The 109,209-nt window shown below is 40.9% G+C and overlaps 6 protein-coding genes and 1 long non-coding RNA gene across 31 annotated transcripts; 6 read left to right on the plus strand and 1 right to left on the minus strand.

Annotated features, from left to right (window-relative positions):
* The first annotated feature begins 1,611 nt into the window (after positions 1–1,611).
* gnrh2 (gonadotropin-releasing hormone 2) lies at positions 1,612–2,721 on the plus strand. Its single transcript, XM_061832300.1, has 4 exons — positions 1,612–1,674; positions 2,162–2,306; positions 2,395–2,478; positions 2,613–2,721. Exons 2-4 carry the CDS (start codon positions 2,172–2,174, stop codon positions 2,649–2,651), a joined length of 258 nt encoding a protein of 85 aa, XP_061688284.1. The 5' UTR covers positions 1,612–1,674; positions 2,162–2,171; the 3' UTR covers positions 2,652–2,721.
* A 7,291-nt stretch (positions 2,722–10,012) lies between these two features.
* Positions 10,013–20,768, plus strand: zmat1 (zinc finger matrin-type 1). 2 transcript variants are annotated; one of them, XM_061833005.1, is made up of 8 exons: positions 10,013–10,158; positions 14,180–14,286; positions 14,369–14,452; positions 17,441–17,576; positions 17,718–17,990; positions 18,143–18,233; positions 19,063–19,231; positions 19,310–20,768. In XM_061833005.1, exons 1-8 carry the CDS (start codon positions 10,020–10,022, stop codon positions 19,985–19,987), a joined length of 1,677 nt encoding a protein of 558 aa, XP_061688989.1. In that variant the 5' UTR covers positions 10,013–10,019; the 3' UTR covers positions 19,988–20,768. The 2 variants fall into 2 exon arrangements, with proteins under 2 accessions (XP_061688989.1, XP_061688988.1); XM_061833004.1 differs by having other exon boundaries at positions 19,063–20,768.
* On the plus strand, positions 20,191–34,065 carry cd8b (cd8 beta). The gene is made up of 7 exons (XM_061833013.1): positions 20,191–20,328; positions 27,921–28,043; positions 28,769–29,113; positions 29,505–29,573; positions 29,714–29,803; positions 29,905–29,938; positions 30,033–34,065. The coding sequence occupies exons 2-7, from the start codon at positions 27,974–27,976 to the stop codon at positions 30,040–30,042; spliced, it is 618 nt and encodes a 205-aa protein (XP_061688997.1). The 5' UTR covers positions 20,191–20,328; positions 27,921–27,973; the 3' UTR covers positions 30,043–34,065.
* Positions 30,061–38,292, plus strand: cd8a (CD8a molecule). 6 transcript variants are annotated; one of them, XM_061833008.1, is made up of 8 exons: positions 30,061–30,077; positions 35,869–35,932; positions 36,104–36,289; positions 36,377–36,700; positions 36,788–36,889; positions 36,996–37,094; positions 37,248–37,287; positions 37,753–38,292. In XM_061833008.1, exons 3-8 carry the CDS (start codon positions 36,229–36,231, stop codon positions 37,817–37,819), a joined length of 693 nt encoding a protein of 230 aa, XP_061688992.1. In that variant the 5' UTR covers positions 30,061–30,077; positions 35,869–35,932; positions 36,104–36,228; the 3' UTR covers positions 37,820–38,292. The 6 variants fall into 6 exon arrangements, with proteins under 6 accessions (XP_061688992.1, XP_061688995.1, XP_061688996.1 ...); XM_061833011.1 differs by lacking the exon at positions 30,061–30,077 and having other exon boundaries at positions 34,186–36,289; positions 36,377–36,539; positions 36,618–36,700; XM_061833012.1 differs by lacking the exon at positions 30,061–30,077 and having other exon boundaries at positions 34,186–36,289; positions 36,377–36,539; positions 36,618–36,700; positions 36,794–36,889.
* Positions 38,293–38,435: 143 nt separating this feature from the next.
* On the minus strand, positions 38,436–86,209 carry cast (calpastatin). 18 transcript variants are annotated; one of them, XM_061832385.1, is made up of 32 exons: positions 86,078–86,209; positions 64,860–64,928; positions 62,566–62,688; positions 61,902–62,021; positions 61,255–61,302; positions 61,073–61,174; positions 60,906–60,986; positions 59,653–59,691; positions 58,726–58,812; positions 55,916–55,963; positions 55,718–55,837; positions 55,056–55,166; positions 51,423–51,524; positions 51,224–51,340; positions 50,961–51,035; positions 50,808–50,873; positions 50,099–50,203; positions 49,900–50,016; positions 48,324–48,398; positions 48,006–48,101; positions 47,679–47,783; positions 47,396–47,512; positions 47,048–47,161; positions 45,771–45,878; positions 45,554–45,661; positions 44,871–44,963; positions 42,181–42,222; positions 42,001–42,081; positions 40,841–40,927; positions 40,605–40,628; positions 40,252–40,365; positions 38,436–39,672 (listed from the first exon to the last, which is right to left on the minus strand). In XM_061832385.1, exons 1-31 carry the CDS (start codon positions 86,132–86,134, stop codon positions 40,267–40,269), a joined length of 2,736 nt encoding a protein of 911 aa, XP_061688369.1. In that variant the 5' UTR covers positions 86,135–86,209; the 3' UTR covers positions 38,436–39,672; positions 40,252–40,266. The 18 variants fall into 18 exon arrangements, with proteins under 18 accessions (XP_061688369.1, XP_061688378.1, XP_061688372.1 ...); XM_061832394.1 differs by lacking the exon at positions 86,078–86,209 and adding an exon at positions 85,490–85,511; XM_061832388.1 differs by lacking the exon at positions 86,078–86,209 and adding an exon at positions 85,370–85,503.
* On the plus strand, positions 76,856–82,950 carry LOC133507415 (uncharacterized). 2 transcript variants are annotated; one of them, XR_009796810.1, is made up of 4 exons: positions 76,856–77,672; positions 80,662–80,851; positions 82,656–82,772; positions 82,842–82,950. It is a non-coding gene; the product is annotated as an uncharacterized LOC133507415 (long non-coding RNA). The 2 variants fall into 2 exon arrangements; XR_009796809.1 differs by having other exon boundaries at positions 82,656–82,943.
* Positions 86,210–93,782: 7,573 nt separating the features above from the next.
* Positions 93,783–106,796, plus strand: pcsk1 (proprotein convertase subtilisin/kexin type 1). Its single transcript, XM_061833646.1, has 14 exons — positions 93,783–94,158; positions 95,193–95,297; positions 95,391–95,513; positions 97,947–98,093; positions 98,883–98,959; positions 99,271–99,359; positions 99,784–99,956; positions 100,248–100,460; positions 100,809–100,909; positions 101,004–101,237; positions 102,976–103,133; positions 103,216–103,349; positions 103,558–103,719; positions 104,397–106,796. The coding sequence occupies exons 1-14, from the start codon at positions 93,967–93,969 to the stop codon at positions 104,796–104,798; spliced, it is 2,310 nt and encodes a 769-aa protein (XP_061689630.1). The 5' UTR covers positions 93,783–93,966; the 3' UTR covers positions 104,799–106,796.
* The last annotated feature ends 2,413 nt before the right edge of the window (positions 106,797–109,209 follow it).

Below are 109,209 nucleotides of genomic sequence, written 5' to 3' on the forward strand. Positions count from 1 at the left end.
TTAAGCCCTTCAAATTCCATTCAAATATTTATACTTTTGCACTACTCAGTTAAACCATTCTTTTTGTTATTGTAATGTGTGTACTCTATTTTTTCTTAATATTGCTAAAAAAAAGTCCATGCCATGATGTATTCTATACTCTTGCAATAGAATGTTTGAAATTAATGCTTAAAAAATTCATTTGGGGACTATTTTTCATTACGGAATTTTTAATATGACGTACTTTTAACTTTACTCTTTTCATTTCCTCCCCCCAAAAAAATCACTGAATACATATTTTACTTATTTAGTTATTCATTCACTCATTCATTAATTTAGCCTGGCATTGTTGCGAGCAAGCAGTTCCTACCCAGTAACATGAACCGGAATGGTTGTCCATCGCTGTATGTGCCACTCGGCTGGGTGGTGACCAGTTCAGGGTCCTGTCTGCCTTTTCCCCGGAGTGACCCTGAATGGGCTCAAGTGCCCCGTGACCCTAAAGATAGGAATAAAAGGTGTAGACTAGAGAACGGATAGATGGGTAATTTTGGGCTGGATTGGTTTGTAGGTTTTACTCAGCATTAAATGTACATCACGAAGAAGGCTCCCACATTCGAGAGCCAGAAACTAATTTCAATGAGGTAAAGTGCATTTGCTCTGACGTATGACACAATATCATCGCTGACCTGTGTGGCCTAATACTATGACACCTGGTACCATCTCCACATCGACAAATTTGTACAGGAAATTTAATCGAAAAGGGAAATTGTCCGAGGCATAGCAAGGAGTCGCCCATGTTTGCCAGTCAGTGTGAATGAGATGAGGTTGGGGAAGTCATTAAAATCAAACCAACTATCCATCCATCCATCCATTGTCAGCTTAGCACACCAGCTCACAAGGGTCACAGGTGTGCTGGAGCCTATACCAGCTATCTTCAGGCAGGAGGCAGGGTAGACCCTGAACTGGTTGCCAGCCAATCGCAGGGCACATGGCAACTGACAACCATTCACACTCATAATCGCACCTATGGACAATTTAGAGTGTCCGGAGAAAACACACACAGGCACAGGGAGAACATGCAAACTCTACACAGGTGGAGCCGGGATTTGAACGCCGGTCCTCAGAACTGGGAGCCGGACACTCTAACCAGTTTTTCAACCGTGCCGCCTCAAACCAACTAGACCCCCCCCCCCAAAAAAAAAAGTGGGATTGATAATGACTAAATATCTTGAAATTATATAGAAACTAGATGCTAACATACTGTTTGGATTACTAGTATTCTAAAACTGCGTTCAAAGTGCTGTTCTACTTGAGATGTGTCCAAAAACACACTGATCATAGTAATTGATCTGTGATTTATTTTTTTATTTTTATTTTTTTTAAAGGAACAAAGGCATCTTGCATGTGTAAATATGCCTGCCCTGTGGGTGACACTGACTGCTGTTTGCAGATGATGATTGGAATAGCCTCACCTTGTTACCCCTAAAACGTTTATTTCTCCACTTGGGAGGGAAGGAGTGACGGGGTCAGATAAGGGTGGGACAAATAGGGAAGCTTGGGGAGGGCTGGATTGGAATACGCGCTACATATATAGCGCTTGAACGGCATCTTTTCAGCAAAGCTGTGAAATTACTGACAGGTAAGGTCTGAAGCTTCTGGTGGCACCTTCAAACAAGTTCAAGAGTTAAGGCTAAGGTAAGGATTATATTTGTACAATATTTTACTCATTTATTTTGAAATGTTAAAGTACTAAGCATAGAGTAAGCAAATCGTTATAGCACAACAGCCATGTTTTTGGAAAACAAGCTAAAATGTCTAATTCAATGCAGTTAAGATGAGTCCCGTTGCCTCGATTCAACCATAGTGGATTACTGCCATGGATGTCTGAGAATCTGCAAAGGCACAAAGAAAACAGTTTTTAGGAAGCACAATGGTGTGTGTTTTTTAAATTGATATTACAACACTACGCCTTTGGCTCTTGTGCCTCATAATGAGGTGTGTGGCATTCAATTAGACTTATATTTAACAGTACCTGGTTCCTACTTTGCATCAAATATAAAATCACAATTGTCAGTTTTAACATTGCCGAACCTCCAATCCCAAACTGTGAATTAGTCCTGTACACATTCATGACTAAATAAAGAGGGTGGCAGACATTCCTCACATCCATCTTTGCTTTTAGGTAAATAAAAATGAGTTTATGTGGGATGGCTTTACTGCTTGGACTGCTTCTATGTATTGAAGCTCCACAGTCCAACGGCCAGCACTGGTCTCACGGTTGGTATCCTGGAGGCAAGCGGGATCTGGACTCTTTTGGCGCATCAGAGGTCAGGCACAGTGCTAGTGTGTCTGACTTGTCTATATTGCATTGATTTTGAATGTAACCTACTGTCACTCCCCTCTACCGTCCCACAGATTTCAGAGGAGATTAAATTATGTGAGGGAGGAGAATGCAGTTATTTGAGACCACAGAGGAGGAGTACACTCAAGGCCATTCTTGTAAGTGGAAAAAGTCAATTTCCTGGATCAAATACAAATCATTTCATTTAGGACATGGAGATATGCATCAGGGCATCAGTGCTTTTCATTATAAATATCATTTGCTGAGATTCACCAAATGTCTTTTTTTGCAGTTGGATATCTTAACCAGAGAGCTCCAGAAGACAAAGTAACAGATTTTCCACGTATAGCAGCCTGATTCTTCTTCTCTTCAGAGTGATTATTTTGTCTTCTTTAGTTGATGCAATGTGGGATGTTCTCTTCATCAGAAAGATTTGTGGTATTCAGTGGTCAGTTAGTATTTGCTCAAAAGATGCCCCGAAATAAAAAGATTTTGATATTATTTTTTTCACTTCATTTTTGTCGACAAAGTTGCTGCCTGACATGGGGTGTGATTTCTTTTTTCTTTTTTTTGTGTAATCTAGCTGTAATGTAATTTTGCGAATGAGAAGAATTTCTGCATTCAGTGGTCATAAAATGTGATCTCTTTTGACTACTTAGACATTCATAGGGTGGCTCTCTAACAATTTCATTTGACAAAATTCCTTGGCTTTGTCATCCAAGTGTCCAGGAAAAGGCCCTTTTGACAGGTACTTCTGTTTGACCCACTTTTGTGTCAGCTTTGTCCATATTTCCTTTCCTCTGATTGGTTGCCTCTGTGTAAAAGACCCACTTGCGAGAGAGAGTATGCATGTTTCTTGTTTTGCCAGCACTGGCTCCCATATGTCCCAATTAATTCAGAGCAATAAACACAGTCTTCTTAAACCAGTTCCATAAAAATATTTTTTCCCCTGATTTTTATTGACCACAACATGAAATTTACACTGTAGGGTGAAAAAAAGTACACCAACCTGTGGATTTAATACCCGCCTTTGGCAGCAACAACCTTAACCTGTCATAGTCTGTGTTTTTTTTTTTTTTTTTTAGTTTAATAACAGTTTTGATCATCTTAGTTTCCCATGTTGTGACTTAAAGCTCAAGTGTCATAAAATTGATGATTTTTGGTATATTATTAATGAAAAACCCACAGCCAATATGGGCCAATGCGTTTTTTCACTTTTGACGTATAAAGCTTTTTGTAACTCCTGCCATGAAAATCCTCTCGAGGGATTTGTTTTCGAGAAGAAGCAGGAAGTGACGTAAAGGACAGCGGTGGCCCCAAATGGACTTGTTTGTTTCCATTAGTTTTACCTCCGGGAAGGTAGCTCGTCGTTTCTTCGTGTTAGCCAAAATGGCGGCTCATTGCATTGCTGGACATTGCTTGAACACTCGGGAGAATGGAATTACCCTTCATAAGTTTGAAAGAGACCCTGTTCATTGTGAAAAATGGATTGCACAAGTGCAGAGGACGAGAGCTTCGTGGGTTCCAAATAACAGGTATGCGTGTATACAGCTACTAAAGAAAAAAATAGTTTGGGGCGGACCATGTAATCGGTCTCTCGCATAACATAGCAAAAGATCCGTGTATGAAATGTGTTGATGTGCGCATACAGCTACTAAAAAATATAATAGTTTGGGGCGGACCATGAATCCGTCTCTCTCATAAAGTAACAAAAGATCCGTGTATGAAATGTGTCGATGTGTGCGTCGCCCAGCCAACAATGTCTCACTCAGCCTGCAACATAGCTCGGCTCCACCCCCTCCTTATATAGCACGGCGGGCCGAAACTCAGCCACACCGGCTGAGGCGCCGCGTTCGGCGGTCACATCTTCCGCGAAGGCTGCGCGTCGGACTTTGCGACGGGGGCGGCTCTGAACAACCCAGCCGAGAATGCGTTACACAGTCGCGTGCGAGCATGAAGCACGCCGGCTCGACTGTGAACACAAAGCGGCACCGCTCGGCTCCGTCATAAATAACACCGGCCGGCTGCGATGAAGCGCGATGGCTCATCTCCGCCGCGGAAGTGGATCGGACGGGATGCGGTTTGGCTGTGACGGCATATCATCTGAATATGGCTCGAAACAATAGTGTAATATTGCCTCGGTAACTTCACTCGGTTGTTTGGTGTTGTCCTTTTCAAAAAGAGCTTCCGTGTCAGAAGGGGCGTTGGAAAAATCTGAATATCTCTGCTGTTCGGCTTCCATAGTAGCAGGCACTGCGCGTTTTTAACGGCCGAAGTGATGATGACGTCAAGGACAGATGACGCGACTAATATCACTCAATTGCGCAACTTTGTGCATGGATGATGCGCACTCCGCTCACTTTTTTTCCGTATTGACATTGAAGTGAATACTGTTATATGTATTTTTCATTACAATATCTATTTTAGAATGTTTATAGGGATGTCACCCCCACTTTAAGCAGTACGGCGGATCAGCTGGTAAAGCTATGGCCTCACAGTTCTGAGCCGCCGTCAATCCCAGCCCCACCTGTGTGGAGTGCATGTTCTCTCCCATGCCTGCATTGATTTTTCTCCGGGCACTCTTGTTTCCTCCCACATCCCCAAAACATGCAATATTGATTGGACACTCTAAAATGTCTGTAGATGTGATTGTAAGTGTTGCTGTTTGTCTCAATGCGCCCTGCGATTGGCTGGTGACCAGTTCAGGGTGTACCCCGCCTCCTCCCCGTTGACAACTGCGATAGGCTCCAGCACTCCCTGCGACCCTCGTGAGGATAAGCGGCTAAGAAAATGGATGTATGTTTGTGACTTACTGTAGTTTTACTTTTTTTCCCCCTCTGTCTCCTGTCTGTCCCTCATTTTGTTCATCTGCTCTGCCCCTCCCCCCTTTGTGGCAATCTATCAGCTCTTTACTTCCGAATTTCTATTGGCTCATTCTCTGTTCATTGTCAAATATCACATACTGTATACTATTGTATGTCATATTTTCTGTTGCCTGTCATCTTTGGTGGTGAGCTCCCCATTTTTCACTATGCTCCAGTCTTTGGGCTGGCAATTTAATACTTATGAACCTGGTATAAAGTCACTCATGGTATAATGGTACATTTGCCTGACTTTGGTTCAGGCAGCGTGGGTCAGTTCCCACTCAGAGATGTTATCTCCATGGGCCCTGAGACTTGCCACTCCAGGGTGTAGTCTACCTTTTGCCCTAAGTCAGCTGGGATAGGCTCCAGTGCCCTGCGACCCTAATTGGAATAAGTGGTCTTGAAAATGGGCTGAAGCTGCTACACCGTGCCTTTGTTTGTAGTAAATACTCTTGAAATTCCCTTGAGCTTCTGCTTTCCATGCTTGTTTATGTGCAGTTGAGGCCACATTTTTCCTGCACGCCACCTTGACAAACAGACCTGCCCAAATGTAAAAGAATGAACCGAGTAAAACTGAGACCCAACCAGATGCGGCATTGGTCTTCACACAATGTGACTGACTCATCTTCACCATCAACCTGCTTCTTTGAGGCATCTATCTATCTATCTATCTATCTATCTATCTATCTATCTATCTATCTATCTATCTATCTATCTATCTATCTATCTATCTATCTATATCTATCTATCTATCTATCTATCTATCTATCTATCTATCTATCTATCTATCTATATCTATCTATCTATCTATCTTCTTAGCTGCTTATCCTCACAAGGGTCACGGGAGTGCTAGAGCCTATCCCAGCTGTCAACAGGCAGGAGGCGGGGTGCACCCTGAACTCATTGCCATCCAATTGCAGGGCGCATAGAGACAAATAGCCGCACTCACAATCACACCCAGGGCCAATTTAGAGTGTCCAATTGATGTTGCATGTTTTTGGGATGTGGGCAGAAATCAGAGTCTTCTTCTTCTTCTTCTTCTTTTCCTTTCGGCTTGTCCCGTTAGGGGTCGCCACAGCGTGTCATCTTTTGCCATCTTAGCCTATCTCCTGCATCTTCCTCTCTAACCCCAACTGCCCTCATGTCTTCCCTCACCACATCCATAAACCTTCTCTTTGGTCTTCCTCTCGCTCTTTTGCCTGGGAGCTCCATCCTCAGCATCCTTCTACCAATATACTCACTCTCTCGCCTCTGAACATGTCCAAACCATCGAAGTCTGCTCTCTCGAATCTTGTCTCCAAAACATCCAACTTTGGCTGACCCTCTAATGAGCTCATTTCTAATCCTATCCAACCTGCTCACTCCGAGGGAGAACCTCAACATCTTCATTTCTGCCACCTCCAGTTCAGCTTCCTGTTGTTTCTTCAGTGCCACCGTCTCTAATCCGTACATCATGGCCAGCCTCACCACTGTTTTGTAAACTTTGCCCTTCATCCTAGCAGACACTCTTCTGTCACATAACACACCAGACACCTTTCGCCAGCTGTTCCAACCTGCTTGGACCCGTTTCTTCACTTCCTGACCACACTCTCCATTGCTCTGTATTGTTGACCCCAAGTATTTGAAGTCGTCCACCCTCGCTATCTCTTCTCCCTGTAGCCTCACTCTTCCCCCTCTACTTTTCTCATTCACCCACATATATTCTGTTTTACTTCGGCTAATCTTCATTCCTCTCCTTTCCAGTGCATGTCTCCATCTTTCCAATTGTTCCTCTGCATGCTCCCTGCTTTCACTGCATATGACAATATCATCTGCGAACATCATGGTCCAAGGGGATTCCAGTCTAACCTCATCTGTCAGCCTATCCATTACCACTGCAAACAGGAAGGGGCTCAGAGCTGATCCCTGATGCAGTCCCACCTCCACCTTAAATTCCTCTGTCACACCTAAGGCACATCTCACCATTGTTCTGCTGCCATCATACATGTCCTGTACTGTTTTAACATACTTCTCTGCCACACCAGACTTACGCATGCAGTACCACAGTTCCTCTCTTGGTACTCTGTCATAGGCTTTCTCTAGATCCACAAAGACACAATGTAGCTCCTTCTGACCTTCTCTGTACTTTTCCACGAGCATCCTCAAGGCAAATAATGCATCTGAGGTACTCTTTCTAGGCATGAAACCATACTGTTGCTCGCAGATACTTACTTCTGTCCTGAGTCTAGCCTCCACTACTCTTTCCCATAACTTCATTGTGTGGCTCATCAACTTTATTCCTCTATAGTTCCCCCAGCTCTGAACATCCCCTTTGTTCTTAAAAATGGGAACTAGAACACTTTTCCTCCATTCTTCAGGCATCTTTTCGCCCACTAGTATTCTGTTGAATAAGTTGGTCAAAAACTCCACAGCCATCTCTCCAAATTGCTTCCATACCTCTACCAGTATGTCATCAGGACCAACTGCCTTCCCATTTTTCATCCTTTGTAGTGCCTTTCTGACTTCCCCCTTAGTAATCATTTCCACTTCCTGGTCCTTCACTCTTGCCTCTTCAACTCTTCCTTCTCTCTCATTTTCTTCATTCATCAACTTCTCAAAGTATTCTTTCCATCTATTTAGCACATTACCGGCACCAGTCAACACATTTCCATCTCTATCCTTAATCACCCTAACCTTCTGCACATCCTTCCCATCTCTATCCCTCTGTCTGGCCAACCTGTAGGGATCCTTTTCTCCTTCTTTCGTGTCCAACCTGGTGTACATGTCTTCATATGCCTCTTGTTTAGCCTTTGCCACCTCTACCTTTGCCCTACGTCGCATCTCGATGTACTCCTTTCGCCTCTCCTCAGTCCTCTCAGTATCCCACTTCTTCTTCGCTAATCTCTTTCCTTGTATGACTCCCTGTATTTTGGGGTTCTACCACCAAGTCTCCTTCTCCCCTTTCCTACCAGATGACACACCAAGTACTCTCCTGCCTGTCTCTCTGATCACCTTGGCTGTCATCGTCCAGTCTTCCGGGAGCTTCGGTTGTCCATCGAGAGCCTGTCTCACCTCTTTCCGGAAGGCCGCACAATATTATTCCTTTCTCAGCTTCCACCACATGGTTCTCTGCTCTACCTTTGTCTTCTTAATCTTCCTACCCACCACCAGAATCATCCTACATACTACCATCCTATGCTGTCGAGCTACACTCTCCCCTACCACTACTTTACAGTCAGTAACCTCCTTCAGATTACATCGTCTGCACAAAATATAATCTACCTGCGTGGTTCTACCGCCGCTCTTGTAGGTCACTATATGTTCCTCCCTCTTTTGGAAATAAGTGTTCACTACAGCCATCTCCATCCTTTTTGCAAAGTCTACCACCATCTGCCCTTCAAAGTTCCTTTCCTGGATGCCGTACTTACCCATCACTTCTTCATCGCCCCTGTTTCCTTTACCAATATGTCCATTACAATCTGCACCAATCACAACTCTCTCCCTGTCTGGGATGCTCAGAACTACTTCATCTAGTTCCTTCCAGAATTTCTCTTTCAACTCTAGGTCACATCCTACCTGTGGTGCATAGCCGCTAACCACATTATACATAACACCCTCAATTTCAAATTTTAGTCTCATCACTCGATCTGATACTCTTTTCACCTCCAAGACATTTTTAGCCAGCTCTTCCTTTAAAATAACCCCTACTCCATTTCTCTTCCCATCTACTCCGTGGTAGAATAATTTAAACCCTGCTCCCAAACTTCTAGCCTGACTACCTTTCCACCTGCTCTCTTGGATGCACAGAATATCAACCTTTCTCCTAATCATCATGTCAACCAACTCCTGAGCTTTTCCTGTCATAGTCCCAACATTCAAAGTCCCTACACTCAGTTGTAGGCTCTGTGCATTCCTCTTTTTCTTCTGACGCTGGATCCGGTTTCCTCCTCTTCTTTGTCTTCGACCCACAGTAGCTGAATTTCCACCGACGCCCTGCAGGTTAGCAGTGCCGGGGGCGGGCGTTGTTAACCCGGGCCACGACCGATCCGGTATGGGATTCTTTAGATGAACGCTCATATTTATTTGGCACAGTTTTTACGCCGGATGCCCTTCCTGACGCAACCCTCTGCATTTATCCGGGCTTGGGACTGGCCTACAGATTGCACTGGTTTGTGCCCCCATAGGGCTGCATTGTGGGCAGAAATCAGAGTACCCGGAGAAAACCCGCATGTGCGGAGTTATCATGTTCTCCCCGTGCCTGCGTGGGTTTTCTCTTGGGACTTCGGTTTCCTCCCACACACCCCCCCCTCCAAAAAAAAAAAAAACATGCGTTAATTGGAGTTTCTAAATTGCCCCGAGGTGTGATTGTGAGTGTGCCTGTCTGTCTCCATGTGCCCTGGGATTGGCTGGCAACCAGTTTAGGGTGGACCTTGCCTCTTGCCCGATGACAATTGGGATAGGCTCCAGCACTCCCGTGACCCTAGTGAGGATAAGTAGCAAAGAAAATCGTTGCATGGATGGATGGATGGACATTGATACAAACTGCTTATCTTTTGTGTAAACATTTTGTGAAAATTACAATGTAAATATTTTCTTTTCAGGAAAGTGCAAAATCAATCATTTGTGTTCATTTTAGGAATTGAAGGCTACCAATAGTGATAGTTGGACCAGTGTCACTGTTTCTGGTATAAAAACACAGCCTGGGAAAGCCTGTTTAAATGTCGCTGGAGAAATACATATCTGTCCGGTAGGGGACGGTAATGCACCTGAAAGCTGGTTTGTCAACAGTTTAAAAAAAAAAAAAAAAAAAAAAAAAAACCTTCACACGAAGGAGAAGAAGTCAGTTGGGGCTAAAAATGGACCTGCTGAACGTCAGTACTCCGCAGTTTGTGGAGTCTGGCGCTCAAAACAACATTGGTAGTGCCCCTTTAGCGACTTTTGCTACGGACCCAGATAAAGTAATAAACATTAAAACTGATAGTACCCAGGTTGGAGGTGAGTCTTGCCTAAAACGGGGCAATTCAGTCGTTTGTCATCGACTTGACGACCGACGTTGGCTTTCATGCTAACTGGCAGGCTAGCCTCGTTGCATTCAGTATCATTAGCTAGACGTGCTATGGTCACAATTTTAACCATGTCGAAGCAATGTCGATGATAGCGTGAATTAAAAAAAGAAGGTTCATGTTCACCGATGGGTTGCGGTGTCTAAAGACCTGCTGGTCCTCCCCCTCCCCCTAATCCAACAAAACTGTTAACAGACAGCAGACCCATTGGGCTGTTGGAGCAGTTACGAGCAATATCACAGGCCAGCGGCACCAAATACTTCAACTTTGTGGGTGGCAGTATTAAAATGTCTAGCTGCCTAGCTGTGGTATTATTCAGTCAAAATCCACTAATGGGGCTAAGACCTTCTAATACATTTTTCAGTGTGCCAATAAAATCAGAAAAATATAATTGCAGGTTAGTTTGTGAGGGTTTTTTTTTTCTTTCTCTTAGAATACTTTTATACTGTGAGAGTTTGAGGTAAGTACTGTATCAGGCATGTCTGCAAATATCTAAAAGTATAATTTAATACACACATTTTACTTGGCACTTTTAAATGATCCTGATGCTGTTTGAATTTTACAAACATATATTCCAACATAATCATGTGCCAAAATATCCATCAATCCAGAAATTTATTTTATTTGGCACTTTTGAATGATCCTGATATTTTAATTTTATGAACATAGTTTCCAATACAAACAAATATTAAAATAGCTGTCAATAGCTGGTTCTTATTTACAACACCAAGCTAATCTTCAGCGAAAGCATGTTTTCTTATGTAAACAGCATTTTCACTGCTAATTAAGAGATTAATAGTATTCATAATGATGGTATGTCTTACATATCATGTCTTATGTTGTATATATTATATCCCAAACATGGTTTCAAATTTTATGTAATGCAAAGAACAATGTAAAAGGTCAATTTTGAATCAAAAGGCCCTTTTTAAAAATATATATTTTAAGTTTAGATATTGAAATGGGCGGCACGGTAGATCAGCTGGTAAAGCGTTGGCCTCACAGTTCTGAGAACCCGGACCCGCCTTTGTGGAGTTTGCATTTTCTCCCCGTGCTTGTGTGGGTTTTCTCCGGGCACTCCGGTTTCCTCCCAAGCAGCAAAGAAAATGGATGGATGGATATTGAAATTCTGGAAAAAGGACCATAAGCTTTTATAAAATTGAATGAATTCCCTGACAATTAAGCCTGACAGTATTTCTGAACATCTGGGTTGCAAGACTTTGGACTTTAAGAAAATCTTTAAATCAATACTCAACTGATACATTTTCAAAAATCCCCTATAATTTCCAAAACAGAAAATCTGTACGAAACCTTGAAATTACTTCAAAAGAAAAGTTGCTTTTTTTTTTTTTTGTCAGGAAGAAAGTTTTGCCCCGTTTTCATGTATTTTGGAGTAAAAGACATGGACAAAATTGAAAAACTGGTCACTGAAATAACTATCAATCTGACAAAAGTAATCAACCAATACCAAAATTTTATCAAAATCAGACTTTACTTTTGAATTGGGGTTCATCAGAATAAAAAAACACCCAAGCATAAAAATACTTAATACTTGTTTCACAAATATTCGGTTACACAACCTTTTGAGGCGATTGTTGCAGTCAATTGATTTATGTAACTTTTCAACTACATGACTACACCACCTCTAAATGTGTTGTAGTACTTGTTTATTCATGAGCAAACTGTCCCAGTTGTCTCAGGTTTGAACGGTGCTTTCTTGAGATGACGTTTCCCCTCCTTTCACAAACGTTAAATCAGATTAATTTTAGTTGATACCTTGATATTCATGAGGTTTTACCTTGCATCGATTCAGCAAAACAGCCCTACAACATAACAGCCTCCTCCCTGTTTCACATGAGTAATGGTGTACGCATATTTTTTGGTATGCTTCATTTTCACATCTGTGATGTAGCTGATGTGGCTTGCCATATAGTTCCGGTTTTGTCTCATCTGTCCAAAGGACATTCTCCCAGAAGTTTTCTTTCTTTCTGTTTGGTAAATTTCAGGCTCGCTTTTTTTTTATGTTTGGGGGCTCCTTGTTCATCCCCCATCAAGTCCACTTTGGCTCAAACAATGAGGGATGGTGTGATCTGAAGTTGATCTACCTTGACCTTGGAGTTTACCTTTAATTTTTGGGTGGTTGTTCTGGGCTCTTATCTGTATAATATATGCAACTATAGAAACAGGAACATACAGCTGATTGCAGATTGTCTTGTTGACTTTTAATGTGCTTCTCTATAATTTTCTTTTTAACTTTCTAATCTCCTGAGACAACTCTCCTTCACTTTCTCTGGTCCATAATTAGTTGTTTACACACCCTATAAACTCACAAAACAGCACACTGCATGCTAACTGATTCCAAATTTAAAGACCCCCCCCCCCCTCTGAGAGGACACCTTTTTTGAACAGAGTCAAAGTATTTTTGTCCTTTATAGGGTTATCATCATTTTGGTTCAGGTATTTCATGTATTTTTTTTAAATTCTCTTCACCACGATCAAAAATCAGACTTTCATTGGTTAATTTTACATTCAATTTTTATTCAATATTACTTTTGTCAGATTCAAGTTATTTCTGCGGCCCATGTGGTTTTCCTTTCATTAGCAGGGGTAGCAACATTTTGCTCGCATCTGTTGTTTTACTCCGATTAAGTTACATTTACAGTCATAGTTAATCTTCACGTTTATTTTCACACTATGTAGCTGATATAAATCTGACATACTATACTGTTTTTCCTGTACTGTTGCAAGGTAATTATTAGCAGGAGGCTGTTGTAGGTATGTGATGGTGTTTAAAAGTTCCCTTTTTGAAAATCATACGTTTCATTGACGTGATGGCAGATCATTCGTTATAATTCTGTGGAACCTCCAAGGTGAACGCCTCAAACATTGTACTAGCCACCTATAATAGACTGCTGTATTGCTCCGAAAATACCTTGTTGTTTTCTCTCTTATTATGTGTCAGCCAGGCATCTATAAAGCGAATGTAGTTTTACTTTGTTTTATTCTGCGGTTAACCTCTTTGTATGACGGTTAGGACTTGTAAAATGTTGAATACACTAATCAAAAGTCTCAACAACTTTAAACATTACCTGCAATGAGACTTTAATTAATGCACAGTATTTCCTAACACAGTGTTACTTTTAAATTACAACTTTATCATGAACCCCCTTGAGACTTGTGATAAAGGACTATGCGAATAAACCTGGCATGCTTTTGAGTAGGAATATCAGTGTTAAAGTCTCGCTGTGTCCCCTCCAAAAATACAAGACTTCTGGTCTCTAGACTTCGATAGGTGTAATGGACTGCAGTAGTGGTTCTCAGACTTTTTACATGAAGTAAAAAAAAAAAAATACTAATCCTACTAAACCTCTCAAAGTACCACAATCCTGACCAACACAGAAATACATTAGCTTAATAAATATTTATAAAAAACGAGAGAGGTTTTATTCCTAAAAAGTACATTTTGTATTGCGAGTCACAAAGATTATGAACCATTTTCACAATGGAGTTAATTATGCAATAAAATGTTGGTTGGTTGATAGTTGGTTGACTTCTGGTGGAGAGAGTACTTGATCAGATGTGCAGCCTAGCCTGCATTTTTAAAATAAATATCACCGACAATCATGGTAATTTAACTGTGGCAGCCCAAATCGTGATCACAAAATTTCAATTGTGCAGCCCTACTACTTGGGAATTGATTCTTTCACATAGCATTAGAGGGAGCTAATCTACCACTAGTGATATTAGTACCACATTGAGAGTCACTCGACTAAGAGGATCCACTATTGTTTGCAGTTCAAGTTTTAATTTTGGAATCAAATGGAACTCTACAGTGTGTGATATTTCATTAGTTTGGTGATGAATCCAGTGGAATGAAATCACTTCCTCTTGTTATGCATAAATTTGATCACATCGCAATATCCCCTCTTAAAGCAATATCTTTTGCCCTTCAGGAAGTGTGAATGATGAGGAACTCTTGAAAGGCCTCCTTACTGACCAACACTGCCATGTGTGTGAAGCTGTGCTGCTGTTTGAGTCTCACCGGCTGTCACATTATCAGGTTTGGGGCTCTTATCCAAGACACATTGAATTGCTGCCTCTTGATACTTCATGACACCATCTTGGTTACCTGTCAATTGCAGGGGAAAAAACATGCCCAAAAGTTGAAGCTGTACTTGCATAACAAGAGAGATGAAATGAGGTGTACAGATTCGGCTGGACTACTGGTGAGCATTTTACAGCCAGGAAATGTCTTTTTGGAGAACAGCTTTTACTTTATTACCCATATAATTTTCTCTGCTAACTATATCAGGACACCAAGGTCATATATATATTGTACTTGTAACTATTGTATAGATCAAGGGTGCGCAAACCTTTTGGCACAGGGGCCAAATCGACTTTTGAAATGTTATTCTTATGCCACCTTTGATTATGTTTTGAGAACTGAAGCCGTGACACATTGTGGGTGGTGCGCCAAAACGCCACGGGGCCCTGCGGCCACCTCCGGTACTTAGGGTGGGAGAGCGACAATAAGTAGATCAAAGCAAACTGTTTTAATTCAAGATTTGTACTACTATTCAAAAGTCTTCAGCCCTTGTCAACATGTTCAACGGCTACATCACTTACAATAGTAAGTAACGCTATACTTCATGTAATGTGAGCACACCTGTACAATATACTGGACGCTATCACATTTGTATTTGCATTTTTGGGCAAATCGTGCACTGAAAGCAGGGAACAGGCGGCGGAACAATTGACCCCTCCGTACAGGGCACTTAACCACGCCTCCTGAAGTTACGTCACCCCACGTGTGGTAACCTCAGACAAACAGTTATCAAAAATGGCGGCGCAGGAAGAAAAGACGAGAGCGAAATTGTCCAGCTAATTTCTCACTCGCATTCCTAGCGAATAGTGAAATATCGTTGAAAAGCAGACAGCAGGGCTTCAAGTATTTCTGCGAGGGGGATTTCAATGGTATTTACATGCGTATCGATGGAGAAACCATTGATATTAGCGCGAGATCTTTCCGGTGTCAGAGGAAGACCGAGAAGCCACATAATATGATATATTATAACCCAAAGACGAATTCGTCATTGACAGTTTCCTATTTTCGCATTACATATCACCCTTGTGTGCAGAATCTGGATGTGTATCTGTATAGCAGTTTGTGAACTGCCGTATGAAGAAAAAAAAGGCGAGGCTTGATTTACAAGTAGTTTCTCTCGTTTTCTTTGTGTAACGTCACGCGCTCCCCTCAATAATTATTCTTGAATTAGTGCCGAACCAACGTAAGTCCCGACCGAGTACGACAATCACTACTTTATAGTGTCCTCAAACATCCTTCCTTCAGTCTTCGTGTCTCGGTGCACGTTGAAGGCTTTTAGGACTCAGTATTCCGGTTTAGCTTAGCTTGGTAGCCGCCGAACAGAGACAGGTTTGTGCAGTCAGATCATCGCAAAATATCGCTCAACACAGATCAAGTGTGTCAATCATTCACACGTAGCTATGTTATGCAAGCGAAGAACTGCTAATTCATTTATATGAGACATGTATTGAAAATCAAATATAGGGCTTACCTTCGTGCAAACATATCTGTTCCGGTTGATTTTAGATGGATTCAGTTGATCATGCCGTCTTCCACAAAGTTTGATCCATCGAAGACATTTTTCGTACTTGGTCTCGGTTTTGGAAAGGGTACGAATTGAACTCCACCAACTAGCCTTTCAGGATACCTGTCGTCACTATTACAAAGTCCGTGACTACACCTCTTAACCATATCTATTGTTAAAGAACCCAAATACCCGATAAAACGCTAACAAAAGCTGTACTGGACCATGCAACGTTGTCTGAGGTAATGGCGGACGCCAACATTTATGCAGATCTCTGGCCTCTGATTGGTCAGCGATGCAGATGACGCAATTTCTACGGAGGGGTCAATTAGAAAGATGGAGGCACGCACTGGAAAGGAGAGGAATGGAGATTAACTGAAGTAAAACAGAATATATGTGCATGAGTGTGAGGGGTGGAGGAGGAGGAGTGAAGGTCCAGGGAGGAGAGATAGCGAGGGTGGATAACTTCAAATTCTTGGGGTCAACAATGCAGAGCATTGGAGAGTGTGGTAAGGAAGTGAAGAAACGGGTCCAAGCAGGGTGGAACAGTTGGCGGAAGGTGTCTGGTGTTCTATGCGACAGAAGAGTATCCACCAGGATGAAGGGCAAAATTTATAAACCAGTGGTGAGTTTGGCCATAATGTACGGAATAGACACGGTGGCCCTGAAGAAACAACAGGAAGCAGAACTGGAGGTGGCAGAAATAAAGATGTTGAGGTTCTCTCTAGGAGTGAACAGGTTTGATAGGATTAGAAATGAGCTCACTAGAGGGACAGTCAAAGTTGGATGTTTTGGAGACAAGGTTAGAGAGACCAGACTTCGATGGTTTGAGTATATTGGTAGAAGGGTACTGATGATGGAGCTGCCAGGCAAAAGAGCGAGAGAAAGACCAAAGAAAAGGTTCATGGATGTTGTGAGGGACCACATGAGGGCAGTTGGGGTCAGAGAGGAAGATGCAGGAGATAGGCTTAGATGGAAAAATATGACATGCTGTGGCGACCCCTATCGGGACAAGCCGAAAGGAAAAGAAGAATCATTGCAAGCTGATGGGAAATGGGCAATGTCCATTGGTGTTTTTTCTTCCCAAGTGAAGACGTTGGGTGGGATGATTGTTTTTAAAATGGTTTTTGTCATCTTGAGTTTTAAGTTGTGTTGTCTTTGTTGCAACTTTATACAAATTTGACTTATCAGCTAATTAGTGTGAGCACGATGACTGCATTATTCAGGCTTCAATCCAAAATGCTCCTCCGTCATCGTGGTGGCATTAGACTTTGGAACTAATTCCATTAATGCCACTCAACTATCGGTGACTATGCAGCTACCGGCTCACTGTTAAAAAACCTCCATTCCAAAACTGCACATACTCATGTGCACATACGCAAATAGACAACCAAACAAAGGGTCCCTGGCCTTCATTATCTCTGCTTGGCTTAGAGACCATGATGGGTTTGTGTGATTTTAATGTGTGCCATAGTTTCCCACCACTAGTACAGATGTAGAAGTAAAGAAAGACATGTATGTAGTGTGGTAATTGATTGATAGAAGCCGATGTTCCCTCTTCTAATCTTGCACAAAAAAAGGAAAAATGGTCATTTTATTTTGCAGCACTGCATGCCGACCGATAAAGATCGTTTTTGTGAGCTGTGTAGCATGGTGTTTACGTCTCCTGTGGTAGCAAAATCTCATTATGAAGGCAAAGTCCACGCCAAAAATCTCAGAAAACAAAGCCTTCAGAAGCCAGGTAAGTGTACGTCTGCAAAAGCATTATTGATGTCAATTTTAGTACAGGTATTTAGAAAAAATACATTAGCTATGATGAACTGCTATATTTGAGAAAGTCAAATGTCACTTAAATTGAATTGATTTCTCTTGGTCTTCACAGAGCAAAACACAGAGGTCAGTATTTTACCAAGTTCTTTGGTGGACCGTCCTAATGAAGACCACATCTCAGGATCAGTGAACAATACAGAACTGGCAACTAATTCAAATGTAGCCAGTTCAGATCCAAACAAGTACTGTGTTTTGTGTGAAGCCTCCTTCAATAATCCCCAAATGGCGCTGCAACACTACAATGGCCGCAAGCACCAAAGGAAGAAGGCCAGACAGGAGATGTTCAAAGAGCTTGAACATGTTCATGAAGGCAACACGGATTCCGGTATGCACCAAAGCAAGAAGAACACACATACTACAGGAATATTTTTGAAATGGTACCAGAATTAACCAGATGGTTGCAAGCAGTGCATCTCAAGTTTTCGTTCTTGTCTTCCAACCTCTTCCTTCATTCCTACCCAATTTTTTTTACTGCAGAAAACCCTCTGTCATGCGCTATATGTAATTTGCAATTCAACTCTGTGGAGATGTACCAAGCCCATATGCAGGGGAACAAGCACCATAAAAGGTACATTTGCTGCTGCCTGTATTTTTAGTTATGCACTCAGACCTTCGTACAATTAACAAAAAGAAAGAAAGATTTAGCTTTTCTGTGATTTATTAAACTGATATTATGTATAGTCACAACTCTGGAGTCGACCACCTGACGCTGAATTGTTGCATACCAGTGAAAGGCGATGTTGTCTAATGCTGAAAGGAAAATTCCCCGGAAGTTACGTTTTCATCAATGACCCCAAACACACAGGATTTTGAGCCTAATGAACACTGTCTCTGCTCCAGACCAACAAGGTTAACCTTAATCCAAAAGAGAACAGAATGCTGTACCCGAGGTCTTAGGAGTTGTGAGAGTATGCATTATTTCAATCATCCTGAGTTGGAATCCCTGTTCACAGAAGTTGGTTGACTCCATGTAACACAATACACACACACACACACACACACACACACACACATATATATATATTGCCTATAATTCCTTCACATTCCTCTTCCGTGTTTTCATTTTGAATAAATTATTCTAATGCACTTCTGTAGAAAGATTTTACCCTTGACCTTTTTAAAAATCTTCTGAAGACAACTACATCTACATTAGGTAACTAAAATGGGTTAGGGTTAACCGTAAACAAAAATTGTGTATGAGCTACACTAATCAGTATAAAACTCTTTAATTAATATTCATTCAATCATTCAAAACAGTAATACTGTATTCTTAATATTCTATTTAGATTTCAATATGTTAAAGGTACAAATGTCATGTCAATTGAGTGCATAACAATTATCATTTAAGTGTCGGCATTCATTACCTAATATAATTATAGTTTTTGATTGTTTTCCAGGAAAAAAAAGGTCTTCAAAGTGTGCAAATCCCGAGAGAAATCCTACAGCACATTTACCGATGAACTTGCACATTACATCGAAGTACAGAAAGCCCGTGGACTCTCACCCAAGATTGGCCAGACTCTGTCTAAGACTGAACCGCAGAAAGGAGGTGGTCAAGTAGAAACGGTAGCAGATTTCGGAAAGGGGCATATGACACAACAAGGCCATACCATGGCTAACTATTTTCCCATGTATTACCCTCAGCCACCCAGTTGTGCCCCTCACTTCACTGTAGAAGGTTTCCAACCTCAGTATATGGGCCCTCCCTGGCCGTCCAGTGGTTGGGACTCCTATCGTCCTCAATCTTTCGCAGACCTAGAGCCTTTGCCGGAATCTGGTGCTCGACCTCTGAAAAGAGACAGAAAGTACTCAAGCTCCTCTTCGTATTCTTCCGCATCATCTTCCTCTATCTCATATTCTTCCTTCACGAGCAGTGGAGCAAGTGACGGTAAGGAGGGTGAACGAAGACAAAGACAGAGGCGGACGACCAAAGGCTCAAGAAGGGAAAGAGGGAGTCGGTCAAAAGCTGCAAGCTCAGATAAGGCAAGACGCAGGCAACAAAAGAGACCAAGAAATGATCACTCGGAGGAGAGGAGAGATGATAACAGGGAACCAGGGAAAGAAGAGAGGAGAAAGAAATGCAAATACCACAGCAAGGAGAAATGGCAAGGAAGGAAACTTGTAGAGGAAAAAGTCAAGGACAGCGTAGCGCCACCTGACATGATGCAAACTAGACATCAGACAGAAGGGCATGTGCAGCCAAATAACAAACAGGAACAACACACAAATGTTACATTTAAAAGAGACAAGAAGAAAACAAAAATGATAGACAATAGGACAGAGGAGGAGAGGTTGTGGGATGATTCCATTCTAGGCTGTTAAACCCAGGAAGGGCATCTTAATATGGCCATCTTTCCATTTTCTGTACCGCTTATCCTCACTTAGCATCGGCCGTGCTGGTGCTTATCTCAGCGGACTACTGCCGAGAGGTGGTTGATCTAGTCATGAGTCAATCGCAGGGCACACATAGACAAAACAACCATTCACATGCGCATGGGTAATTTAGAGACTTCAGTCAACCTACCACGCATGGTTTTGGAATTTTGGGAGAAAACCCACACAAGCACGGTGAGAGCATGCAAACTTCATACAGGTGAGGCTGAATTAGAGACTGGATCCTCAGAACTCTCAGGCAGATTTGCTAACCAGCAGCATCTGAATATGTGAGCATAACATTTTAACATATTTTAAGGGCAAAACCACTCATCTGTAAAAATCAAATTGGGAAAATGATTGAGTTCATTTTTTTTTGTTCGTACTAGCTGGCTAGTCATTCTTGGGCGGCAATTAACTTATTCACATATGACGGTAACTCTCATATCCACATATTTTTAAACTACATTTTTTTCCACACATAATTTACACTTTCAATTGTCAATCGCACAAATGTCCCTTTTCATTTTCAGCACAATTGAAAAGATTATGAAGAAGCCAAATTTTGGATTGGGGTTTGTAATTTCTTTAGCAGCCTGTCGTGGGCGCTTTTGCGTTAGTGAATTCTCTCTACTCGCCAACCTTTCTGAACCCGAACGCTGAACTGATTAATGCGAAAGGCTACCACTTTTCTACAAAGTAATGACGTAATACATTTGCTCAAATTATTTGGGGGGAAATCATCTCAGTCATTGCACCTGCTCGTTTCATTATGATTTGGTCATGTGCTACAATACTGACATGTAACCTATATATATATATATATATATATATATATATATATATATATATATATATATATATAGACACAGTGCCCTCCATAATTATTGGCACCCCCAGTTAAGATGTATTAAAAGCCTTAAAATAAATTCAATGTTTATTGGAGAAGAATACTGTCACACTGAAAATTTTAGGAATAGGAAAACGTAACCTTCAACTCAAATGAATTGTCAGAAAATAAAAAAATCCCTCACTAAAAAAATAATTTTTCATTAAATCACCTGTTCCACAATTATTGGCACCCTTAACAATCCCCAGGAAATAAATATAATTGAAGCATTTCTGTCATTTCTACAGTAGTTAACAACGTTTACCAGATTATGTAGGAACATTTAATTAGTAATTCATCACTTCCTGTTTCCCTGTCGTATAAATATGACATGACACAGAGGCCATTTCTCTTATCCACTCTTAAACATGGGAAAGACAAAGGAACACAGCATACAAGTGAGATAGATGTGCGTCGACCTTCACAGGTCAGGCAGAGGCTACAAGAAGATTGCCACTCAACTGCAGCTGCCCATATCCACTGTGAGAGGAATAATTAAGAAGTTCAAAACAACTGGAACAGTGGTAAACAACCCTGGACGAGGACCCAAGTTTATTTTGCCACCACGCACAGTGAGGAGGATGGTAAGAGAAATCAAAAGATCTCCAAAGCTCACTGTTACAGAATTACAACAAATGGTAGCATCCTGGGGTCACAAAGTCTCCAAATCAACCATCAGGCGCTGTCTACACACAAACAAGCTGTTTGGGAGGCATGCACGGAGAAAACCTTTCGTCACTTACAATCATAAACGTAAACATCTTGAGTTCGCCAGGTGGTATTGGGGCTTCAACTGGGACCATGTGCTTTGGTCAGATGAGACCAAGATTGAGCTTTTTGGCAATAAACACTCTTAAGTGGGTCTGGCGTGCCATGAAAGATGCGCATCCAGAATAGCACCTCATACCCACATATGGGGGTGGGTACTGTGGGGCTGTTTCGCTTCCAAAGGCCCTGGGAACCTTGTTAAGGTGCATGGCATCATGAATGCTTTGAAATACCAGGACATTTTAAATCAAAATCTGTTGCTCTCTGCCCAAAAGCTGAAGATGGGTCGTCACTGGGTCTTTCATCAAGACAATGACCCTAAACATATGGTCAAATCTACATAGAAATGCTTCACCAGACACAAAATCAAACTCCTCCCATGACGATCTCAGTCCCCAGACCTCAACCCCATTGAAAACCTGTGGGGGTGAGCTGAAGAGGAGAGTACAGAGCAGAGGACCCAGGTCTGGATGATTTAGAGATTCTGCAAAGGGGAATGGCTGAAGATCCCTCTTTCTGTCTTTTCCTATCTCGTGAAACATTATAGGAGACGATTAAGTGCTGTTTTGTTGGCAAAAGGGAGTTGTACAAAGTATTAACATCAAGGGTGCTAATAATTGTGACACACACTATTTGATGTCAAATAATTATAATAATTAGTGGGATTTATTTCCCCACTGAATACATGCACTTGTATTGAAGGTTGGATTTTTTTTCTTTTTTTCCATTAAGGTCCCAAATTATTTAGAAGAAAAATTATTAGAAGCTAAAAAAACTCATAATTACAGAGGGCACTGTATATATATATATATATATATATATATATATATATAGATGAGAGGGACTTAACATACAAAATTACAAATAAAGAAGTAAATTCATTTTATCACTTTTTGTGCTCCAAGCATTCAAATTTTGTCATTGGATGATATCCTGGTCCATAAATTAGTTTACTGCAATAAAAAAAAATGTGGTGGAAGCATTGTTAAGCATAGTTATGTAAATTGTGCAAGAACGGGTTTTCTTCCCACTAAAGCACTTCAACTGTTTGATGTGATTAAACTTTTCAACTGCCATGCAGAAACCTTTTAAAGGCAATACTTTTCTAAAATAAATCAAAACAAAATGGCACTTCAGATCTGTTTGTGTTGCCAGGGATATTTTCTGTTAATTTTTCCACTGTTTAGTATTGAAATGCAATTAAATGCATTTTTCCAGCATTAATAATTCTCTGTCAAATATTTGAGTAAGTCAGATACTAAAATCCACTTAAACCATGTTGCTTTTTACGACAAATATATGATAAAAATAATTAAAAACCCTCTATAATTTTTTTTAATCAAGTCCTGCCCCTACTGTATACCTACACACAGAGCAGTGAACACAAAATGCAGTTTTTTAATTGTATATTATTCTTCCTTCTGAAGTGATAATGGGTTGGTAGAGCAGGTTGTCCAGTGATCGAAGGGTCCCTGGTTCTATCCCGGTTAAAATCCAAATGTGGTTTATCAAACCTGACTTCAATTTCTCGAGCCACAACTTACAACCGGCTACTCTCACACCTGCTTTCCATCAAGAAATCACATAAATAGGACCTGCCTGACAAAAGAGAAGTAGACTGAAAGCTGCTCCAAAAGGGATTTTCAGCATTTACCGGCCCAAAGCACATATTTAATATTTGAAAAATATCACAGCACACCTAGAAACTAAAATGTGACCACAAAAAAAAAAAAAAAATGGATACAGCTATCCATTATATACTTACTGCCATCTATTAGAAGAGCATTTATTTGTTATGCCTGTCACTCTACATCAATGGCATGGCTAGATGAACAAAGATCCATCCATCCAGTCATTCATTTTTTTTTAGGCGCTTAGCCTCACAAGGATCACGGGCAGTGCTGGAGCTTATTCCAGCTATGAACGGGCATGAGGCGGCATAGACCCTGAACTGGTTGCCAGCCAATCGCAGGGCACATGGAGACAGACCACAGTCGCACTCACAATAATACCTAGGGCCATTTTAGAGACTCCAATTAACGCATGTTTTTGGGATGTTGGAGGAGACCAAAGTCCCTGGAGAAAACCCACACAGGTACGGGGAGAATATGCAATTGTCACACAAATGTGGCTGGGATATGAATACCAGTTCTCAGAACTGTGAGGCCAACGCTCTACAGCTGCGGCAAATTGCCGCAAAAGTTCCATTATATTTCATAAATAATTTTTTGACTAATTAAGTGATATTCGATAATTCCCTGTGGCACACCTGAAGAGTTCTCACGTCACACTGGTTGGGAATCACGGGTTGGGCATCAAGAATTGAGAACCAATTGGGACAGAGATTAACATTTTGGTTCTCCCAGAATCCTTCCAGTAAAAAATAATTTAAAAAAAAAGGTTCCTATTTTCAATGCCTAGAATCCACCAACCACGAAGAAGTAAATAGCTAAAACCACTGACAAAGTGGTGTGTACCAACAATGCAGACGAAGATGCTTATTCTCAATGAGAGCAGTGACTATTAAAATGTATGACCTTAGTGGAATACTAGAGATTTTTGTGTGTGCGCAAAAGAGGCTTTGACGTTTTAAGTCTTACATGCTTCCTCCCACTCTGAGCCTCAACCTACGCTGCACAGAACTTCAGACAAGTAAATCGGTTGGGTGTGTGAAACAATAAATACGTCTAATGCCATCAACAAAAAAATTTGAGTAGTGCGTTGCAGCCTTGCAGTGATGGGCTAACCCTATGTAAGACCAGATGACGGACAAAAAATATAAATGACCATAACGTAAAGAGTTCAATGGCAAGCTTAACATTGAACTAAATCTTGACCAAAGGTCAAGCTAGCAACCTTCCATTCCAGTAAATCGGGATAATATTCATAATTCATAGTTCATAATTTTGGCACCCTTTATGTAAACCGTGCAAACTTTAAACCCAGACTCCTAAAAGAACCAGAATCTTTTGGAACCGGAATCTAAATGAAGAACTGGAGTCACACAGGCTCAAGTACTAAACGCTACATGGCTTGATTTCAGATTCATAAACAAATGAGAAAGAAAGTAATTGAGAGCTGTCAATCAGGAAATGGTTCTAAAGCCATTTCTAAAGTTTTGATACTCCAGCGCACCACAGTGACAGCCATAGTCCACATATGGTGGAAACAGAACAGTGGTGAACCTTTCAGGGCTGGCCGGCCAACCGAAATTACCCCAAAAGTGCAGGGGCAAGACTCTTCCCAGAGGTCACAAAAGACTCCACAACAACATCCGAAGAACTGCAGCCCTTACTTTCCTCACCTAAGGCCAGTGTTCATAACGCCACCTTAAAAAATTGTGGGCAAAAATGGCTTCCATTGCAGAGTTCCAAGTCCAAAAACCCATGCTGAGCAAAAATAAAATTCAGGTTTATTTAAATTTTCACGGAATACATCTTGATGATTCCCAAGACCTTTGGGAAAATACTGATCTGATGAGAGAAAATTCAAGTTCCATTGTAGCTGACATAAAATAACACCACATTTCGTAAAAAGAACATCATACCAACAGTGAAATATGGTGGTGTTCGTGTGATTCTCTCGGGCTGTTTTCCTACTTCAGGACCTGGAAGACCTGCTGTGATGAATGGAACCATGAATTCAGCTATCTACCCAAAAAAATCTGAAAGAGAATGTCCTCTGCCCATCTGGTTGTGACCTCTAGATGAAACGAGCTTGGGTTCTACAGCAAAACAATTGTCCAAAACAAATCCACCTCTGAATTGCTGAAGAAAAACAAAACAAATACTTTGGAGTGGTCGAGTCAAAGTCCTGACCTGAATCTTAATGAGTTGCTGTCGTGTTACCTTAAATGGTGGTTCACGCTCAAACCGTCCAATGTTGCTGAGTTACAACAATTTGGAAAGATGAGTGGGCCAAAATTCCTCCAGAACGTTCTAAGATACTCAGTGCAAGTGAAATATAAATATTATAATAAAATAATAATTATATAATAATAAAAAATAGTTATTATATAATTATTAATTATATATAATTATATTGTAAATATTGAATATAAATATAATATTGAAACTTTTTGTCACTTTTTCACACGGGGGTCAATGTGAGCTTGCATTTTTGTCTCTTTTAGTCATAAAACCCGTTGTTCAAAAAATAATTTTCCTTTACTTGTCTTGTCTTGTAAAACTGTTTGAGGATTTGAAACAAAAAATCGTGACAGGGGAAACACCTTTACCATACCACTGGATGCTGATTAAATTTAAAATGCTGATATTTTAAATTATATCTGGGTGGCCTTGAACGAGGTTCTCTGTTGCTTAAGTGGTCCAAAGCTTTTAGTGCAACGTTTGCTCTGAATTACTGCTCGCATACCTGCATGTGTGCGCTCTGGTTCTGTGTTGTATGCAACAGAATTGCATTCAGGAGAGTGCGGGTTTTGAGTTCCCCTTGATGGATTATCATGAGAAAAATACAAAAAATATAGTTGTAAAGTACACCGTTTCTGTTTAACAAAAGCGAAACCAACAAAGCTTTTGTGTGTGTGTGTGTGTGTGTGTGTGTGTGTGGTGGGCGTCGCTTTTCTACAAACACAATGTTTCAATTTAAACAGATAAAAAGCTCACTTGTTTGGCATGAACAAACTGAGGATGATGTCTGAAGCAGGTGTTTGTCTCTTAGAGAACAAAACATATCGATTACAAATATGAAGTTTCAAATGCATAAGCAATCAGGTTATCGCGAGTCTTTAAACCACTTCACGAAAAACCAAAAAATATAATGGAGAAAAATAGGTTACAAATGAGTTGTTGCTGTCTTCCTCCTGACTGTGAGTCAGAGCAGTATTTAAATTCAATGCAACAAGTTTACTAAACACCCAATTTCATTGCCAAAGGCTTAATAGTGGAGTGACACATACATAACCTGCCAACTCTGAAGCAGATCTAGATCTCCTGTTTTCATAGAATCCTGTGGTCTCATTCCCTATCTCACTCGAGTCGTCGACCCACTCAGAACTTCAGGGGGCCCACATCCTCTCACTTAAGAGACCACCACATGCACACACGCTCACACACACACACACGGTTGGTTATCTTTTTCTTTTCTTTTTTTTTTTTTATTACAAATCCCAATTCCACACTTAAACCAGCCTGACTCCATCAAATGGAACCTAAACAAATAATCTGGCATGCGTTGGCGCCATGTAGTATCGTGTCCGTCATATGAGTTACGAGTGATGATGACATACAAATTTATTCAAAACATACATTTGTGAAAACAACACAAATTGTGAACCAACTCTTTTGTGTAAACGGGGCTGAAACAACAAAGGTTGTCATTGTGACTTCTTTGATATTTTCAGTCCTTATTGAAGCTGGGTTTGTAGGACCCAGCTGAACTGGAGGTTACGCACCTGACACCGCAGGAATGCAAACTGCTGCTGTATAGAAACACGACTTTGGTGTCACTCCACATTCAGCACCAGGCTGGATCTGATGAGCGTCACGTTATCTTTGCCTTTCTCTTGCTCCTTGTTGCATTACACATATTTTGTCACTTATCTTTGAACTTTATCCTTCTCTGTGTATCTATTGGTAAAACGCAACATGTGGTAACAATCGAAAATAATCTAATCTAAGAGTGACATCCTAAAGTCCTGCTTTACACAAATATTGAGTTTTGAGGGGAAATTGCTGTCCTCATCCTAAAACCCGACTAATTGATTGGACTACAAAGCTAAATTACACAGTCACAAGATATATGAAAATGAAAATAATAAACAAAAAGGCAAATAAGTAAAAAAAATAGTATCTAATCCAAGAGGTTATTCCATCAATATGTAATATTTATCGTCGCTTTTCTAGTTTGCAATGTATAATGTATCGCATTCTACAAGTACGGGTTCACAAATATGACAAAAACAGTACAACGCAGTTCTACACTACTGCGAATGACGTGGTTTTTGTTCAATTAATTCATGAAAAATTATTTTAAAAAGTGATCATCATTTCAAATACATTTTAAACGATAAAAGTAATAGCTGAGACCAAGAGAGTACTCCAAGTGGCTTATTTAGGATACTATACTTTATTATTGTTGAATAGTTCATGTCAAAATGTGTCCCCTTTGGTAGGTTGTGTGCGTGTGTATGTGAGTTACATCAGGGCGTTACCATGACGATTTAGGGACCCCGACACATAGAACCCTCCCATCATCTCGTGACAGATTGAGGGCAGAAAAAATGAAATGATCAGCGTTGGTCCCCAAGATCAACAAAGATGGGAGCGTTGGCGCCTGAAGTGATCCTGATATCGTGGACTCTGCTGACCCCCTGCCTGCAGTCATTGGGTGAGTTTCATATGTTGTTATATTTTACGCGTACATTTGTTTGTATGACAGCTCGTTCAGGAATCTTCAGCAAAGAGTCGATCTCAAGTTGATCCTTTATGATCACTTGTGGAATGTGCTATACTATACCAAACATCTCAGACAATGCAGCCTGTGTTTGATTTGGGTCAATTTTGATCGCTTTACACTTTTGTCCTTTCAGAGTTTTTTTTTTTTTTTTTTGGATTACTGTCTGTTTATTAACTGGGCTATAGCCCAAAGAAGCAGACGCTAGTTTCCTGTGCGGCTTCAGGGTTGTTCAACCATTTTCTTTATTTTCATACAATGTATGAATTCAATAAGAAAATGCAACCTATTTGGGAAGTGGGTAACTGTCAGTCTCCAACAAGTTGATTGCCCTGTTTCTGAGAAGGTGACCAAACAATACTACGTCAAATACTATGTCAATTAATTCTGTCTGTTTTTTGGTTGTTTGTTTTTTGTTTAATAACCGTTCAGTGTAGCCATCCTGTCCTTTTTCTTTACAAAAACATTTCCATAGATTTAAAAGAAAAGAAAAAAAATTCACTGCGGAAAAGTATCGTAGTCTCAGTTTTCTTTTTTTCCTAGTAGTCTCATAGTGCAAAAGGTTAGACGGTCCTGGTCTACAATTTGGTGCAGATCCAAAAACCCTTGAGTTCTGTATTGTTTAAAATTGTGTCCTGCGTTTTTTCCCCCCACTATAGATTTGGGCCAGATCCCGCAACCAGCAGTCATGTACCCGCAGCTCCTCAGTACAGCATTTATTCAATGCAAATGTGACAACATCTCCTGCGAATCAGTCTTCTGGTTCCGCACGATTTCCAAACAAAATAAAGTTCAGTTTCTAGGCAAGGTAAACAGTGCCAATCGTCCGTCGCCGGGAGACAACACGGATGATCGTCGCTTCCAATTGAGCAGAAAGAGCAGCGCGTTGTTCATCCTGCAAATATTCAATGTGACAGAAGAGGACACCGGAACGTATTCTTGTATTTTAAAGGACAGGAAAAATCAAGAAGTGTGGCTGCCTGGCGTTCTTCTTCTCCCTGGAGGTTTGTATGCCCGCTAAACATATTGGCGGATCATGTATTTTATACTCACGTAAATTACTCCATCATTACCTGAGAATAAGGAGGAATACTCAAGACACCTGCAATCCACAAAAAATGTTCAACTATTTCTATGGTTTTAATCCACATTTTTTAAGGAAACATCCAAGGGTCCTATTGAAGCATTAATTCATTCATTCCAAACGAAGAATAAAAAATGTTAATCAAGAAATGTTTTTAAATGTAGTTAGGTTACTTTGAGAAAATCACAAAAATAGTTGCATTTTTGCGTTTGGAGCGAAGCCGTTTGAGATCTTTCGTAAATATTGCCGTACGTTTCACCGCCTCTTTGCATTTTTTATGGTATTAAGTCATTTTTTCTTTATTATGACAGAACAACTCCCGACAAAACCTCCTCAATCAACGCCCCGACTTATCTGTAGCTGCAGTGAGAATTTAGCAGGTAAATCAGTCATAAATAATCTAATTGTGTAATAACAGGTTATAGTCGCTAGATGAGCCCATCAAATGATTTTGTTTGATTATGTAAGCTATGACACATTTAACTTTCATTGTGTGTGTGTTTTAAATATTGTGCACCAGGTGATTGCGACTCTCTCATCCTGTGGTCATTGGTCGGACTTGCCGCAGTACTGGTGATGACACTTACCTGCAGCCTGTACTACTTCAGCCGTGAGTATTTCAAATGTGATATTGGAAATGTTTCTCACATCACAATTTTCTGAATGAAGGACAGAATGATTTATTGTGCTTCTTCACATTGTTTGTTACAGGACTCCCCAAAAAATGTAAACACCGTTTTGTGAAGTGAGTATAATGTTAAGTTTAATGAAAAGCTTAATTTAAAACGTCCACTTTTGACTGTATGTAATTGAGCGTTTTCATTGCATTTCTTTTAAAGGTGGAGGTAAAAGACGATTGCTCAATAAACAACGTACCCGCCAAAGTATGTGCCATATACACAAAATTGCAGACTATACAGTAGTTGTTTATATTGCCCTTAGTGTTTGTGGATTTTGTTTCTTAAGGCCTCAATGAATACAATATGTTTACTACTACTTTGAACTGTGACACGAGAATTAATGGACTCGAATTCAAATAATTCAAGCATTGGGTAGTACCATTAATTTATACAAAGGGATGTTCAAATCTTTTTTTTTTTTTTTAAAGATGGTTCAGACCCTTCATTATATTTATTTTTGATATATTTGGAAAAATACATGATGTGATATTTGAGACAACGTCGCTCTCTGATTGGTTAGTGCATCTACCTTCTAGTTTTGAAGACCTGGGTTCAAAACCGGCCTTGCCCATGAGCCGTTTGCATGTTCTTCCTGTGGCTTCGTGGGTTATTTCTGGAGACTCCACTTTCCCCCTGACTCGCCAAAAACATGCATGGGAGCTTAACTGAGGACTTTAAATTACCCCTCTGTGTCAATCTGACTGTGAATATTTGTTTATACAGTTTGTGCCCTGCGATTGGCTGGCAAACAGTTCAGGGTGTACCCCTGGTTCTGGCCTGCAATTAGCTGGCATAAGCTCCAGCATACTCATGAGGATAAGCGGTGTTAAAAAAAACAGATGGATGGATGTTCGAGATGCGACCAGAACAAGCCAATCCCATGCATCAGCTTTAGAAAGTGGAAGAGATTTTAAGGGGAAAAAAAAGAGCTTTAACAGCTATTGTTGAAACGTAAGGAAAATTTTAATTATAGAAATTCCCAAAACCAACTGTAATTTACTTACAAATTTTCTCCCAGTAATGTAATGGATTACGATTACCATCCATAAGCATTGTAATTCATTTATGTAATGTGGTTGAATATACTTTGTGACTCCCAAGCCTGCAGGTAATGGATGTAAGACGGCATGAAAACCTTCTAACTTCTAATTGTTTGAACAAACAAACAAATAAATGCATAGCCAGCCCACTGACAGCTGTTTTCTTTTAATGGGGTTTTAAGTAGAAATTGAACAAAAGCATCAACAGTGAATTCTTTCTTTAACAGCTTTATTCATGCCTTTATGTTGTTTCATTCTAAGTATTGCAGCTCTAGCACAAAGGGGTGGTTTGTTATTTAAGTCTGGATACTATATAGCAAACTAGATAGAATGTTTCAACCAGAGGTGGAACTAATTCACATATGTGCAAGTCACAAGGAACTCTCAAATCATAACCTTCAAATCTCAAGAAAGTCCCAAGTCAGTGTGTGGGTGTCTGTGTGGTGGGGGGTGTCAAGCAAGTCAAGTCCAGTTGCCATTAAAATTTAAGCAAGTCGAGTCAAGTCATGACTTGGTTTAAGCAAGTCAAGTGTCAAGTCATACAATTTTGCTCCAGCCACAGCGTATATTGGCCTGATAATAAAACACTTTTACACAAATCATAACTCTAAAAATATATTAACACCTTATAAAAGGTAAATGAACAGCTGACTTTATTGCACTGAAATGAATGAAAAAGTAATATTTGAATCTCAAATTAACTCAACTTTATTTCTGAACAATCCTTTCTGTTAATTCTGTGTTGACACACTTGAAACGCCTACGCTTCATAAGACAACAAAAAGTCTATCCGTCCATCCATCCATTTTCTTTTGCTGCTTATCCCCACAAGGGTCTCGGTGCTGTGTGCTGGAACCTATCCCAGCTGTCAACGGGCAGGAGGCGAGGTGCACCCTGAACTGGTTGCCAGCCAATCACAGGGCACATTGAGACAAACAGCTGCACTCACAACCACACCTAGAGGCAAATTAGAGTGTTCAATTAATGTTGCATGTTGGGGGGAAAACCGGAGTGCCCGGAGGAAACCCACGCAGGCACGGGGAGGACATGCAAACTCCACACAGGTGGGGCCACAATAAAAAGTCATATATAATAAATATTTTCACCTTTTTGCACCTTCGTGACAAATAACCTGTCCAAGCAATTTGAAAAAAAGAAAAAAAATCTTTTCAGAAGTAAAAAAAAAACAATTGTTTTGACTAATGTTGTTGCTTACGTGTATTTATGTTCTCATAACTAGGGTGTATGGATTTAAAATTAATATTTAGAAGCACTGACATTGGACAATTAACAGTTGTCATTAGATCCAAGGGTGTGTTTTATATGCTTATATGACACAACGGATGACATTTTAATGTTGACCCTTCAATAAACGTGTTCAGTAGTTCGAAAATTATATCCACGGGCTCACAATTTGTACTTCTTTTTCTTTCGGCTTGTCCTGTCAAGGGTCGCCAGAGCCTGTTATCTTTTTCCATCTAAGCCTATCTCGTGCATCCTCCTCTCTAAGTCACCCACTGTCCTCATGTCCTCCCTCACAACATCCATCAACCTTTTCTTTGGTCTTCCTCTCGCTTTTTTGCCTATGGATTGCAGTGTTATTTTAAATAGTTTTTTTTTTTAAATCACCATGATTGTGTGAAAGGTGAGCCCATGCAGCAGACACAACGCCGGTGGCATCTTTTGGCAACTCTTTAGTCATGCCTACCCACAAACACCCTATCCGCAACTGAAAAAAAACTGTTATACATAACTGACCGCTAGCAACTAGCATATTATTTTCGACGCTACTTCCTACTCTTACATAGAAAATGATAGCGAGAAAGAAAAGGAGAGCTAAAAAGAGTTTAGCGCGCCTGTGACTCTTCATAAAAGGTTCGGCCAGTTATTATCAACTGTCCTTTACTTATAGGTCTCCTAAAATGTTCGAAATCACATCTGTTTACCTTTTAATTGTCCCAAATCAATCAATGAAACTTAATGTTTGAGCACTTAGATAAATCATGTTAAATTAGCTGACCTGTCTTTTTCTAATCTTGTAGTGACGGATGAAGTTCGACGTCTGGGTTAAATTGCAAGCCAAGCAGGTTGACATGTTTTGTTTAGTTTTTTTTGCAGACTTGATCAACGACATCATCCTTGAATCCACTTTTTTTGTCCTCGGAGCTTCTTCCATGGTGGTTTGTGCAGATTAGCATCTTTATTTCTGTTACACTGACAAGTGTGCAACGATGCAAATTGGGTTGCCAGGTTGGCGCAAATGACCCCCCCAAAAAGAAAAAAAAAAACATTTCTGTCAAACAACAAACCATAGGTAAACTGTCACATTTCCAATTGTAAAGGTGAAGACAATTTCAAGTCAAATCTTTCAGTATTTAGCAAGCAAGTCGCAAGTCAAAAAACCTGGCAACTCAACTCGAATCAAGCCAGTTTAACTTAACCGCCCCCCCCCCCCTCCCCATTTCAACTCCCATTGCATAATGGAATTCATTACAAAGGTTACAAGCGTACAATAGGTCAAAACAACTTACTTCGGGCTACCATTGGAAAGTTTGTACATTTTATAAATGCTGTACATGCATCTAATCTACAGTACAGGTTGGTTCATTTTGAGTGATACTGCATTAAGGACGTGGAAAGCTTTTAGTACATTTGTACGTTGGCCTGGAAGTGCAAAACAGTATAACACATTGTGAAACACTTTAAACTGTACATTTGTCACGCAAAGCTTTAGTTCCATGTGTAAACAAAATGCCTGGTGTGTATATGACTTTGTGGCTTCCCTCGTACACACACACACACACACTTGTGTGAAAGAAGAGAAAAATGCGAGCTGGTGGTTGCTGGAGACTCGGGGAGTACATGCGACTCTTTCCTGTGTGCAGGAGAGCTTCAAGCCTTGTTTACCCTTTGAGCTCCTCATTTACTCTCTGGAAAAAAGGACCACAAAGATACCAGAAAATGAACCACAAGATCTGTGAAAGCAAAGAAACAACACTGTTTCAAAAGACGACAGTTTGGAAAGGAAAAAAGAACTCTACCATGACTTCTTTGGGATAAATTGGATGTTGTTGGATTTTGTTGGGGAATACGCAAAAATCACATGTACATGTTGGTTCCATGCAAAATATGCAGATACGTCTCTGTCTCTCTCTCCCCCTGCCCCCTCTCTAAATATGTATATATATATATATATATATATATATATATATGTATAATATATAAAGTATGCATGTACATGTGTATATAATATACAGAGTATATTCATAATAGATTTATAGGAGACACTTTAAAATGACTCCACTTCCTGAAGTAAATGCTACTCGTGTAATGAATCACAAATGCAGGAACTTAAAAGTAATTGTTGTCAATTTCTTTCATTCATTCAAAACAAAAAGCATTTTGTTTTGTCCCCGGCAGCCCCACCCCCATGAAAAGCAACACCAAAACATGGCATTATCAAACATTCAAACTTTTGCTTTCAATTTCAAAGTTTCTACCAACCAATTATGTCTTCTCTGAAGCTCCATCAAAATAAAATAATGTGTTTCTTCTTATCCAGCTCAGAGTGACGTGAAAATGTCTCAGTCAGTTCCTCAATATTATTTTAGAAGGGTTCAATTATGTATGTGCAAATAAAAATTTAAATTAATTGCCGTTTAATGGGTTGAAATATTTTATTTTTTCACATTTTGCCATGTGCACCGTCACTGAGCAGAAACTCAAACTTTGCTGGCAGCTTTACCGTCGAACTACACCATCATTGACTTGTGACAAAACAGACTTTTGGTCTTCCCTGCAGTGATGAAGCAGATATCCCCAATAACTTAAAACAAAGGCAGCAGGAGTGCCGTCATAAAAAACAAACCCAAAAAAAACCCCACAAAAAAAAAAAAACATTTAATCATATTAAAAGTGAAACATTAACAGGCTGAAAAGTATACAGTAATCGCAATCCTCTGTATTTGTTCTGCTACCACCCACGCTGCCAACTACTAAACTTGTGTACTATATTTACTTTCCATCAATAAAGAGGAAATGAGGGAGATGTTAAAGAAGATTTGAACGACAAGTGGAAACTTTACCTACAACCCAGTAAAGTTGCCACGTTGTGTTAAACCTTAAAAAAATTAATCCCATGATTTGCAAATCACGTTCAACCTATATTTAATGGAATACACTGCAAAGACAAGATATTTAATGTTCATTCTGTTTACTCCATCCATTTTCTGAGCCGCTCATCCTCACAAGGGTCGCAGGAGTGCCTATCCCAGCCTAACCTTTCTTTGCCCCCAAGTTACTCAACGACTGGTGTAGTAACACCAGGATCATCGACGCCCGCTGCTCTCCTCATTTAGCGGTTCTTGCAGTCTCGTGCAGACCTGCTAGCGGCAGCCATTGTGATTGTTGTTAGCGCAGCACTTAGCCATCTGTTTACAACTGTAAACTAAACTAAAATAAAGCTCGCCCACCCCGACGGATCCGTTTATTGTTGCTGATGACTTCAATCGAGCGTGTTTAAAGAGTTTTCTCCCCAAGTTCGTCCACTTTGTGAAGTCTACCACCGGAGGGGATTAAACCCTGGATCATGTCTACTCCAACATTAAACGCCCTTCTTCCTGGATGGCCGATTCCATGTTTGCATGTCCATCACCGCCACATTCACCCCCCCTACTAGAAGACAAACAAGGCCACAAACTAAGACAATTACAGCATGGCCTGAGAATCCTCTTTCTCACCTGCAGGGCTGTTTTGTAACCATCCGGTTGAGTCACTGCCGTTTTCTTTGGGTAATCTTTTTTGGCTCCATGTTAAGTGGGTTAAGTGAACCGTGTTGTATGGGGGGTACACGAGGTGTACGTTATTTCTTGCCTCCTGGAATTTTTTTTCCATCATGTCATTCTTTTTCTCTTTTTTTTTTAGCTTATTTATTCGACTTTATTTTGTCACAACAGATTATGTTTGGGGGATTTCTCGACAGGCCAAAGATTCAACTATTTGCATACAAGCAATTAAAAAGTAAGTACTATTCATTACTATTGTCTTTTACCGCCCTTCTAATGTCGAGGTCTAGCAAGGCGATTCAAGGCATGTGATGCAGTACATTTGTCATTGTCAGCATTTGGTGGCAACAGAAATGTGTAAAAGACAGATGACATGCAGGCCTGCTCCTCTGTCACCATTATGTAGAACACGACCTCGATGGAGAGGTTGTCTAAAACGTTTGAGGCACCTCACGAGAGGCGTGGTCCTCGTGTCCTCTCTTGCAAGCAGATTTCCTCCCCTGACAGCATGAACACATCCTCTACGTAGTCATGCACTTTAAAATGGATCAGCAGTGGATCTGCATCCTGGCAACGCTGTCGTTTTACAACAGTAAGTTACTCGTAAACTTGACCCAAAATATTTTTACTGCCGTGTTAACGAGGCGAGGGGCAATTCCCACTTTGTATTGTCATCCAGAGTTAACAGCAGGAGATAGTAGCGAGCTTGTCATCAAAGATGGATACAAGGTTGAAGTGAGATGCAGGCCCTCTGACATCGGCACCATTGTCATGTGGTTTCGAGTACTGGACAAATCCGGCATTGAGTTCCTGGCGTCTTACACCAATAACGGCATCAGGAAGTATGTGAGCGGCTCCTTCTCGTCCCACTTCAGTGACCTACGAATCCGTGATGACATCCTCATTCTAAAGTCCTTCAGCAAAGGTCGTGACAGCGGCACTTACAGTTGCGCAACTCTTAAAAACAACGAACTTAAATTCGGCCCGCTCATCAGACTGACAGGTGAGTTTGTTTTTTTAAACTAAGTTAAAATTTTGCATGTATGATGATGACGGGACACCATTAGATAATATAAAACCTTTTCTTGAGAAAAAGTTGAGGCTGCCTCCAAACCTACTGTGGCCCCCACTGCCAAATTTCAGCCACCCTCAACCGCTTTACCGTGTGCCTGTGAGAATCTTACAAAGCAAGGTAGAGTACATTAGCAATGTCACTTTGAGTCACAACTCACAGTTGTCAATCCTGTGTGGATGACTGCAGCTAAGTAAATCACTATCTTTTTTTTTTTTTTCATTAGGTGACTCCATGTCGTGTAATCCCATTATAGTTATTCCACTAGCAGGCAGTTGTGGCATACTTCTCCTATTCATCCTCATTATTGTGGTGTACTGCAACCGTAAGTCCTTTTGAATATGTGAAAGATATAAGTGGGGTCCTCAAGGCGGCTATCCCATCCAATTTTAATTTTGGACTAATTGCTTACACTTTTGAAAAGTATCTTCACTTTTCTGGAGTTTGAATGTTCTTTTTGTTGAATGTTCTGTTGCAGGTGTGAGAACACGTAGGTGCCCGCATCACTACAAAAAGAGGTACAGTACATTGTTTTCTAATTTAACTATGTCATGTAAAAATTCTTATAAGGTCATTTGTGGCCCACGTTTTAGGCAGACTAAATTCATTGGTTTAAGTCTGGAAAATATTGCATTATGCTGAAATTAAATGAAAATGCATACCTTAAATATCTGGGATAATTCGGAATGCATATTCAATAACACGGCATATTAATACATAAATGCTAATTTGAGTTTATATGTTGGTGCAATTAACGCAACAATTTTGAACAGTAATTAAGTATCAAATTGAATAGCTCCTACCAGTGATAATTCAAAATTGGATGTCCGTATATTAGACTTTGAAAATGACATTTCAAATGCTAAAAGTCGTCATGACAAAAATGCTCATAGAGGCAGATTAATCTGAGAAAAGAAGATGTTGATACTTGAAATAACCTCAAGGTTCTCTTTTGTCTAAATAAACTTTTCTAACTCTCGCAGGCCAATGAAGAAAATTGCTCGTGGAAAACAGCAACAACAGCAGCAGCAGCAACAACAGCACAATTGATCACTTTCCACATTATAAACATTCGACTGTCGACAGCATTTCTTCCAGAACAGTAGTTTTTCGAGTAATCATCAGGTCCATTTTTACAAATCCCTTCAGTATAGTTAGTTCAGTTTTAGTGGCGACAAGACTTCAGTTTATCTGTAATAAATTGAGATACATTATTTCTTCTTAAATCTCAAATTAGTAGTAGGACGCATGAGAATAATTTATGCCCATTAAAAAATGATGAGCATGTAGACAGACAAAGAATATTTTATTTTGGTAGGCTCAATATTTACTTATCCATATCATACAGAATATTCAAATATGGATTTTGTATTTTTTTTTACTTGAGATTTCTCAAAATAAATGTTTGAATACATTTGTTGTACTCTTCACTTTTAAAATTAAACTACCGCTTTTTATAACCTTACTGTTTTTGATTTACAAATACCCAATTAGTATTAAATTGGTAAGTTTATTATTTATTAATACATGTGTGTGTGTATACATATATATATATATATATATATATATATATATATATATATAAAATTGTGGTGAATTAAGTGCACAGTATTTTAAAATTTGTAAATTTGAGATAGTACTATATGAAATGAAAGATCAAAGCGCAATGAGTTATTTGTCTTTATTTATGTTCCTTGTTTTCTCACAGATTTCAACAAATAAAACCCGCTCATTGCATCACTATCAGCCATTCGGGATGCGAAAATATATTGGTAGACGTTCAATAGTTTTAACAAGATAGATGTTGTGTTTAAGCCCCCCAAAGTGAACAGGAAGTGGGCTGCTCTACCTTTCTGCAGAGTGAAAAACCACCAACTCAGGAGTTCTTGTTCAGGTTTGAGACACACACACACATCCTTGCACTTTTGAGAACAAAGTAAGGAAAGATGTTCTTAATATTTAGACTTTCCCCACACATCAAGGTAGCTTTTAATTCCTTTTAGCAAAAAATGGTGTGGAAATAACACATCTACTGATGATTAGATTTATTAGATTCAATTAGCATTTCCATATCTAAAGTATGTCACCTCTCTTGATGTGCATGCAAAAAAAGAGGAAGAAAATGTCATTGTATTCACTTAACACATCAAAGCCCTTTAAAGTCATACAGTGTATTTTTTTATAGAGTAAAATCTTTTTTTTTTTTTTTTTTTTTACAGTTGTTGTAAACACCACCTTGGTTTACAAAGTGCAATTGTGGAAAACCAGTACATTTTACAAAAATATATACCAAAGACCCTATAGATATTTCTCTAAATGGCATTTGCAAGAAATTAAGCCTCCTCAAAGCTCTGCATATTTGTAAGTATTGTCGAAAATAAAAGTGAACACAGCTTTACACCAACATCTTAATGGCACTTGAGCACATGATGATTAAAAAAAAAAAACAGAAAATAAAAAAACTAATTGGATTTGTAGAAAGCGTCGCACAACATGTTAGTACCATGCACTCACGCCGCGCTGCTGATGTAAGATGGCCGTCACCAAGCTCGCACGGCCGTTGTTACGAGTGAGGCGTAGGATAGTGGAAACACGACACGGACAACACCTCTCTTCTCCGCAATGACCAGCAAACTAACTTTTTGGGGTTCCAGCATGTCGCGCCACATAAAAATGGAAAGCTCCTCATCCTTAAATACGAGTGAAACCAAGCAAACAATGCATGGTTGTACGCAAGTGTGTGTGTGTGTGTGTGTGTGTGTGTGTGTGTGTGTGTGTAAGTTGTCGTTCAGCTACTGTACATCCTTGATGATTTCAAAAAATACAATCTCGATGCAGATAATCGGGTCCCCGTGGGTGCGTGCGTCCTCAAAGGCCTCTGGAGGTCAAACTGCATCAACAACCTGCAACAAACATTACTGGATGAATGTCTTCATTTTCGCGGATTATTAGGAGCATTCAGCACAAAAGAAAGCTACATTTGCTTGTTTCAAAAAGTATTCTAAAAAAAAAAAAAAAAAAAAAAGATGTGCTTTTGATTCTTGACCTGGGCGTGTGTGGTTAAGCAACCCGTAACATTGTGCATGGACCCAACCCCACCCTCTTCCATGGAATGATTATGCTGCACTGGCGTCAGAATTGGGAAACATCCAATAACACACCATATCACAAATAAAAATGACAAAATGTGTACCCTTGACAGTTAAGATGGACGAATCAAATGATATAATGCTGAATACATTTTGACTGAAAACACGACAAGAAAACATTTGTTTTTCAACAATATGCCGTAAAATTGTAAAAAAAAAAAAAATCCCCAAGTATTTTGTTCAATTTTGTCTCACTTAAAATGTGTCTTTGACGGTGTGTTGAGAAAGTTGGATCCATTGGATTTGTCGCAACCATTCTGCAATGACTTCCTTTGTCCCTGCAGCGTGAACACACTTCGTTTCGGATTGGTCAAGCGCACCGACGACACAAACCTGACAATGAGCAGTCTAGCTCTTCTTTCCATGCTTTGTAGACGTCGGCACCACATCCGAGCTGAGCCGGCCAGAGAGCTGGTTGTCGCCAGGGGACTCTGATATGTGTTGTTTCTGGAACACAAGGTTGAGTTCAAAATCAAATCAGACCAAATTAAATCAGATAAAATACTCAGAGCCACACGCCACATGCAATCAATCAGTCAAACAGGCCTAATGCATTTGTACATATGAGGTGAAGCATAAAGGAGAGCGTGCACTGCATGCAGCAGCTGTGTGTGCAGCAAGCTTGTTGCACCGAGATGAATTTTGTACTTTGTAGCACATCTTCATGCAGCAGGAACGTTGCTTACTTTAGACTTTGACTTGCTCTTGCTCTGTAAGTAACAAAGTTGACACCTACGTCATGCTATGCAAACGCCAGGTGACTGAGGGGGCTCTTTTAAGTCCTAGTGAACAACCTCGAGAGGGGATACTCACACTAGTTCCCCCCCCCCCATTATTTATACATTTATCTATGCTAAGTAATTAAAATGATGTTTTATGAATATTATGTGTGACGCCCGCATGGCTCATTTTGTTTATTTACCTTGCCTGTGCCTGCCTTTGCCTTGGTTGCCGGCTCATTTGGTAGGACGGTCCGAGCTGGTGTGTCTTGAACAGGACAGGACATAGGCTGCCGGAAAAAAGGAAAAAAGATTTGAAATGTCAAATAATTATGTGGAAATATGTCTGCCTTCAGCATTAATCACTGAGAAGGGATAAACACTTTAATGTAATGGCCCATAAAAACGCCACAAGACACAGGTGGCCAAGTGAGGATGTGTGCTCCTATGTTCATATTAATGGAGCTTTACTTATATTAGGAATAACAGAATGTTGCCTTTGTCAAGACAAAATGATTGAATTCCTCCTGGCAAATTAGAGCAAATTAAAAAACAATGTACATTTAAAAGAAAAACAATACAAAAAGACAAATGTAGAAATGTTACAATAATTGTAACGCCATCTCGCTGGTGTTTCCTTGGCGGTGTTCGATGGGGTGGCCCACGTTAGGATGCATCAAATGATATTAAATGATTTTCCATCCTTTGAAACGATGACGAAACCTGGCATGGCCGCAGTGTTTGTGTGGGTGCGTGGGAGGTTGCAATTTTCCAACCACTGCACGGGGTTCAGTTTGAATGCGCAATAGGTCAATAATTGTTAACCAGTGATGAGAGATCATCAGTTGTGCTGTGGGAAATTATCCAATTTCACAAAAACAAAAAAATACAAATCTTTGTTCATCTATTAATCTATGCCAGAGTCAAAGAGTAACCAGCAGAAGAATTAAATTCTCTTGCTGCACTAAATGGCAGAAAGGTACAATTAACCCGTGTATCCACCTTTTGCAATTTAAAAAAACTGAATAATAGCTTTATGTTTACCTAACAGGCTCACATTTCATACTAAGAAAATTTGAGAGTAAATTGGGATGAGATAATTATTTTTTCAGTACCATTACATGTACTTCCTGACATTATTGTGTGTGTGTGTGTGTGTGGTGTGTGTGTGTGTGAGCTTTTTCAAATGTAAATGTAAATAAATGTGTGCTTTGGCTCTATAAAGGTTGGGAAACATTGTTATAATAATTAGGATATTATTTGACAGTATTTTTACATTTATGGCAAGCCAGGATGATTTTAGCAAAGGGAATCCCAGACTTTACTAAGTAACTGTAACTGTGAAAAGTCAATTTTGTGGTACCTGCAAGGGCTCCGGTGGAGTCAGATCCGATGTGACGAAATCACTGGACAGCAAATCCAAGGCTGTTTTATCGTCCATAGTCTTCAACGGGGGAGAAAAAAAAATGAAAGATGAACTATTACTATTACTACTAATGTGCATGCACATCATATCCATGCATCATCGTTGTGCTGTACTCACCTTCTTTGGCGTGGCGTCTTTAGCCTTAGCTTCAGCCATTTTCTTTAAAAAGTCAGTTGATTAAAGTCAGATTGCATCATACACAGTACTTGGGTTTAAAAAAGAATACTGCATTTGTTCATTTAGTCACCGAGGTTGTTCATTTCACCTACTGGATAAGATAACCTGTATTAGGTGTCTAGTTGAAGTAACAAGACGAGGCCCTTTTTTTTTTTTTTTTTTTTTTTTTTTTTTGCTTACTGTTGAAAAATGCCGGCTCTGTATGGCTTTTTATACTGCAATGTGTTTTCTGTACAGCAGGGAAGTTTGACGTTCTCACTCTGGTTGTTGATATGGTTATGGATATTTATTGAGAATGCAGTTAGACAGAACAAGGTTTAAGAAGAGAAGAGAGAACTGAAAAGAACAACAGTAAAGAAGAATAGAAGTACAAAACGGTATGAAGTATACAATAATGTTACATAGGGGTCAGGATCTATCTACAGCGTATATTTGGAGGCTTTTGGAGTCGCGCTCACGATTAAGTACTGTATTAAATACAGAATATCTCCTGAAGAAAAGGAATTAAGTGTTTTTTTCCTATGGAGAATTTGTGTTCGATACAAAAGAGCAAATGATCAACAACATTTTATGGACAGATGAAACAACAATTGAGCTTTTTGGCAACGTACATTAACAGTATGTTTACAGATGGTGCAATGAAGCCTTTAAGGAAAAGTAAACCCTCTCAACAGTTAAAGGAATACTCCACTGAACAATGAAAAGCCTAAATCCGATAGGTCATAAGTACTGTACCTTGAAAATTGGAGGTTAATCCCGATATCATTTAATGGTGTTTTGAGAAGATTTTTATCTGCAATTACGAATTTTCATGAAAAAAGTGAAAAAGATGACGCGCTGTGGCGACCCCTAACGGGACAAGCCGAAAAGAAAAAGAAGAAGAAACAGAGAAATCATGGCCGATTTGTAGTGTCATCACATGTGGTACCACCACCATCGGACACGTGACAATGCCCTAATGTATCGCAAAATGTTGCCATAATTCGGATAGAAATAATCTGAGGAAGGCTCGGTGGCATGTTCTGCTCAGTAAGAAAAAGCAACATTTAAGGACCCAGTGGCTAGCGAAGTGTGGTCGCCCTGAGCCATACGACATATGTACAGGTGTATTTGATAATTTATTTAAGAACAATACTTTTAGAGTACAATAAGTGTCTGAATTCTTATGATGTTGCTAACCAAAGATGACAAAAGTACCTCTTACCATTTAATGCAAGTTCTTGTGATTTCACAGGTCATGCGCACGATGAGACTTCCATCCGTTAATCATGACCGTAATTCAATTTAATAGGCCATCACGATGGTACGATGGTGAACATTTCTTGCCGACAAAGGCATGTCTTTCATTCGTTTGATTATCTTGTCTTTATGTGAAGTTGGCAAAATGTTGATTGTCAACGTCGAGTACGAATGCTTTGGCATACTCCCCATCTGATCACAGCAAAACCCTCCCTCTCCACAAAGGCTGTCCATTCTTGTTGAAAACTTCTGTACTCCTCATATTTTTTTCTTTGAGCGACCTTTGTCAAAAGTTTTCCATAGTTATCATAAGTATCGTGGTTAGTTACCGAGTCAGACTCCGCATCATTCCCATCACCATTATTTCGAGCCACAGGTTCAAATCTGTATGGACGTATTCCTCCGTCTTCCCGATCAACCGATACTGCTATTTCTTCAGCAGATAAGGATAAATCCGAGAAATCAGTGTGGTCCGTGACTGTGTATTATTTTGCCTGCGCACAGGATACGCCACTTCCTGTTTTGTAAGTCATGTGACTCGCCAAAATGGTGCCGCCCGTGAAAATTCGTAATTGCCAATAAAAATCTTCTCAGAACACTATGAAATGATATTGGATTAACCACAAATTTTCAAGGTACAGTATATGACATGATCTATCGGATTAAGGTTTATTGTTGTTCAGTGGAGTATTCCTTTAAGCGTGGTGGAGGATTGTTACATCTGGTACTGGAGGCCTTGACTCTATCACAGGTATCATGAAATGAGACAATTATCATGAGATTTTATGCGAAATGTCATACTCTGTGTAAGAAAGTTTGGCTTGAGGCAAAGATCATGGGTCCTCCAGCAGGACAAAGATCCAAAGTACACATCCAGAAGCACCCAATAATGGTTGAGAAGGAAAAAAAATGGTCTGCTTTAAAATGCACAGCAAAGAGTCCTGCTCTCAATCCAATTCAAAATCTTTTGGGGGGAACTGAAATCTACCAGTCGGGAAAAGAATTTTGCTAATGTTCAAGAGATTGAACAAATTGCAAAGAAAGAATGAGATAAAATACCACCTGAAAAGTTAAAAAAATACAAAAAAATGTTTGGAGGCCCCCATCACTGCCAAAGTAGGCGCAACCAATTATTAAGGAGGGAGCACAATATTTCTGCACATTCTGTTTCCATTTTTTTTCCCCTTTGAAATAACAATATCTACATTGCCATGCAAAGAATTGCCCCCAAACAAAACTTTCAAAGTTAACTGGTACTGTGTGGAAAAGCGGACAACGCACTTAACGATGCATTAATAAAAAGGAGAGGCCACTGTGGTGAATTTATTTTCCAGCCTTTTTTAAATGAATGCAAGGCTCTCTTGATGGTCTAAAATTCATTTTTTTGTTACCTTCAGATCCTCCTCGGTGGGTCTATACTCTGGCGGCAGACTGTCGTCTCTCTCCCCCATTTTAATGAGCCTCTCTTCAACAGCCTTCTTCTCCTGTTCACAAAACACACATTTTGTGAGCACTTTAAAAATGACTTTGCAAGTTTATTTTTGTGCCGTTACTTGTCTCCATGTTTTGACACATTTTTTTTTTGTCTTTCAAATAAGCCGAATGTTAAAGGACCTCTCAAATCCTGTGAACTTTGGCACTTATTCCGTCGATCAAAACAGAAAAATAGTGTTTGCAGAAAAGATTTCCTCAAAATAAACTCTCTAGCAATCTTCTGATGATATATTTTCTTTTCAGATAGATTTAGGTTGACCCACATTTTTCTTGAAAACGACGTGTCAGCTGCCGATGTCAGCAGGAAACCAAGACGGGGTGGCGTCTCGATTTTGGTGATGAAAAATGGCCGATCCAGAGGAAATTATTTCCCCATTTTTTCAAAACAGATAGGTTTGATAAATATAGGGCATCTAAATGCTATAGATGAAGGTAAATCATAACCATGGATGGGTGAAGCTGGAATATAAAGCAATTTAGCTTGAAGATGAAAAACACGTTTGTATCATCACGTTTTGTTGCCTTTGTTTCAGATGAAACCTTTTATTCTCTCAATTACAATTCTTTAGTCAGTGCCCACCTTGACGATGTCTTTGGCGGGGACTGGGGCTGGCTGAGGGGCAGGAGTAATCTCTGTGATCAGAGTTTCTGATAAAGCATCCAGGGCACTGTCTGTGCCTGCAGAATGCTGCGTGGACAAATGATAAAACACTCCCAATAAAAAAAGAAATCAATACAATTCTGACTGTATTAAAGACTTTGCAAATAGTTCAGGCTTTATTTTGTGTTTTTGTTACCTCTGAGGCAGTTGCTGTGGGGGCACAAGCAGCAGATTTCACTGTGGGGGCAGCAGAGGATGAAACGAAGTCTCCTGCTAAGGCATCCAGAGCAAAATCTGCAGAAGCCTGAGGAAGAGAGACATCAACACATTCCTCTCATGTGGATTCTCTCTTCTTTTTTTTTCCCCCAACAATCCTGTAATGTTTAACACATGTAGCAAAGCCCCACCTAATGTGACATTTAGGCCCGAAATTAATAGCACTGCTAATCATTTCTCTAATTGTGAGTAAAGTACAACATGTAACCCTAAAATGTACTGCATTGTAATTACCTGCAACAAATTGTTTTAGTGGCTCCAACCCAACCCAAACCCAACCCAAAGTGAGTCAGCAAAAAAAAAAAAATCCTACCTTTGTATTTGCCTCGAGTCTTTCCTTTTAAAAGCACAAATAATACCTCTAATTTTTTTTTTTTTCCCCACAATATGTCCTATCTTCTTGTGACGCAAATACCATAGCATTTGTTACATCTGACCTCGCATGCTTCTTTCTGGGCTTCCGATGTGTCGCATTAAAAGTCTGCAGTTAGTTAGCCTGCAGCAAGACTTGACAAGGATGAAAAAGTTCGATCTCATTGCCCCCATTCTGGACCATTTGCATCGGCTCCCTTTCAACTTGAAATGCGATTTTAAGGTCCTGTTACTTGAATCCTAAAAAACATTACACAGGTTAGCACGGTCTGTGTGTTCCGTCCGAAAATACATGCTCACAACAGGTTTGTTTTTTGGCCAGAAAGAAGTCTGTAGAGCTGCAATATTCCGTAAAACCCTACCAGCGGATATTAGCGTTGCTATCTCAGTCGAAATGTTTACATTCTGATTTAAAACATACTTCTTCTTTGGCATTTAGTTAAAATACACACAGGCCTTTCTTACTGTCGCTTGTTCTTTGTCCTCCCCCTCATCTCCTCTACAGCTATGTGACTGGGAGAAGTTGCTATGGAGGATTCTGCTCTGACTGACCGGGCCTGGGCCTGAGGCAGAGCCGCTTTCCTGAAGCCGTCTACCCTGCGGCACCCGTTCTCTTTAAAATGGACTCCCATGGCACCTTACTGAACATTGTATAGCATCTTGGCATCCTAATGACTTTTGGAAGGCCCCATACAGCGTGATACTTGTTGCCACTTGCAATCCGTTACCTTCCTTGGTCATCCTGCAGGGAGCCCGAAGCCCTTTGAGACTCTTTTGTGATTAAGGGCTATACAAATAAACTTGACTTGACTTGACTAAACATACATGCTGAGGAGCAGCAGAGGAGGAAACCACGGGAGCCTGGACAGCAGGGACAGCAGAGGAGGTCATGAAATCTCCAGAGAGAAGGTCCAGAGCTTCATTGGTATTCATCTTGGGCTGCGGGGATGAAAAATAAGAGAATTCGATTAAAACTGAGCTCATAAATTCCCCATGCTCATCTCAAAGTATTTTCCAGCTCATTGACCATAAACAAAGACAAGCAAAGCTACTGATTCTCCCCCCAACTTAAAGGGAGGGTAAGGGGGGGGGGGGTGAGTTGTTGAGGTCTCGTGTACAAACAAACTCAATCACCAGCATCAAACATTCAAAGTAATGCAGATCAAGTCTTACCTGAGGTTGAGGAGCAGGCAGCTTTTTGAGTTCCTCCTCATTAAACCTGTATTCTGGTGGGATTGAGTCCTCCCTCTCTCCCACACGCACCCCCTCTTCCTCCTTGTGTTTTTTCTCCTATTAAAATAGTTGACCTCAATTAGTATAATTAGTGCAATATTCATAGAGTAATTCATGTTGACATAGCAACAACTGTTATGGGTGAGGTTTCATGAGCAAACAAAGAAACAGAACTATTGATCACATCAACGAATACTAGAGAGCATAGGTGTGTGTTTCTTACTGTAACAATGTCCTCGGGTCTTAGTTTGGGGGGTTCTGGTGTTGGCTCTGGTGGTGCCAACGTGTCGCCAAGAGCACCAAGAGCATCCAGAGACATGTGGTCACCCTAAGGAGACAACAAGACTGGAACTTCACAATCGGCATCATGACCACCAATATAACAACCCAGAGCAGAGAATCGCAATTATGGTAATGTATTTATGGGGGAAATGTTATGTTTGGTATTCAAGATGATCTCATCACTCTCGGGCTTTCCTTGGGGCGGTAACACAGGAGGAAAATCTAATACCTGCTGAGGGACAACACAGAGTCGAGGGTTAGGAAGTACCTCGGGTGTCGTCCTGGTCACAGGAGGAAGCGATGAGTGAACACCAGACCGTTGAGTTGAAGTCAAAATATCCTGAGCTGATAATATTGTTTTATTCTGGAAACGGAGACAACAACTTTGTGTCAACACCAAATTATTCTCAAATAGTACAATCGGCATCAACTTTTCTGACCAAACTAAGTTTGCCGTCAGTTGCTTTGCAGTTTGACAGCACATTTCTACTACCGTACTTGTGAATGATCACCGATACTCGCCCAGGGACTCGAAAATTGATCAAAGATGAAAGCTCACCCAATAATCACATGACCCACAAATTACCTGTGCCGGGGCAGCTGAGGGGCTGGAGAAATCTCCGGACAAAAGGTCCAAAGCCTCGTTAGTGTTCAAGGTGGGCTGCAAGAAGAACAAAGAAAAAGCAACCTGAAACGTCTTCCCACGTGACATCATGTCAAAGGTCCTCGGGGCTTTGTCTAGATTTGCAGTACACACAAAATGTCAGGGCTATTCATCTTAAATTTCAGGAGGAGGCCAAAATGCACTATGACCTTTGCTGCTGAACTTACTGCCTGCCTGCTTTTCTCAATCTATGAGCTGAAAGTGTAAATTCACAACAGTTGATTTGTTGTTGTTGTCACATTTGAAAACTGTACAGGGGGTGGTCAGTCATGCCCGCAGATATAAAGTTGCGGGTGTGATTAGGGATGAAATCCCAAGACCTTAAAATAACTTACTGAGTTGTTATACCAGAGTATGTAGTTGTTACCTAATACCATAATGATAATTTATTGACACTGCACAGACTGAGACAGACATTTTTAAAGAGGTCAATAGACATTCAATTTCAAAACTAAATATTCATGTAATCAAATCATTTTATTTCATCAAGATGTATAGTGATAGTCTCGCGTAATTTACGGCACTGTCTATTGTTAATCCATTGATGAAAGATAGCAGGAGATGAGCTATATCAGGGGTCACTAACGTGGTGCCCACGGGCGCATAGTAGTCTGCAAGGACAATTTAAGGCGCCCGCAAGGCATGTTCTAAAAATACCACAGCTTTAAATTTGGAATCTGACTTGCTTATGTTATTTAAATTTTTTAAATACCAGTAATGTCACATCATACAAGAAATTAAAACGAAAATATTTTATGTATGTATAGTGAACGATGACTTAAGTTTGCAGCAAACAAGTCATGCAGCCCTTCGTACAAACAGTTCTCACGAAGTAGCCCTCAGCCTCAAAAAGGTTGATGACCCTGGATCTATATCTTTGTAAAGCATCTAGAGGGAAAACATTTTCAACTTGAAGATACCGATTCGCCCCGGTACCACAGGGGAAAATGACCATTCGTATTTAGATATATGGACAGACTATTCTAACGTTAGAACTTAGATCAAGTCAAAGTAAATCACATACATCTCATACTTATTAGTGTTATGAGGCTGAAACATTATATTATCATTGTTTTCAGTGCAACTCGGGGTGCCCAGATCCCCCCCCCAAAAAAAAAAAATTAACATTAAGCTCCATCGGTCAGTATATGGTGTTTGTACTGCTGAATAATTGCTAGGTGTCGTCTTGATCGCACCATACCAAAATGTGAACAGGATAATGACATTTAAATACCAATTTGCATTGAGCCACTTGAAAAAGTGGCGGCCCATTCATGGATCAAACTCGTGTTTTTAAGTTTCCATTCAGAGAACAGCAAGTTGTGGGTAAATTTCTGAACATTGAACAGTTGGACAGTCACAAGGTCAAATTAAGTTCACCTGTAAAGGTTATCGTATATTTTAGGTACATCCTGAAATTTCACCTGACAGTCAAATTTTTGGGCAAGTAATTTCTAAATGGTTATCATCTTTAACACTGCGGCTGATCCAATCTCACCTGAGGTTTAGGGGCAGGCAGATTTTTGAGTTCCTCCTCATTAAACCTGTATTCTGGTGGGATTGAGTCCTCCCTTTCTCCTACACGCACAGCCTCATCCTCCTCGTGTTTTTCCTCCTGTTACACAGAAAGAAGGGAACTGAGTGTCATGTCTATTGATTAATGACCACTGTGAATATCGTGACTTTGGGGATCCTACAGCAACGATATCTTGGGGTCTGAGCTTGGCGGGTACAGGTTTTGGCGCTTCCACCGGCAGAGTGTCACTCAGAGCGCTGAGTGCATCTAGAGGCAAGGAGCCACCCTGAGAAGAGAACAAGCGATGAAGCAACAACATTCACTTGGCTTTGTGGGGTTGCCGTATATCAGGAACGTCTAATTAATTTTTGTCACATTGTAGATACGGTTTCCCTCAGAGGGCCGTTAACCTGAAACCATAAAAATCTTTAATTGCCTCATCATATTCACACATTCAATTTATGAACTAGTTTTGGAATCAGAAATGAAGGGTCATGGGTTTTTCCAGTATTGTTGATGTTCGGTAACAGAAAAATGCTTGCAATATCTCAACAGTATCATATTTGATATGACAATTTTAAATTTTGGTAGAGATTTTAACAATAATCATGGAATTTGACACGTGATTTTCCTTTGCGGGCCACATCAAATCATGTGGTGGGCCGGATCTGGCTCCCGGACCTTGAGTTTGACACCAGTGCCGTATTTCATCTGGAAGGACTTTGAATCAAATGGTTGAAGGTTCAAAAGACCAAAATATGGAATTAGTGAGTGTCTTGATAAATTTAGTCTTTTAGCAGCCCTGTCAGAGATTATGGAGTATTAATGAAAAATAAAAATAAAACTCAACTCATCTTATGAAATGAAGAAAACAAAATCACATTTCTCACCTGAGAAGGCTTGGGTGGAGCAGGACACACAGAGACAGTTGGCGCAAAAGCAGGAACCTCAGCTTTCTACAGCAACAGTGGAAAACAAACACCGTAGCAATTACTGCATGTTTCTTTGTCTCTGCTATTTTCTGTAAGAATTCAGCAATGCACCTGCGCCGGAGCAACTGAGGAGGTCAGGAAGTCTCCGGAAAGAAGGTCCAGGGCCTCATTAGTGTTCAAGGTGGGCTGTGTCAAGCACAATGAATGAGAACTTGTTTGGAATAGTGGCATTGTCATTTGCTTTTTCTATAAGCCAAAGGGGAGGGGGGAATTGATTGAAATCGGAAATCAGATTATTGTGGGGGGAAAAAAAAAAATCTGGCATATTTTATTTAAAGGCGATATGGCCAAACTGTACAGTCACGGAGCCTAACCTGGGGTTTCGGAGCAGGCAGTTTCTTGAGTTCCTCCTCATTAAACCGGTACTCTGGCGCAATTGAGTCGTCCCGCTCCCCGACACGGACGGCGTCTTCCTCCTTGTGTTTATCCTCCTACAAAGTCAAGATGTAATTTGGGATTATGAGAAGTCACGCCGGTTGCTTATGGAGATGAGTCAATGAGATGTTTCCCTACCGAGACGATGTCCTCACGTCTGAGTTTTGGCTCTGGTTTGGGTTCTGGTGCTGCCAGCATGTCACCGAGAGCGCTGAGAGCACCAAGAGACATGGAGCCACCCTGAGGAGACAATTAGGGATGGGATTTCAAACGAGAAAGGATTGTTCTGAGACCAGTGTACACAATCTGTCCGGAAAGATCATCAGATAACCTGTGACGAATTATCCAATTTTACCTAGCTGAAGTAAAAAAAACTCTTAGTTATTAATTATTACAAATAAGGCATCTTTGTTAATACAATACCATGATGGGTAGTGACAGGCAGAAAAATTAAATGCTCTTCCACTAGATGGCAGAAGGTACAATAAACGTGTCTCCACATGCAGTTCGTAAAAATTGAATAAATCCTAGAGAATGGTAATAATAACAATAATAGAAATGCAATAAATCAGATTTGTTTAAAAGAAAAGGCTCAGATTAGCAGAGCTACGAATGTGAAAAATGAGATTATGTTTACAGCCGGTTCCCTCATCTAACGCAAGGGGTTAAATTCCCAAAAATATCCGCTCCAAGGGAAAACCGTGTAGTTGGATTTTTTTTTAACCCATCTTTTATTTTTTCATTCATTATATATATATATGTTTTGTTTACAGGATCAGTTTTTTTCATTTACAGTATGTTTTTTTATTATAGTATCTTTTTTTCATTTCTTATATAATGTTTTAAGGCTCTTAAATCCCTAACCACATAACTTTTATTAAACTTTTCTCAGAAAGGAATTAACATTTTCACACATTTCTCTCGTTTAAACGCTCTCAAAGTTCAAACCTTCATAGATTTTATATATATATATATATATATATATATATATATATATATATATATATATATATATACACACACACACACACACACTACTGTATTCTAGAATGAAACTAAAGATCAAAACCTGTTTGGGGCCAAAACATTTGAAAAATAAATATATAAACGTCCCTCCATCGATTTGCTTCCACTTTATAAACTTTTTCCTATAGAAAGAAACAATTGGGAGTTTTTAGAAATGTAAAAACAAATATTGTAATGATCAGTTTATGAGGTTGGGCACACAATTAATAGCGACTCTGCCATATTTTACAGCTCCTCTCCTGGTTGGCGCTCCTTTTTCTTCTGGGTGAGAATATTCTTATAAACAGACATGCCAGCTACGGTTATGTTTGAGAACTGAAACCACAACGTTTTGTGCGTGGTGCGCCGAAACGCCGCCAGGTCCCCTGGCAGCCCCTGGTACTTAAGGCGGTGGAGCTACAATAAGTAGATCAAAGCAATCTGTTTTGATTCCAAATTTATACTACTATTTGAAAGTCTTCAGCCTTTGTCAACATGTTCCATGGCTCCATCAATTACAATAGTAAGTAACGCTATATCGTATGTATGTGAGCACATGTGTATAATATACTGGACGCTGTGACATTTGGACTTGCATTTTTTCGGCAAATGGTTCCATAATTCCAAGACGTCGTGAAACGGGAAATATCCCAGCGTGTTTTTGTCCCCAAATGAAAACACTGTGTGGGATGATGGATGGACCCCTGAGAATGATTGACACCTCCCTTTTGACCAATCAGTGAGCATAATTTTCTGAACTCCGAGCCGCTATGCTTTACTCACAAAGAATGAGAGCACATTGTTACTTTAAGCCTCTGAATTGCGAGTGTATAGTCTTGCTTGTATCCGATTCCGAAATATGGTGTTTCGATGTGGCTGGGTAACGTGGAAACGAGCGCTATCCAGAGAGATTACTGGGAGGATATCTGGTGCGCTTTCCCTTTCCAAAGCGTAATTTAGATAAATGAAAACGGTGGATTAAGGCTCCTGGCCGACCTCACGACCAACTGAAACGTATCGAAGAAAAATCCGCACAAAGTCGTCTGTTTCAAGGTACACTATTCACTTAGTCGGTGTAACACCTATAGAGAGGAAGGAGGAAGCTCACGTGAATACAAATATTTTGGACCTACATTTACGTGTACAGTACGTACGTTCAGACCGATAGCGGACATGCATACTGCCATAATTTATGTAAATTAATTATCCACTATGAACATAGATATTTCAAATCAACATTTTTATGTAGCGTAAAAATGCAAACTTACCCTGCTTTGCATGAACAATAGGCATTAGAAATCTTACCGCATTCGATGTGCAACATTAGTTTATGAGGTGGTTGAGTGTTTCGCATGGACGTACGACCAACACATTGCAGAAAGTTTGACTGGCGTTCCCGTTTGGGAAACCTTGACATTATGAATATATCCCTGTTGAAAGTAATTCAGGCCTTTCTGTACACTCTGTCGATATTTATGAAACCATGGGCAGAAAGGAAACAGAAATACTATGGGGAATTTGCTCTAATGAATCGCTCATAACATGCTTCAGCCACACTGCGTCCGCCATTTTGATCAGTAGCTTGGGGTGCATAACAATAGTATCTAAGTAGGCGTGGCTTGGATGGCACGGAGCTATGGATTGTGTTTGAAATACATTTTGTCACATTGAGCTTTTAAGACAACACGTCTTTGTTGAGACGTCATGCTGCAACGCAAAATCTTCCTCCATCATCGTGGTGGCATTAGGATATGGAACTTGTAACTCCATTAATGCCACTCAATTTCTGTGACTGAAACTTATCTTCATGCATATGAGCGCCGTATTTCAAAAGTGCACACGCTTGTGCACCCACTATCTCTGCTTGGCTTAGAGACCACTTACACATCATGGAAGTTTTTTTTTCCCCCCCTCATAACTGGGGCACCCGTATGCACCCTCTTTTTTCCACCCCATCACCTGCCCTGAGTACCGCGACCGCTACAGTAAGTGTAACAGCGAAGACATGTAAAGTGAACTGCAGTATAGCGAGGGAATATTGTACTTTTTTTTTTTTTTGTAGTGCACAAACACACACAGCATCACAGCAAATTGACATGTTTTGCACACGCACACGCGTACACATTATCTGTGGTAGAAAGATGCATACCTGTCAAGTCGTACGGTTTAGCCGTAGTTCATACGGATTTTGTGGTGACTCTTACGAATGCTGCCCTATATCACAAATCATACGGATTCTGACAGCATTATTGCAATGCAAAGTCATTATGGATGGATGCTGTAATTTCGAGGTGAAGGGTTAGCATTTAGAGTTGGCGAAGAAAGTTACACACGAGTACAATTCTGAACACAGTAATGACACTAAATGGACTTTAACTTCAGATATTATCATTATGGAGAGCTACAATAAAAACCATTGAAAAACGTTGTGGTTTTTTCCCCTCCGTTATTTTGACATATAATTCGCTTCGGTATGTTATAAGGATTTATACGGGTTGGCGCTCTGAAAAGTTGACAGTTATGAAGATGTGGCAATAGAAAAAGAAGGAGTTTCTTTCGGCTTGTCCCGTTAGGGGTTGCCACAGCGTGTCATCTCAGATGAACGCTCATATTTGTTTGGCACAGTTTGTTTGGCACAGTGGCCTTGCTGACGCAACCCCTCTCGGGGCAATAAAGTTGCTTTATTATTCTTACATGGAAAATAGTGAAAAACGTACTGTAGAAGTAACACAATGAGTGCATGGAATAGAATGAATGTCCACTGACCTCATTGGTTTGAGGCTTTGTGTCCAGGCCAGACTCCAGAGAAAAAACACAAGAGGCTTTGTCCATCTTAGTTTCTATTTCGGCAGGGGGAGGAGCCACGCACACACCTTTCTACAAAACAGAAAACAAAACGTGACATGTTAACAATTGTGGCAAGCATTATACTTGAATGATTAAAAGACACACACACACAGAAGCATGGATTATGAGCAAAGTGACAATGGATTCATCTCTATTTAAAAAGTGGCAACTGGTTTGTAATTACTGCCACCAACAGGAATGGAGTGGAATAGTGTCAACCACCATTTGAAACTGTTCAAATTTATAGAAAGACTTTTTTTTTTCATTGATCACTTTTATTAACATCTGAATAGATTTACTGACAGCTCATAAAGAGATTAGCACTTCATGGCTGTGTCGTGCTCCAGATCACTTATTTCAAGTAAGACAGTGCCCAGGACAGCAACACCAACTATGCTCAACCACGTACTGTACGTACAACAACATCTACATAGTCATTTTCAGTTTAATGTTCCTGCGACATATTAATGTATTATTAAACAGAATACATTTGTATGCAAAGTGGTGCATTGACTTTCCTTCGCGTAAAAAACAAACAGATTTGGATTATCTGGAATAATACGATCGCAGTGCTGTTGCACCTTCAGAGGAGCAGCAGGAATTCCAGCTGTCAACGAAAAGTTATCAACTTCCATCTTGGCTTTTTTATCAGCTGGTGGACGGACCGCTACAGAAAGCTCAGGTGCAGGGACGTCAACTTTCTGCAAACGCAACCGACAAGAGGGGATGAAGATGCAGAACAAGAGATGCAAAGCATGAATCTGAACATGTTTCTTTACCTTCACAAGTGGCGGTGGAACGTAACACGGGGCAGTGGTGTCTTTTTTCTGAGGATAAGAAAAGGTCATGCTGTTACGCCTTCCTACGTGCTCGAGGACAGTTAAACCACTTCAGTCGCTTTATTATCACTAGCGGGAACACAATGCACGTTCATATTGGCTCTAATTCACATCCAAGCACTCCACAGACATATTCCAAACATGTCTCTGTCCATTGTTCAAGCCGCTCATCCTCACAAGGAGTGCTGCTCGTGCTAAAAATATTCCTTTACTCTTTCATCTGAAAGCTTCTTTTGTTCCTTTCCTCTTTCATATTTGATGATGTCACAATTGCCAATCACCAGATAGTCCCAAACTCAGGCTCAGCGATGTTACTGTACAACAACAATCAAAACAAAACAATTGACATGTACAGTACAGAACGCTATGGAATATGACGTTTTGATATGTATTTGGAAAAAAGGTACGTTCACTCTACTTTCAGCAACTGCTTGTCTACAAATAGCTGGGTCTTCTGCCTGCCCATCCATCAAGTGTGAAATCAAAACAACCTAATAAATCTTCTGTGACTGGTTACCTAATTCTCAAAATGTTAGTGAGTGAGGCATTAAAAATTTTGCTGGATTATGATGTAACAGCGAGCCTAATTTACAGTGAAGAAAGTAAGTATTTGAACACCCTGCTGTATTGCAGGTTCTCCCACTTAGAAATCATGGAGGGGTCTGAAACTTTCATCGTAGGTGCATGTCCACTGTGAGAGAGATAATGAGAAATGAAAAATCCAGAAATCACAATGTATGACTTTTTTTAACAATTTATTTGTGTGATGCAGGTGCAAATAAGTATTTGAACACCTCTGAAAACCAATGTTAATATTTGGTATAGTCACCTTTGTTTGCAATTACAGATGTAAAACGTTTCCTGTAGTTGTTCACCAGGTTTGCACACACTGCAGGAGGGATTTTGGCCCACTCCTCCACACAGATATTCTCTCGATCAGACAGGTTTGTGGGCTGTCACTGAGAAAGACGGAGTTTCAGCTCCCTCCAAAGATTTTCCGTTGGGTTTAAGTATGGAGCCTGGCTTGGCCACGCCAGAATCTTGATATGCTTCTTGTGGAGCTACTCCTTAGTTTTCCTGGGTGTGTGCTTCGGTTCATTGTCATGTTGAAAGACCCAGCCACGACCAATCTTCAATGCTCTTTATGACCAAAAAGTTCAATTTTCATTTTGGTCTCATCTGACCACAAAACTTTCTCCCATGACTCCTCTGTATCATCCAAATGGTCATTGGCAAACTTAAGACGGGCCTTGACATGTGCCGGTTTAAGCAGGGGAACCTTCCGTGCCATGCACAATTTCAAACCTTGACGTCTTAGTGTATTACCAACAGTCACCTTGGAAACGGTGGTCCCAGCTTTTTTCAGGTCATTGACCAAGTCCTGTCGTGTCGTCCTGGGCTGATTCCTCACCTTTCTAAGGATAAATGAAACCCCACGAGGTGATATCTTGGATGGGGCTCCACTCCAATTGAGATTGACCGTCTAGTTTAGCTTTTTCCATTTTTCTAATGATCGCTCTAACAGTGGACCTTTTTTCACCAACCTACTTGGCAATTTTTCCGTAGCCCTTTCCAGCCGTGTGGAGTTGTACAATTTTGTCTCTGGTGTCTTTGGACAGCTCTTTGGTGTTGGCCATGTCACAAGTTTGAGTCTTACTGATTGTATGGGGTGGACAGGTGTCTTTATGCAGCTAACGACCTCAGACAGGTGCATCTGATTCAGGATAATACATGGAGTGGAGGTGGACTTTTAAAGGGAGACTAACAGGTCTTTGAGGGTCAGAATTCTAGCTGACCAACAGGTGTTGAAGTACTTATTTGCAGCTGTGTCACACAAATCAATCGTTTAAAAAAAAAAAAAAAAAAAAAAAACATACATTGTGATTTTTGGATTTTTCTTTTTAGATTATCTCTCTCACAGCGGACATGCACCTATGATGAAAATTTCACACCCCTCCATGATTTCTAAGTGGGTGAACTTGCAATACAGCAGGGTGTTCAAATACTCATTTTCTTCACTGTATATCACCTTCCTGTATAGAGTTGCTCGACCCATGACTTGAAAGCAAGCCTGGGTGAAGCGTCACCACTTCCAAGCAAGGGCAACTTTATGAAACGCTACAGTACGTTAAAGCTAAAAGGTAAACTGAGCTGCACTGAGTGTTGCTGGATGTCAAGATGAGCATTACTCAACTGTGGTTTCAGGTTCTGATAAGCACACTGGCAGATCCTGTACTCCAATATTAGTTTTTGTTGATGTGTCCGCTACATACTGTACATCACATGCATAGATCCGCGTAATTCAGTGGCTGAATGACAATGTGCTGCCTCTACGAGTGAATATAAGTCAACACTGTCTTTGTGCAAGTTACAGTTGATACTCGTTTTGTGGGACCCTTGTCTTTACCAAGGAAGGCACCCTTTAGGGCTGCCTCTCATCATCATGGAAATAAAAATCAGACTCTGCATGGGCCCCACAGGGATAGCGTCGGAGCTGGGAGTGGATTGTTTCCACCAGACAGGACATCCCACTCAAAAACAAGCAATTTTAAAGTGTGTTAAAAGTTAATGTTAAATATACTGTGATCCTTTAATCCTTGGGTTACTTTGACAAAGCGTGTCAGAGAAAAGATAAATACTTGGGAACTGTTTGGAATTGTCAGAAAAAAATGCATATGTCTGCTAAAGCAATGTTCTGAGCATCGTGCAACATTCCTAAGTGCAGTGCGACATGCCATAAAGACTCTGACCTCCTGCATTTTGGGCGCAGTTGGAACAGTTGATGTCATGAAACCCGCTGAAAGGGAATCCAAGGCCTCATCTGTGCTCAGTGGTTTCTGAGGAGAAATACACAGTAACCGTTATCCAAGTATACATTTTCTCGAGCGAATAATGCTGAGGTGCTTTTTATTCTCCACTAGGGGGCATTTGTAGCAACACGCAAACAAAAGAACACAACTCTAACCAGACAGATCAGCAGTGAAGAAAAAGTACAGACACACCCATCAAACTCCATCAAGAGGCAAAGCAGTCTCAGGAAAAAAAAATACCTGGAATTACACATGTAACACAAAACTGCTTTACCACACACGATCAAAACACCAAACCTTTAAAATCACAGAACCCACACTGCTGAAAGAAAAGGAGTGGTTCAGATCATGAGACTGAAGGAAGGATTGTCTTGCAACACAAAATGACAAAGTGGGAGTGTGCTCAATTGGAAACAAGGGGACGGCAATGGCCACCAGTAGTGAGTGGACGGGTGACGGAAAGGCTCAAGTTGGTGGTTTTGTGTATATGGCGGAAAGGTGTGTATGTGTGTGTGTAAGTGAAAACACTCCACACTATATACGTACGAGTATTCGGTTTAACATCCGGCCTTCACAATTATAGGGCAGGAAATTTAAGAATTACGAGACATTTGTTGAGGAATTATGATCCAAAAGGGGTGGAGGTCAACCCCTGATTGATTGATACATTGATTAGGATGTGTTTCTTATTAATTTTGTCCACTTGTGGATGTGGGGCAAGAGCCAACAAGATCCAGGAGGGAAGGGGAGTAAAGAGAAATGCAACACAATGCCACAATCCTCATGCTCGGGTGTTTGACTGGGTCTACCCATAAAATTATGTATAAAGTCCTGCGTTTGTATGCATGTATGACGGAAGACACTTACAGGAACATCCTTAGGTATGGCATCTGCAGGAAGTGGAGCCTAAAATTAAATAAACAAATGATCAGTCCATAGAAACAAACTTTTTTTTATTCTTATTATTTTTGTTGATACTAAATCAAATGGTTTTAATTTGATAATCTGGTGTAATGAGCATTGTTTTTTTTTTCCCCCAGTACTACCAGTGTGTCTCAATAAATTACAATGAGAAGAAATGGGAAGAAATCATTTTAAAAAAATCATTTATTGTATATTCACTACACCCTATGAAATCTTTAATGTTGTTTTTGACAAGTTTGATGATTAGCATTTACAGCTAGGGAAAACCCCAAATTCACCCTCTCAAAAAATGTATTAAGATTTTGAAAGTTGTTTTTAATCCATACATGACTACTGTATTTTCTGCACCATAAGGCGCACCTACAAGCCTTTAATTTTCTCAAAAGCCGACTGCTCCTTATAATGTGGTGCACATTATATATGAAAAAAGTTTTAAAATAGGCCATTCATTGAAGGGGCGCCTTATAATGCGATGAGTCTTATAGTGCGGAAAATACGCTAATTACAAAGCAATTCTAAATTGTATTTAGATTTATTACAATTATTTTCCATCCATCCATCTATTTTCTTACGAGGGTTGCGGGAGTGCTGGAACCTACCCCAGCTGTCAACGGGCAGTAGGCAGGCTACACCCTTAAATGGTTGCCAGCCAATTGCAGGGCACATAGAGGCAAACAGTTGCACTCACATCACACCTGGGGCAATTTAGGGTGTCCAATTAATGTTGGATGTTTTGGGGATGTGGGAGGAAACTAGAGTGCTTTGAGAAAACCCACGGAGGGATGGGGAGAACGTGCAAACTCTACACAGGTGGGTCTGGGATAGAACCCGGGACCTCAGAACTGTGAGGCCAATGCTTTCCAGCTGATCCACTGTGTTATTATTACTTTATTATTATTTATTTAGAATTATTTTCCAATAAGTTGAAATTTTTCTATAATGTTCTAATTTAATGAGATGCACCTGTACCATGTGATTTGTGCTCATGCATGCATGCATGTTTATCAAATAAACTGGCGATCGTTTGGTTTAAAGATGGTCAGAAGATAAGCAGGCATGACTGTTGATCTGATAAAATCTCACCCTCTGTGCACTAGACACTTGTCCTACAATGTAGTAATAAAAAAAAAAACTCAAACTCAGTTCTCTGAAGGTGAACCAGTGGTAAATTTAGAAGCATTATACGTTGGACTGACCATATTTTCAAATCTGTAACCTGGAGGCAGCGTGTCGTCTCTTTCCCCGCACTTGCGAGCCTTCTCGGATGTGACGTCATGCTGCGACACGTGCAACACGCAGTTACTCACACCAGTGCCATGCAGTGTTATCGCACATCTCAGCTTTTTACAGAAACGTGGTTTACCTCTTTGACCTCAGGCCCAGTGTACGTAGGTTGTTTAGGAGTGAGTGGATCAACTGGTGGCAGAATACTGGCCAGGGCATCAAATGGATCTGCTGCAGGGGGCTGAACATATCGCACAATTGAGCACACTGAAGCAAGCCAGAGACGACCATGCGTTCCAGAGCAGTTGAATGCCTCTTCACCTCTTTGGCCCCGATTGTTTCTACTGGGGGACTAACTTCCACTTGCACCTGCAAACAAGAATCTAAATCAATGCATAGACCTGTAAATAATAAACATACTGTAAATTAATGCCGCTTAATCTCTGCTTCATCTTTGTGATTGCAGCATTTGTATCCATCTCTCATAATTGATGAGTCAGGCACTACCTCAGACTACTACCATAAAATCCTGCCTGGCAACAGTACACGGCATATATTACAGTGTCATCGTATCCCGTCTTTTACGATCAACGTGCCAATCGTGTCAAAGAAATGCTACTGGATACAACCGTTACCATGACCTGAGCTTTGATTGGAGCAATATTGTGAGTTGAAAGAAGAAGAAAAAAAAAAGTGTGATTCAGTGGCAAAGCCAGGGGCCTTGACCCAAGGGTGTCCACAGTCCACCCAGATGGCAACCGCCCTAGTGTGCCACCAATTTTTGGGCCATTTCTAAAGAAGCAAAAGACATCAAGGTAGAATGGGAATAAGCTCCATTGGTTTTCAAGTGGCATAAAGTTAACTCAGGACCACCCACCCTCCATCGACGCCTCTGATGGGAGCCATAACTGCAATGAACCCCATGACACACGAGAGTTGGCACGCTGACCAGAAATGGACAAGTATACCTTGGCTGTGTTTTTTGGTGAGCCTTTAGATGTCGACATGGCAGCATTAGCCGCTGCTGCCGTGGTTGCCGCCGTTCCGGTAGCAGCAGTGGAAGACTTTATAGTGGAGACAGGTGCTGTCTACAGACCAAACCATACCAATTACTTAAAAACACACATCCAGTCAAATGATCCAAAAGGGAAAAAAAAATTACAGAATAACGGTGGACACATAAAGCAACAAATGCACCCATCCATCACCCACTGAGCTCCAGCATGAAAGAGTTACCGTCGGCATAATTTTGGGACTCCCCCTCGTCCCAGACAATATCATGTTGACAACAGTTGACCCAGCAGATGACATGTCAATAACAGTGGCTTTGGTGTTAGTCTACAAACCAAAGAGCAAGTGTTTAATGGAAACCATGGGGTTATTTGTGTAGGCAACTCATAAGCTTGCAGGCCAAACGTGAAGCCAAAGGAGTCAGCAATGTGCTGTGGCAAACACTGGTACACAGGTGAAAGGTCAGGATGTGGAGATAGTGGAGGCAACACACACGTCAAGAAGAAGCCAGTAAATGACATCCAGATGAGCGAGCAACACCAGAAGAAGAAAGCAGGAAGTTGTGGACACACTGAGGCTACAGCCCTCCGCTGGCCACGTTATCACCTAATATCAGTCTACCTCAAGTTTCGATTTAGCAACCCCCTGTCCTGTTGTCCTGATGGAAGTACTTGCAGTGGTGCCACTTTTTTCTGTGGTAACTCCACCGGGCTTTGAAGCCATTGTGGATCCTGATGATGCCTTCTGAAAAGCACCAGGAGTGAAGACGTCCATCATCTGGCCTCGATTACGTCTTGCTGAATACTCATGACAGAAAAATACTCATGGGCTCAATTCACGGTGTATGGCCTGAGATGTGGCAGTGCACGTATATTGTAGAAAAACTTTCGTCTTCATTAAAGAAGAAATCCAGTGCTTTGCATGAACAGTGTTTGCAAGAAGGTCACATAATATGTACCCTATTTTGACAATGTGATGCTAAATCCTCTCTTATTTAATTGTGTTTTGAGAAGCTTTTTATGGACAACAACGAATTTTCAGGGGCACTGCCTTTATCACGAGTCACATGATGTACGTGGGCGAACGTGACATGTACTGTGCTGTTCCAAACGTTCGATTATATGGGACACCATTTATGCCCAGTGCTGATTTCTCGGATTTATCCTCCTCTGATGAAGAAATATCAGTATCGGTTGATCGGGAAGACGGAGGAATACTTTCATACAGATTTGACCCTGTGGCCGTAATTAATGTTGAATATTCGAATGGTTCTTTGGGCGGAATTACGCAGAGTCTGACTACTAGGAGGCCTACGCGCGACATAAGTTTGTAAACAAAGGCCCCCGGGAGCTCCGGGCTGCCAGCCACGGAAGGTTCTTCGGACGGGAATGACGCGGAGTCTGACGAGCCAGCTCTGGCAGCAGCCGCGATCTGAGCTTTCAGGCGGCAGAGGCCTTTAGCCGAGGTTCAGTGGTGGCGGAGGCCTTTAGCTTAGCTGTGGCGTCCGGGGCTAATGGCCTCCGCCGCCTGGAACGTCGGCTCGCGGCCGGCGGCGGAGCTTACTCGTCAGACTCCGCGTCATTCCCATCCGAACAACGATCTGCGCCTGCCGGCCCAGACCTCCCGGCCTCCGAGTAGTCAGACTCAGTGTCATTCTGCCCGAAGAACCATCCGAATATTTAACATTAATTACAGCCACAGGTTCAAATCTGTATCTCTGTCTTCCCAATCAACCGATACTGCTATTTCTTCATCAGATGAGGATAAATCTGAGAAATCAGCGCTGGGCATAATGGTGTCCCATGTAATCCAATGTATGGAAAGGCACGTTACACATTACATACGCCCACGTAGATCATGTGACTCGCGAAAATGGCAGCGCCGCTGAAAGTTCGCAATTGTCGATAAAAATCTTCTCAAAACACTATTAAATGAGAGAGGATTTAACATCACATTGTCCAAATAGGGTACATATTACATGACCTATTGGATACACTGTTAATGCAAGCACTGGATTTCCCCTTTAAAGTGCTGACTGACTGAGAGACAAGACAGACATGCAGTATTCTAGCAAAGCAGGTGATCTGAGGTCACCACTCAGTTGACATTCACGGCGACTTGTCATCCAAAGGATTTTATATATTCTATTGTATTTTTAAAGTATCTCCAAATTCACTTTTAACAGTATGTAAGGATAACAATGACCTCATGCTTGCAAAATAAACGCCGGGCGTAAAATGACCTGAAAAGGCATTAAAGGATGATGCAAATGTCAGCGTCGCTTATATCTTAAAGTAAATGATGGCTTAACCATGTATATAAATAACTTGCTATGACATAGCTATAGTTATATCTGCTATGTTTACAACAGGAATTCATATGAATTTAAACCTCTACTGTCAATGCAACATAGACGAGACACACAGGGACTTTACATGAACCAAAACAGGACTGAATACTGTTGCGAAAACACTTTGAGCCAGTCATTCAACAAACTCATCCAAAGAAACACAATACAAAGTGAATGCTAACGCAGACGGTTTACTGGTGTAATATTTTAACTTGTCTAAGTCTTGGAGTGCATATCGGTATTGAAAACTTGCTTTAAAAATGGCTAAATACCTTCATGTTGACTGAGAAACTGTTTGGTACCCTCACATGTTCAAATGCCAGAAAAAGCGACATTTATTTTAATTTATTTTTCCAAGTTAGACTGCTTCCCTCTTTCAACTTTAGAGATTGCTATTAAAAGGTCTGGCCCTGAACAGGAAAAGCAGTAACAATACAACAGATAGGCCACATAACCGGTGGGGTCAGGGGTCATCTAGACAAAAATCCTCTCACTCCTAGTGAGAGAAAATTGAGAAAGTGACTCTTAAGATAAAAGAATTGTGGTTATTAAAGAGTTTGGGTACCTCAAATTGAGAAGACGTCACAGTGGAGCCCTGAGATGACGGTTTGGGCGTGGCCTGGCTAGGCTGCGACTGCAAAGACAACAAACATGCACCCAAACACACACACACACACACACACACACACACACAGGCAGGTTATGCATACAGGAAAAAGTAAACATACTAAAAAACAAAACACAATAAAAGAAACGCAAAACTTCAGACTACCGACACCAAGAATTTAGGATTGGAGGAATCCTTGCAAAATCTGATGAGCTGAAAAATAGTCAATGTCGGTAACACAACAAAACAAATGGACACCGAAATATGCAAAAACTAATCAATCATACAACTAGGAGCTATGATTGACAGAGAGACATTTCTCACATGGGGTAAGACTTGCTTGAGGGCTACAGAAAACAAACTCACTTTTGTGGCGACGTCATTGCACACAGTTTGATATGCGACTATGGGGTGTGTGACTTTTGTTAAAGCATGCAGAAACAAGAAAGACCACATTGAGGTGCAAGGGACACATCATTAACTTTCTTCGATGAGTCACTGATATACTATGAGTGTAATAAGATCATTTACATACATTTTCTGAGCCGTTTATCCTTACAAGTGTTGCAAGAGTGCCGGTGCCTATCCCAGCTGTCAATGGGCAGGAGGCGGGGTACACCCTGAACTGGTTGCCAGCCAATCACAGGGCACATGGAGACAGACAACAGTCGCACTCACAATCACAGCTACCGTATGTTTTCTCCTTCAAATACTTGTTGAACTCCATCCCATCATATCATTGTATTCGTGTGTCTGTTATAGAAAACAACCTCTGCACTGTCTTGTCAAACTACTCTGACAGACCTTGTGAAGTTTTCCTATTAAGACATGTTTTTATTGTGATTTCATACAACAAGTGAACTTTTTAGATCTGGGTCATCCTATTGTTCTCATGCTCAATTTCTGCGGATGACTGGTGAGAGTGCGTGAGACGAGTTGATATGCAGCATTCTATCGATGTCAACCCAAATAATCAAAAGAAAATAAAACACAATACTAGGTGTAACCGCTCGGCTCTGAGCAGTTTCTAGGTGTAACCTGGTGACAGTCCCCGGTTCGTTCATGGGGTGCCATGAAAATCCAAAGAGCCACCATGCAACTGCAGTCCAACCCAGTGCATTGTGAAAAGATCTGACCCATCCAGTTTGAGAACATTATATTATTCTCAGCTCTTTGTAGAACTTGTTTTGCACCTTGCAAAAGAAAAAGGAATCTGTCAATCATATGCTGAATTCAACACTTCAAGAAGAAATTGTGGATTTGGAGGGTCCGATTGTGAAAGACAGAATCAACCTACCTAACCCACCAATTATCATTATTCCCTTTCCGAGCAGTTTCAGCAGACAGCTGACGTGAGTGTTTCACAAATGGATGCTAAATGGACCAAGTGTAGCCAAACAACCGTAAAATAAAGTTGAAGTTGACCCGGAAATAGTATGACTTTTGACGTTGAACTTAATAGAAGCAGAACATGATCAGCCATAAGCAGCATGTGAAGTTGAACACTGACTGACTGACATTTGTCAGGAAGCCAGCGGGAACTTGGCTGGAGACAAAAAAGCATTCACAATCATACACAAACTCACGGACAGTTCAGTCATCAACTACAGTAAAAGCAAGAAGAAGCAGAACTCATGAAGAGAACATGAAACTCCACACAAAATAGTCTGAGCCAAGATTCTCATCCAGAACATGAGACTGTGAGAGAGACAAATTTGGCATGTCTGCCACCATGTATGCCAGCTCTTCAGAAATAATATTTAAATATACTGTAATGGATACTTCGCAAATGACTCGCATACCCATTGCCAATGATATTTTAATTACTCATACACTTTGCATTGTTTTGTGAAAAAAAAAATCTCTATAAAATATAACTTAGTTTAAATATAAAATAATAATATAGATATAAAAAAATATTTAACAAATATATATATTTTGCCCTCCTTAGTTTCTGGGTGATCCTCTATTACAAAATGGTCATGCAAACAACTAATTGTAACCATTGTAAATTCACATTGGGCATTATAGTCAATGTTGCCAATTACTGTTATCAGTCAAGCAAATAAAGTCACCTGCCATTCTTCATTTTAAACATTGTTGCATTATCATTGAGTGTTTCTTGGCCTGTGGTGGCTCCTCTGGTGCCAGAACTGGAGGAGATGAATCAGGCTCATGAAACATTTCTGTTGCAAGATTGCGGACGTCTCGAGGGCTGTTCAATTGGAACACTTGGCAGAGTCAGTGATTGCCTCACACACTGCCGTGTTGTATACAACACAAAGTGGGTCAAAAGCTTGGTCGCAACATGCAAATCACGCGTCCTTCCTGCTCACTTTGTCTCGACAACAACAAAAAATAGCAGAATATTCCTTGTTGCTTTTCTACTACCTATGATGAAACATATAAAGCTGCGAATAAAGAGGCATGACAACAATGAAGTCAACTCACCCAGCACCATGGGCATCACTCTGACACATGGTTAGTCATGTGGTTCGCGATGTTACAGTAAATAACATTGTTGCTAAGTTACGCAAATTGTGCTGACTGAAATTCTATGTGAAACAGGATTCAACAGAACTATATTTTCATGATGGTGAGTTAATGCTGGAGGAAAAACAAATCCCATTACAAGACGCTCAAGGGGATATTTGAGACTTACGTGATTAAAATTGTTTGTGTACATGTGTATGATTCTTCCAAACATGTCTGCAACTAACAATTTTAACAATACATGAATCTGTCGGGGTGGCACGGTAGATCAGCTGAAAAGGGTTGGCATCGCAGTTCTGAGGTCCCGGGTTCATTCCCGGACCCGCCTGTGTGGAGTTTGCATGTTCTCCCCGTTCCTTGCGTGGGTTTTCACTGGACACTACAGTTTCCTCCCAAATACATGCAAAATTAATTGGACACTCTAAATTGCCCCTTAGGTGTGATTGTGAGTACAGCTGTTTGTCTCCATGTACCCTGCGATTTACTGGCAACCAGTTCAACCCCGCCTCCTGCCCGTTGAAAGCTGGGATAGGCTCCGGCACTCCCCGCAACCCTTGTGAGGATAAGCGGCTTAGAAAATGGATGGATGAATCTGTCGACTATTTTCTGATTGATCCATGAATTGCCTGAAAAAACATTTTACATTTCCTTATTCAAAAAAGGACATTGTTTCAGCTTGACAATGTAGAAACAAATGACAAGGATTCAGTTACTGGTTTGGTCCATATCATGTCAGAAAATAGGCTAAAAAGTTGATCATATTTTTCCAAAGTAAAAGCAGATGTTTGAATATATTTCTTGCTTTGATTTACCACAAATATGATTTCTGCCGTGTGATTGGCGAACTAGTTCAGGGTGTACCCCGCCTCTCGGCCGGAGATGGAAAATATATATATATATATATATATATATATATATATATTCGGAAATACTGTACACACAGTATATGCTGTACCTACCAAAATTGGGTGCAACCAAATCATGTGCTGGTGTGACCCGCGCAAAAGTTAGTGTCGCGCTCTAAATATATTTATTCAATTCTAACAGTCTGTTTTAATTTCATAGCATGCATGTTGGCTGCCCCGGTTCTAGTCATGTACAGTATTGTATTGAGTGGAATTTTTTGTCCAATCATATTTCAGTTATCAGTCCAAAGCCTTCGGAATCCCAAGTGCTGGCGTCAAACAGGTAAAAAACACAGATTCACGACTCCATGCAGGTTGCGTCATATTGGCACTTTATCTGTCTTCTGATCATACGATTGGAGTGTACAGATCAAGAAATCTCCTCATGCACATGATACCGACGCTACCTCAGTACAGCAGTTCTCCTTTTCAACTTAACTTTTATGAGTTAGTACAAACAAATCATTTATGTAAACAACATTCATTCAAAGCACCCACAATCAAGTACAAGGAGCACAATCCAAAGGAATTGGAAAGGACACTTCTTTAACTTCATACATGGAGATGACACGGCGGAAGACATTTGCATTGCATTCTCTAACCTGGCCTAACATCGTGCTTCCCAAGTGATATTTCTTTTGAGACTCACGTGGAAACTGTTGCAAAAGTCAAAGTGTAGCAATGCTCTCACCTCATACAACAGGCTGGAGAGCTAATGTCTACAATATCTTAAAATAGGCTCCGCAGTCCAAGTTGATTAATGTACGATGCCAGGCATTACGCTTTGTGCTAAACAACTCCTTGTTATGGTCATAGAAATCATCAAATAAACACTTGAGTAGACGATACTAAGATGCAATAGGAAAGGATCAAGAATGCAAATTAATGCAGAAAGTGGGAAAGGGAGTGGTTTGCTTAGATTACATGCAAGTACTGGTTTACCTTCAAGTGGGGTTACAATTATGGATTATCAAGGATTCCATGGTGATAACACTTGTATTTTAAGACAAATTCACTCCACATTGCTATTTTAAGAAATGTCCCCGATGAAAACCCATTTGTTAGCAATACAAAATAGTATTAAGTTGCCGTGAATGAAACAAGTAAAAGACTTTTTCATGACATTTGTTATTTGGCCAACCAAACATTTAACTAACTATGCTATCTGGGCAGTAAAATATTGGATGATTGATTTGTTGTTAGATGTTTCAGCTGCAAGTATAAATGTTGCACTCGTGAGAAAACCCACCCAAACCCTATGAGAGTTCTTGGTGTGCTGCGAACCCCACCTGCAGCATTCTGGACATTCCTCACCCCTCATCCATTCATGCACACACCTCAAGAAAACAGCATTTGTTCAGAATGCGGCATTTCCTGCAGTTTCACCCAAACTCAACACACTCAGAACCCACTCAAGCTCGTTTTAAGAAATAGAATCAAAACCTTGCAATAGGACAACAACTACCGGTAAAGAGTCACACTTGCACCGACATGGAACATTACTGTGGTCCACAATGAACTACTGTAATGTTGCATAGAGCTACCATACGCGGATGAACACTGTTAAGAGTGATTATGTTGATTTTATCCCATTATTTGGTCTGACCAAAACTATGTGCACAGGCAATCTATCAGGGTGTATACTGCTGTGCTTCAAGAAACTGTACCTGGTAGAAAGATATTTCTGAGCAGGTGGAGGCTCTTAGTATATTGTATCTGGAAAATATATTATCTTGTTAGACCACAAATTTCCAACTTGACTGGCACGTGGTAAGCCATGTAATCGAACATACTGGACTGTATATAAAAAAATGTACACCCTTTGTCACAATCTCACAGAGGTGTACAACTGTGCATCAGATATTTCCTTTATTTTGCCCCCCCCCCACCCGATGTCATTCAATAAAGTAACCAAAATGATCACATTTGAGTAGAGATATAAACATTACAGTCCGTTTCAGTCAGCTGAACTTGTGTACGCCAAAGAAAGGAATACGTTTCTAGCTAATGGCGTCAACAGTCAGATCATAACAGTGACGATATTCTCATGGGGACACAAAATGTCAAAATAAATTCTTGTACATAGTTTGTGCTGTGGTTTCGATGGCCGCAATAGCCAGACAATTTCCAATGTCATGTGATGTGATCAACTATGAGCTATCAAACACATAACACGAGTTAAACATGGTCCAAATACAAACAGTGCAATTGTAGGCCCAGGCCTTACACAAGCATGCAGTTTAAGCTCGGGCCTGTCTTGAAAACTGATGACTAATCTCGGGCTCCGCCCCTCAAAACCGCTGACTGACATGGGTACTTTAATGGCAGCAGCTGCTTCTCACACCGCTGCTACAATTTTAAAATAGAGCTGGCAGCGAAAAGCGATGTGAATAAGAGTGCCGTGCATCACTGCGATATGAAAGGTGGAAGTGAAGAAAACAGCAGAATGAAAGGAGAAGAGGAAAAGGAGTGGAGGTAATGAAGCCGTATTGCCCAGCTCTGTGCTGGAATATAAATACACTGGGTGCACAAGATTTCATAACCAGCGGAGTAAACCAAATAAAGAGCAGAATCGCACTGCACTGTACGATATGCAGTGTTTCTCAGCCAAGGTATGCTTTGCATTAAAAAAATCTGACAGCACACCACGGTAAACAAAAATGTCAACGCAAAGTAAATAGACCAAATAATGACACTCATTATTTCAGTTATTCAGCCCATCTGAAAACTGCGCCTGGTTAGTTGAACACAATAACGACATCCTCGTAGGACACCATTTCCGTCCTGTACTGACTGTAAGTATATGAATGGCAACAGGTGGATACAAAGGAGAACTGTACCACTCATATTGTAAGATTATTTCATTGTTCTACTTGTCACTCCATTATATTTCGCTGGCATCGATTGATGAACAAAGATACAGTGGTAATAATTTTCATCAAATGAAGTGCCGAGCACTCATTGCCACAGCCTCAAGTGCACGCAGCAAAAAAAATAAAAAATAAAAAAATTAAAAATCCACAAACGCAATAGTGCAGTGTTCCCCTGCCACTCGCTGTCGATAAGGACCGAGCTCTGTTGTCAACTGCACAGGTGCTCCTCCCCGCACTTCAACATAGTTCCTTTGCTACATATTTGGAATCTTGAACTAAGCGAAGATAAATGTTTTTGTAATTTGGGTAGTTGCAGCACCTTCAAAAATCCTTCAAAGCAAAGGGGGACAACATGTAAAGTTCACAGAGGAAGGACCCAGGCAAGATTTACACCTCTGACCTCTTTGTTGCCCATCTGAATAAGGATTGTTCTACTTTGGTAGAGGTCTGCAGAGGACCATGTTAGTCCAAGAAACAATGCAATCCAATCTAATGGTTTTAGATAATGTTTGTTAAAGCAAAACATCTTCCCCACCTTCTGACCATGATGACACATGCAGTATATTAATAGAAGAGCACTGCAGCAACAAGAACAACAAGGCTGTGAAAGCTTTTAAGTGCCGATTGCTTGACACACTGCAGACTTCATTTAAAAGTCTAAAAAAACAAGCCAACTGTTGACAAATGATCTTCCACACGACAGCCATATACAAGGGTTGACAGGTAACAGTCCGGAAGTCCTACTACACGTACACACCCACACATTTACCAAAGGAAACGCAGTCCACGTACATACCATAAGTTTGCTTTTTTTAATTAGATCCTCTGTGTAACTTGATGTATGGTGTTCTCCTCAGCATGTGTCACCTTTGGTCCTCTCTGGAACAAACTCCTTGAATCAACATTTACGCACATGCACACACACGAACACGTCGAAACACACACACGCCCAACAGAGCACAATTTGCCGCTCCGCCCTTTAGGAAGTGCAAAACAGGCTGGCAGGCCTCAGGCTCCTCCCCTCCACCCTGAAGCCAGCAAAGCAGATGCTTTCAGGCTGAAGCTGATTGGGCAGTCGGGCTGATACAGAACCTGCAGTGAAAAAAAAACAAAACAAAACGAAACATAAAGCAACTCGAGGGGGGATTTTGGGCTGGGCCTGCGCGGGGCTTTATGAATAAGGAGCTGGCAGTTCGATAACAGACATGATGGGCTACGTGCAGTCAAGGTTTGTGTGGAAATAGATGCAAGAGGAAAAGAAGCACAAGTGACGTGTAGTGCGGCAGCGTTTGGGTGTGACTGATGGACTCACTGCTGTGGAATCTAGACTCCGGAGCCACTCAAACAGAGACGAGTGTGTGCAGTTAGAAAGAAGAAAAAAGAAGGAGGCGGAACCGATCACATGGTGTCCTCACCCAACCCAAACACAACATGGGGTGAACAAAGACATTCATTTGAAAATACAAAGTATCGACTAAGGACATAAACACACATGTACAGTTCGGACATGTTTCTTCTGACCTTTACACAACTTCAAAAGAATAACCCCCTGGACCCCCCCCCCCCCCCCCCCCCGAACGCACAGGAAATTTCTGATCAGTCGCCAGATGTTCTGGAACAATGGCCAGAAAAGTTGGCATGTAAAGACTTCTGTTGCTCTGCACGCTGCCTGCTTTTGAAAGTTAATCCTTTAACCTGCTTGAATGTACTGAGAAGGGATTGCCATGGGGAGCTGCACCTCCCTGTGCTAAAAAAAAAAAAATACTGAGTGACAATCAAGCGGCACGCTTCCATATAGTCTTGCCGTGTCTGTCGTCACAGACTTTGGGGTTAATTGTTCGCTTCATGGTAAGCGCTCCAGTTAAAAATGTGGCTCACTGTTTTTACATTCAGTAGACTTTAAAAAGTCTTCATCAGTCAGTATACAAGCACACAACATAAGAAACAGTCAGACCTAATTAGAATTAAGTCAAAGTTTTTGAAGAGCTGGATGAATACTAATCGACTATTTTCTTAATAGTAAACATCTAATAGCGATTTGCCATGTTGTTCTATCATTTCCAACTAAGTTACACCAAATAACATTTGGCCAGGGAATGAATAATATTTCATTTTCAGATGGAATCGCAATGATAAACCTATATTGTTAAATAAATGCCCCTGATAGTATCAACATTTTGTGAAGGCATTTTTGTCTTTCAAAGGATCTGATCAGAATTTCGGATGGATTATGTACCTAATTTTGTGGCCACCAAGTATTTGTCCAAAGTTTTGATCTGAGAGGTGAACACGTGGTTGCATCTCGAAGGCATGGCAAGAATAAACTTGCCTCACGTTCATCTCGTACATGATTCTAAAACTCAAAATGATAGCCTAGATTAGAAAAGGAAAATTAAGGGGAAAGCACGTCTCTATATTCAACAGGCTCCCTCTAGTGTCTGAACTATCCAACCTTTTATTCTTACAATTAAGATAGCCACGTCTGCTTGTTAGAAGAAATGTCACTTTTGGGATCCGAGTGGGGCAATTCCACTTGAATAGCTTCCCTCCGCCAAATGTGACCGCAGAGCCTCCCTCTCTTTCTGCTTTGGACTGCGATAAAGAGCAAGTATGACTCAGAAAGACAACTCTGCATGCTCCTGCTGGGCCCAAATGCCTTACTTGGTAACCTCTGACAACACTTAACCGTATCTGTGTTGTCAAATAATGAAGCAAAGCAGACCCTGGCCCCACCCATCCACAACTTGTAATCTTGGAGGTTTTGAGTGTCAGAGCATGGGAGTCTTGCATGCCAAAGGATTGAAATGAGAGTTCAGATCATGTAGTCAAAAACATCTTACAGAGGAAAATTCATTTTTGTGTTGGAACAAAATGTTTTCGCATGTAGTAGAAACTGGAAGTGAGTTGATGGGCTGAAAGATTGAAAAAGTGACAAATGCAGTTTCTCGAATGAAAACAGGTTTGGGTGATTGAAAAAATACTTCAAACAAAAACAACTAACTTTTGAACACGGGATAGCAATTTCCTATTTGGAGGAGAGCAGACTAAACGTTAACAGGAAGTGAATATTTGGGGCGAGTGGGCATGCCTTCACAAGCACAGCAAAACACGGCACTAACAGCTGGCACAGCATCGTCCAATATCGTCATATTCACATTTTTTTAGTCTTCCATTGTGGCTGAAGCACAAGTGGAAATATTTAGTCTTGTACTTTTGGCTTTAGTTTTTCAGTTATATGGAAACAAATCCAGCAGAATCTTTAGCTACTGATTTAAAGACACCCAAGAAATTGCCATGAGCAAATTGTTTGCCTCAAAAGCGTGGATGCAACAACCTGATGACAGGCAATAAGTCAACGTCTGCAGATAAGTTGTATTATAATATAGAATGTCGGAAGTAACAAAAATGTCATCGCACTTAACCAGCCCAATACATGGAGGATTCATTTCTTTTCATTGAAAATCATAATTGAATCCACAATAAGTGTCAAACGGGATTTAACAGAGCTTTTTCACTGCTACCATATTGACCATGTCCAGTAAAAAAATAAAAAAATTAAAATAAAAAATAAATAAATACCTGTATAGCGTTGGGCTCACAGTAATGAGGTACAGGGTTCAATCCTGGCCCGGCCTGTGGAGTGTACATATTCTCCCCGTGCCTGCCTGGGTTTTCCCCAGGCACTCCGGTTTCCTCCCACATCCCCAAAACATGTGACACTAATTGGAGACTCTAATTTGCCTAAAGGTGTGAATGAGAGAGCAAATGGTTGGTCCTTGTGCCCTGCGAACTGCTGGCAACCAGTTCAGGGTGGACCCCAGGGATAGGCTCCAGCACTTCCGCGACCCTTGTGAGGATAAGCAGCTAAGAAAATGGATGGATGGAAAACAATTGTGGAAGCAGATTTTTATGTTGGTTCCAATATACTACATTACATTAATTATGCATCAGGTTTTACAGGTTTCTTTACGTTGCTCATTTTGTTGACCAAGGAGGGCATCTTATGGATTCATTATTATCATATTAAGGAGTTGGTGTTTATGAGTTCAAGCAGCACGCTGGCACAACTGTAGAGTGTTGGCCTTACAGTTCTGAAGACCGAGGTTCAAATCCTGGCCTCCCCATGTGTACAGTTTGCATGTTTTCCACGTGCCTGTGTGGGTTATCTCTGGGCACTCTGTTTTCCTCCCGCATCCCAAAAACAGGAATTCATTGGAGACTCTAAATTCCCACTGGGTATGATTGTGATTGCGACTATTGTCTGTCTCCATGTACCCTGCAATTGACTGGCAACCAGTTCAGGGCGTACCCTGCCTCCTGCTGGATGACAGCTGAGATAGCCTCCAGCACTCCAGCGACCTTTGTGGGGATAAGCAGCCAAGAAAATGGATGGATGTTTTTGAGTTCATGGAGTCATTACAGCAGACATTATAATCCTAAATCAGTTGCAACTGTATATTTTAAATCAATCCCTTGAATTTGTGTGGTGAGTTAGTAAAAAGGATTATGTTACCTGAATAGATCATAAGTTGTATACAGTATGTGTGTAGTTGGGTGTGTGCGCGTGTAGTTACATAAGTGTGCACATTCTGAAACTAACATTTTTTTTCCTTTTTTTTTTTTTTTGCTGAAATGGCAGCAGAGGAAAGGAGTCTATCATTATAGCAAATTTCCACTTAGGGGCCGAAATTGACTATGACTTAAAACTTCCTCCAAGAGTTCCTTTCAGTTGAAAAAATACCCCCCCAAAATGATGCATGGTTCATTTTGCGCACAGATAAAATATTCTGTCAAATGTTATTTTTCCAATTACAAAGGGTGAATTTGTGGGTGAAACGTGTGGGGCTCGGTACCTCCAACAAGGTTTAGAACCACTTGATCATCCTCCAGCAAGCTGGACGTTGTCAGGTAAGTAACATACTCATGGAAGAAAATTATATGGTACGCTATAATGTTTCCTCTTTGGTTTGATGAATTTTATTTCTTGTTATTGGACATCTGAGTCACAATAAAATGATTCTCCACTACCCAAAAATCAAAAGTGAAACAAATATGACCTGTTCACATACTGCCAGACAAACAACCAAAAACCAGTAGCACTAAACCTTGGCAGCGGTCTACACCTTAATGAGAGTTGTTCTAGTTTGTTTTGTTTTTGTTGATCAAACTTTGCCTAGTCTATTAGTTAATTTTCTATTTTAACATTTTATTGTGCATCCTGGCTTCTTTTCAGTCTATTGTATATTTCTAGCTTTACATGATTAACTGCAGTTATTTATGAGTGTGATAATAAATTGTACAGTAATAACACTGTAATATACAATAAACAAGCAAAAAAAAAAAAAAACCCAAGACAACATGTGTGGCTATAAATAACGTGTATACTATTTATCCTGTTCATGGCCACGTGGGAAGCTGGAGATTTTCCCAGCTGACTTGGGTTAAGAGGTGGGCGGGGTGCACCCTGGACTGATCACCTGTCAATCACAGGGCTGACACACACACACACAGATAAGCATTCACACTCACATTCACAGCTGAGTGTAAGCAAAGCTTTTAGACAAAGGCCCACAGGAGAATTGAAGTTTTAATTCAGCAATAAAACTTCTCCATTTTCCACGTGCATCCATAACCTCCAGCTTTAGGTGTCCTTTGCTTTGCCTGCTCTAAATTTAGATTCATACACCCCCACCACACCGCGTTTGTTGCCCTTCACTTCAACCCCCCAGCTGTCAGTCTATCACATTTTGGGAAGCACACAGCTTTGAAAGAGATGAAGATATTAAGTTAGAAAGTGTCAGCAATTGTGAAAAGTAGCGCGTTTAACACCACTGTTGAAATGTCATCAAGTACTTGTTTCACGTTCACGATTTATTGACGTCTAAAACCAACAATCTCATGACTAGAACACATTTCCATCCAGGAAGTGAAGAACTCCTAGATGGTCTTTATTTCCTCTGCTTAGATATCAGCCCAAATGGCTGCCTTGCGCCAAGCATGGCGGATGTAAACAGACAGGAGGAGCAAAAAAAAAACGAAAAACAAAACCAACAACAACAACAGAAAAACAAATTAGCCCTTGAGCCTCTGGACTTGATTTCAGATGACAGACGTGGCCTGGGGAAAAAAAAACCAATAACACCTACAAACAATTTTTGTATTTGTTTGTTTAAGTCCAGTTGAATTCTGGCTGAGTCCTGTGTATTTATACATTCAGTGCAAATCATAATCCTTTACTCCAGAAGAAAACGTACAGTATGTGCACCGATTCACTTTTGCAGTCAACAATATTGGTGTCAATATCCATTCAGGAAGTTTTTCTTGACCAATTTTAATCTTTGCATCACACTTGACATAAGCAGCTTCACACAGCAGATTATGGACGACGCCTGAACTTCCGTGTGCACACATGTTGCGACAAATGTGCAGTGACCTGCACATGACACAAGCTGACCGACCCATCTGATCTGTGGCGACCATTTCCAACACAAAAGGATTGTGTGAGTTCCTGAAAATGTTCGTATACTGTATTGCTTCAGAATCAGAAACCGACCTCCAACAAATTGAACTGCAAACTCGTGTTGTCAGATGCCATTTGTGATTTCTGAAGAGGTTATTTTTGTGGCAATATTGATAGTATTTAGCCGTTGATCCCAACCTGATCGTATACATAAAAAAAAAAAAAAGTAATCGTTTAATGGATCTGTGCTCTTCTTATCATCTTCGGACTTTGGTCTGATGCTCGCTCATGTGCCACCGAGTTGTGTTTTCCCAGCAACCGTTTTTGTCTTTGCAATGATAAAAAAAAATGCTTCTGGGCCAGTGGGATTGTGAAGTGAACCTCAGCTAAACCAGTCACACATAAACACAACTTTGATAAATAAGTACTGGCAGCAGAATAGCCAAAGCGGATCCGTTATATAATCCCAACACACAATATTATAAAAGTCAACTAACTGCACTATGCCTACCCGTCATATTTTCACCGCACAAAGAAGAAAAGGAACATTTCAGCTCAAGACCGGCAACACACCCATTCAGACTGCTACACTGCAACACATTATCACATGAGATTGCTATTTGGGCGAGACGCAAAAACTCTCCAAGGACTCAAAGCCTTTTGCACACTTTTACCCAATCTGTGCAAAAGAGAACAAAATCCAGCACACACCTGCTTGTGTGGCTTTAGCAAATGGAAGCAAACAGCAAAGGCATTACAGCATTGAATTAATATCTGACGGCTTGGAAAGACACACACTGAGCTTGCATGAGCTGACCAGGAGCTCCACATTCCGCAAACAGGGAGAGAAGTCTGTCTTGGCCCGGCGCCAGCAGTTTTCCTCCGTGAGAGAGTTTCTCCTAAAGGAGACCAGTAAAACAACAAACTGCGAGACAACCTTTGTGCCTTTCTCTTTGCGAGCTGATTTACATCAACAAAACAAGACACACGTGGATACTTTCAGTCGGTTGCTCGGCACATTTCATGGCACGAGCACTGCCACACATCAACAGCCATTAACACAGACCTGCTCCTCTACGGCAACATCCTGCAGGGCCGGGGTCTCACGGGGGCCTCGGATCCAGCTCAGTATCTGGCCCATGTTGGCTGATGGTGCCTCTGCGTGTGTGTGTGTGTGTGTGTGTGTGCGTGTACGTGCGTGAATGCTTGTCTGTCAGCCGCTGGGGTGTCGCTAGCCTCGCTGCATGTTTCCAACACGCAGGGAGGGAATGAGGGAGGGGTTTGTGAGGAAGGGGGCGTGCTGGGAAGAGGGTGTGACGCGAAAGGACGGAAAAGAGGGAGGAGGGGAGGCTCGCGTGTGCACGAATCACAAGAAACTGAGTTTGAACTCACTGGGATTAAACGAGACGTGAGCCTCCACTCATTTATCTGATGCACGCACACACACGCCCACGCCTCCATGAACATAGATGTGCATTTAATAAAACTACTGTATTATCTTTTAAACAAGCCCTCAAACACTGTGATAGCTATCCATTATAAAGTTGCACACACACATTTTTATGATCATATTCATGCCTTGAGCAAACACACACATGAACACGCACACACATGAACACGCACACACACACACAACACACACACACACACACACGCACACAGGTTGATCAACTAACTGTTATAAAAGGGAGTTTATGTAACTCCACACTGACAACAATAAAGGGAGGTGGTAGGTCTAAATTCCACCTGCATTTGTCACACTGGCACAAATTAAATTCATTCTGCAGACTAGGCTAATCGGGACAAACTAAACCTTCAGGTAGAGAGTCAACTTTATGTACCATTTTTTATGTCAGCATGTTATTCCGTAAAAAGTGAAATGTGGTTAGAAACCACCTTTCAAGTGGGAGTTCACATACATTTAATGTCAAGCATCTTACAATCTTCTCTTATGCTGACACAAAATGTGCCCCCTTTTAAGCACAACATTATTACATTAAAAAGAGAACTTCAAAAATTCATCAGTTAGCCTATTATCACAGTTTAAATGCCCGAATGAAAATGAAGGATCATCGTGAGCACATCTACTGAAAGTGAGGCGTTCATACATTAAACACCTGATACTCATGCAATCAGAAAGAATTTCAACCTGTCACCTCAGACTACTGTGAATCCAAAGTCTGCATTTTTAATCTCTGTTCAACGCACGCTGTGCCTCTTCGGGTCGTACTTAGATGGCGTGTACACACAATACACCCTTGGCGTGAGTCACTGAGATAGAATCACTATCTAGTCTGCACAATGAATGCCTTTCAAACTTGCTACTCCTGTTTGAACAGACAAGATCAACTGGTCACTTAAGGCTTAAATCCGGGGCCTGCTCACCATATATATCATAATGGTTTATGGGTGCCAAATATAAATGAGTGTCATTGCACCCTGTGATCTATTTGTAGCTGGAACACGAGCTAGAGGGGAGCCACAACTCTGTTGGAAAACTTTGGCGTATACATTGTCAACAGCTATTCAGACACAAAATGGTCAAATAAAAAGGTTCATAGAATTATATACAGTATGGTAGATCTCCACATACTTGCAGTTGTATTCTTTTTCTCCCCCCCAATTATTCAATTTTTTTCTCTTTTTTTTCTTTGTGTTTTGTCTTTTTTGGGGGGAACAAATTATTATTGGCAGTCTATCCCCAGTCTAATATATATATTCATAGGCCAAAAAATCATTTCACGCAATCAATCAATCATTCATATAATCAAATCAATCATCTATTTATCATACATACTGTATATTAGCAGCAGATTTTCGCAAACAGGGTTCTGGCCTGGTCCCTATCGCTCACAAATAGCTTGGGAGCACTATAAACTGATACTACTCCTTGAATCTAGATTCCTTGAAGAAATTGCGTGTGCGTGTGCATGTGTGTGGTAGTCCATGTTGACTTGTGTCATTAAAACAAACCATACGGAGAACATGAAATTGCATGACATGTCACAACTATTTGTCTTTCTCTCTAGACATAGAGATCATGACACACTCCCTGTCAGGCAGACGCAACTAGCGGTGTGGTGTCCCAAACCGACCCACCCTGTCAAACTAGCTGATGCACCATGGGAAAAAGGCAAATGCTGTAGTTATTCTGTGCTGTCAACTCAGATGATAAGTTCCAGTCAACAGGATGGAAAGAGGTCAGCGTTCCAAGAGAAGGTAAAAGGTTCCATTGCAGGTATTATCGTAAAAGTGCGTCGTGTCTTGCAGGTTTGTTGTGTGTAACAGGACCCGCTTGGTTCTGTGGGCCTGCTGTCTTCAGCATACCAAGAGCCTCAGTCATCACTTTGGGTTAGCACTTCGCCAATGTTAAATTTTATCATTATAAATAATTTGTGAGAGCTGCTGCCTTAGCTCAAAAGCTAAAAATTAAAATGCTATGAAGGCAGTCACCTCTTAAACAGGATATAAAGCCATAAACATTTGATCAGTGCATGATTAGTTTACGGATATAGTTGCTGTGGAAATGAATAAATAAATAAAATGTTCAATTGACTTGTACAGGTTACAGGGTGTGAAAAAAAAGTTCTGAAATTATTTATTTTGGTCAGATTTGTTTTAATATAGCAAATAACCTGGCATTTGAAAAGAGTTGTGCAGGGTTTTTATATCCACTGTACATCTCTGTACTACCAGTCCCCCAAGAAAATAAGAGTAAATAAATAATCCTTGTTTTTTTTTTCAGAATTTATTTAGATTACTGTAACTAATTAAAATAAAAATAATAATCCTTCTGCATTTGATCTGATGAAAATAATGTCAGGACAAGGATAAGAACCATTTCTTCTAGCCATGTATATAAGAGATGGATCGGCCACATCATGGCTCAGCTATGCAGAAGTAATCTGCACATGCAGCTTTAAGAAGCATTTTGTCAACACAATTTAGCGGAACAAATATCAACAAGTCTCACACTCTGAACGTGAGTGTGTCATTGCCACATTTTGTGTTGTCTGCACAGTTCTGGGTGTTAGGGACAAAACCTCCACATGTGCTATTCTTTACTTTTGCACCACTCGACTCAAGTCTATATTTAGTACACAAAAGAAAGTAGAATTTATGAGCATGACTTAAAGCGGGAGCGCTTTCAGCAGCAGGGGGAGAACATGCAGTCTCACCAGTACCACATTTTTCCATGCATTTTTCCAGTTTAATATTAGTATTAATATTAGTTTTCCACAGAGGAAACAGAATAGATGCCTGGAAATATAGTTGCATGCTTGGTCTGTATTTAAAAAAAAAAAGAATATCAAGTAAAAGCACTGAAGCCGCTCAATAACTTAAGTAAAAGTACAAAATTACGCACGTATAAATATACTTCAGTCAATTAAAAAAGTATTTTTTTATTCTATCCCCGTATTAAAATATATGTAGGGAGATTTTTTTTTTTAATCTCTCGATGAAAGGCTTGCTTTCTCTGGGGTCAACAAAGGACAAAACAAAAACAAAACAGGTAGGCTTGAATAAAAAGATGAGCATTGATTAGTATTATTGAAAAAATGTTTTCCACCCATTCATTCCATACTGCTTATCCTCACTAGAGCAACGGGCATGATGGGGCCTGTCCGAGCTGACTCTGGGCAAGAGGCAGGGTACACCCTGAACTGGTCTCCAGCCAGTCACAGGGCACATATAAAGAACCGACCATTCACGCTCATATTCACACATAAGGAAAATTTAAAGTCTTCAATTAATCTGCCTTGCATGTTTTTGGGATGTGAGAGCAAAGCAGAGAAACCCCACATGGGCACAGAGAGAATATTCAAACAGGCAAGGCTGGATTTCAACCCTGGTCTTCAGAATTGGGAGGCAGATGTGCTAACCTGTCCACTGTGGCGCCCATTATTATTATTATTATTATTATGTAAATCATTTGTCATGAGCTCCCCTGCAGTAATGTTGTTGGCGTTTGGGTGGCGCCCTCTTGCCCTCTCTCTCTTTCGCTCCCCCCCCCCCTTTCCAGCACTTCTTCTGCTGCGAACCCGTCCCCAATCCGGCCTTGTGGCCCCCTGCATTCAACCCCGGCTGATCTTGGAAATCCTCGCCAGAGAATTGAAGCTTCCCACTACCCACTTAACAAGTAAGCTATGTAATTCCTCATCATCTTTCAGACCCCCTGTGTCCCCCCTTGTCCTGGGTGTTCCCTCAGTGCTCCCCGCCAAGTGGCTTTCTTCCACCACACCGCCAAACCAGCTGCTTGCTGCACGTTCTCAGCCTCAGCAACAACCTGCCAGCACATTCCCCTTTTTCAATAAACTCTCCATCACAACTTCTCAGCCTCTGCCTTTTCTTGCATCAAGTCTGAAGTAGAAAACTTTAGGAAGCTACTTATTTTTTAAAGTTTTCATGAAACTTTGTAAGACGTGCTGCTGAGCTTGGGAGAAAAATAACATTCCAAACTTGAAAAGCTTCTTAATAAATGTGCTAAAAGGTTTTTAAATTATGTTGTGTTGGAGTTTTTACATTAACTTTTGAAACCAATACGTATTGGCTTCAATTATTGGTGATTGGCCTCCCAGGAAAAAGAAAAAAAAATATATATATATATATATATATATATATATATGTGTGTGTGTGTGTATGTCAGTCGATCACTACCCCAGAGAGCAACCGAATTTGTAAAGAAACTAGAATGGGAAAGAATTAAGCCTACAAAGCGCCAACAAATATTGTCCTCAACTCCCAAACACTGATTATTTTTAATAGGAAGGTGATGTAAATCTGGCTGCACGATGGATCTGCTGGAAAGCGTTGGCCTCACAGTTCTGAGCACCTGGGTTCAATCCCCGCCACGCCTGTGTCGAGTTTGCATGATCTCCCCGTGCCTGCGTGGTTTTCTCTGGGCCCTCTGGTTTCCTCCCACATCTCCAAAAATGCATTCATTGGAAACTCTAAATTGCCCCTTAGGTGTGATTGTGAGTGTGGCTGTTTGTCTTGATGTGCCCTGCGATTGGCTGCCGACCAGTTCAGGGTTTACCCGCCTCCTACCCGTTGACAGCTGGGATAGGCTCCAGCACTCACCGCGATGTTCATGAGGATAAGCGGCTAAGAAAATGGATGGATGGGTGTAAAACTGTAGTAAACATGCCTCTGTCCCAGCTTTTATAGAATGTGTTGCAGACATCATGCTCAAAATGAGTGAATAAATGCAAAAGAACAATAAAATGTAACACTTTGCACATTAAGCATCCTGTGTTTGCAGCGTATTCAATTGAATAGAGAGCAAAAAAGATTTGCAGGTAATTGTATTCTGTTATTTATAGTTTACACAAAGTCCCAACTTGATTGGAATCGGGGTTTGTAATAATTGATTAATCTGTCAGTGATTATTACATTATTATATTATATAAAATGTGTATTCCATCCCTTAATCCAAAAACAGTGCATTATTTTAAACGGACAGTGCAGAAAATGCACAAACATAAACCGATTATTACTCAGTTACTAGTTTGGTCTGTAATGTGTTAGAAAATTTGGGGTGGGGAGAGAGGGAATTATCATCATTTTCCAAAGTGAAAACTGTTGTTTACTCACATTCGCCTCCTTTCATGGTGGACTTCAGAAATATGAGCATATTTATTCTTGAGAGGCTGCAATTGGATGATTTGGACAAATCTAGGTTAATGAAAGTTTCTAAACGATTAATTGATTCGCAAAAATATTTGTTATGAATTCAATAATTGGGGCAGCATGGTGGAGCATATGGTTAGCTTGTTGGCCTCACAGGTGACGCAATATTAATTGGACACTCTAAGTTGCCCCTAGGTGTGATTGTGAGTGTGGCTGTTTGTCTCTATGAGCCCTGCGAATGGGTGGCAACCAGTTCAGGGTGTACCCTGCCTCCTGTCAGATGAATTGATGCCAGCACTCCCGCGACCCTCGTGAGGATAAGTGGCTTGGAAAATGAATGAATGAATAAATAATTAGTTGTCACTGCACCAATTAATTGTTGCCCCTCCATCTTAATTAGGACAGCACTCTAGCCTGGTTCATGCAGTCCAAACTGAGCCGAGATGCATGAACTGTTGAAGTTCCCTCAAAGGAGAGATAAAACATCTTCTAAGACATCCACAAAGACTTCAGTTGCAAATGACCCAGATGAGAGAAGATTCACATGTATGCTTTTTTCTTCATGACGATTTGGCTGGAAAATAATAATAATAATAATCACTTTCAATTGCATTACTCCATTTGGGGGTATAATATTGAAACTAACCAAATTAAGGCATGTCAAAAAATTCCACCAGTCCAGAAACATCTTTGAGTGCTATTCTTTAGCTACAAAGGGAGGGAATTCAGGGGAAACTCGACAGGATCCTGTTTTTTTTTTTAAAGCCTATTGTTTGCCTTGGTAAGTCATTTATGGTCAGCTATACAATGGATTTCACAGATTCGCTAACTGACCAAATTTAAGTTAGACTTGTTTTGTTTTTGAGATGATGATATAGTCTGAGCAAAATGTTTACACTTTACAACATCCTCCAGAAAGAAACAGTACATGCAAGTGAAATAATACTCAAAAACTGAAATGTGTTTTTGATATGTCAGCCAACCAATTCACATTCAGACTGGTTTGAGTGGTTAAAAGTTGTAGAAAGCCGACGCAAACGTCAAGAAGTGATCCAAGTGTGTTCCTGTCATGCTTGTAAAGCAAGAGAGTGGAGTCGAAGTACTTACAACAAAGTTGTAGTAGGCTGCATACGCCATGAGGCAAGAGGAGGCGAAACACTCGACTAGAATTAAACACCAAATGGAACTCACTCCTTGGTGGAATTCTCTTTCTTCCACAATACGAACCTTCTCATGCCACTCCCAGCACACTGTGAGCAATTAACACCCAAAGCTGGCTGTGGTGTTGCCTCACTGCCAAAGTCACATCAAATTCATTCTTTTGCGGCAGCCTCTTCCGCTCCCAGTCAACAAAAGCCTTGGACTGATCTGTGTGAGTGTATCCGCGTGTGTGTGCGTGCGTGCGTGTGTGCGCGCGCGAGTACTTTATGCACCACCCCTCATTTTCATCATCACTCACACAGTAGTGTACCTCCAAAGAAGTGGGCTGGACAGATTGGCAATATAACACTGCAATACTACTGCAATTGTGCAATGCATTAGAGATCTGTTTTCCACAGAAATGACGCTTTGTTGATAGTAGACACGTCAACAAGCATCAAAAGAGAACCCCCCCCCCCCAAAAAAAAAAATAATAAATAAAAGAAACACACCAGAAGAGCACGTGGATGGTTATCAATAAACACAACCATGCAACATACACTCACACACACTCTAAGAAGAGACAGATTTTTATCTTCCCTCTTTTATTACGTTAAAGGATTTAGCCGGTTCCTCAGGACGACGTGTCTTCATCATCATTGCGTTTTTACTCACCTCCTTCGTGGCTGTTGCGTGGTTGTGATGACCGTGGTTTCTCCTCTTGTGTGGCATCTTGATCACAACTGTTTGACTTCTTCTCCTCACGCAAACGCCACCAAACTCCACCAAAAGTGGACGCAAGAATCCCTTGAAGCCGAAAAAAAGTTGCCCCTCCCGCTGGCACCGCTTTTGTCAGGCTCGAAGATGGTTGAAAGATGTTTTACCACATGCACAATTTTGCTGTGTTTGTGTTACTATGTTGGCCTTTTTGTGTGTTTTTAGACGATATATATCCCTTTTCCATTCTGTTTCAAACAGTTTGCTAATTCAGTGAGGGGAAAATAAAGCCAATGTTATTGGACCCACCCACAACTCCATTCTCTCTCTCTTTCTTTAGCTTTATTTCTCTCTCTTTCTTTTCATCTACTATATTAAACTATGCAGCGCAAACACGTGAAACCTTACGTAACATCTTAAGGTTATATCCGTGGAAGAAAACCCTTGTGATTAATGTTAAAACAATTCAACAGATATTCTGATGATTTCAAAACAATCGACAGGTTTTGTATTGCTGTTTCAAATTCTCTCTCATCATTTGTGAAGCCACAACAATGCATCATTTTATTCACGTGACAAAGCGCCACTGAGTATGTCGACGCCTTTTTAAAACTCACCAGTATTTAGCCAACACGCCACAAGGCGACAGATCGGTGAGTCATCGATTACGTAATCGTGTTTCCACTGGGCGTTGTTTGGTTTCCGACGCGTTTTCTAGGCAGGGCGCGCGGAGTAAAAGTATGATTTAAGCCTACGGGTGTTAATATATTTCCCACTATACCATCCTAAATTGATTAATCAACGCGAATTTGTTTTGATTTCATACAAATGGGTTGTGTATTGGGAATGATTGTGTAAATTGCACTTCCCACAACGCAGGAGCCAATCATGTTGCAGGGGGGCGTGTCCTGCCTACAACCGACTCGCTGTTGACTGCAGTATAAAAATATCCAATGCTGCCCTCTCATGGGGTAAGTAAACAGTTTGTATCAAAACAACGGGAGCTCAAACGTCGCCGAAACGCTATAGATGAGCTCCAACAAAACCGGAAGCAGGAGACTTTGCAACCAAAGGGTTTGCCTTAAATCTCAGGCTCGGATTAATATGTCAACAATTCATCTTTAAACGTGAGATGAGAGGATTTCCAAATGTTTTTAAAGTCTTCTGATGTAAAGGTAGCTACGAAGGCCGTTGGCTTTTATTCTAAAGGTCTTCAAGTGTGATCAATTTTCGTGTAGGGTGTTCTTTTTTGGCTCGTTGATATTGTGTTTTAAATTATTACTATCATCGTCGTCGTCATCATCTTCATCATCTTGTTGTTAGTATGTAGTTTAAAAAACATCACTTGTACTTTGGGTCAGATTTATATTTTCACCCCACACATTTTCCTTTCACTGTAAAGATACAAAGTGTTCTTTAGTTTCATTTAATATTTATTATTTTTATTGTTCATGTTGTTGTTAGGAACATCTTGTTATTTGTTTGCTTTTTTTTTCGTTTATAATCATCATATACTGTATTTTATGCAGATTTGTACACTGGAGGGCCACCAAATGAACAATAGTTCAACTTTATGAACATAAAGATGCCAGTAACTTAAAATTTGGTTTCCTTAATTAAGGTGCTCGAAGGATTTATGTTACAGGGCAACAATAATGATATTGTTAAAAGCCATAAATATAGTGTACCGCACGTGGGCCTCATGAGTATAGATACAGTGTGATCAAAGAACTCAAGAGGACATGTTAAAAAAAAAAGGCTTCCTGTTGTCCCCTGTCTTATACAACAACACCTGGGCGAAAGCCTCACTAACATGGCCGTATCATCTGACCTTCATACTTTGACAGGAGATAGCCGTATCCATCCTGTCACATCAATGTCTCATTTCCTCCTTCTGTCTGCCAGTGTGAATGACATTGGGCTGACATTTTCACACCGTTATCTGATGATGCGTGACATTTGTACAACATTGTACAGATTTAACAAAAAAGAAAAACCACTGTTTTGACTTTCCTCCTTTTCCTCTCCACGGAATATTCACAGTGCTTCACAAATGTACTCAACCGCCACATAATATCAGCTGCCCTAAATAGTCAGTATTGGTAATTACCAAAATATGTTCCTTTATTTAATTTCTTTTGGTGCTTGGAGTTGCTGGTGAGATGGAGCCTGTCCCAGTGGACTGCGCCAATTTGTCAGTCTACCCCCCACCAAAAAAACTTCTCCAGATTGATTTTTCCTTTTTAGTAAATACCTCAAAAGCAATGGATGGGATTCTTGATTTCAGGAAAAATCCAACTTGCTCACTCCCACTGACTTACCGTATAACAAATGACACCACATTCAAACTTCTGATCAATATACTGTTTCGGAAAACAGTTGACACAATGATGTAATTTGAGGAAATCACTGAGACTGTCTGCATGAAGGAACAGCAACATCGACTTCCACAGAAGCGAAAAAGGATTGCCCCTTTGTTTACACCTCCCCTCCCCCCAGTCGGTTCTTCTGAGTTCTTCTGTCACAGATGACAGTAAAATAGATAACATGGGTCATATTGTAAAGATGACGCATGGTAGGATGCAAATCTCCCCCGGGCTGTAGCTTGGACACCCCTTCACTAGTCTTGGTATTTTTTTTTTTCCCCTTTTCTTAGTTCTTAAACTGTTTAACTGTCTCTTCTGTCTCTAAACTCTCTTGGTGTCTTTACTCGAGTCTCCAAGGTAACTTCACCTTTGCTTCAATGAAATATAAACATTTTTAAAATTATAAACATTTTACACAGGAAGGCCGACAACCAATCTCAATGTCACCGTTCATGTTACCAACCAACACCACACAAAAATGTGTGTTGAGAACAAGAAAACTCCACACAGGAAGGCCACAACCAAAACCTGACCAAGGTGAACAAGACGTGCTTACCAAAGTACTTTGGGGGGTGGCAAAATGAAAAAAAAAAACATTTAATATTATTAGCGAACAAAGAGAAACAAAACTGTGCAAGGTGCAGAAAGTATTCCTCAAGTCTCCCTTCATTTTGACGACCTTTAATTTATTTTGGCTGCATTACAGTCCACGCGTTCAACTCCTCCTGACTTCTTCCAGGTCCTTGTGCGTCATCCACGAGCTGTAAATCCGCCCTGCACTCTGTCACAGATCTGAAAAAATAATTAGTGGACTAAATGCACACACTCCTGTGACCTCCTATCTTTTCTGTTCCGTGCGTGGTCGGGGAAATGCATACGCACGCTTGTCAGACAAAAAGAAGGAGGCCATGAGGGATGAGGAGACCACATACTGCTGCAAATGCCAACGCCCTTGTTGTTATTGTTTTCCACGGCTTCTTGACTTTCCTTGTGCGCGTGTGCTGCCTCCTCTCAACGCAAACATTTGTTGCTAGGTAAAGGTGGATTACACTGCTGACCCGGAGCCGAGCTGTTTGCTCACGACCCAGATGACCGTATCTAATCAGTCCGTATGAGTGTTCACACGTCCAATTTACAGTGATTGAGAAGCTTCCTCTGTTTGAACCGCATCTTCTGCCTTTGTCTGGTTTTGCACTTGTCAATTAAAACAAGAGTCCTTTTTGTGTAACGTTGTCCTTGTGCGGCGATTTTGTTTGCTGTCGCTACACATCTTGTCTTATATGGACTCCCTCCTTCGTTGTGCACCTTCCACTGCGTGATCACCCTCATCCTTGACAGCTCCAGCACCGCATACTCGTTATTATTAGAGCTCACTTCCTCTTCCACCTGAAAAACGTCAACAAATTGCCAACCACATGAAATAAAGACATTTGGCACAATACACATTGGATGAATACAGTAACTCTTTGGTTCATGACAGGTTTTTATGATTTTGGCTTCACACAAAATCCTTTACCAGTCCTACATTATGGAAGTACGGAAGCATATGGCTGCCACACCAAAAAAAGAAAATATGTTCACTATCATGTTATTAGGTGATACATTTCATGTTGTAACCTGAATTGAATTATGTTACAACGTGAAAATGATCGGATTACAACATAATTCGTTAATTTATTTCTTGCATTTGTCACATTATTATGTTTAAGTAATCTTATTTAACCTTTATGTTAAATTTATGTCGGGACTTTCTTTTTTCATGCAAGCCTGACTGTGGGTTGTGTGGAAAGGTCAGTTATCCTGAATAAAAAGTAAAATTGAGTTTTTATCTGAACAACTTTTTCTGCAACCAAAAGAGTTCCTGTTTACCTTGTATTGTGTTACCTTGAGACTTTTGTCTGTAATTCAAGTTGACAACAAAGTACTGGTAACAGTAAGTTACTGTAACAACTGTAAGAAGTGCCAACAGTGTAGCTTCGCACAAACAGGAGCCAAATGCTAACGCAACATACTGTCATGATCCTGCCGCTCCAGCACGAGCTGTGCGGGTGCCTGGGCGGGTGCGCTGATTGGGGCGCACACCTGCGTCTCGTGCGGGCTGATTAGTCTGTGTATTTATATCACCCCGATGACAATTGGTCCCCGCCAGTTCGTTGAGCTTCATGTCCCGTTCCAGCACTCTCGTATCCTTGATCGACAACCTGTGTGTACCGAGCTTCGCCTGTTCTCCGACCAACCTTGTAAGCCTGACTCCTTTGATACTTCTGCCTGATTTGATCGTTCCCCTGTGTACCGACTCCTGCCTGCCCGCCCACCTGCTCTCTTCGCCCTACGTCCCAACTACCGCTGCTGCACCGGACTGCCTGCTCGATCCCCGACCTCGGCATAGAATAAACGTTTCTCCTTGAACTACCTTGCATCGTCCTAGTCCTGCATTTGGGTCCTACTTTCGTTCCGATGGGACGTGACAGAACGAACTGGCCGGGGACCAATCGTCATCGGGGTGATATAAATACACAGACCGCATGAGACGCAGGTGTGTGCCCAATCAGCGCACCCGCGTAGGCACCCGCACAGCTCGTGCTGGAGCGGCAGGATCATGACAGTCACCATCACAGCCATCCCGAAGTCTCTCCAGCTCCAGGGTGGCTCCACAGAACTCCCCAGCTCCTCCTGGACAGGAACGTGAGAAGGCGGCGACACCATCGCCATCGCCACCTCCTGGACAGCAACGTGAGAAGGCAGCAACACCATCACCATCGCCACCTCCTGGACAGCAACGTGAGAAGGCGGCGACACCATCGCCATCGCCACCTCCTGGACAGCAACGTGAGAAGGCGGCATGATCCTGCTGGTCCAGCCCTGGCTGTGTGGGTGCCCGTGCGGTCACGTGATTGGAAGGCGCACACCTGCGCCTCATGCTGGCTGATTGCCCCGGTGTATATAGGACCATGGGGACGACTGGTCCGGCGCCAGATTGTCACAACTCATGCCCCGTTCCTGCACTCCCGTATCTCTGATCGACAACCCGTGTGTACCAACCTCCGCCTGTTCTCCGACCGACCCCGTAAGCCTGACTCCTTTGATACCCCTGCCTGCTTTAATCGATCTCCTGTGTACCGACTCCTGCCTGCCTGTGGGTTTTCTCTGAGCATTCTGGTTTCCTCCCACATCCTAAAAAACATGCAACATTAAATGGACACTCTAAATTGTCCCGAGGTGTGAGTGTGGCTGTTTGTCTCAATGTGGCCTGCGATTGGCTGGCAACCAGTTGAGGGTGTACCCCGCCTCCTGCCCATTGACAGCTGGGATAGGGCCCAGCACTCCCGCAACCCTTGTGAGGATAAACGGTGAAGAAAATGGATAGATAGATGGATGGATGAAACTCTACGGCACCGTGGCGCAGTTGGAAGCCGTTGGCCTCACAGTTCTGAGGACCCGTGTTCATTCCCGGCCCTTCCTGTGTGGAGTTGTCAGGTTCTCCCCGTGCCTGCGTGGGTTTACTCCGGGCACTCCGGTTTCCTCTCACATCCCAAAAACATGCAACATTAAATGGACACTCTAAATTGCCTCGAGGTGTGATTGTGAATGCGGCTGTTTGTGCAAGGCAACCAGTTCAGGATGTACCCCGCCTCTTGCCTGCTGACAGCTGGGATAGGCTCCGGCACTCCCACGACAATGGTGAGGATAAGCGGCAGAGAAAATGGATGGATGGATTGAGACTCATTGAACTCATGTGAGTACCTGCAAAGTGCAAGTAGTGACTCTTTGGAGAGTCACTAATGGCGGATTACAGTGTGCACACCTTCAACATGCTCAAACATGTTTATATTTCTGGTTCAATTAAGTTAAATTACATAATTACTAACACACAATGTATGATACTCTATTTACCGACTTACCCCTCTGTTTAACCCCAAATACATTTCAGATGTTCTTGTCGGCGTTTTTTCAAGCAAAAGCCTGATGGTTTTGTGTCAACTTATCTAAGGCCCTGGTTCCGGCTCAATAAGCATAACATGCATTCCACCATGCTTCAGGAGGTCTGGCGTTCTTTTGGTGATGGGCTGCAGTGTTGCATGGAACATACCGTTTGGAGCCAAAATGTTTAATTTTGGTTTTATGGGACCAAAACACATTTGCCACATTTGGGAAATTTCGCACCATGAACTATTTAACTAATCACAAATGAGCAGCAAGGATGATCAGGAAGATTATCACAGAAAATATGGACATTTGGAAAGCCTAGGTAATAGATATTACTGAAAATGCTGAACAGGGACCATGATGACCTCGTGAAGACTCATGGATCTCAGTGTACAACCCGGAGACCGAATGCCGGAGTCTTCACTGCAAGAGTCAGAAGTGCTCTAATGTCAGAGGGGGAGTGGTCGTGGCAGTGGAACCAATCAGAGTGTAAGATAGTGATTTCAAAAATTTTCAACCAATGGTTTCTGCATGACAACAGGGCCAGAAGCTCACCAAATATGTCCACAAACTACATTCCTACCTACCAAATCATTCCTTTAATGTGTTCAGTGTGCAAGGAGAGTTGTGGCAGGACAACTTGTGACTGCTCCATCATGACAAGACTCCTACCCACAATGCCCGGCACATCCAACATTTCCTAGGTGAAAAGAACACCGACGTGCTGCAGCAACCTCCCCACTCACACGACCTGTGTGATATTTTTCCTCTTTCCCAAGCTCAAGGGGGGCATCAAATATGATCTGTAATGTAAAGTCCATACAATTTTATAGGCTATATTGTCCATGACACTTTCTTCATTTCTCTGTCCCACTAGATTTTCCAACATGCGTCAATGAAGCGGTTGAGAAAGAGGAACTGTCCTTGGTGCCGAACCCCCATTGTTTTGATAATACTGTATTTACTCTACAATAAACACAACGTGCCACTCTCAACTCATATACAATACATTTGAAAGTTATTTTTCAAATTTAGATTGCACGTGAACTCATCTTGTACATCTTTCGCATGACTGGAATAAAATATATCCATATATTTTTATTAGCACTTGTCTCATCAAATCATCAGGTTTTTAAATTTTATTCCGTCTTCTTTCTTTCCGGCTCTTCTACCTGCAATATTTTTAGGCTGATCTGCGCACCCCACCACTTTCTTCCACTTCTTCCTCACGGGACACTTTAATAGTTTACGGAAGGTCGATGCCGAATTGACGTCATAGCAACTCTAATTTGACGTATGAACACCCGCCCCTCTTCGTGACCACGCGCGCACACACGCACGCACGCGCACACACAAGCGTCACCAAGTGTTTCCTTGACGGAGCAAAAACGCGATTTCCTCCATCCATCTGCACCAGAGCACAGAAGAAGTGCACATCACGACTAATCCGAGCATATATAGCCGTTTAGGTGTTTTTTCCTGGAATATCTACGCGCTGTGTGAATTATTTTATTTGTTTAGATTTTTTTCTTATCTGATTGAATTTCCTCTGAAATGGAATTAGGATGTCGTCCCACGGTGATGTATTGTTTTCTGGCCGTCCTTTTTTCCGCGATTCCACGCTACGTGGAGGGCTCGCCTTACACGGACAGGCAATATTTGAACGAGTGGGCCGTCGAGATCCCGGGCGGAGTGGACGCCGCGGCGGAGATCGCCCGGGAGTTGGACTACCAACTGGTCCGACAGGTACGCATCAGTTACACGAAGGACTTCCTCAAAGCAGAATACTATTTGTGATTATTAATCATTATTTGGATAATGGACGAATGACGCTCACAGAAACGCGAGGCGTTAATTAGACTCCAGTATCTGAAATATGTTGTGAAATGAGAGCATGATTAATTATTCTGCTTTCTGTGACCATTAGAGACCATTAGAGTAGAAAATGGATGACCAACAGCACATTACAGCATCCAGCCCAGCTGCTAAATTAAAGGTGGATCTATTCAATGTATGACTCACAGTTTGCGCTCCTCGTAAATGGGGGTTGGTTACCTCGTGTTCTCCAGATTTTCGACCCTTATGCAAACACATTACAGCTGGCTGTAAATGATGAGTGGTTAGTGGGTGTATGAAATGCACGCGATGCTTATCATTGATTGGACCAATCATATATGGAACATGCCATTGAAGTTCCATATTTGGTTTTCCTTGATTATCTTGTGCCATATGCGGCGTTTTCAAATGATTTATACACTTTGTACGGCACAATTTGTAAGATTATATGAACTGGCCACATCGTCAAATACATAAACAGTCAACTAAAATCCAATTAAAAAAATCAGAGATCAAAGATGAATATGGCTTAGTGATATCATCACTATGCGGTTATATCCGAGAATGAAATTAGACATCAGCATACACTCATCACCCAGAACATTAGCTACACTTTGCGCAATTAAATGATATCCAGCACGAGAGGGATAACTATGGCGGTCTTTGATTCCCGCTCTCATGCACTCAGGATACCAATATCATTAATATTGTGGTTAGAGTGTGAATTTAGAGTGTGTAAAATTCATCTCTTCAATAGAGCTAAATTAGCTTGGTTTTGTATTGGATCATATCATATGTCATATCAGAGTAGTATTGCCACTATATATTCTGTGGTCTGGTCTTGGTATAATTTCCATCGTAACACTGTACTGCTGAGAGCTCACAAAGCAAAATATTTTGTGTGACATACATTTGCATGATTCAGTTTTCTATGTTCACTACAGATTGGGGCCCTGAAGGATCATTTCTTGTTCAGACATCGCAAACATCCCAGCAGAATGAAGAGAAGCGCCACGCACATCACCAGGCAGCTGTCGGAGGATGATCGGGTGAGTGGCGCCTTTTCATGTTCAGCTCAACTCGTCTTTGCGTGTTTATTCCTTCCCACCTTGGACACAAAGTAACCTAATTTGTCTCTGCAGGTGGTGTGGGCAGAGCAGCAGTATGAGAAGCGACGCAGCAAGCGGGCATCCCTCAGGCAGTGCAGGGACTGCCCGGCGGACAAGCTGTTCGATGATCCCATGTGGAACCAGCAGTGGTACCTGGTGAGTCTGCGAGAAAGCTGGAAAATATGAACATTCAGCAGGGTCTTGACTCACAACCGCGAATCTGCAGCACATGAGTGTCTCATTAGAGATCATCAATAATGTATCTATATCCTAGCAACTTGCCACATATGGTACATTATCAGGCAGAACACACCCAGATTTGACACTGGTTACAATTTGTGAGTGAATTGAGATTAAATTGTTACTATTTTTTTTCAGTATTCTGTGTTAGCCTTTTGTGACATTTTCATCTGGTGGTGCTAGATTTTTCTTAAATACGGGCCTTGTTTCAATCAATGTTGGGAAACATTGCAATGTGTGAAACGTTCAGAATTTGGGGTTTAAATGTTAATGTCTATGCATGACAGCTAAGTTTTAATGCTTTGCTGCTTATACGCCTAGGATCTGTCTTGATATGTCAGGTCATGTCACTTACTGTATGTATTGTTCTCTTGGCCTTCTGCAGCTTCTCTCTTTTCGCTACAAAGGGTTCTGAAGCCACAGGCTGCAAGGGCAGCTCAACACATGAGCCCGCTCTGTTCCTATAAAATCGACAATCACACTAGATACTAAAAATGAAAAAACAAACAAACAATCATACTAGAGAATAACGAGCATTCTGTCCAAAAGATCCATTTGCTTAATTGGTTATGCTGTCCGAGTGGGGATGAGAGTGGTGGAGCGATTATAATCCAACCGGATGGAACATCGTAGAGCACAATGCATTAAGTCCCAATTCACCCTAAATGGAGTTTTGGGCCCAATCAGGTCAAGTTGGGGCGCATCCATGTACATCCTACTAGGTTATATTACTAACCTGTTCACTATATCCAGACCCTGGATTGACCCGTTTGGACGGAGCTGCACAGAATGAGGCCTTTACTTACATTATGTTAATCCAAGCTCAGTGCATAAACAGCGTATCAAATTGGACTGATTGGCTATTAAATGTATCACATCCTGCGAAACAAACCCATCGACTTCATTAGCTGGGGAACACTGACTTCAGAATGACTTTCTGAAAGCTGGGAAGAGAGTCCATTTAGCTATCACTTCCCCGTACCTGCAGTGACCAAAAAATGAGTCACACATTTTTGAAAAATAAGAACCTTTGAAAATGTTTTCTTTTTTTTTTTTTTTTTTTTTTTTTTTTCAAATGAGGAAGCCTTAAAATGCCACTTATTGTATTGGCCCATCACTTCATGGACTGTGAGTCATTCATGAAAATTAAAATAATGCAGAAGTATTTAAAATATCGCACACACACAAAAAACACAATTTGATCTGTGTGCCTTTGTGAGTGAAGGGAAGGGAAGTGGTGACTAAGTGGTGAGAGAGAGAATGAAGGAGGGACAGGTCAGAGGATGTTGACGCTGGCAGATGTGATGCTTGCGTAGCGGTCCTACGTGTGACGGCGTCAGATGAGCGACTCAGCAGAGGGGAGCGTTGAAAGGGATCCCTTTATGTCTTGCCTGAAAATGTAATCAGGGTGTGAGTCATTGCCTGCCTGCATTACGGTCTTTGTGTGTGTATACCCTTGACTGGGCAAGTGTCAGTCTTTGTCAACCCTGCAGCAAATGTTGCAGTTTTTCTTTGTCTCGGTACCCAAGTCAGTCGTTTCATGCAAATCTCTCGCATCAGTTAATCTCAGGTGTGTGTTTTCGCATTGTGCCATACATTGTATACATGTTTGAGTCTCAGACTATCTAAGTTGTAGCCTCATCACCAAAGAATTGGGAGTTTCCACAACAACAAAAAAACACTCTTCGTTGAAAAGCAAATATTTATAAATTTAGGGTTAATCGGCAGTCTGCTCAAGCAAAAACACGTCCATTAAATAGATCAAGTTTCAACTAGTGCAGGTGCTCAAAAGAGGAATAAAAACGATGATACAGTATATATCACAAGTATGACTCACAGGGTTGGCATTCTGCAGTATGTGTCCATAATACACAAGTAGAATGAAAGTAAGATCATTAAAAAAAGAAAGGTTCTATAGCATTAACCTCAGTTTGCTATTGGTCCAAGTCATCTCTAATTTATTATTAATGCAGAGTCACAGGAGAACAATTTTAAATAATCTAGTGGAACAAAGATAAGGCAAATGAAAAGATATACAGGGTCCAACACTGCTTTGAATTGCACTTGAATGTTAAAATAATCAGGCACTGAACAACACAAAAGCCCCATGGCGCTGCAACAAGTAGCTACAGAAGTGGACTTGAGCCTTGACAAAAAAAAAAAAATAATAATAAATCCAACAATACAGTCTTGAAACCCCGTAAATGTCACTGAATGAAGCTGAAAAGCTCTACTCACCTAACCTTTTAGAACACAAGTCATGATAACATTTAAAGAGCTTATTGAAATGCACATTCAATTCTGGATAAACAACCACTGATTATGTTGTTGTTGTTGTCTTACATGCAGCAAGACACACGAACGTCATCGTCCCTGCCAAAGCTGGACCTGCACGTCATCCCAGTGTGGCAGAAGGGGATCACGGGCAAAGGAGTGGTCATCACTGTTCTGGATGACGGGCTGGAGTGGAACCACACAGACATTTACTCCAACTATGTAAGATACTGTTTCCATGGAGACTGCCCTGTGGTCTCAGTCAGCTGTTTCCACAGCAACGCTGGTGGTGACACCTTGCAAGGCAAACACATCTTCTGCTTTGGTTCACCTCTAATTTACTTTAGCTGCTCTACTGTTGGCCTAGTAAATGTATTTCTGGCTTTTGGGCTTTTTTTTTTTTTTTTTTAAAGAAACATCAAATGATTTCATCAACCTTTAAATTTTCTTACAGTGTTTCTGCTCTTCAAAGCCAACCACCACTGTCTGACAACAACAACAAATAAAGACAATCAGGGCGAAAAGCAGCTCGTTTATTTGCTCTATCGTGATTATTCGGAGAGGTTCAGTCAGTCAAGGAACTCACCGTGAACACAGAAAGATGTGTGAACCTCCAACATTTTCAACATGACATAATCAACATGATGCTCAAAATATATGAAGTTGAAATTTTTTAATTAAATTACATGACAACCAATAACAAAAATGACATTAGGAATTCTCCATTCTCCATTTTATAGTTCAGCATTTTACTACATTCCTGTTCCTATTGTACAGTATTTCTGAGTACCCCAAAACTGTATAAATGTAACCCATTACTACTTTTGAATGATAAAATGAATTTGACAGCCCATCAAGATTAAACTATTCCTATTCCCAAATTCATCCTTTTCATACTGAATTGCTTCATACATGTCAGCACTTGACAATTGTGGATGTGACTGTCATCACCTCGATTTTTCTTCAACTGTGCACACTCATCATCTGACTTTTTTTGTTTCCTTTTTAAAGGATGCATCGGCCAGCTATGACTTCAATGACAACGACCCTGACCCGTTCCCCAGATATGACGCCACCAATGAAAACAAGTATGTTGGCAACATGGACATACTCAACAGAAAGCTTCACTTCACTTCTTCAGTCTACATCTGCCAATTCTGACATGGGCCTGGATGTTTTGGGAGTAGCTAATGTTTCCAATTCAGTTCCCCTCCAATAGTTTATTGAACTTTATTTGATGCATTTTGTATGTACAGTGTTGTTAAATTATCGACTGACAGTATATAACAAAATGTTATTTTTTACAAAACATTCCATTTGGCTCTGAAATACAGTACAACCTTTTACAAAAGATGGAGTAACTTTGATTGCATCACATAATGAGGACGTTGTTCACCAGGCATGGGACCAGGTGTGCTGGTGAGATCGCCATGCAAGCAGACAACAACAAATGTGGCGTTGGGGTGGCCTTCAATTCGAAAGTTGGAGGTAAGAGATTTTTGCGATTTCTTTAAAATGTACATGCAAAGTCAGATATTGATTGAAACATTTGAATAACACTGAATGAAATCTATACAAGGAAGAATTTGGGGCTTTTGGAGTCTTGAATACACAAAAAAAGGCTTGTTTTTGCATGACCACCCACAAAATTGTGTTCACATTTCTATCTCTACTCTCTTGACAATCAGAAGGGAAGGCATGTTCTAATTTAGACAACATTTTGTGCCACTTGGTCACATAATGACACTTTTCTAAAATGCACGGATCCAATTCACCACAGCAATTGTACGCATACAGTACTTGCTGCAACACCTGAATGGGTATGGTGGCCTGCAATCAGATCTTCAAATGCGGACTGAGAATGAGGTTCTTAGTTTTCATGAGTTTAACATTCTTGTCTTGTTCTGCTTAGGCATTCGTATGTTGGACGGTATTGTGACGGATGCTATTGAGGCCAGCTCGATTGGCTTCAATCCAGAGCATGTGGACATCTACAGTGCGAGTTGGGGACCCAATGACGATGGCAAAACAGTCGAAGGTCCAGGTCGTCTGGCTCAGAAAGCCTTTGAGTACGGCATCCGGAAGGTAAATTATACATTAGGCAGCTTTCATTGAGCTGGCATGATCTCATACTGAGGTTCCTAAAGGTTCTATTATCTGCCCCTGGCGGGAATCAGAGCACAATCAATACTGACAACATGCTTGTCTGGCTCACATCAAAGCATGTCAAATTCTCATACACCAAACGATGCCAGCAGTAAAACTAGGCTATGCCTCAAATGAAACGTGTTTCTCGCATTAGAAATAAATCCAGAGTTGACCCAAAAGAAATGTCTCATTTCTTGCTTCAATGCCGTCTATCATGCCTTTCTTCAGGGCCGAGGTGGGAAGGGCTCAATCTTTGTTTGGGCATCAGGTAACGGTGGCCGCCAGGGGGATAACTGTGACTGTGATGGCTACACAGACAGCATCTACACTATCTCAATCAGCAGCGCCTCCCAGCAGGGCTTGTCTCCATGGTACGCTGAGAAGTGTTCTTCTACTCTGGCTACAGCGTACAGCAGTGGAGACTATACTGACCAGAGGATTGTGAGTAGTTATGCACTACACCGGCCAAACTTTTATTCGCCTCACACTCCGAGAAAAAAATTATGAAATACAACATTTAAAGAAAAAAAAAATCATACTCAGTTTTATTCCAGGAATGGACAAATAAAAAAATGTCCATTTGGGTAGTGCTGTTTCATGGGTACCGATGGGTACCCGGCAAAGGGCTACAAGTTTGATACATGTCTCTCTCACAACAAATGTTTTAGCATGTCATCTTATTATTGGCAATTAATGATATTGATTACACGACATAATCATTCAATCTACCATTATGAGGGGTTGCTTGAAAATATTTCTGGTAATTATTGTTTGTCCCCTGTCATTCAGACCAGCGCTGATCTACACAATGAGTGCACTCAGACTCATACCGGAACGTCGGCCTCTGCCCCGCTAGCTGCTGGAATATTTGCCCTAGCACTGGAGCAAAAGTATGCAAGCGTGGGAATAAAAGATCATTGAGAAGTGATATTGATTTGAAAAGGCACTCACTGACCCGCCTCCTTTCCTGCATCTCCTACCCAGTCCAGATCTCACCTGGAGAGACCTGCAGCACATTGTGGTCTGGACATCAGAGTTTGACCCCTTGGCTAATAACCCAGGCTGGAAGAGGAACGGAGCGGGGCTGATGGTCAACAGCCGCTTCGGTTTTGGTCTTCTCAATGCCAAAGCCCTGGTTGACCTCGCGGACCCTGCAACATGGAAGCCTGTGCCAGAAAAAAGGCAATGCATCGTGAGGGATGACACTTTCCAGCCCAGGTAAGTCAAACTATTGAAGAAGCACCGAACCGTCTGGAGTAGCTACTTTTAAAATATAGTTGCGCCGTTTGAGTTTAAATTGGAATTTCCAACAATTTCAAACAACTAATTTCTCATTTCTAATACTTATTTCTTATTATTATCATTTTTCCAAGCCGCTTATGCTCACAAGGGTCACGGTACGATCAAATATACGATCAAAGATTCTTTTGACCCCCCCCAAAAAAAAATCATAGTTAAAAATTCATACTGAGCTGGCACAAATATATACTACTGTGTTACAAAAGGGCTGCAATGAATGCACACTTTGTAAAGCTATGAATTGCATGACACATGCATCTAACCTCAGATGGCTTTTAGTCTAAGACAAAGAAAGAGAACAAACCAAACAGTTTTGGAGTAAACAAAGATAGCTTAAACCATCTGTGTTTTCAAAGACACATCTGTGGCTTTCTCGTGGTAGCGAGTAGACAGCCACCATGAGACTTAATCCGGAGTGTATTGTTAATGCCATGGACAAAAATTGGAAGGCTTTTTTTCCGTTTTATTCCATGACATCTGGGGATCATTTTAAATCTAGGTCGCATTACTAATTGGTAATTGTCAAAGATAATTTGATTGTTTGGCAGTAAACGCAAAGCTGCAAGTCGTAGCACAACAGAGGTTCTTATTTTTATTTTTTTAAGGAATTCTTCTTTAAATTATTTTGGGATTAGAGACTCAATTTAAGCATCCTGCTGTCTTGACATTTGTACTAGAAACAAACAAAAGTTTGACATCATACCATCAACAAACAGCAGCTTTAACCAACCACATCTGACATCACATGTTGCATTTTCCATTTTACCCATTTTGTCTTAGATTATGAGACTCATAGCACCAACCACCAGTTGCCCCATTACCTTGCTACATGTTTAATCCTGAGGATTTGGGTCTGCGTTTTTGTCAATGCTTAGTAGTCTACATGCCCCCTACTGCTGAATACTGCTTTAGACCAGCTTGAACATGAAAATCCTTTCATTCCCGTTTCCCAAATATTCAAATTAATGAATTTAATTCCGTATTCGTGAGTTTTCTTTCTGAGATGTATTTAATTTGTAATAGAAGAGCAGAATTGTACCTGCAAAATGCATTTGTACACGTGATTGTCATCGTGCCTTCAGTATGTCATTCAAACTTCATTTTACATGTTGTATTTGAACTTTAGAAACTCTGCCATGTTAATGTTAAGTGACTAAGAAAACAAATCCGAGCAATTTTCTTAATCAACTGCTACATCTACAAGATTGCTGCCATTTTCCAGTAAATATAGAATAATCTACATTCTCTGTGCAATATTGCATTTTGATGACAAACTGGAAGAAAAAAAGCAAATTATAGAAAAGAGGAGTCGTTTTTTTTTTTTTTTAAATAGATATCACTTAAAAACAAAAACAAGATACAGAACTGTCATGCATTTCATTTTATTTTATTTTTTTTTTGGTGCCCTATCCTTTTTTCTTTCCCTAGCATTGTTCAGGTGGCTTTAGTGTGGAGCTGCTGGCTATCTTACCAATATACACCACATCAATGGGTGTTTGCAATTGCTATTTTGTTATCATTCTCTACTATTGTCATTTATAGACCGTTTTACAAAATTAGAGCACATCAAAAAAATAACTAGCATATATGACAGGGTTGTGCATCACGGGGTGTGTTTTGCCTCTAATGTTCCCTGCTATTTTAATGGCTCCCGCAGGGATTTGAAAGCGGCAGGGGAGACCACCATAGAGATTCCAACTAAAGCCTGTGCAGGGCAGGAGAATTCCATTGGCTCACTGGAGCATGTGCAGGTGGAGGCCAGCATTGAATACACCAGGAGAGGCGATCTGCACATCACACTTACATCGCCAGCTGGTGAGACAATGCCCACACACACACACACACACATGCTGAAATGCATGTAAGTGAAATGACTATCGTCTTTTTGCTCCCCAAGGCACTAGCACTGTGCTGCTAGCTGAGCGTGAGCGTGACTCGTCCTCCAATGGTTTTAGAAACTGGGATTTCATGTCAGTCCATACATGGGGTGAAGACCCTGCTGGTACTTGGACCCTTAAGATCACCGACACTGTGAGTATTCAAATAGCTCATGACAACACGTATCTTGTGACATTTGCTGTTCTGCTTGAACATTGTCAGTATTTAAAAAGAAATGTGTACAGCATAAAATAGTTCAACTATTACGATTCTAAAACTTAAAGCAGATACTACAGAAAATGTGTCCCTTGTGCAAATTATGATCCATTTTCCTGAGCATAACACTATTTTGTTGTGACAGTCGGGGCGTATGGAGAATGAAGGTCGAATCTTAAACTGGAAGTTGATTCTCCACGGAACGTCTGAGAAGCCAGAGCACATGACAAAGCCTCGAGTGTACATTCCCTACAATGCTGTGCAGAATGACCGTCGCGGTGTGGAACATATGGATGACATGATTGAGGTAAATACCGTACAAGCCCACTGAAGTCTAGATGACCAGCTGTTGTTTGATGTCATTGGCGTGCCAGCCACTTGGAGAAGAAGAAGAAGAACAAAAACATTTACCTGAGAATTTTTCCAACACAAAAAACTCAATTTGTCCAGAAATCATCTTGCAGTTTTTACAGGATTGCACTCAGGTTGATGAGCCCTTTTCAACCAGACTGGGCATTTTGACAGGCATTTTTGGGAAATGTTGCTAGTTAAAGCTGTGTTCCAAACTTTACTGAGCCAAGGCACACATTGAAGAGAAAAAACACAATGTCTAATATAATACATCAGTTTCATAATAGAGGAATGAAAAGAAAGGACAACAAGATGACATTCACAAAAAACTACACTGATACATTTTAATATCTTCAATGCTAAATTTCCTAATCCAATGCTGTATTCTTAATCTTAAAATGGTAATTGAAATGGCACATCATCAGAGCAGGATCATTAGAAAGCAAACAAAAACACAGGAAAGAGATTGTAAAAGTTAAAAATAAATTTTAGGTTTTTATTTTTGTATTTTCTTCGAAAAGATCTCGCGAGTATAATCAAATTGTACTATTTTCTACAGGCATTACTTACTGTAGTTCTGTGTAGGTCTCATTGACATGTTATTCCATCTTTTCAATCTGTTTAATGATGCAGGAGCCCACTCAGGCCCATCCACCTCTGAAGACTAAAACACAAGCCTTAGTTCCTTCTGCTATTGAAAAGAAACCCCAAAAACAAGCAAACCCCCCTGACTCCCCAACACAGGCCTTGCTGCATCTCCTGCAGACAGCCTTTAACAGGCAAAGCCCCACCTTCCAGCAGCCCCAATCAACCTGGGGGAAGCAGCAGCCTGCAAGAATGTCCTCCCTCCTGGCAACAAAACCCCCGCCACAGAAGCTGTACCAAGCTCTGGACATGATCAACAAGTACGGTGGCCCTGGGCATGATGTCTACAGTGACTATAGCGATGGCTTTTACAGCACCAAGCCGTACAGGCATAGAGATGACCGGCTGCTGCAGGCCCTTTTTCAGATAATCAATGATGACCAGAATTGAGAGAGAGAGAGAGAGAGAGAGAGAGAGAGAGAGAGAGAGGGAGGGGGGGGGGCGAAGAGAGAGAGAATTACACTGGGAAAAAAATTACCCAATTTGGTCATGTACATCGGTTGCACATGATTACAATGTTAACTGACAATTTTCCCATCCCTGCCCTGAAAAAGATAGATTAATATATATTTGTTTAATACATTTAAATAATGTGCAACTGGTGTACATGTTCATCTTAAGTATATTCAAAGGACTTTTTTTCAGTGTACAACAATTGTTTATGTATTGGTTGGGGAGCAGAAGAACACGGCAAAATTTAAGAGGAAAAGAAAATTGTGAATCCAAGAAAGAGCTAGTTCATGGATGTTTCATTCGGTTCTGTCTGGTCCCCCAAATGATAGACGCCGAATCTCCATACTTTCATTTCCTCAATTAGTTCAGTTCATTTATTCATTGATTCCTTTGGTTTGTCCCTCACCCAAGAAACATCCCTTCTACACATTATAGATCTCTCAGTTATAAAATCTCTGCCGTCATTTTAGTTTCTCAACTCTACTTTCTACTCAAGAACGTCACATTGATTACAATTTTTTTGCTTAAATCTATAGTTTTCAATGTTTAATTATTAATTAATAATAATTATCATTATACAAATAGGTTGGTAAACTGTGCTGTTTTGTGTTGTGTATCGGTGACCCGGAAAGTCATCGGCTGCCACTAGCTTTGTGTTTTAATGACCTTTTCACACCACTCATTTTTAGAATAGTAACATGAGAAACACTAGGAGAGCTACAATTAGCAAAATGATCCCAAAAATAGAAAATAAAATTCCACAGAACTTTCAGGCCAACATTGGAACTTCCCCCCTGCTGCCACTGAACCCTAAAAGTCAGAATCTAACTAGTCTGTTGATAAAACTTGCTAACAAATACAGAAATACAACAACAGACATAATGGTGGGAAAGAACATTTGCCCATTACTGTGGCTTTTGTGCATTTCCCAATCAAATATTCACTACGGGGGTGGGGGCAATTTTTATTTTTTTTTAAGAGTGAACATTAAACAAATTCAGCTAATTAAAAATATATCCTGCCCAGTTCTGTGAATGTCCAAATTTTGTTGAGCAGTGATTCATTCTCAGGGTCTCTACAAACCTCTCTCAAAGTATAGGTATAGGATACATACAGTACATACTGAAGTACGTGAAGGCTCATAATGCTACTGAAACAAGTGCCCCCCTTCGCCCTGCATGATAGGAAAAGCTAAGTTTATGTTACCCTCCTTTTGAATATTTTTTTTGTGTGTATAAGTACAATGCTGCATTAAATGAAATATTTTTCTAAGGATCCTCATATTTTATGGAAATAATATATTAAGCCCTTAAACAATTTACTGTTTCACTTGATTACTGCAACATAAAAGTGGGTAAGAATAGAACCACTGCCAATGGGTTGTTAAGCTTCTGTATATTTCAGCAGAAAATGAAATGTTTGTTCTATATAATTTATCAAATATAAGCAATTGTTTGAAGTGTTGCATTGTTAATTAAGCGAAAACACTACTCTGGAGCTATCCAGATGGAGATGTCATCTGTGGGATTGAGACTGCATGACAACCTGCAAGTACATTTGCCTACAATGCATTCACATTATATTATTTATTATACGACAGCATAGTCATCTCCACATACTGACCAATTTTAAATTAGCATTTGCAAGTTTCTTCGTCCTGAATGAGCTTTTATGCAGTCTCTATATTCCAGTGGAATTGCCAGCCCCGCTTCTCTGCCAACCATTTGAAAGGACAAGAACGAGGGAGAAGGGGGAAATGCTGCATTGTAAATTATCTATAGCATAGCCTAAAATTTTGGTTATTTATGTTTGCTTCTGGCTGATGCTTCGGTTCAGATTTGTTTGCACAAACCAATATTATGTTGCATTTTTGGTAATGGATGTATAAAAATAAAGTAAATATGAGATTTAGCATCAAATAAACTGCAAAGCAACTTCCCGAGTATGTGGATTTTCTTACTCCATTTGATTTTTGCAGCAAAACAAATGTGACAGATTCGATGAGAAACATCAAAGAAGTGAAAGAGTAGGAACGTTTGGGTTTTATTTCCTGTCTGGATGTTTTCTGTGCTTGTGAGGGTTCTTTCAAGTTGCTGTATGTATGTGTTGTGTATATATATATATACATTTATTTTCTTCACCGCTTATCCTCACAAGGGTCACGGGTTGTCCTGGAGCCTACCCCAGCTGTCAAAGGGCAGGAGGCGGGGTACACCCTGAACTGGTTGCCAGCAAATCACAGGGCACATAGAGGCAAACAGCCGCACTCACAATCACACTTTGGAGAAATTTAGAGTGTCCAACTAACGTTGCATGTTTTTGGAATGTGGGAGGAAACCAGAGTGCCCGGAGGAAACCTACGCGGGCACAGGGAGAACATGCAAACACCACACAGGGAGGGCTGGGATGCAAACCCCACACAGGGAGGGCTGGGATCGAACATGGGTCCTTACCACTGTGAGGCTTACGCATTCCAGCTGCACCACCGTCCCGCCTCCCAATACTTAATCACTGGAAATTCATGCTTCAATCATGGGAATCATATTTCAAAGATCTGTCAGACATTGCTGGTCTTTTGCAAATCAATTACCCGTATGTTTTGACACACACCTCCTTTAATTTGATCTCATGAAGTCACTGTGTCTGGTAAAAAAATCAGTTTCTTCTTTCAGAGCTAGGCCAAAATTCCTAATTGCACGCTTGGGTATGTTTATTGGAAGTAACAGTGTGATGCTAAAATGATGATTGTTATAATAATTATTATTATTATATTGTATTATTTATTATTATGACATCTGTCCAGTGCAACACAACAAGCAATTGATACATAAGGGTGGTACACCTCTTGTGCACTTTGTATTGCACTCTGCTTGTTCTGTGGTCTGAGTTGGCTCCTACTGATCAGATGCCCTCTGATCATCCGCTCCTTCCAACTTGCTTCACAGCAGTTCAACACTGAAGTTGGTTCTGCTGGTCTCACCGACATTTCACATTCAGCTGGATCTGTCATGATCCTGCCGCTTCAGCACGAGCTGTGCGGGTGCCCGCGCGGCTGCGCTAATTGGGAGGCACACACCTGCGCCTCATGCGGGCTGATCATCCCCTGTATATATTGGACCCAGTGACGACTGGTCCTCCGCCAGTTCTTTGAGCTTTATGTCCCGTTCCAGCACTCTCGTATCCCTGATTGAACCTGTGTGTACCGACCTTCGCATGTTCTCTGACCAACCCCGTAAGCCTGACTCCTTCGAAACTTCTGCCTGCGTTGATTGTTCTCCTGTGTACCGACTCCTGCCTGTCCGCTCATCTGCTCTCTTTGCCCGACGTCCGAACTACCGCTGCTGCACCGGACTGCCTGCTCGATCCCCGACCTCTGCATCCAATAAACGTGTCTCTTCTTGAACTACCTTGCGTCTTCCGAGTTCCTGCATTTGGGTCCTACTCCCGTTTCCGATGGGTCGTGACAGGATCTTTTTTTTTTTTTTCTTCGCTCCAGGTCTGTCAGCACGTTCTGAAGCTAATGATCCAGCCACCTAATCCTTAGGACGCAATATCTGGCCCCCGTGCTTTTGCTCCAGCCGCTGCCTTGAGAATCCTCAATCTGCAGGCATTATCGATGTTAGATTGGTATAACAGCTCAATTAAGTGTAAACCCATTAGTTGTGCATGGCGAGCACTGGGGCACGGGGATTATGTATTAAAGAGGTGACTGATACGAGGTGTGATTGTGAGTGCAAATGGTTGTTTGTCCCTATGTGCCCTCCAATTGGCTGGCAAGAAATTCAGGGTGTACCCCGCCTTCTGCCCAAAGTTTCTGAGATGAGTTCATTAAATGGAGTCTGTGAAGTGTCTGTGTCATGGATGACGGCTTGCCCTGTATGAAAAATGAATGATGGTTAATATAACGGCAGCAATATGACTGAATTACACACAAATACTTATTTACAGCACAGCTGGGAGAGCAAGGATGAAAACAACTACACATTACACTTGATAACAATGTACACAACAATGTACATTCCTTAAACTGGTTGTACTACCAGTAAAAAATATTTTTACAAATGTTTTTTCCAGTGAAGACCTTTGTGTTATATTTTTAGGTATTGCTTGGAGATAAGAGAAAATTACCACCTTTCTTTATATTTCAGGGGTGGGGGGAGTTGCGGAGGGATGGGGGATATTTGGATACATGTTGTTATTGGGATATAAATTGCTCATATTCTGCTACGCAAAATCATATATTGAATTATCGTGTCATATTGCATGAAATGACAATGACATCAATCATAGCAGATGTACATATATCCATCCATTTTCTACTGCTTTTCCGGGGGGGAAGTAGCTTAAA

Source organism: Syngnathoides biaculeatus, chromosome 10 (genome assembly GCF_019802595.1).
Source record: "Syngnathoides biaculeatus isolate LvHL_M chromosome 10, ASM1980259v1, whole genome shotgun sequence".
NCBI lineage: Eukaryota > Metazoa > Chordata > Actinopteri > Syngnathiformes > Syngnathidae > Syngnathoides > Syngnathoides biaculeatus.

Bases quoted from the DNA above. Each gene is read 5' to 3' on its own strand.
- cd8a (XM_061833008.1), top strand. From the start codon at position 36,229: ATGCACTTTAAAATGGATCAGCAGTGGATCTGCATCCTGGCAACGCTG. The intron at 36,701-36,787 runs GTGAGTTTGTTT...CCTTTTCTTGAG, and splicing joins CCCGCTCATCAGACTGACAG to AAAAAGTTGAGGCTGCCTCC. The intron at 37,095-37,247 runs GTAAGTCCTTTT...GTTCTGTTGCAG, and splicing joins TATTGTGGTGTACTGCAACC to GTGTGAGAACACGTAGGTGC.
- cast (XM_061832383.1), bottom strand. From the start codon at position 78,773: ATGGGCCAGATACTGAGCTGGATCCGAGGCCCCCGTGAGACCCCGGCC. The intron at 50,017-50,098 runs GTAGGATCCCCA...TCTGTGTAACAG, and splicing joins GACCCCAAGATATCGTTGCT to GAGGAAAAACACGAGGAGGA. The intron at 45,662-45,770 runs GTAACAAAAACA...TTGTCCACGCAG, and splicing joins CCACAGCAACTGCCTCAGAG to CATTCTGCAGGCACAGACAG.
- zmat1 (XM_061833004.1), top strand. From the start codon at position 10,020: ATGGACCTGCTGAACGTCAGTACTCCGCAGTTTGTGGAGTCTGGCGCT. The intron at 10,159-14,179 runs GTGAGTCTTGCC...TTTGCCCTTCAG, and splicing joins TGATAGTACCCAGGTTGGAG to GAAGTGTGAATGATGAGGAA. The intron at 17,577-17,717 runs GTAAGTGTACGT...TGGTCTTCACAG, and splicing joins ACAAAGCCTTCAGAAGCCAG to AGCAAAACACAGAGGTCAGT.
- pcsk1 (XM_061833646.1), top strand. From the start codon at position 93,967: ATGGAATTAGGATGTCGTCCCACGGTGATGTATTGTTTTCTGGCCGTC. The intron at 99,360-99,783 runs GTAAGAGATTTT...TGTTCTGCTTAG, and splicing joins CTTCAATTCGAAAGTTGGAG to GCATTCGTATGTTGGACGGT. The intron at 103,350-103,557 runs GTGAGTATTCAA...TTGTTGTGACAG, and splicing joins CCCTTAAGATCACCGACACT to TCGGGGCGTATGGAGAATGA.
- cd8b (XM_061833013.1), top strand. From the start codon at position 27,974: ATGGGAGCGTTGGCGCCTGAAGTGATCCTGATATCGTGGACTCTGCTG. The intron at 29,114-29,504 runs GTTTGTATGCCC...TTATTATGACAG, and splicing joins CGTTCTTCTTCTCCCTGGAG to AACAACTCCCGACAAAACCT. The intron at 29,574-29,713 runs GTAAATCAGTCA...ATTGTGCACCAG, and splicing joins CTGCAGTGAGAATTTAGCAG to GTGATTGCGACTCTCTCATC.
- gnrh2 (XM_061832300.1), top strand. From the start codon at position 2,172: ATGAGTTTATGTGGGATGGCTTTACTGCTTGGACTGCTTCTATGTATT. The intron at 2,307-2,394 runs GTCAGGCACAGT...ACCGTCCCACAG, and splicing joins ACTCTTTTGGCGCATCAGAG to ATTTCAGAGGAGATTAAATT. The intron at 2,479-2,612 runs GTAAGTGGAAAA...CTTTTTTTGCAG, and splicing joins GTACACTCAAGGCCATTCTT to TTGGATATCTTAACCAGAGA.